Source organism: Cavia porcellus, unplaced genomic scaffold, assembly GCF_034190915.1.
Source record: "Cavia porcellus strain 051 isolate PalLab524CR breed Dunkin Hartley unplaced genomic scaffold, mCavPor4.1 scaffold_16, whole genome shotgun sequence".
NCBI classification, from domain to species: domain Eukaryota; kingdom Metazoa; phylum Chordata; class Mammalia; order Rodentia; family Caviidae; genus Cavia; species Cavia porcellus.
In genome coordinates this window covers 63,621,583-63,765,761 of record NW_026947499.1, presented here as the reverse complement: position 1 = coordinate 63,765,761, position 144,179 = coordinate 63,621,583, and the positions used below count along the sequence as shown (strand labels likewise).

The 144,179-nt window shown below is 39.3% G+C and overlaps 1 protein-coding gene across 3 annotated transcripts; it reads right to left on the bottom strand.

Moving 5' to 3' along the window:
- Positions 1-52,970: 52,970 nt before the first annotated feature.
- Sh3bgrl2 (SH3 domain binding glutamate rich protein like 2) lies at positions 52,971-117,463 on the bottom strand. 3 transcript variants are annotated; one of them, XM_013142128.3, is made up of 4 exons: positions 117,308-117,463; positions 74,045-74,230; positions 61,953-62,033; positions 52,971-57,941 (listed from the first exon to the last, which is right to left on the bottom strand). In XM_013142128.3, the coding sequence occupies exons 1-4, from the start codon at positions 117,350-117,352 to the stop codon at positions 57,930-57,932; spliced, it is 324 nt and encodes a 107-aa protein (XP_012997582.1). In that variant the 5' UTR covers positions 117,353-117,463; the 3' UTR covers positions 52,971-57,929. The 3 variants fall into 3 exon arrangements, with proteins under 3 accessions (XP_012997582.1, XP_063083002.1, XP_063083003.1); XM_063226932.1 differs by lacking the exon at positions 117,308-117,463 and adding an exon at positions 116,905-117,230; XM_063226933.1 differs by lacking the exon at positions 117,308-117,463 and adding an exon at positions 94,805-95,008.
- Positions 117,464-144,179: the final 26,716 nt, after the last annotated feature.

The window sequence follows — 144,179 nt, the reverse complement described above, 5'->3', positions numbered from 1 at the left end:
TTTGGTCATTATTTACACTTTTGGTTTCCCACACCAGAGAAACAATGCAGTGTTTGAATGTGTGTCTGATATATTTCATTTAAGATTGTGGTCTGAAGGTGCGTTCATTGGCTAGAAATGTCTCAAGTTTATCCTTCTTAGATAGTCCAGTGGTTAGGATCCGGCACATTCAAGTTCATCCTCCTTTATGGCAGAGTAGTACTCCATTGTATAAGAAAAACCCCAGCTCTTCATGTCAGTTGATGGGCATTTGGGTTGTTTCCAAGATTTAGCTATTAAAAACTGTGATGCTATATGTGTGCATATATTGCTTTTAGTTTTTTGGGGGGGGGATATTAAAAAGGGAAATAGCTAAGTCAAATGGAACCTTTAGTCTTATGGTTTTTTAAATTTGTTTGTTTTTGTTTTTGTTTTTTGGAATCTCCACACTGATCTCCAGAATGGTGGCACCAGTCTACACTGCTACCAGCAGTGGATAAGGATTCCTTTTCCCCTACAACTCAGCCAGTATTTGTCATTGGTTGATTTTTTGATAGTAACCATTTATTCTGAAATCTCAGTGTTGTTTGTTTCTCTCCAATGATCAGTGATGTTGAATATTTTTTCATATCTTTATTTCCTGTCTCTATTTTTTCATTTGAGAAGTGTCTGTTCATTTCAGATGCTCATTTTTGAAATGGGTCTTTAAGTTTGGGGGGTCTGATTTTTTTTAGTTCTTTATATATATTAGATAGTGGCCATAAGAAACAGCTGGCAAAAATATTTTTCCCACACTGTAGGTTGTCTCTTCACTCTGTTGGTAGTTTCTCTTCCTGTGAAAAAGCTTTGTAATGAGATAAGATCCCAGTTGTTGATTCTTTATGATATTTACTGTGCAATCACAGTTTTACTCATAAAGTCTTTGCCTACACCAATGTCTTCAAGGGTTTTATCTATTCTATCTTTTAGCAGATTTAGTGTTTCTGCTTTAATATTTAAATCTTTGATCTATTTTAATTTTATTTTAGTACAAGGTGAAAGACAAGGGTCTAGTTTTAATCTTTGGCATGTGGAAAGCAATTTTTCCAGCACCATTTACTAAAGAGGCTTTCTTTTAATGAAGGCTTTTGGCTCCTTTGTCAAAAATAAGGTGGCTGAGTGTGTTTGGAGTTGTTTCTGCATGTTCTAATCTGTGTCACTGATCACAGGTCTGTTTTTGCTTTACGCTGTTTTTATCACCGTAGCTCTGTAGTATAATTTCAAGCCAGGGATTGTGATGCGCCCTGCTTGTCTTTGTTGCCCAGAATTTCCTTGGCTATTCTAGTTCTCTTCTGGTTCCAAATGAATTTTAGAATTTTTGTCTCTCATTTTGTGAGATTTGTTATTGATATTTTGATCAGGAGTGTACTGAATCTGTAGAACAATTTTGGAAGTATGGCCATTTTGCAGATATGGTCATTGTGCAATGAAACTGGAAGTCAGTGGCAAAAGTAATGATAAGAACCTCGTAAACACGTGGAAATTAAATAACACTTTCCTACACAACCAGTGGATAACAGATGAAATTGAAGAAGCAACTGGATAGTTTCTACAATTAAATGGTGATGTCAATACAACATATCAAAACTCATGGGCTGCAATGAAAGCAGTCCTATGAAGGAAGTTTGTAGCAGTGAATTCCCATATCAAAAAAAACAGTGAGCTCACACAAACAGCCTGATGTTGGATCATAAACTTCTAGGAAAAAAAGAGCAAGTCAAGCTGAAAGCTTGTATAAGGAAGGAAATTATAAAGATTAGAGCAGAAATTAATACAATGGAGACTAAGAAAACAATACAAAAATCAGTGAATCAAATAATTGGTTCTTTGAAAGATTAAGTAAAACTGACAAATCCTTAGCAAACCCTTATCAAAAAAAGAAGGAAAGAAATTACTCTAAGCCATATAATTTAGTATGAAAAGAGTGAAATTACAACAAATCCTGTAGAAATCCAGATCATGTATACCTACTTTAAGAACTTGTATTCTAATAAAATGGAAAATCTAGAAGAAATAGATAGATTCCTAGACACATATGAGTTACCAAAGTTGAATCAAGAAGATATAAAAATTCTAAATCATTCAATATCAGTTGATGAAATTGAAAATGTAATTTAAAACCTACTAGCAAAGAAAACTCCAGGGTCTCATCTATTCACTGCTGATTTCTACAAGAAATTTAAAGAAAAGTTTAATGCCACTACTTCTCACATTCTTTAATGAAGTTAAAAGGGAAATAATATTTCATTCCTGGAAGCAAGCACTATGTTGATACCAAAAACAGAGAAAGATCCCATCAAAAAATACAACTACAGACCAGTCTCCCTAATGAACATAGATGCAAAAATCCTCAGTAAGATGCAAAGATAATGCAGCAAATCATCAAGAAGATTATACACCATGAACAAATAGGATGCATCCTAGGGACACAGAGATGGTTCAACATATGCAAATCAATTAAATATAATATACCGTAATAACAGAGCCAAGGACAAGAACCATATGACCATCTCAATAGATACAGATAAAGTGTTTGACAAAGTCCAACACCCATTCATGGTTAAAAATCCTAGAAGAAATTAGAATAGTCTTTATTTCAATCTGATAAAAGCCATCTATGACTAACAAACAGCCAACATCATGCTAAATGAATTCCCATCTTAAGTACTAATCTTACAGTCCTAACCCACCAGGTTCTCAGCAGAGGAGACGACTACAGCAAGATTTTGCCACAGAGCGTCCCAGGACATGCCCTGGGTAGCAGTGAGCTGTTCCCAGCAAGCGTTTCTCCTCAAGCAGTCGTGACCTCGCTTGTAGTGACTACCTGGTGAGAGAGTTGAGCATCCAGAGCTGGTGATGGCCTTAAGATGGCCTGTGGCCTGCCCTCCAAGGCTGTGTCCCACCCTCTTCCCAGACTCCCAGATCAGCCTACAAGACTTAAGAAGTGTTCCAATGATGCCTAAATCATCATGAGATGCATTGTCACCTCAATTGGCCTCTTTCTCGCCTTCATACTCTGTTTCCTATTGCCCTTCACTGGCTTGGTTACTTCCAGGATCTGCACTAGGGAATTGTATAAACTGCCTCATCTAGCCCTCCAGGTAACCTGTCTGTGGAGAGCACACCATTTGGTTTCTGGGCTCTGCAGTGCAGAATTCTAGACAGTAAGATTCCCATAGAAAATCAGAATGGGGGCATTGCTCCAATCAGGGAAAAACCTGAAGCACAAAGAGACTAAGTAACACATGCAATCAGGCATCAGCCACTTTTGGGAAGCTGGTGGTCATATTTAAGAACATGTTCCCAAGTATTTCCTAAATATTAGGCCATTCAGGGAACAGACTCCATCTTGCCTTCCAAACTGATCATCTTTTATTAATGTTATACATAGTCTGAAAGGCAGAACAGTTCTGTTTGAATATCAAGGAAACAGGTGAGGAAACTAGCAATAGTGTAGTTCTGGCCCAAGCAGAAGACTTGATTTCATGAAAAAGTATGAGCTTAACAGAGCTCTGATGAGGACAGGACTCTGAGGCTGATCAATCCCTCCATGTTATCTTGAACCTTGCAACTATTGCACAATTTATTTGTTTTTAGGGTTCTCTCTTCTTCCTGTGCTCTGTCTACCCAGACCCCTACGAGAATGCATGACATATATTGGATATATATGCTCAGATTATATTGCAGATTGGCTGTAAATAGCAGTCTCACATTAACAAACCCAGATTTTCTGGGTTTGAAAGCCCAGTACGCTTTCTACTATACTATAGTGCTCTTTCACCCGGAGGAGAAGGTCTATTAATGCCACAGGTATGCCAATGCTGCCTCCCACAAATTATGTGCAAGACTTTGCATACATCTACAAGTGCAATTTTTTGCAGAACTTGGTATCCATAGCTTTTATCAGCTCTCTAATATTTCCGTAACTCAAAAGGCTGAGAATCACTAGCTTGTATTTAACTGTTGTTCTTAAGTTACAGTTCTCCAAAGCCCCAGAGCTAGCCATGGAGTTCTGCTGGGACTTCTACAGCTCAGCTCTGGGTCAGTCCTCTTTGCTCTACCCTCCATGTGCATCCAGCAATAACTCCCTCCCAGCAATAACTGTCCCTTACCGACTGCACTGTGTCACCTGCTTCTTAAAGTTGGATTGTCAGTACCTGAGCCCTGAATCTGTTACTGCATTTCTACACAAATAGATTTTCCTCAACTTTGGTTCTCTTTCTAATTGAGATATAACTCATACTATATAAAATTAACTGCTTTAAAGAATCCAGTTAAGTACCTGTTAAGTACATTCACAATACTGTGATACATCGTCTCCATCTAGTTCCAAATGATTTTCATAACCCTCAAAGGAAACCACATACCTTCAGGACTCCGCAACATCCTCTCACTCCAGCCCCTGGCTACCGCTGTCCTGCTTTGTCTGTATGGATGCTTCCTGTCAATAGAATCAGATGACTGAGCTTTTGTGGCTGGCTCCTTTCACTTAGCACAGCACTGTCTAGGTCCATCCACACCATAGTAAGTGTTAACACTTCATTCTCATCTAGGGTTTAATTCTATTTTATTTACTTTTCATCACATCGTGGACGTTTGCTTATTTCCAGCCTTTTGGCTATTTTGAATAGTGCTGCTGCCACAGACATTTATGTGTAAGTCAGTATTTGCTTGAACACACATCCCAGCTCTTTTGAGTGTAAATTTAAAGGGTGACATTGCTAGGTTACAGGATGCAAGGAAGGCTTAAAGCCTCTACTGGGTTGTAACAGAATTTCCAAATATTTATTGTCAATATCTTTTTAAGTAGCAAAAGAGAGTCACTGATAAGGTAGGTTGAAGGAAAATTCAATTCATGACAAATTATCTAGATGCCATTCGGCTGCGGAGAATCAATCCTGCTCAGGGAACTGGCGAGTCTACGCTCCTCCATGACAAGGCTGCCTGTCATTTAAAATTATACACACCTGCACAGGGCGAGCTATTTATATGTGACTAGCACACGAACGTCTTTTCTTTTTTGTAAAAGCATTCATTTACTGTAGACTTTAAAATCTTTCTTTTTGCTTGTCCTTTTATGTATTTTATCAGAGCTGAAATTTAAAGCGATTTGTTCCATTACAGTTTGCTGAGGTGGTCTGGGACGCCAGGCAGCCTGGCTGCTGCTAAATCGTGTCTGAATGTCTGCAGCCAGCTCGCAGCTGTATGAAAAGCGGGGAGCTCTGCCGCACACCGCCCTGCTCTGGGAAGGGTGTTAGGCGCTGCACTGTCTGCATTTTCTCTGTAACTGCAGCCTCCTTCCTGGATGAGCAGAGCTGCCTGGGGGGACGTGAGGGCTCCCGGGCTGCTCCTGTGGAAACAAAAGCCAGCATGAAAGGCCAGGGCTGCAGCCTCCGTGGGCTCGGAGGGCGGAGTCCGGGAGTGAGGACCAGCTCTTCCCGGACACCTGGACGGGGAGGCGGGGTGCAATCCCGGCTGCAGACCCAGGCGGGGAGGCCTTGGACGCGGTGGGTACAGACAGCAAGCAGCCCTTCCTCCCGCGTTCCTCGGCAATAGAGATGCTGACAATGGTGTGTGTGTGTGTGTGTGTGTGTGTGTGTGTGTGTGTGTGCCAGGGAGCGCAGGAGAGCATGTCAGTCTCACCCTTTCACGTAGAGACTTTGGATTTTGCACAAGATTCAGCTCACAGGATGTCCTAAATAGAATGTGTCCACCCAGACTTGCAGGCAAACGCTGGTTCCTGTAAATTAGATTATAAGATGTGAAAGCCTGAAAATGAGTCAATCGAAATACTGAGCATAATGTCTGTACTGATACAACCCGAGAGGAATTTTAGAATGAGAGCATACAGGGCAGCTAGCAATGAGAGACATCTGTCTCCAACTTTTCCTTGACTCAGATTTTAACATTGTCATTACTTAACTTTTAAATTTCCTTTGAGAAAAGAAAACTAAAAATCTTTATTAAATACGTGAAAGAGGTAAACTGTACAATGAGCTCCAGGCACAATTCTGAAGGAGACAAATTTGCCTTGTGGGGCGGTAGCCTCTGCTTTTGGTCGGTTTCTGTCAGTACTACAGTAATGTCTTTAAGCTTTGTCTGTGAAACCAGGGAGTGGGAGGGAAAAGGAAAGAAGGGAAAAGAAAGAATAAGAAAAGAAGGATGAAGTGGGATGGGCTTTGTAAGTAGGGGAAGAGGGCTTGAAGGGAGGGGATGGGGATGGGGAGAAAGAGGAACTGAGATGCCTCATGGCCCAGTACAAGTTCCCTGCGGTGACTGTGATCATCGTGTATATCTAAATTGTACCAATAAAGTTAAATTTTTTAAAAAGCTGATTAGCTCAGACTTGCTGAGATAGAAATGACTAAAAATTGATTCCCAAGTGGTTAAATTTTAAGCCAACATTTTAAAATTTTTGATACTGAAATTTTAGCTAAAATCACATTTTGAACTTATAAATAGTAGAAAGACTGGTGATTTTGTCACAAAATATCATTTCTGTGAATGAAATACTTGTTCAAATATTTAATTTATAAATCAATATAGTCAAAATTTTCCCAAGTCTAGTCGTTTTTAAATTTACTTAAAATTTTATGGTAAGCGAAAGCCATTTAATAAAGATCTTTTACTCACAGTGAAATGCATATGATAAAGTATAAATGTACATTTAAATTCATTACAGCACTATTTGTGATACCAGAAAACCCAGAAACAGCATAAATGCTCATTCACAGGAGACCTGGAAAATAGTTGAAATATCACGCAATCTGTGGCGATTTAAAACCTACAATAAAATGCATATAGCACAAAATGTACCATTTAGCCATTTTAAAGTGATATATAGCCCTTTCAGAATGAGTTGATCTGTGTACAATAAAATGATAAGATTCTCCAAGATACATTGTTAAATGGAAAATACGCAGCACAGAACAGTATGTGAGTGAATCCATCATTTCCCTTGCCTTTTAATTTTGTATTTGAAATGTGTTTTAAAGTAAGTACTACAGCAAACCATAAACCTGCTCCTGAAGCTAGCAGTTCTCAAGCTTGGTCATATTTCTTTCTGTGTATGTGTGTGTGATGAATATTAAAAAAAAAATCAGTTAGATTTGAAGTCCTTTTGTTCATCTCTTGTCTTTTGCACCTTAACTGCTTCTTCAGAATTCCATGAGTTTAGCTCCCATCTATTTTATATTTTCTAAAATGCACTTTTTAAATAATGAGGATGTATTGTTATGTTTTAAGCCTTTTAAAATTTGCAAAAAAATGATACGACCTGTTCAGTGTGCTTTCTTCTGTCACTCTGAAGCTCCTTTTCTTTGGCTGACATTGTCTTTGAGTGTGAATGCCCGTTACGCCATTCACGAGTGGGATATGTAGTTTTCCTTGTTTCTGCAAACAGCTTCCTGGTGGTAGACGGATGCAAGGTGCTGGGACTAGAGCTCACACCTGCAGTGAGTGGAGAGGTAGCACTTTGACAAGCTTTGAAGAATATGAAATTCTACCATCATTTGACATTTTTGTAAATAAATAATTAGGATATAGAGGATATAAAATGTTGGTCCTATTCAACATAATATAATAGTATAATAACAAATAATATCTCACAGAAGGTTATGTTGGTTAGATGCTTTCTAGTTCTTTAAGTAATTTCTTTCTTTTTTTTTGTACTAGGGATCAAACTCATGAGCATGTCCTTACCAGGCAGGCGCTTATGCTGCTGAACTAAATGTCCAGCCCAGTTAGATGGTTTCTCCATAGCAGCTCACCATGTTGCCAGGTGAATTGGGACTGCAAGGGAGATTGTGCATTACAATGACAACAGCAGAACTTTTAGAGAAATTGCAAGTTTTAGTGGTCAAGGTCAAGCAAGTGGTCATACAGAGAGGGCCAGCTAACAGAGCTGAGGAAAACCCACAGGACGTCTGCCTGCCAGGACTGACAGGCCCACATGTTACATCTACAGAGGGAATGGACTGGGAATCTGAACTCAGGTCCTAGTTTTTGTCACTAGCAACTACATGTGTGACCAACTCCCTGAACTCTTTAGTTTAGTTTTTTCTCCTCAAAGGACCAGAGAACACAGATTTCTCATTCATTCATTCATTCATTCATTCATTCATTCATTCATTAGTTCTGTCAATGTTGACGGAGCCTGCAGTGGGCATCAGGCACACCAGGCACTGCCTTAGGTTCTGGCAGCAGAAATGAACAAGATGGAGCCCTTTCTTCCCTCCAGGAATTGCTGGCTCCCTCCTAGAGCCTGCCACCCAATTCTAGAACAGGGCATGCCTAGAGAGATTGTCAGAGCCCAGATGGCGGTCTTCCTTCAAGGGTCTCAGAGGAGTCCTGGGACCCAAACAGAATGATTCCACTTTTCTTGGAATGAGGAAACTTTTGCTTCAGCTAAGGAGCAACAGATAAATTAGAACTATTAAAAAGGACATAAAACAAGAGACAAAAAGAGGATATTTAATTCTTTTACCATGAATTAGACTAAATAAAGATGCGAAACTTAATTTTTACACTTGAGGTCCCCCCTTTTAAGTGTATGAACTTTAAAGTGGCCAATCACATAAAACATGTAATGGTGGCTCATGGAAAACAGTGTCACTTTTGAAGGTGAAATCTCCCCTTTCATATCATTATTGTGTGTGTGACAGCTTGACGACCTCAGGAGTGACATGGAGGAAGTTCCTGTTTGCTGTAGGCACATGAGGCTCTGGGATTGTCCTCAAGCTCACTGATGGAAGGTTTATACCCCAGAAAAGGACTTAGCCAATGTTCAAGATATTTAAAGAAGCAGATTCACCTATTGATCTGGGGTTGGCTAATAAGGCCCATTTATAAAAGTAAATTAATAACTTGCAAAATGGGAGTAGTAATAACTACTTCATAAGCTAACCAAGGAGACTAGTAAATTTCAAAATGTGACTATATAGTACACATTATAAAGAACTCTACTTTACAAATGTAAGACTATTGTTACTATTCAATTTGGGGTTTTGAAAGACATAGATAATATACCTCGTAGCAGTTGGTTCACTTTCTAGGCTCATGAAAAGGCACCACCAGTCCAGTTGGTCCTGTCTGCTTCAAGTCTCATCCATCCTCTGCACAGTTCCTTACCTCTTACTTATTCCTACAAGGTACATTACATGACCTCCATCAGAGGTCTGGAGCCATTTGGGAGAATACGAGTTTGACAAAATCTAGGAGTGAAATTCAGGTGGAGATTTAAATCAGGAGCATGCACACACACACACACACACACACACACACACACGCACGCACGCTCATCACAGAACCTTAAAATGGGTTTTTTCCCTAAGAAAGCAAATGAAGAATTAGAATCACTGTTTTCCTTGGACCCTTTTCTATTATTCATAATATTAGCAAATATACTGTCATGAGTATCTGAAATTTGAAAAACTATATTGAAAGTCTTCTAAGATAATAATGGCTATAGTAAAATTTGCCTGCCCCTTTAAAAAATCCTTAGAAATTTTGTTCTAGGTGATACAGTACCTCAGAGCTCCCTTTTTAGAGGGAAGGGAGTCCCAAAACAAAGCACTTTTGAAAGTGCTTTTTCTGTAAACATAATCAAGAGAAATAATTTTATAGCCCAATGCATCTGATAGCCTTCAAAGATTTTCCAGCATTCTAATAATGGAACACCTTATGGGTCCATAACTCAAATTTAACAATTTCTAGTCATTATTTAAATTGGAGATTTGAGTACATTAACAATTTAGGTGATATTTGCATAAAAAGAAATCATTTGGACAGAAAAATACGGGACACTTCGCAGTGTTTTCCAGAGGACATGAAACAGAACAAATCTAAAGAAAAAAATAGAATATAATGGGGGAAAAGGGAGAAATACATCATTTGAAAAGGATAAGTTGCCATAATTCACGCAGTAACTTTGACCAATTTTTGAGGCAGGATTTTGCATGTGCTAGAGGTCATATAGTCATCTCTTCAGAAAATAGTTCAAAACTAAATGGCCCCCACTTTGGACCTCTTGAAACCTTGTGATGTGAGGATTAACACAAAACCCAAGTGTTAATGTCAAAGGAAACAAATTTCTGGAAGAGTCCTGGGCTGGGCCAGCACAATTCCTAGAAAATATAAAGGACGACCACTCAGTCAGGACAAAACTCTGTGGCTCCCAGTCAGCAGAGAGGGAACAGAGTCACATCAGTTCAGCTGGTAACAAATGGAACACGTCATTCTTCAGTGGTCAAGGAAGAGTGTGCATTTTTCTAAGCACAAAAGTTGAAGTTTCCAGGGGTTTCCCCCTCCAAACGATTCCTCTTTTGACAGCCTCCTTGGATATATTTTTTTTCTGTTACATAATACAGTCCCTCAGAGGCACTCCAGACTCAATCCAGAGCTTGTCAACATGCTTGGTTATTATCTCTTTGTGGAGATAATTCTCCCCATCTAAAATTTGTCTCAACTCAAATTTAAAGGTCTCACTTCACTCTCCTTCCCCTCTTCTCCTTGCCTAGCGCAGATTAGCTTGAGCCTCCAGAGGCCTGGGTGAGAAAGCAGAGAATGGTGTTGGGTTAGGGAGACTGAAAATGGAAAAATATTTTGTCCTTATGAGGCTATGCGGAGCAAATTAACTTCCTTTTTAGTATCAGTGGGACCAGCCCGTCTTCCATGGTTTGAGGACAACATTCGTACTCTTTTGCTGATGCCATTTCATTGTCCAAGACTCTAGACATACCCCAGACACCTTTCCTAGGCACGAGAGCCCAAGTCTAGAGCCTCTGTCCCAGCCATGGGGACAGTCCTGGCATCTCTCTCCCAGGATGTGCTATGTCAGCTTTCCTACTCCCGTTTGGAAACACCGAAGCGTTGTGTGTCATCAGGTTTCATGGCTAAGCAAACAATCAGGAACTGAGAAAACTGTCTTCTCTTCTTACACAAGACTGTGATCCTAAAAATGATTCTCTTAGGGGGAGAATCACTGGAGACCAGTGGAGCACCATGGTCAGGGTGGTGGGAAGGTTCTGCCCTTTAAGGCAATGCATGTACTGTAAAAAAATTAAAACCAACCATGAGTCAGTTTAAAAAAATCATCCAGGATACTCCAACAATTCTAAACAATACCAGTGATGAAATACTTCTCCCTATAAATATCTTTTGTTGTTCTAAGATCTATTTATAGTTATGATTTATATATGCATTTCAAATTATTATATTTTATTTCTAATCTTTAATAAAGATTTATCTTATATGGAATTTGTAGAAATTCCCATTAGTTAGTTGGTTCCAACACACAAAAATTCAGTAATTTGTGATCTTCATGAAAAATAATTGCATAAATAGTAAAATTTGCTTTGTGGAAAGCCATTGTGGTACTTCATATTCTCCTTTCCAAACAGAAAATCAAAATTAAGTAATGACAGCACAGAGATGATAAAGAGAAAGAAATAGAATTACAGAGCTTCACTTCTGTTATTCAGATATCCCTAGAACTTTTGTTTTTGTATAAATTATATAACAATGCAAAGTGTCAGCTATGACATAGTGAATCCATGCAAATTTCACTTTGTACATGAAATATCTTACAGAATTGAATATTTAGGGTTGAAATATGTTCTTTTTAAATTTTAAGATAAACAAGAATAAAAATCCTGATACAGAATTCCAAAACAAAATAATAGATTAACAATGGTTAATATATTGCATATTGTTATCTTCAAAATAGTTGCTCAGGTTACAAGATACAGGCAAAAAAAGATGTTCAAATAATGAAAGTACAAATTGTTCTTTTTGATGAACTAATAGAGATTAGTACTATAATTATTTATTATACATATACAAAATATTTTTTCCTTCTTTTTTTCTTCTTGCCCCATCATATTTGTTCTTTCCTTTTGAGCAATTTTTCCCCTTCCACTTTCAGAATAGTTACTGTACTTTTTAAATCTTATTTACACTTTCAGTTTTTTACATAAGGAGACAATACAATCTTTACATATATGAGTCTGATTTATTTCACTTATGAGTGGGGTCTCTAGTTGCATCCATTTATCTATAAAAGGCCTTCTTTAGGGCTGAGTAGTACTCCATGATATAAAAATACCACATCTTTTTATCCGTTCCTCAGTTGATGAGCATTTGGTTTGTTTCTAAGATTTTGCTACTACAAATTATGCTGCTATAATCATGGGCACACATATATCGCTGTGTATGATGTTTTCAATTCTTCTGAAAAAATATCCAAAATGGGATCAGCTGGATTGAATGGAACTTCCAACCCTAGTTTTTGAGGAATCTCCACACTGATTTCCACAGTGGCTGCACCAGTCTACACTCCCACCAACAGTGAAGAAGTGTTCTTTTTCACCTTCAGCCCGGCCAGCATTTGTTTTGTTGATTACCTGGTGATGCCCATTCTTACTGGAGTGAGATGGAATCTCATTGTTGTTTTAATTTGCATTTCTTGAATGATCTGTGATGTTGAACATTTTTTCATGTATTTATTTGCCATTTGTATTTCTTCATCTCAGAAGTGCCTATTCATCTCAGATGTAAGTTGCAAATGAAAGAATGAATCAAGAAAAAATGAAATACTGAAACAATGGCACAATTTAGTAAGGGGCAGATATTTTAAAAAGCACAATCCTTAGTGATTGTGTTAACAATTCCATGTTCCCAACCCTGATGAAATATGCACAGTGGTCAGATATGCAGAGATAAAAACGGCAAAGTTGAAATAAAGGAGTAATTCTTGAGTTACTTCTGCAAGACTGTTGCTGAGTCCACAGAAAAGTTGAAATAGTGAGTGAAGATGGACAGACATAAAATCTGTCATGGTCAATGATAAGACAAAAAGCTGAATTGATGACAGATAATCACAGTCGTGCCAGTCAGACTCACAGGAATGACTCCCAATTTCTTACATAATTTTTAAAAATATTTTTGCAGTGTGCACTCTTTTGGAAGTGCTACTTTATATGTGTTTCTTTTGGAAATTTGGAAAATTTTATTCATTCATTTAATTCTCACATTATTGGTGGGAAAAACTGCAGAATGTGTATAGTGCATTGAAAGATGGGCCCCGCCTGGATGAAATGTTCATTATGGAACTCCACTGCTCAAATGAGTTTGACAAGTTAGTTTCAACATTCAATGTACTATACTCTCCAAAATAAAATATGAAGCTAAAAGGATTCATGTGAATTCTTCTTTGTCATATGAAATTTTTTTTTCTGAGTCATCTCTTTCTCTGGTGTGAAGTTTTAGATGACGTTAATAAGATCCCAAAATATTTGCAGACAGTCAAAACAGCCTTGAAGAGTATATAGTGAAGGGTGAGTTTTGCATTTATTGCTTAAAGATCAAGACACAGAAATCTCAAGAGCACTGTAATTGTGCGATATAGTGCCAAGGTTACCAAAATAGCATCCAAGTGAAAACAGCTGAGCTGTAGCAGGTGCAGGAAGAACTCTTATCTGAACTTCCGTCCTCTTCCTAAAACAGCTGTAGGCCAGTCAAAGCACACCCCAGAAAAGGTCTCCATTCAGGGAGACAGCCACCTTGGAAACTTAGGTATTCAAAAAGAAATTGTTCAAAAAAGCCTTATCAGAATGTTCCAGTCTCTGAAACTCTAAAACTTATATGGACACCTTTATCCACAGGTGCTTTCTTTAGAGTGTCTACCCATATGTACAAACCATTAATTCTTAGACCCCCCAACCATTCAAGGCTAAATTTATAGAGGAAAAGATCTCCTCTCCATTACCATACAAAAATGGAGGTTTCCACAGAAAAAAATCATCAAATTCTGAAGAAAACTGCCAGGAGAAATAACAAACAAAAGATGCTGGCCAGAATCTTACACTACTAGGAAGACACAAAAAGACTAGGACTGAACCACTCTGCTGTTCTTAGCAGGGTTCTAGAGCAAAGGATCAAATAATGTTTCTGATATTTGTAACTGAAGAAAAACTTTGAAAAGTTTTTATAGAATATGAACTTCTATGCATTTTCTAATAAAGATCTTTTTGTGAAACTTTTTCTCTGGACTGGAGATAATTGAAAGCTGCCAGAACAGATCCTAAAGAAGAACCTGTACCAGACATGCTTGGTATTGCAATTACTAGAATTTATTATGAAATGGGGTTGGTGCAAATTTCTGCCAAATTGAGCCACACACTTACAGCTTTTCTTTACTATTTGTGTATATGTTACTTCATGTTTTTAGAAAAAGCTTTTAAAATTAAAATTAATAAAAAATGTTCTTGAATCATCATAAGGGAGAATAGATTGCAAAATCTGGTTATCCAATCATTGAAAATGAATATGTAAAGAAGTTCTATCTTGGCAAAACTGAGGCTTGGAAACAAAAACTATGACATTCATTACTGTAATGTTATTCATCACCATACTGTTTTTTTATTAGCATAATAGATCAATGTGATTGCTTAAATTTTTCCTTTTTTATAAAAAACTTTAAAACAATTAAATATAGTTCTTTCTGGAATATTTTGCTAATGTTTTATTATTTTTGCTGGTGTGATATTCACAAAAATCAATATCTTTTCCATATTTGTATTTTCCCACTTGTTATTATTACTTGTTTACTGCATTTTGAAGCACAAATCATCTGAATATGTTTCACAGGCACCTGTTTATATAGATATCCTATCTGCTTATATTCTAAGCTTGGGTCCCTGAAATAACTGGTAATATCAGTGCTTCTTTGACTTTTGCTGGTGTAACAAAGCCACAGAATATGTCGCATGATAGATTATATGACAGTAATGTATCCACATTCCTAGAATCTAAAGGATGGAACATCTAATTCTTAAGACACTCAAGTAAATTAAAAACCTATACAATATAGTAGATAAATCAATTTAGAAGGAGCACAAACACATTGACCTAAAATTTAAAATGCCTTAATTTCTTCACTTGCTGATACAGTTTTATCACGGAGATGAGAGGCATACGAAGAGATAGATGTCCACACAGCTGTCAGGTCCTCGCTGAGGACCTCAGGGTGCAGTGCAGAAGCTTCCTCAGCCCCCGCCGCCTTGCCTGCCCCCCGCCTGCCCTGCTTGCCCTCTAGGACGCAGGGGCGAAGAGGGAATGTGGCCTCGGTGAGGCATAAACCTGCAGTCTCTTAGAAGTATTTCTAATTATTCTCTGTACTGGAATGTGGGAGGCACTTTTGTGCTTGGAATTGCCATTTGTCTCCGATTCTAGAAAACAGAAAGGATTCTGATCTTTCTCCCACATCACCACAAGGCTGCCAGCAACTAAGAGATCAGGTCTCCAACTGCTGCTCCTGTGAAATCTGGTCGGATCAGACTGGTCGTGCTTAAGATGAAGCAGTGGTTTGGGCTTAATGGATAATTTTATGACTTGCCCTAATAACACATTTAAAAAAAAAAAACTTCACCTTTACCTATCATACGTCATTTCAATTTGAAGTAAAACAGAAGGACAGAGAATTGTATAGTATGTAATAACTTTAATGCTCAGCTACTCTAATACGAACAGTATTTTCCAGGAATGAAAACTTTCGCCTCTATATACAATTGGAGTAGCTGGCAATGACGCAGATAAGCAGGATCTTATTTTGCAAAGATATCTGTTAAATTATGTTTTAAAACTTGAGGCCCCCTGACATTGTTGTGAGATTGCTCACAGTGGCTTCCAGGCAAGTCGTGTTTCAGTGGCTTCATTTGCTTTGGCTCCCTCCAGCCCCAAGTGTGAGGGTTTGAGGGCAAATCAGTCTCTGTGTGACTCTCTTCTGGGGAAAGTCACACACGAGGCAGCCTCACAAATGAGCAGCCCGTGCTGTCTGTGTTCCCCGGTCCATCAAGCAGAGGCCGGGCAGTGGGCCACCCAGGGACGTGCAGTCCGTTTACAGCTGCTTTCTCTGGGTAAGCGAACCTATCCCCTAACACTGCAGACTGGAAAAGGAAAAAGCAGTCACAAAACTTCTGTGGCTACTGATTTGGAAAGAGGTTTATATTTCGTTTGACAATTTCTTTACGGGGTACACTGCGTGAAGAGAACATTGAGGTTGTGTATGCCTGCTTTCTATTCAAAAAGAATGTGGATTGTAATTCGCTGACACCGAGCCAGGAAAATTAGTAAGCTGGATTTAGTCAACATGATTGATGCCTTTTGCAAAAAATCTTTACAATTATGCATTTTTCTCTTGTAACAGTTTCTTTAAAGAAGCTTAAAATGTTTCAAGGCTGATACTTCAAAGAAAAAAGTCTTTTAACTTCAACTATACACAGCATTAGGCTATGCCTTTTTTATTGTTTCTCAAAATATCAATACTCCAAGAAATACACCAAGAGCTGAAATAAATATTTTCACACTTAATTAAAAGTGGCTCCCTGATTTAAAGTCACAGGCCACCTGACCAAATGCTTTAAAATGTCTTTACATACCTTACACCTGCCTTTCAAATCAAGGTTGCCTAGTATAAGAAAAGAACCATGAAATAAATAGGTGTGGGCTAGAAAAACCACTGGTGGGTTACTTTTATTGAGTGAGGGCTAATGCCACACTGCTGGAGTCTGAGACTGGGTTTTGTTCACTCAACGAGCGTTTCGATCTTCTCAAAACAAAGCCTGGTACTCTGGTCACAGAGCTGGGATGAGCTGGTCCTAGTGCTTTCTTCTTCATAGCGAGAGTGACTGATGAAGCTGTGAGTGATGGCCCTTTCCTGGAGCTGTTAAATGAACCCTCAAAAAGTTCTCTGGCTGCCAATTGCGGCCACTAGAGAACAGTTCCATTGCCCACCACCAAGAAGGTATGCAGGAGAGAGACCAAGTTCATCAGACTTGAGAGCAGCACATGGAAAGAGAATTGGTACCCCACAAATCTCCAGGCCCCTCTCCTAGCCCCGTCAGCTAGTGCCAGGGATTTAGCTCAGTGGCATAGGCGCTTGCCTGGCAAGTGTGAAGTAGTGAATTTGATCCCAGGTACAAAACAAATGTTTGTCACCTACCACAATATTTCTTCCAACTCCCTGAGCAAATGAACTATCTTTCTTTTCCTACTTAAAATTCATTTCAGTTACCACAATTTGCAGCCAGAAATGCCCAGGCAAATATACGCATCATTTTCAAAGCACTTGTTTTTTAAATTTAGCTTTTTTTTTTAATATACAGAAAGATTTTGTGGGTCAGGGGATGTGCAGTTAAGTCAGTTCCATCAGCTTTTGCAAGCACATAGACATGCGTAAGAACCACCATGCTGAAGACACAGAACAGGTCCAGTCCCGCAAAAATGTTCTGTGCACTCAGTCCCGGCACCCAAACTTAAACTCTGGGAGCAAGTGGCTTGTTCTCCAGCCCAATAGTTTTGCCTTTTCCAGTATCATTTAAATGGAATCACAGAGTATGTTAATTCACTTCCCGTAGCACAGAAATTGGTAAATTTGCTGTGAAGTGTCAGGTAGCAAATACTTTCAGCTCTATAGTCTATATAATCCCTATTGTACTGCTCCACTGTAGCATGGAAGCAGCTTGGGACAATATACAAATAAAGAGGGATAGCGGGACCTGGCCTGCAAGTTAAATAGTTGCTGACACCTAAGTTAGCAAAATATAGTTAAAGTTCATTCATCTTATTGCTTGTATTAATAGTTTGTTCTTTTTGATGGCTGAGTAATATTCCACACTATGGATGAAATATGATATAATTACCTGTTCTACAGGTTAAAGACATTGAGTTGGATCCAGTTTTTGGCAACGGTGAATAAAATTGTGAATGTGTCACCCAAAATTCATGTTAAAGCTTAGCATTGGAGACTTTCAGAAGGTATTTATTTCATAAGGGATACACAACAAGGCACCATTTTGGAAGCAGACAGGACCCTCACCAGACACGAAACCTACTGGAGGCTTGCTCTTGGATTGTTTAACTTCCAACACTGCAGAAATGCACTTTTGTTCTTTATAGATTACCTAGTCCCGAATATTTTGTTATACCAACATAAACAAAACTAACACAAATTGTTACCTTGGCTCTCAAAGTAACAGGAGAAAAGCTGGGGAAAAAGATGTCTTTGTCTGTTAGAAGAAATAACTCACCCAAATATTCAATATTCCCCTAATTTTCTAATCATATTTTTTCATTTGATACAAAAGAACGTATCAGAGAACCTGAACTATGTTAGCACATCCTGCTTTCCCATCATTCATGTTCCTGAAATTTCTTAAAAGTACAGAATGGATTATACTCCAACCGTCAAAAGTCAAGAGAAATGAACCATACTCCTAGTGCTACCATTCACCGATCGTGTGACCATCGATCATTTACTTGATCTCTTGAACTTACTTTCTTTATCTGTCAAATGGGCTCATTGGACAACAGGTCTCTAAAAGGTCTCTGGCCAGTTCAGACATTCCATGAATTTATAACAGGATAACTGAAACTCGATTGTGCCAAAGGTGGAACCTGTTTAGGAAGTTAGGGAAACGGGGATCTCACTAAGCATGCTAAACAGGCGGGTAATCATAGGGTTCATATTTTAAAGGAAAGCACCAATCACTGAACAGTTGGACAGCTAGTGTCTGGCCAGACTGGATTATAACTTGGAAGTACATTTAACAATGAAACTAAAGCCTTCGCCTCAATTATCCTGAGTATGGAGACTGAGTTGACATCTCAGTATTGCATTTACAGTGGGCCTGAGGAGTTGGCAGGTTTGGGATGACGGGAAACAGCCTTTCTGACATGTAGACAGCTGTTCGAGGCCAAATTCAGCCGCTTTCCTATGCTGCAGGGCTCAGGGAGGACGAAAAATGAGGTTTTGCAGTGTGCAGGTAGGCTTCACCTATTTGGCTAAAAACAATTAGAAATGAAAAAGGAAAGAAACCACTGAAAGATGAATAAAAATGTCAGATGGGCTTGCACATGACTGCAAAATCATCTAGGCTTTCATAGGAAGAAGCAGAAATGTTAAAGAAATTATAACAATGACAATGTGCTAATACATGAAAATATAAGACACATTTCCCGGGTTTTGACCAGTTTTAGTTCTGGTCACCTCTTTTCTTCCCCAGTTTCCACACTTTAGGCAGTTGTATGGATTTTATTCTATTAGACACATGCCTGTTAGTTGTTTTTCCTTCAACTTTAGCCCAATAAAAGACGCCTCAGGGCTTAGACACTAACAACCTATTATTTACCACTGAGCAATTATACAAACACTTATTTATCTCCTTTCCCTTTGGCTCTTGTTGTATTGTTTATTGACTTACACTATTGCAAACAAATATTATCAAATTTATATTTCCTGTTTAAAATATTCTTAATTTTTTTTTTTTGCCCTGGCAATTTGGAAGTCATATATTGTATTTTATGCAGTGGAAAATACATTTAATTTGAAGATATAGATATTTAACTACATGTTTTTATAATGTTTGAGGTTTTAAAATACTTCAGTCTTTTTCTCTATAGGGCACAGACATGCTTCAGATTTTTATTGGACAGTTCTTTCTCTCCTGTCATTTCTATCTGATTTTAATTTAAAAGATTTTCTCAACATAAAAAATCATGGAAGCTACAAAGTCAGTAGCTACTTAATATTTTTTTTGTTTATTTATGATGAATTTTATTTCTTTCTTAGAACAGCCTTTGAATTAATTTTTCTTTTTGCATGGAACATAGCACATGATTCAATCATTGGTGAGGGTTAATTGTAAACATTTTTTGGTTTGGGTTGAAAAATATATTCTTAATCTCAGTTTTGAGTAATAGTTTTTTTTTTTTTTTTATTTAAGAGGAAAAAGAGAAAAACACAAAACAAACCAAAGCGGCGTAAGGGTACACGCAATACAGAACTACAAAACAAAACAAAACAAAACAAAACAAAACAAAAAACCATAACAGTAAGAAATTACCTGCTAGTAGATTACACACTATTTTCTTGAAAATAGTTCCTCAAATCACAGTATCAAAGAACACAAGGTGGACATTCAAACAGGGAGACTGCAAACAGCTGTGTTCAATGTTCCAAAAACATTGATAAAGTCAGCTATTTAACACCCCCAAACACACTTGCTGTTATATCCGTTAGAGCTCCTTTTCTTTCTTTTTTTTTTCCCTCTCTTTTTTACAACAAAATTTACACATCTTGGATTTTATTACTCCTTAGTGCTTATTACTTTCTTTGGGGGGGGGGAAGAATACAGTCAAATATGGCAAAACAAAGCTGTCAGTCAATACCAAGGATAGACGTAGCACATGGTGTAGAACAGAGTACAAGTTTATCAACAATGGTTATCAACGTTGTCCCTTGTTTCCTTAAAAAGAATTGTCTATCTTATTAGATATTATAAAGTTGGACAAAACAGTAGAGAACAAGACCAACAAAACTTAGGCATTGTAAACATTACAGGACTTCCAAAGAAGACAATAGTCAAACCAGAATGGGTATCTTAGTGAATCTTATTGTCTTCAAAGTAGTTGCCTATGTCTTCAAACTTGATACTATCATATAGAATGGAACAGAGTCTAATCAGTCAAAACAAGATTGTGGGAGTACTACAGGACTTCAAAACAAGTTAATTGGAAATCGAAAAGAGTTACTATTTATATATCCTAATTTTTTTGAATTTTTTCTTTAATTATGACAAACATAAGAAATGACTTAATAATTTTTTTTTGAAACAATAAGGGGGAGATTGAGATAAAACAGGACATAACAATATAACAATAGAGGTCACAGCATGACTGTTTCAATAACCTAGTACTTCACCACCTTATAACCTGACTTAATAGTAGTTACCATAGTGTCTTTTTCCTTGAAACATTTGGGTAAAACTTCATATACTCTAGCTTCAAATATTTTCATATCAAGAAGCCCAGAATAAAGCCTTTCTAATTAATGAGTGAAAACTTTATAAGGCTTCAAGGCCACCTAATGGGGAATCATGATTACCACATATTTTTATATATTTGAATCATTACTTACATTAGGGAAACTATTCGGTATTCACACATGCGAGATTGATTTATTTCACTTATGAGTATGGTCTCAAGCTGTGCCCATTTATTGATAAATATCTCAATGTGATCCTTCTTTATAGCTGAATAATACTCCATTGTATAGAAATACCATAACTTTTTTATCCATTCCTCAGTTGATGGGCACTTGGGTTGTTTCCAAGATCTGGCGATTACAAATTGTGCTGCTATAAACATAGGTGCACATATATCACTGTGGTATGATGCTTTCAGTTCTTCTGGGAATATGCCTAGAAGTGGAATAGCTGGAATAAATGGGATTTCCAGTCCCAACTTTTTGAGAAATCTCCAGACAGATCTCCACAAAGGCTGTACCAGTCTACACTCCCACCAACAGTGCAGGAGAGTTCCTTTTTCCCCACAGCCTCTCCAGCATTTGTTGTCGGTTTTCTTGATCCTGGCCACTCTTTTAGGAGTGAGATGGTATCTCAGTGTGGTTTTAATTTGCATTTCTCTAATGACCAATGATGATGAGCATTTTTTCATGTATTTATTTGCCATTTGCATTTCTTCATCTGAGAATTGCATATTCATCTCAGATGCCCATTTTTGGATTGGATCTTTGAATTTCGGAGGTCTGAGTTTCTTTAATTCTTTGTATGTTTTAGACAAGAGGCCCTTGTCTGAGAGAGAGTTCACTAAAATCTTTTCCCAGTTTGTGGGTTTTCTTTTCACTATGCTGGAGATTTCTTTTGACATGCAGAAACTTTTTAATAAGAAGTGGTCCCAGTTATTGATTCTGGGAAGTATTTCCCGTGCGGTTTGAGTCCTGTTCATGAATTCTTTACCTACTCCTATGTCTCCAAGGTTTCTACCTATTTTGTCTTCCAATAGATTTAGTGTTTCTGTTTTAATATTCAGATCTTTGACCCATTTAGATTTTAATTTAGTACATGGTGATAGACATGGGTCTAGCTTTAGTTTTTGGCAAATGGAGAGCCAGTTTTTCCAGCACCATTTATTAAAGAGACTGTCGTTCTTCCAGTGAACCTGCTTGGCTCCTTTATCAAAAATAAGGTGGTTGAGTGTGTTCGTAGTTGTGGTTGTATCTTCTAATCTATTCCACTGATCTTCAGCTCTGTTTTGATTCCAATACCATGTTGATTTTACTACTGTTGCTTTGTAGTATAACTTCAAGTCAGGGATTGTGATGCCTCCTGCTTTGTCTTTGCTGCTTAGAATTGCCTTTGCGATTCTAGGTCTCTTCTGGTTCCAGATGAAATTTAGGAGTGATTTCTCTAGATCTATAAGGTATGTTGATGGTATTTCTATTGGGATTGCATTGAATCTGTATAACAGTTTTGGGAGAATGGCCATTTTCACAATGTTTGTTCTTCCTATCCATGAGCAAGGGATGTCTTTCCATTTTCTGAGATCATCTTCAATTTCCTTTTTCAGTGTATTATAATTTTCACTGTATAAGTCTTTCACTTCTTTCGTAAGAGTAATTCCTAAATATTTCATTTTTTTGCTTGCTAATGTGAATAGTCCAGTTTCTCTTATTTCCCTCTCTGTAATTTTGTTGTTCGTGTATAGGAATGCTATTGATTTCTGAGTATTGATTTTGTATCCAGCCACATTACTGAATTTATTTATTGTATCTAAGAGTATTTCAATGGAGTTTAGGGGGTCTTCTATGTAGAGTATCATGTCATCTGCAAACAATGATAATTTAACTTCTTCTTTTCCTATCTTTACCCCTTTTATTTCTCTTTCTTGCCTAATTGCTCTGGCTAGTACTTCCAGTACTATATTAAATAGGAGTGGTGATAAAGGACATCCTTGTCTTGTACCCGATTTTAAAGTAAAGGCTTTCAATTTTTGGCCATTTAGTATGATGCTGGCTGTTGGTTTGTCATAAATGGCCTTTATTATATTGAGGTAAAGACCATTTATTCCAATTTTCTGTAAAGTTCTTATCATGAATAAGTGTTGGACCTTATCGAAGGCTTTTTCTGCATCTATAGAGATGATCATGTGATTCTTATTTTTGGCTTTATTGATATGGTGGATTACATTTATTGATTTGCGTATGTTGAACCATCCTTGCATTCCTGGGATGAATCCCACCTGGTCATGGTGTATAATCTTCTTGATGATTTGCTGGATCCTATTTGCCAATATTTTATTGAGGATTTTTGCATCTGTGTTCATTAGGGAGATCGGTCTATAGTTCTCTTTTATAGTTGGGTCTTTCTCAGGTTTTGGTACTAGAGTAATATTTGCTTCCAGGAATGACTTAGGAAGGATTGCTTCCCTTTCAATTTCATTGAATAGTTTGAGGAGTGTTGGCATTAGGTCTTCTTTATATTTCTTGTAGAATTCTGCAGTGAATCCATCTGGGCCTGGGCTCTTCTTGGTGGGCAAGGACCCAATTACATTCTCAATTTCATTAGCAGAGATTGGGTTATTCAACAGTTTTATATCCTCTTGATCTAGCTTTGGTACTTCATATGCTTCTAAGAATCTGTCTATTTCTTCTGTGTTATCAAACTTTAGAGAGTAGAGGTTTTCGAAATAGGTGTTGATGATCCTCTGTATTTCTATTGGGTCTGTAGTGATTTCTCCTTTTTCATTTCTTATTGCATGAATTTGAGCTTTTTCTTTCCTTTTTTTAATAAGGTTGGCTAGGGGCTTATCGATTTTATTTATTCTTTCAAAGAACCAACTCTTTGATTCGTTGATTCTTTGGATTGTTTTCTTAGTCTCTATTGCATTGATTTCTGCTCTGATTCTTATAATTTCCTCTCTTCTTTTGGCTTTGGGCTTGACTTGCTCTTCTTTTTCTAGCTGTTTGAGGTGTAGCATCAAGTTATTTACTTGTATTCGTTCTGTTTTCCTGATGTGGGAACTCAGTGCAATAAATTTTCCTCTCAGAACGGCTTTCATTGCATCCCACAGATTCCGGTAAGTTGTATCTGCATTTTCATTTTCTTTTAGGTATTGTTTAATTTCTTCTTTAATTTCTTCTGTGACCCACTGATTACTCAAGAGTGTGTTATTTAGTTTCCATGTGTTTGCGGAATTTTTGCAGTATCCTTTGTCATTAATTTCTAATTTCAGAGCGCTATGATCCGATAATATGCAAGGGATGATTTCAACTCTTTTGCATTTGCTTAAATATGTTCTGTGAGCTAATATATGGTCTATTTTAGAAAATGATCCATGTACTGCTGAGAAGAATGTGTATTCTGATGTTGTTGGGTGGAACATTCTGTATATGTCTATCAAACCCATTTGTTCACAGGTGTGATTCAGTTCTGTTATTTCTTTGCTCATTTTCTGTCTGGTTGATCTGTCCCTTGGTGTCAGTGGTGTATTAAGGTCTCCTGTTACAATTGTGTTACTGATAATTTGAGTTTTCATTTCTGTTAATAATTGTTTTATATAACTGGGTGCTCTGGAGTTTGGTGCGTATATATTTAAGATAGTTATCTCTTCCTCTTGGAGTTTTCCCCTTACGAGTATGTAGTGACCTTCTTTGTCCTTTATGGTCATTGTTGGTTTAAAGTTCACGTTGTCTGCAAACAGAATGGCTACTCCTGCCTTTTTTTGGATTCCTGCTGCATGAAGAATTGTTTTCCATCCTTTGACTTTCAGTCTGTGAGTATCTTTCTGGGTTAGATGGGTTTCCTGTAAACAGCATATGGTTGGATTTTGTTTCTTGATCCATTCTGCTAGTCTGTTTCTTTTGATTGGTGCATTGAGACCATTTACATTAATGGTTATTACTGTTAAATGCTGGTTAATTGTAGGAATGTTATCTCTCTGCTGTTGCATCTTTATCTTTCGGTTCTGTTTAATTATTTGCTTTGCTTAGTGGTTTTTTCCTTTGTGTATCTAAACTGTCTTTCAATATTTTTTGCAGGGTTGGTTTGGTGTTCATGAAGTTCTTCAGCTGTTCTTTGTCATGGAAGTATCGTATTGCACCATCTATTTTGAATGATAGTTTTGCAGGATATATCAGTCTTGGTTGGAAATCATTTTGCTTTAGGATCTGGAATACTTCACTCCATGCTCTTCTTGACTTTATCGTTTGTGCTGAGAAGTCTGCTGTGATTCTGATAGGTTTTCCTTTATAAGTGATTTGTCTTTTCTCTCTGACAGCTTTTAATAATCTATTCTTGTGTTGGATTTCTGGGATGGTGACTATTATATGCCTGGGTGTAGTTTTATTTTGGTTATGACTGTTTGGAGTTCTATATGCTTCACTGATCCTGATGTCAGTTTCTGATCTCATGCTTGGGAAATTTTCAGCTATTACTTCTCTTAATATCCTCCTGACATCCTTCATGTTGTCTCCCTCTCTTTCATTAATCCCTATCATTCTTATGTTATTCTTCTTTGCATCGTCTTGCAGTTGTTGAATTGTTGTTTCCTGGTTCCTTGTTATTTTCAAAAGATCTTTCCTTTCCTGTTCACTAGCTGCAATCCTGTCTTCAAGGTCTGAAATTCTATCTTCACTTTCATTAAGGCGGTTTTTACAACTTTCAGTGGAGTTTTTTATTTCCTGTATATCTCTGTGCATCTGCATTATGTATTCTGTTTGTTTCTTATATTGTTGAGTAATAGTTTACCTAAGCTTAATTAAATTTCAGACCGAGAGTTACTGTTCCTTAAGCCCTTTAGGGATCTTAGGGTCCTGCTCTCTGTCATTCACTGTTGCTAGTAACAACGGTGCAGTTATTCACTGTCACTACTTTGTAGGAATAGCTAGCATTTCTTTGAGCACCTACCCTGTACCAGTGTGCTACGCAAAACTGTGGACTTGCAGTCCCTTACAGTGCTGAGGAAATGTCGTTAGTATTTCCACATGATGGTAGGAAAGCACAGCAGTGAGAGTCAAGTATCTTCCCAGTGTCCACAGCCAACTGGAACAGAGCTGGGGTGGTGTGTTTACCTTTGTGACACTAGGTACTCAGTGAGATTTTGAGCCAGTCAGTATACTGCAAAATACTGCAAAATTATGAGCTCAAATCTTTTCAAAAGCTGTGCCTTTCCATATTTCCTACTTATTCTTGTCAAGCTCCTGTGTTGGCAGAATCATTATGTATGGATGCACAGATACTGCACTGCACAGTTCTGACTCGCAATTGTTTTGCAGAAATAAAGTTGAGATTTTCTACATGGGAAAGATTTAAAAAAAGGCACAAGACCATGGCACATATAGCCTTAAACATCTGTATTCCTCTTTACGTTTTCCCTGTCACTTTTCCTATTATCTCCAACTCTAGAACTGTAACTTTCAGCCTTCTCAATATGCCAAGCCATTTCTGATTGAGCGTTTCTCTTTTCTCTGATTTCTGTGGGGCTCAGGGAATGGAAGACACTGTGAAGTTGCCAGGGATGAGGTTGCCTTATTTTGTTATGTCTTTAATAATTTTCTCCTTTTCTCTGTCTGCTTCTTCCCCCACTAAACTATGAGCTCCTAGAGAATGGAGGCCAATTCTTTGTGAAATCCCAGTTCTTGTCTCCAATTCATGCAAGGATAAGTAGGTTTGCTACTAAAATTCTTAGGAGACATTGGCTGGGGGGGACGGAATGGTATGCTGCATTGTTTTGATAGACCTAACATTAGAAATAAGGTGAAGTTTAGAATTGAGAAGACTTGACCCACTCATAGTAAGGGCCTAGCATTTTGTGAACGAATAATTCAATTGAAACCAAAAAAGCTTTTCCACATATAGTATTTTCATGAAGTTTGACAGTTTAAAAACACTCTTCTATGTTAACACCTAACCTTTTACTTTCAAATTCTCAGGAAAATACTAAATGTGACATTATATCAAATGAATTATGAACAAATTAACCTATGAATGAGTTAGTGGATCATGATAAAATAATGCAATACCTCCACATGTGGGGCCTAATAATAACTGGTCTCACTTCAAAATTCAATGCAGTCAGCTTCATGTGCAATTCAAATTCTCTCCTACTTTTATTGTTTAAATCTCTAAGCTGGCAAACCTAATCCTTAAAAGAAATGCAACATAAAATATTTAAGATTTGTTGGGGAATCGGAATGAGCAAATATAACTGACCATATTAGATAGTGATTTCATCAGCTTTGATCCAGGAAAATAAGATCAGTGTAATTATGGAAGTCAGTGAGAAATGGTGGGAGCAAAACAAGCTCCCTGTTGTGCTCATCCTGGTGATAAGTGAAGCAAAAGGGATCGACTGTGAATTACGTCTGTGGTGAGGTGGATTAAGCCTGTGTGCACCATCACAGCGAGACTGAAATAGCATTGCTCCCATGATGAGTTGCTCTTCAGATACAGTTTGCCTGGCGGGAGCAGCAGGCAGGCAGCTCGTTCCCAGTTCAGTGATTTTACTGCATCTACACAATTGCAGCCAAGTGCAACAGAAAACACTCAGAATCAAGGCAGCACTAGAAAGACAGCCAAGCCATAAATGATAATGTGGCAGTTTCTGAGAGCACCCATGCAAAGAACAGTGCAGTTTAATAAGCATTAAAAAAGGGCCAGTGGATGCCAGGCATTCCAGTACAGTGTCAAAGTCAGAGTCGAGAAACCCCATTTTCTGTTGGTTTTATAAGCTGACAAGGACGGAGAAACAACACAAGCAATACTTAAATTAAGAGAGAAAATTATAAAAATACTGTTTTTAAATTGGCTTTAATACAGCAGACTCCACTGTACAAGGATTTAAGCGCTACAGCGCTAGAAAATTCTGCTGTGCAGTTTTTACCTGCTCCAATTCTCCACTGAAAAGATCAGTGCAGCTCTTGCCAGGATACATAAAGATTGTGAAGGACACAAGTCACATCTGCCTCAGGTAACCTCATCTGGCTAAAGTGCCCGTGGATTGCACTTGAAATTAGTTATAATGAAGAGTATCTGCTGGGTTTTTTTTTTTTTCCTTGAATGCATTGTCCCCTCACAGAGTCCAGAGAGCTCTTTGTCATGTTGGATTCCAGCACTATTATGTTATCACAGAGTTCCTTATTTGGGGAAGCATTTAGCATCTTTTGGGTCACAGGAATGCACATTAGGAAATGATTATAAGTCCCTTAGCTTTATTTTAGCAGAAGGGGCCAATTAGAGGTGTTTTGTTTAATTACACATACACTCAGCAATTTACTTATTTCTTGTTGCTTTTTATTAATTTTATATTCTTCTAGGCCGTTTTATAAATGTCTATTAGGCATGTCATTTAAAACTGAATTTTATTTCCTCTGTAGCTAATTTAGTACTAAGTGTCAGATAAAAACTTACTCAGCTTTTTCTAATGTAATCATGAAAATACCCACGAACCCAAAGGTCAGAGGTTAAAATATCCACAGCAGTGGGAAGCCAGGCAGGCATTGCCCCTTTTCGCAGGTTATGAGAGCAGCTGGCTTCATTGACCCCTCAAGCAGCAGGAAAGCTGAGCTAGACGGGAGGCGTCAGCATACACAAATGACATGAGTTTGAGGGGGTTTATGCTACTTTAAATAATTCTCTGAAACATTACTCCAGGCTTCTTAAAGATAAGCTGCTTCTGTCTATCTTGACTATGTTTTTTTCAATTACTTAGCATTTGGAACAAAGTCTTCACTTTCTAGCACATTACATTTGTTTAATTCAATTCAACAAACATTTTAAAATGTCTACTCAGACAGTTTGACAGAGAAATGTGTATCCTCAGGGTCATATGCTAGGTCTCCCCTTAAACAGTGACAGTTCCTGGAATCTAAGTTTTACTTAGATGTCAGTATAAATATTTTTATACCAAAATTACTAATATTGTATGGTGCAGAATTGAATGTAAAATTCATGTGAATTTTAAGAGAAAGCAAGTTTCAAAGAAATCCCATCTTTGAAAGCAATCAGAAAGTCTGTATCCTCTGCTATAAGTGGTACCTGGAGGAAAATGCAGGAGCATCCTCTACAAGAGAAGTAATTAGGCACAGGACCCAGGAAGTCCGGAGAGTCTATCTGGGGTCCTCTTACTCATGGAGTTTATAATTAGGAAGGAGACAATATTTCACCATGAATACAAATGGCATCTGTGTAAAGACATTAGAGAAAGATCAGTTCTGATTAACAGAATGCTCTGTGAGTTTTGGTACCTTGTTCAACTGGGAAAGGTAGGGTATACAAAGATCTTTTCACTCCGAGGGACCAGCTTGTGCAAAGACACTGAGGCATAGCCATGGTGGTGAGTTTAGGAGAACAAAGCCACAAGACAAGGCTGAAACATGAGGTAGGACGCTGGGAGAAAGAAATCAATTCCCGTATTATTTGAAATAAACCAATGTCCAGTCTTCACAGAACTGTCTGGTAAAAAACTTGATGAAAGTCAGAATAACTTTCCCATTTATCTGAGAAAATGTTTGGTTTTTAAAATTCACTTACATTTGGGCACACATGGGTTTTTTTTTTTTTTTTTTTTTTTTTTTGTTGTTGTTGTTTTTTTTTTTTTTTTTTTTTTGTACTGAGAATCAAACTCAGGACCTTGCACTTGCCAGGCAGGCGCTGTGCCACTGAGCTATATTCGTAGTCTTGTTAGCTTTTATAAATAAATTTAAAGACTATTTCTCTCTTTATGTACTCACACAGGGATTTTATTTAGACCACAAATATTTCTGTAGTCCTTGCCATCACTAAGCACAGTGCTAGAATCCACAGCAAAGAACACCTCCTGTTTCCCTCAGAAATACACAAAAACCTCTGATGAAGGTACCCAGGTAGCTTTTTTCTCACAGTAATACTCCTGGGAGCCCACGAGAAGACCTGGGCTTATCCTGGTGTGGATAACCCAGGAGAGGCACTGCTAGGGCGGGAGGGCTGCTGTATTTTTTATAGCTACTACCCTGCTAAGCCTGAACCCATGGATGCGAGAAAAACCAGTCTAGGTGATGCTGCCAGTAACAGACAATAATCCCCAATATTCTCACATTAAAACAAACAGCTCACATGGTTTACCACAATCCAGATTGTTCTGATCCAAAAGTCTGAAATGCTCTAAAAGTTGAAGTTTTTGAGAACTGACAAAATACTGCAAATAGAAAAATTCCACACTTGTACTCTTGAGATGGGTCTCAGTCAAAATGCTGGTGCACAAATATAAACTTTGCTTCACACACAAAATTATTTTTTTTTTTTATCGGTACTGGGGATCGAATTCACGACTGCTTGCTTGCAAGGCAGGTGCTTATGCCACTGAGCTAAATCCCCAGCCCCACACACAAAATTATTTAAAATACTGTATAAAATTACCTTTGGGGCTGGAGATGCAGCTCAGTGCTAGAATTCTGCTTGGATGCAGCAGGTCCTGTGTTCAGTCTCTAGGACCATAAGAAAAATAATACCTTCTGCGGTGTGTATGACTTTGTGTTTAGACTTGAGTCCCATCCTCAACATATTTCATTGCATGTGCAAATACTTTGAAGAAGAAGAAATCGAAAACACTTCTGATCTTTTTGGATTAGGAATCTTTTTGGATTAGCATTTTGGATAAGGAATACTGTGTCTGTGTCAATATTTCCTCTCTAGAAGTTGGAGTTTAAAGATTTTTGAAGAAGTTCCCTTTAATCTCACTTTTCTTGGTTTGGAACTGAATCCCTGAATCCAATGAATGGTACTGAGCAATTTAAAGTTATGAAAAATGAAGAATAATGACCACATTTAGAATTTTTCATTGGAGTGAAAGGCACAGCTGTTGAGATGAATTACTTTGGTGTTAAGAAGAATATTAACATGAATTCAGATTAAGGGAATAGAATGACATAGACGATGAAATAAATTGAGACCTTGTCAAAGAACCCCACGATGCCTGAGATGAATCAAGAGGGAAGAGAAAGATTAGCCAAGCCAGAAGGTGATACAGAGAGTGCAGATTCCTGGTCGGGGACATTTAGGCCAGGGCCTGCCCACCAGTTCTCCAGGGTCAGAGACTGAATTTTGCTAGTGTTTCCCCAGTCACCACTCTCGAGTGATATAAAAGCAAAGCAAAATCCCCTAATGTTCTAACCCCAGAGCCAATTTATTAACTTGGAGTTAGAGGTCAGGATTCATGACCCAGTAGAAAGAGTTAGTCCTACACTGCTAGGCAGAGAGCCCCTTGAACATCAGGACTTTGGGAAGGCACTAGAAGGCTCCTGGGTGAGCAAAAGGAGCTGGATGCTGAACCAGGTGGGCCTCCAGGCCGTGATATGAGAAGGCTGCTTCCTGTACCAGAGGGAGCAACACAGGGCTGGGTATGTGGATTTGCCCAGCCATAGAGTAGTTCTGTACCCCTGAGTAGTGATGCAATCTATCTTAAAACTGGTGTCCTGGTCTGTAAAATGCCATGTGGGCAATAGGGAGAGCTAACCTCCGGTGAGCAGCCACAGGGAAGCAAGCTACTGTGCTGTAAGTACACAGCTCAAATGATGACAGCCTGCAGAGGGGAGTACCATTTCCCAAATTTTGCAGGTGGGGACGCCAAGGCACCCTCCATACAGAAATGATGAAGGCCCCTGGCCCATGATGCCTTGGGAATCTCTGCTTGGTGATGGATGGCAAGCTGTAGCCTCTCCAGGTTGTTCCTGCCTAGTGGAGAGGTGAGTAAGCAGATTCTGGGATGCTCTGACTGCTGCGGGGTGGAGGGATGAAGGGAAAGAAGAGTGAACTCTTGACTTTTTGATGCAGAGGAGAGGACCAGTGGTGAATTGGGGCATCTTGCCTCTGAAAATATCCAAAATCAAAAGCAAATATCACATCATAAGATGTAATTTTATTTCCTCTTCCTTTTTCCAAATCATCATCTGGCCTGTGAGAGTGATTCCTATTTTTATTTGGTGTCAACTAAAAATCTTGACTTAGATCTGTCCAATTCATTCTCCACAGCCATTTCCGAGGCTTTCCCTTGCTGCCCAGAGGCCAAAGGGAAAGGCCTGAGTGTAGCTCCTACTTCCCTGCTGTCCCCCATGATTTCTGGAAGATTACACTTCACCTGCTCACCCAGTCATGGAAATTCTTTCTCTAGGGGCCAAGATGTTAATGTCTTCCAGATAGAATGCTTTTCTCTATGGACAGCATGGAGAAAAAACTGTTAAGTTCTTTGTAATTTGTATCACAAACCCAGGCAAGAATAAAGAGGCCAGGGGATGCTATGGACTATAGGTTTGGGCTCTGCAAAATTCATGTGTTGAGGCCCACAGCCCTAATATGGTATTTGGAGATGGAGACTTTAGGAGATAATGTAGATGAGGTAGTGATGGTAGGAAGAGCATGATAGGATTAGCATCCTTACAAAAGGAGATACTAGAGTGCAAGGTCTCCTCATTCCTCTTGCCCCAAGAATGTGGCTCTATTTTCCAAGAAGAAGACTCAGACATCCTGGCACCTGACTTCAAGCCTCCATAGCAATGGAAAATTTGTTTATGCTGTTGATGTCACTCAATCTATGATACAGATGCCTTTCCATTTACAACCTTCAACTTACATTTTGTGTTCATCCTGGATGGAAATTTTCTGAAATCAAAGATACACCGAGGGCAAGCCATGTGGGGTCCGGGAGGAGTAACATAAAGCCCATTTGCCCTTGCCATGAGCCAGTTGGTATACAGGCCGGGACACAAGAACACCCACCTCCAGTGTAAGAAACTGGCTGATTCAGAAGAACACAAGCTGAGTTGATAGCAACTTAATGCTTGTTTGTTTGATTGACTTTGGAGGCTTAAAGCTGGTAGTTTGAGCATCTATTAAGAGGATAATAATATGCAATATAGTACCTATGCGGGATTTCTGTCTGTCTTGTTTTTGAAATCCAATATTGTTTGCACTGTTTTGTTTTGTTCCATTTTATTGTTCTGTTTTGATTGGTTTTATTCTGTTCTGTGTTATTTGATTTTATTATGTTTGATGGTGTGGGCCGCAATTTTGAAGATATCAAAAGGCATTATGGTAAAGATTTTTGAATTCCTATTATCCTGTTTTAAAATCCTGCATCACTTTTACAGTTTTGTTTTGATTGGCTCTATTCTGTTTTATTTTGTTTTTATTCTCTTTAAAATACACTTTCATTCTTTTGTTTTGATCTGTTTTATTCTATTTTGTTTTGTTTAATTTTATTATATCTGATGGTATGAACAGTTATTTTAAGAAAACAAGAGACATGGTAGCCATTGTTGATTTCCTATTATCTTGTTTTGAAGTCCTATATCATTTTCATTGTTCAGTCCTGATTGGCTTTATTCTGTTTTGTTTTATTTGGTCTTATTCACTTTAAAATAAAAAATAATACATAAAAAAGATTCATTGACTACATAAAGCCTTCCAAACACCACAGTTGGATGCACAGGGCTCTGTGGAGCACTGGCCAGTTCCCCTGTGGCCTTGTGGCTGCCTGGGCACTGTTGCTCCCTGCCACTACTCAGTGTCTCCTGAGGGCATCTAACCATGCACCACTAGCCTGGGAAAATACCAGGTTCAAAACCCCAAGCACATTTTCTACTGAATGCTTAATGCTTTCATGCCACTGTGAAGTCAAAAAATCATAAATGGAACTGAAGAAGTTGGGGGCCATCTGTGTTTTGTTGCAGCTAATTCAGCAAAGAGGGTCTTTTCTCTCGGGTTTCTGGAATCTTAGAGATGATTCCCGGTTGCTTTGATATACAGATTATTATGTAGGTATGGAAAGGCCCACAGGTGAGGAGCCTACTGCCACTGGAATGATTCATTGAGCGCTGTGGTGTAGCTCAGGGAGAAGAACATGTGTGAGAGTATGCTCTGTTAACCAAGCATGTGTGAGATCTTGGGTTTGATCACCATTCCCACATACCGTTAAAAAAAAAGATAGATAGATTGCTATATTTATAGGCCCTAAGAAAAGTGTGTACACAGTGCTATGGGGGGCGGGGGGTCACACAGTGAAGCCTCTGGATAGTTGGGAGAGGGAGGTAGGGGAATGTGGCTAAGAGCCTTTATTGTGGTTTCTGTGAGAAGGAACTGGTAAGGCAGGGTCAGCATGCTTACGCTTGACTAGCTTGGATAATTTTAGTGGGCCCTAGGGCAGACAACTGTCCCAGTGGTCTGGTCCCTAACCCCGAACTAGGCCTGGATTTTGCTCACTGTAGGAGGCGAGTGGCACTTTATAGCTCTGGCATTGGTTTGCACGTGGAAGGCACATACACAAGTGAGTAGGTCTTTCTAGAAATTGGCCAGATGACAAAGTGTCAGAGAAAAACGACATGGTATTGTAGTCAGTATTTACAAAGGAATAGATTTAATACAGGACACATAATTTATAGGATTATTTTATAATATTCACCCAAAAAGTAAAATGCAGAAGAGTTCAGGAGATCTGTCCATGCACTAGAAACCCAGAGAATCCAGTGGAGGGCCTGGATCCCATGACAATGTCTTGCACAAATCCAGCTGGAGGCTACAGCTCACAACAATACTTCATGCAAGTCTCTGTCAAGGATCTACACCGAGAAGCCCCAAAGGTCAGCAGTGGAAGCCAGAAAGGCTGCACCCAGCAGGCTGAGGGATTTGCAATGGAGCCAGGAAGTGACAATCAAGGTAGGAACAGAGCTCCTCCAAAGAGAACCTCAGCCATTCTCAACAAAATAAAGACCCAATCTGTTCTGATGATGAAAACAACTGAGTTCATATCAGAAAAGCCAGTGTCACATCTTCTCCAGGAGAATCAAAAGCACACCATCTCCCCCTCCAGTTTTCTTTCCATGCCGTTGGCAGCAATCCTCAGGTGGACCTTCCATGCCCAGTACCATGCTGAGTCTGTTCAGCTGGATGTTCCAAGTTGACCAATAGTTAATCCGCTACACATGGTAAGAGTTAACATGGGGGTGCGTGCTTGTAAGCCCAGCACTCCAGGAGGCTGAAGCAGAAAGATTGTAAGTTCAAGCCAGTTTAGGCAATTTAATCATTTAACAAGACCCTGTTTCAAAATTAAAAATTTTAAAAAATGCTGAAGATGCAACTCAGTGTGAAGACCTGGGTTCAAACTCCCCCCCTCAACTCCAAGACGGATGGTAAATACACTCTTTGAGGTTGATTTGATATAGATGTTAATTACTAGAGGATCTCATTAATTCAATTCTTAATAAAGATCACATAAAGAATAACAAATCACTTAATGAACAGAAAAATTTAATGAAGACCACATGGAATAGTAATTATAAACAAATTACTTTATTAGATTATGCATAGTTATTTACTAAAAACAACAAAGCCGAGGTTGGGGATTTAGCTCAGCAGTATAAGCGCCTGCCTTGCAAGCACGTGGTTGTGAGTTCGATCCCTGGTACTGATAAAAAAAAAAAAATCCTGTGTGAAGTAGTTATGACTTCCAGGACTTTCTCTCTGGGAATCAGAGCCAATAGCAGCATGGCAACAGGAAACTTCTAGTGTGTTCATATGTGTGGGGGGAACCACTCAGAATGCTTCAAAGCTCAGGAGCATCTAAGAACACGTGAGGACATGATCCCACTTGTCTAGTGCAGGCACACAGTGGGATACAGTTACATAACCATGACTTAGCACAGATAAGCATGCATGCACTGGTTACAGCACTATGTAAGAGTGTAAATATGATATAATAACCTGTATAGAAATTATACAATAAAGACACAGGAAGTTCTTGTGGTCTTGCATTCCGCTGTGCTCCATGCTGCCTGGTGGTGTTGCTGATGTCTTGCACACATGTATTCTTTAACCTTGGGACCTCTCCCATGAAAATCTCCCTTGGGCCCCTTGAGCAGAGCTGACAGTGTGATAAGTAACTGCAGTGTCAACATGAAAAAGAAGAGTCTAGCAGTTGGTGTAGTATAGTTCTAGGTGTTTCTGCAGGAGGAGTTACTGAAGAGGGAAGAACTTGCCCTGGGTGTGAGTGGCACTAAGCAACAGGCTTATGGCCTGGATGGAATACAAAGGGGAAGAAGCAGGGACTCTCCCTTCTGCTCTGGTCTTGGCTTCAGCCTTTTGACGCAGAGTGTGTCTTTTTGACACAGACTCTCACAGGACTTTGCAGTGAGCTCCATCCAGGCCTGCATGTTCTGGCTGTATCATCGGGTTCTGCAGCATGCAGCTGGCCCTTTGTACTCTTCCAGACCAGACTCTTCAGGTGGCCATTATAAGCCTACCTTGAAAATCCTTTATGTATCAAACATAAAACCTGGTCCTCTAGAATAGCCTGATAGCTTGGTTCTTCTGCACCTCAACTCCTGATAGCTCATTACCTCTGCCTTGTGATTTCCATCAATCTGTGGGAATGATCACTTGTTTATATTGCTTGGAACCAGTGTCAATTTTTATTTTTTATTTTTGTACTGGGAGTCAAACTCAGGACTCTGTGCTTGCCAGGCAGGCACTTTGTGCCACTGAGGTGCCCTGGCCCTAAATTTTCTTACTTCCCTACACAACAACCATAGGAAACTTGGATGTTAGGAATGCAATATCTTTCTCAGTTGTTGTTCTACAACTTTGTGAGTCTATTATTGACATTGTTTTTAGGAATTCCTCATGAATAACATTGACAGTGACTTACCTCCAAATCATGCTGATTTGCAGTTAGAGTAATTCCACTGATTTATGTCTTATTGAAAAGTTTTTTTTTTTTTAAATCTGATACTTGGTTATGAAATAAATTACATTTTCTTCTATCAGTTTTGCCTTTTGCTTTTCTTATTTAGGTTTACTCTATCTGGGGCCACTCCATCTCTGCTCTTCTTCCCTCAGTGCTATGCAGACCCTTTGTCTCAGCTGATCCCCACTGAGGGAGGTGCTTCTAAAAGGCAAAGATCTTTGGATAACAGGGTATGATCGTGTTCTCTCAGGTCAAACTCACCACTCAGGCTAGGGTTCTTTCTGCTCGATTCAGATGGAAACCATGAATCATGCAGATGCAACTCTCCATGCAGTTCTGAGTACACCAGAAAAAGCTAGATGCCAACAGTTTACACATTTATCTGCTGCTCTCTGTCTCTGCTGGCCACCACTGTCTGATGCCAGCTCACACTGGGTACTGTAGAGCAGCTGCACCATGGGCTGGTCTCTGCTGCTCGCAGCCACTGCCTTCTGGGACCATCTTGTGCTGGATACCATTGAGGTTGACTCTACCACGTGCTGGCCTCTACTGCTGGTCTTTAATGGCTGCTAGTGTGGAGCTCTTTGGTGTTTGTGGGAAGTGGCTGAGCTGCAGCTGAGCTGGAGGTAGGTGAATTCCTTGGGATTAGAACAAGGCCGGTCCCGCAGGTCTCTGGTCTTGGTGTCCCTCCCTGTTGACTACAGAACAGATAGCTCTGAGAGTGTTTCGCTTTTAGTGCTCTCAGCAAAACAATGAGACCTTGTACTTTGACTCTGTGGCATGCTTCCCCTCTTTTTACTGTGTATAAACAAAGATACAGACTGTGCTGGGCTGTTGCTGCCTCTCCACGAGAGAGGTCATGTCCTACTCAGTCCCAGCTTTACTTTTTTCCTTTCTGTATAATTTTTTCTTAATCTCCCATAACCCCCCCCCAGGACCCCACGGGTTGTGCTCGTTCAGCATACAACGCCAAGTTACTAGTTATTCCAATTTGGTGGTTATAGCATATTGAAGCTACTATTACGCTGTTTTCCAGCTTTCAATGATTCTCTTGGGAAGTTGTCATTTGTCTAGTTTTAATACAATTTGTCCTTTTTCTACTTTACATTATTTTATAAACTTCCCTGTGTTTCCTCATATAATATGTCTAAGTAAAAATTATTTTCAATAGGCTTGATTTTGCTTGATTTTCCTGGGCCTGAGAATTTGAGCTTTCATATAATTTTGGGAAAACTTCAATATTTTCCTGAATATTTCCTTTCCTCTGTTCTACTGTTGTCTTCGAAAACTATGAATTGAATATGGTTAAACATCTTTAATGTAGATTTTCATTTTATTTTTTAAAATTTTATTTATTTCTTTCATTTATCCTGGGTAATTTTCTTAGATCTGATACGTAGTTTACAAATCTTTCACCTAGGTCTAACTGCTATTAACTTATCCATGGACTGTCTCATCGCAATCATTATTTTTTTTTAAATTTCAACAAGTGTTTCCTTTTTTGTTTATTTTTAATTTGTCTGGTTATTTCCTAAGTATCCTGGTTCCACTCATATTCTCAATACTCGATATATTTCCTTATGTGCATTAATCATGCTTATTTATAATCTTCCATCACATTTTTCAAATACCTATCCTAATTCAACAGTTTTCTTGTAATTCTTGTGGTGGTGGTTTATTTCTTCTCACCTATTAGTGTTTTTAACTTGAGCTCATGTTGCTGGAACATGCTCTGTCTGAATTTTGTGTTCTGGGTTTACCATGCTATAGTAGGCAGGAACTGCTTTTGCTACTGCTTGCCACTCTAGAGCTACTTGTGCAGTTATCCACCCGCTTTGCCCCCCACCTCCTGCTCACAGTCTCTTCAGTAGACCTCTCTTGCACGCAGCTAGGTGCTCTGCTTACAGAGCAATCTCGAAGAGAAATCTCCGAGATGTGGTTCCTCCGTTGAGAAGAAAGTGCCAAAAGAAGGAGTCTTCCTCCTCTTTGAGGAAACAAAGAAGGAGAAAGTAAATTAATATTAGTAAAACAACTGCTAACTGAGAGGGCCCAAACTAGCTTATAATGATTCTATCTTTTATTCTTAGAGTACTTATCAATATCTCTTAAAGACGCCAAGATCCCTAAGCACCTATGTCTAAGTGAATCAAACAACCAGTGAAGCCAGAGGTCTCTTGGACCACATCTTTCATTTAACACACAATTTTGTAGTGAATTTCAACACTAATTTAGCTTGTAGGGTTGTAAATCCAGGTTTCCCCAAGTGCACTGGACTATCACACACTCTGGCCAAAGGTGCTGAGAGGTCTGGAAACAATTGCTCCAGCTTTGCTGTATGACACAGGTTAATTACTTTTCTGCAACAATTCCAAACATTTGGCTTCACAACCCACAACACTTTTCTCTACAGTGATTGGGTGTCTTTTTTTTCACCCCTAGGAAATGCTCTCCTATCTCAAGAGCCTTCCTGATCTAGCTAGGATCAATCCTTTTGCTTATAACTCAAGGGCATTTCTAAACAGAAAGGCAGGAATACCCAACATTTGAAAGTGGGAAAGGTACCATTTTTATGAAAAGTTGGGTCAGTCCTCTTAAAAACTTACTTTTCACACCACGTTTGATGGTACACATCTATAATCCCAACACTTGGGAGGCTGAGCTAGGAAGATTGCTTCAAATTTGAGGCTAACCTGGGGCACATAGTAAGTTCAAGGCCAGCCTGAACTACATAGTGAGACCTTGTCTAAAGCAAGCAAGCAAGCAAGCTTACCTTGACTGATGTCTAAGCTGGACTCCTGTATTACAGGATGGCACATTACAATCCACAGGCCAAACGTGGCCTGCATGTGTAAAGCCTGGAAGCTAAGTATGCTTCTGATACCTTCAAATGATTATCAAACAAGCCAAAGAAATATTTCACAACCCATGAAATCTACATGTAATTCACAGTTCAATGTTCTGAAAGTATTTTTGGAACATGGCCACCTTGTCTCGCCAATTATATGAGTGGAAAGGTTAGGGGAGACCACGTGGCCTGAATGGCTCACAACATTTACACTCTGGTCCTTCATGGAAAAATCTGTCAAACTCTCTTAATAAAAGAAGAGACTGGATAGCAAATATTATAAAATATTGAAGACAGGATGAGTCACACTAAGGCACTGCTGTGCCTTGGGAAGTCAAGACAAAAGAGGAGATTATTGAAATTGAAAGACAATGAGAGAAGGAAACAATTACTTACCAGGAAAACACTTCTGCATCAGATGTTGTCATGGTTTATGTCTGTGGCCCCCAGGCCTTATGGGTTTGCATTGTGCATTTGTGATTGGTTCATTGTCCAGTGCTTGGATTGATGGTATCAGTGCTATGCCTGCCTAGGGGTGAAGCCAGCACACAATGTAATGGCAGGAAGAAGGTGTGTCTCTCTCTCTCTTGTTGGTTTCCACCTTGCTGTTTGCAGCCGCCATGAACTGCAGCCCTGCCATGCCACCCTGCCTGGAGCCAACTGAGTATGGACTGAAACCTCCAAAAACTGTAAGAAATAAACCTTTCCTTTCCTAACTTCGGGCTTCATGTATTTTGCCTCATTGACAAGTAAAAAGTAACTAAGACAGATGTCAACTCTTAAGTTTTTAAAATTAATGATAGCATGACATTGGATAAAAAGTGTGTGAACTAAAATAATCACCTAACCTTTTCCTTTCTGATAATAAACCATCATGTTTCTACATACTTCATAGGATTATTGTTCAAATGCAAATAATGACATACAAGTGTAAGATTCTTACTGATAGTAAATAAGATTAAAGGATCACATACCAGAGATAAGATAATGAAAATTATTTGACAGGGGAGTTAGAAGGCAGTTTTCTGAAATAGCTACCAAGAGGATCATTGACCTACAGCCAGGGCCAGATGCTCCTCACAGGAGAAAGATTTGACATAGCCAAGCATTCAACTGAATGCTCAACTGATGCTCACATGCTGCCCCACCCCTGCAGCTTGGAGGACAGGAAATGCCAGCTGCTGGACAGCAAGAGAGCAGGCAAGTGTCCCTCTTTGGTACAGAACACTCCACTGCCAGATGCTGCCAGTTGTTCACTTGATGAGTACCTGCTTAGCACCTTCCGTAGGCAGGTTCTATGCTAAAGTCAATGGGAAGAAAGGATGAGAAGTCAAAATTCTTCTTCACCATACACAATCTTCTTTAGAAAATACGAAACAGATTTGATTGTTGGTGATAAGCTAGTGGCAAATAAGAAATTCTGGAGGCAAGTCATAGAACCACTCAGAAAAGAATGAGCTAAAAAAAAAAAAAAAAAAAACCAAACAGCAGAAGTTAGTCAGGAAAGGGCCTCAAAAAGAAGAAAGGAGAGACTTGGATTGGAACTTGAAAACTGTTGGGAGCCAGCAGGTGCGGAGAAGGCATCACAGATGAGGTTCCCAGTAGCATGTTGGATGCTCTTTTTGCGGTGCTTTTCAATGTCCACATCAGTGGTTTGCAAATACTACATGTGATGCTAAGTATCCCAAGATTTTTTTTTATTTTAAAGAAATAAAACAATAAAATGGAACAAAACAAAACAGTGAGAACAATATTCAATTTCAAAAACAAGACAGACGGAAATCCCCCATAGTTACTATATTGCATATTGATACCTCTGAATAGATGCTAAAACTACCAGCTTTAGGCCTCCAAAGTCAACCAAACAATATAAGCATTAAGTTGTTTTTTTACTTCATTGGCCATCATCTCAGCCTGTATTCCTCTGAATCAACCAGTTGCTTATGGGTGTGGGGGTGGCGTGGCATTTTGTCCCCCAGCCTGCACGCAAGCTGGTTCATGGGTTGGCTTCTCAGTTCTCCTCCAGCCCACATGGCTGCCTCCAGATCATGGGACGGGGGTGGCTTCTGACTGGAGTGTTCTCTAACAAGTTTCCCATGATGCTGTTGGTCCTTGACCCATAATCTGAGTAGCAAGGGTTTATGGATTAATGTCCACAGCTCATAGCGTGGACTTCCAGGCTCCTTACCATCAAATCTATTGCCCAGAATACACCAGCTGTACCTTGGTCATTCCAAATTTTATTCTACCTTAGTCCTTTGTTCATGCGATTGCCTCTGATGAATGGATGCTATTTCCTCCCAACCTCTTTCTCCAGCAACTTTCATATTGATTGACCCATCATTCATTCATTTACTTAGTTACAAATTCAGCTTTACAATGCCTCTTCTAATAACTTTTCTTTTAGACTCTTGAAGACAGATTTATGCTAAGTGACCTTCCTTTAGTTTCTGTAGCACTTTCATCCTGGATATCATTCAATTAAATCATCTCACAAAATACAGAACTGCATATAGACATTTACCCCTTTCTGTTACAGTTCAAATCTAGAAGGTCCTCTAAAGCTTATGTGTTCAGATGTGGTGCTTCTAGAATGTGACTGGATCATGGGGTGCAGTGCTCATTGCTGGATTCAGCATCCACTAATGAGATCAGCAGCTGTGTGTGCTGCTAAGAGGTAGAACCTGGTCAGAGCCTGTTACTGGGGATATATGCCCCTTCCTGATTCCTCCCTTCTTTCTCTGCTTCCTGGCCACTGTGATGTGAGGAGCTCTCCTCCACCCAGGCCCTTCCACCAAGACTGACCATGAACTTTAAACATGAGCCAGAATGGCCTCTCTGAGAATTGTCTCAGTGACATGGGTAATGATTTAGACATCCACTTTTCCAGTGCAGCCTGTCTATACTTTCCTGAGGAGAACTTGCATCTCTTGCAGAGCTAGCACAAAGAGTAGAACAAAGTGAGTCTGCAGATCTTTGCTCATCTTCAAGCTTTTCTTATTGTTTTAGTCAGGGTTTACAGGGAAAGGGTTTAATATGGGACATATAAATTAGGATTATTTTATAATATTCACCCAAAGAGTCAAAGGCAAAAGAATGCAGGAAATCTATTCACACACTAGAGACCCAAAGAATCCAGCTGAGGGCCTGGATTTTATGGCAATGTCCAAGTTTATATCAGGGATCGGTTAGACTGAGAAGGTCCAAAGGTCCATGGTGGACACTAGAAAGTCTGCGCCATGAAGGCTCTGTGCCAGTAGGGTGAGGATCTGCACTGGACCCAAAAATGATGCTCAAAGTAAGGACCAGAATTCCTCCTAAAACTACCACAGCCATCCTCAGCAACAGCAAGGACCTGAGCTCCTCCAGTGATGGGAACAGCTGGGTTTATATCAGGAAACTCAGTGTGGCAAGTTTCTCCAGGTGAATCATCATCAGCACACCATCTTCCCCTCCGGGCCTCCTTTGTATGCTGTTGGCAACGATCCTCACGACACCTTCCACATCCAGCACCACGCTGATTCAGTTCAGCTGGGTGTTCCGAGTTGACCGTTGGTTAATCCACCACACTTACCAAGACCTTCTCTACAAGCTTTGCAGTTCTGAACTGGCCAGGAGATGCCATTCAGTGACCCTCAAGGATTCCAGCCACAGTTCTCATATCTTCTGTCAGCAGTGAAATAGGCACCAGCTATGGATTAGTTCATATTCAAAAGATAAAAATGAAATAATATTTCCATAATAGCAGACGTACAGATGTTTTACAAGCTTATTAATGTGAAATGGCTCAATAATATCACATTTCTTAACAATTCACCTTTAGGTCTTCACCACAGAGATCTTTTTTTTTCTTAATGAAAATCTCAATAAAATTTTCATGAGCCTGGTGGTAAGAGGACAGAACTATATGAAGAGCCTTATGAAAAATATATTATACATCTTTCTCCAGAAATCTTTTAATCTTTTCATTGGATCATCATCTGCTTATCTTCATTCTAGCTTTATAGCTCCTTTTTATCATTACAAGTGGCTAGTAAAAAGATAGATTAAAATATCTGCCTGTCTGAATGGGATCAAGCACAATTTCCTACACCATGAACAACAGCAAGCGATATTTGTGTGTGTGTGAGATCAATCTCCAGCATTGATTAGTCCCGAACAGATATTAAGGTGGGAAGAATGATCTCTCTTAACATGGTGGAGCCTCATCTCTGGTCACTTTCATCAGCCCAGCTCAACATCTTATTAATCATGGAAACAGCTGAGATATTTTATAAATTTCTAGGCTTTTGCACAGGTCACTTACTCTGCTCAAAATACCCTCTTACTCACCTGGCTAATTCTCCCTGATGTGTCAGGCCTGAGTCACTTGTCACTTTCTTAGATACCTATACTGTCACCAGCTGAACTGGCCTCTTACTGAGTTACCTGTAATTACAATCTTGCACTGCCAAAAAATCTTGACTGGCGTGGTTTCCAACTTCAGCTGATTAGAAGCAGGGACTTTGTATCTGTGTGCTGGTTGAACGTTGGTGTGTGCAAAAATATTGTACGTGCAAGCAGAATAATGTCCTTCCCCTCTGTCAACTGCCCATGTCCCATCCCCTGGCACCTGTGAGCCCAGTGCTTCACACTGGCAAAGGAAACTTCGCAGGTGGAATCAGATAATAGAGTTTATCCTGGAGGACATGAATAGGCCCAACATTATCACAAGGACCATTTGAAGAGGGAGACAGAGGGTCAGAGTCAAAGGAAAGGTGAGATGGAAGAAGACTCAAAGGAAAGGTGAGTGGTGACATGGCCACTGGCCAAGGACTGCAGACAGCCTCTGCAAGCTAAACAGGGCAAGGAAGTAGTCTCTCCCAGGGCCGACAGAAAGGAAAGCACCAACCGACACTTTCTGTACAGTTTGCAAGACACTGCTATGGACTTTTGACTTCCTGGGTACTTTAAGGAGTGTTTGTGTTTGAAGCCACTGAACTTGGGTAACTTGTTAAGCACCAACAAGGAACAAATACAGGGCTCATACAATGTTCATGTGGAAAATGCTCAGAAAGGGACCCCTCTTCTCAGCCCTATGAAAATCTAAAAAAAAATTTCCCTTCTCGTTCCCTCTGGGACGCAAGGGAAGATAGGTGATGTCTCCAGGACCCTTAAGCACTCCTAGGAGCCCTAATCCAGCAGCATGCCTACACACTGCAACCCTACCAAACGCTGTGTCACAATCAGCTAAACATTTTCTATTGCCGGTTGGTGCAAGATCCTGGGGTTGATGCTGTGGCAAATTTTATTTGGTCTATGATTTGCTTGAATAAAAATCTCAAGAACCCTTTGAGCATTAGCAGGGCAATAGGGTAAAATTGCCGTGATGCCTCTGGCTATGGGCTCCAAAGCTCCAAGACAACAGGCCACACAGTGATGCTTCCCTTCATTTCCAGCATAATCAGTAAACATCGGATATCACACACAACTTCGTAGAAGGTAGATTTCATGTTTTCACAGCTATCACCACACATGTGGCCACTGGGATAGCTATTAAGCAACTTTTAAACCAGCAGGCTCATCCTGTCACTTGTACTTAGTCACCAGGCCTCTAGGTGTCGCCACCACCCAGATCCTGGCCAAGTAAGTCTGCTAAGCAGCTGCAGTTTTTTCACATTAGTATCTTATGTGTGTGCGTGTGTACGTGTGTGCACGCGAGTGTGCACAAGTCACACACCATTGCCATTTTCCTGTTTTATCCTACCTCCAATTTTTTTTCATGTAAAATTCAAACCAAGAGGAAATGATGTGTGCTTACTTTTACAACTCGCATTTTATTCTTTTGTTCTATTTCTACATTAGCACTAGGACATTCCAGGTTTTTTGCCTTTCTGTAACTATAAGAGCATTCAATAAAAGTGCACCCAGGATTGGGAACGTAGCTCAGTGGACGAGGACTTGCTTAGTATGTGTGAGGCACTGGGCTCGATCTCTTCTAGTACACACATACATACACACACATGCACGCATGAGAAAAAAAATTCCCCTATTAGACATACAATTAGACATACAATAAAAATTAGACATACAAAAACTGTCTTCCCTATACAAAACATTTCAGTATTTTTCCTTTTATTAGATTTGTTTGCATTAAGTTATTTTGGCTTTCAAGGCCAGTAGGAAGCAGCAAGGAAGGAACGGCATTTACCACTGGGCTCCTCTCCACCCAGAAAGAATTCCAGGGTAAAGAGTCAAGAGAATACTGAACATAAGTGTTTATTGAATGAATTCAGAAAGCAGCTTTACTGTAAAGCAAAAGAAAACAACTGCCAGGCAAATGCACCTGAGACTCTTGACTAGGTGCTTTTACTCACAAAAATGACTCTCTCAGCCACGCTGAGATGAACCTGAGAGGTAACAATCTGAATGTCTGACACAGAGATAGGCACATAGGAACTCAGGGTACGCAGCAGGTGTGCTCTTGCAAGTACCATCAATTGTAACTGTAAACAGCCAAATCCACTGAGGCCTTTGTTTACTAAGCCTTCAGGGCCGTAGTCATGGACATGTCCTTCACTGAATCCTTCTGACTTCCTCTAAGCCTCTCCAAGCCCTGGGCTACCTGTCCCATGTGTGGACCTCTTTCTGCCAGAACATTTCCCACAGTCCCTTCCCTCATGGGCCAGTGTCACTCTGGGAAATCTTCTCACCTCCCATAGGGCACTGCTCGTCTCCAACATTTTCTAATACATACAATGTTTTACAGAAACAGATTGTCTGGATTACTGCTGGGTACCCCTGGTTGCCTCCCTGCTTCAGCCAGGTGTATCCAAGTTCTGGAAAGACTCTACAGGCTCACTGGTTTGTCATCAGCCCTGATCCTCTCTCACTCTAAAATCTGTAACTTATAAATACATGATATTTTCAAATAAAAATGCTGGGTGGAAGAATTTTAAAGGGCTTACAGGAAGGATGAAACCTGCTTTCCAGTAGAATTTTTTTCTGATTTTATAAACAGCTTTTCTCTCCATTGCCAAATTCAGAAGATGAATCGATCTTGATTTTAAAATACGTAATATATTTCTGTAAAAACCAGCAGTTCAGCTTTCCCTTTTTATGGCAGAATTACCCTCTTTTCTTTTTCATACTCATTCATGTTATGGCACTGCTCACCACTTTCTCAATTCCAGCTACTCCTTCCCTAAGAGATTTCCTGTTATTGACTTTGCAATTATTATATTTGCATCTGATTATTTTGTGGTCTATATTTCATTGTGGTCTATATTTCATTTATATCAAATAAATGCAAAGACTATTTTATTTAAAGATATTTCTTGCCTCTCTTTCTTAAATTGAGATTTAGTAGTAAACTTGAGATAAATGTCCACTGAGATACATGCATATGCATGTATATACACACATATACATATTCAAAATTAGTTTTCTAAATCTTACTTATAGTTTCTAACAGCTTTGAACATCACCAAAGCTACTGTTAAGCCAAGGACTCTAACTATAATCAAGATTATAAAACAAGAGAACATGCTGTTTTTATCACCCACCCACTCACATTGCCCAAGAAAAATACTCAATAGCAGTCAGCTCATATGAAGAACTGTATCTAGTAACTATGAAACTTCTCTATTTATGTCAGCCTTCTAAGAGTAATTCATGATTTGACCATAGAGCTAAAATTAGTTAAGAAGCCAGGATTTTCTCCTAAAGAATCAAACAAAGGTTGCTAGGGACCAAACTAGTTAGAGGTTAAAAAAAAAAAAAGTTCATGAATATAAAAGAATATCAATTCAATTGGAAAAATCAGGTATCAGGGTTTGGTTTGATTTGCTTTTCTTCCATGGAGTGCTTGGGGAAATGAGTCTGCTTAAGCAGACACTGCAGACATCTGTAAAAGCCAATCACAGACCCTAAAAGTCCAGAGGAACCTAGCAGAGCCTGCTTGCCAACACACCGTCTGTACTCCAGGCAGACTGGTGACATCGACACTGCATGTGTGCTCTCCAGACGACAGGGCCACACTGAGGCTACCATCATGTTCACAGCAAAGTCCAGCAAGGCAAAGGTCTCTGAATATCTCTACCTTCCACTCCTGACTTGCAGATAGGCCTTAACACACAGACTTTCTAAGATACTGATGAAAAAATAGGACAGAAAACACTTTCGGGTTCAAGCATGAAGCTAATGCAAGACTGGTGATGAATGGCATGCCGGGAACCCACTGTCTTTCCAAATCCGTTGCTTTCAAAGAAAAATTGTTATATTCTGTAACTTCAGGCTTTTTAAAATTTAATAAAAAGTACATGGCAGGATTGCCTATGTAACCACTTCTTCACTAGTGACCCTGGACTAAGGGTCTGGAGATGCATGCCACAGTTGGATTTCATTAGGCTCATATCATATACTTACTAGTCCTAGTAAGCGTCTGTTCTGTCTTCTGGAACAGGTTAAGATCTTTAGGGTGAGACAACAGGCCAGATGTTAGAGACTTTTCTTTCAAACTTTTTTTTTTTTCCTTTGAGACACAATCTATGTAGTACACACTAGTCTTGAGTTCACCATGTAGCCCAGACTGGTCTTGTACTCACAGTGGTCCTGCTGCCGCGGTCTCCCAGGTGCTGGGATTACAGGTGTGCGCTACATGTGGCTCTTCAATTTTCTATTTGTCACAATAGTATACTAAAAACAGAAAGAGCCAGTATCTCTGTCCTTTATAGAACAATTGGGATCTTTGTGAGACAGATGAGAAGCTCCTCTCTTTTATCCTGTGCCTGCTGCAGGGGATGTGTGATTTGGCCAGCAGCTGTCTACCCCTCTCCTCCCTTCACCTTGCTATCTTTTGTCCCTCAGTGGACCAGCTCAGACCATCTCACTGTCCTTCAGACTATGAAGGATTCTTACTATGTACTGACCCTCTGTGCCATAGCACAGGCTTTTAGACTCGTGCAGGTGTTCCTGTAAGCCTGTTAGTGTGGGCAGTGCTGAGTTCCAAAAGTTCTATAAATTTACTTGGGATTTTTATCCTGAGTGGTGTGGACAGAATGGCCATTTCTAAAGAAAGAGCAATAAAAACTCACCTGGAAACAGCAAAGAGCCTCAGAGACCAGTACTCAGCTGTCAATCTATGGTATCCAGCACAAGCCGGCACTGGACAGTGATAGCTGTCAGCTGCAGGGACCACACAGCTGGCAGCGAGAACCACTGGCATCCAGTATTATCCGACAGTTGTCAACTGGTGACATCAGGACTGCTAGCAGAGTTGAGTTTTTGCCAATTCATGATTTCTATTTGAACTGAGCAAAAGATTCCTAAGCTGATTGGCAACATTTGTGTTGCTCATTGATCTACAATTAAAGAGATGATACGGCTAGGTTAAGAACATTGTTTTAAAAATAGCCTAGTGTTGGGGCTGGGGATTTAGCTCAGCGGCATAAGCACCTGCCTTGCAAGCAGGCGGTCGTGAGTTTGATCCCTGGTACCGATAGAAAGTTAAAAAAAAAAAAAAATAGCCTAGTGCACATTACTCCAATTATGTGATTACATGAGGAATGGACTTAATAAATCTTAAGTATACACTTAAGCACTATGCTTGTTTCTCAAAATTCCAACACCTTCATAAAAGTCCTTTTGTTCTTAATAAACAAAGCGAATTCTAGATGAGAAGTCTTTACGAGAAAACCTTCACAGAATCCTTATAAGACATGTGCTACTCACTGATTCACCACAACTTAATCCCAAATTTGCTCTGTAGTAACCACTCTATGATAAAGGACAGCATACCCTCAGGCTTTGCTCCTGCACTGTAAACACGGCATTAAGCTTCCTCGGCAGCACAAGAGGGACACTCAAGGAGAGAGACGTCTTTCCTGCCATGGCTGCTGTGGCACAGTGAGGCAGCTCTGTCTCAGCTCAAAATCCCTGAACATACCCAGGGACCCTGCACTTCAGTGTAGCCTGCTGACACCTGCCTGCCCCAGCCCCTTAGTGTACATGCAGTGCACTCCTCTCCCTGTCTACACTTGCCACCACCCTTCTGCCAGCACACAAGCTGGGCCATTGTTTTGTGGCTTACATGGCCCTTTCTTATGCTGGCTGGAAGGTCACCTCCTGTTTGCTCAGCTGACTTCATGCCCTCCAGGGATTGCCACCACACCTTCTCTAAAGAGGGCTAAGACCAGCCTTCCTCAAACCTGTCCTTCCATGAATATTCTCGCTCACCTCGAGCACAAAATATAGCTTCCTTATATCCAACAGACATTCTCTTATCAGAGTTTAGTATTCCTTTTATTTCACTTCCTCTATTTAAATCATTGTGTGATATTTACCTTCTAATTAGTCTGACATGGAATGCAACATCTTTCAAATTTATTAAATGGCAACTGTCCACAGAAAGAAGATAGAAGGAGTCTAAAGATCTAGATACAACAGGACTAGACTTTTCAGTACATAGCTATCGTATCAAATAGGTTGGTAAACACAAACTAATAAACCATACATTCCATCTGTCTGTAGAATTAGCTTTTACAACACATTTATTGCATACAAATAAAAAGAAGACATATAAGTAATTGCTTTTTTTAGTACAAGCAGGCCCAAACCAAATAAAATACACCCAAAAATGAACTTTGAAAAGTATTAAACACTAAATTATTTACGCTCACAGGTTACAATGTATAATATACTTCCTTCAACAGTATCATGCAAATGTAAGTTAATACAAGACAAAAAACAATCTTTTTTTTTTTTTAAAACAATATATTTGGGCTTAAGCTGGTGATTGGGTGATTACGCCTTTATTGAAATATATAAAAGACTTAATTTTCTCCTTTCTCAGATGTTAATCAAATAAAAGATACAAAAGAAAAAGTGACTTTTTAGCACAGGTTTTCTATTTGGGGATTCTTAAGTCAAGCAAAGTAGCATGAGATATTAAATTCAATCAGCAAAATATTAGAATGTTAATTATAACATCATATTGAAAATTCCACCCAACAGCAGGCCATTTGCATGAGGATGACTGATAAGCACTTTTCAGGAATGGATGAAATACTAGATTAAACAGATCTCTCTTCAACACCTAAAAATACACACATTGCTAAACATGCATTTTGGAGAGACAGCTGTCGCTTGAGGTGGGCACCATCTGTCTCCAAATTCCTTCATCACCAACGTGTCATTTGCTTCCATCTATCTGCTTCCAGCAGTACGTCCAGCCTCACAGCAGATGGAACTGTTTACACACTGGGGGGCTCTAGGGAAGTTGCCCCTGGAGAATGGGTCCTCTGGAATGGCTTCCCTTAGTGAGCTGTGATTGGGAAGGGTTGCCTGTTGTCTTTTGGAAGTCATTCCCAGTCTGAATGCTACAGTCATTTTAGCTGTTAAGTAAGTCACTGCTCAAAGTGTTCTGAGCTATCATGTTACTGGACTATAAAACCTGTCAGTATTTAGTTTCTCATTTATAACAAGGATGCAGGACAGTAAGCATTATTAGGCATATAAAACAGGACATACAGTAAGGAAAGGTGCTTCCCAGCCTGTGGTGTTCACTTGTGTTTCCCTTACTGGTTAGCTGGGAGCTAACTGTTGGCAAATGGTCTAACACCGAGATGAGAGTGAGGAAGAGGTAAATCTGGGCTAGGGTAGCAGAGTCAATGCCAAATTGTGGGTCTACTAGCCCTGGTTCTGATCTCGGAGTGAGTCACTGAGCCAACTGTGGTATCTTCCAATTCCCAAATCTGTATTTCAACTTGGTGATAGAGCATATAAGAATGGGAACAGCAGGAGAAAAATGAGAGAACTTAGTTTAATATCAAGAAACTAAACCATATTTATCTTGGTCAAGTTGTTCCGCCATCTCTAAAAGCTAAATGCTGCTCAGGTGTGATTATTCATTAGCATGACAGAGAGCAAGAGCAACACGACAGGTACCTGTACGCAACAGAGACGGCTGGCAGCTCCTGCACTCTTGAGAATGCTCTGATCATTCTCTTATTTTAAGGGATGACACCCAAACAGAAAAACAGAAACACAAAATTCCTTTCCTTAGTGAGTGCTGTTACTGTCAAGTATTTTAAAAACACAAACAATATAGGTTTCTCCCCAAAATTACTTTCTCTAGGGCAATAGCTAAAAGAAAGTAGATAAAAATTTGGGCAAAGAAAGGAATAATTTTCCAATTATATGTGCAACTGTCTGTTTTAATCTTTGGCAATGAGACCAGAAAGAAATTTTTTAAAGGCAGATTATCTACACATTCTTATGAGCTCAAATGAGTTTTACACATACTGAGAGATCTAGGACTAAATCCTATTAATATTCATCACCGGCCTGCAGATTACAGATGGTATCAGTGTGGTTCATTAAATCCTTTTTTAAAAAAAGAAAAATATAAAAATGCCACTGTGGCTTTGTTCACAGATAATAGGCCAATACAACAGGGGACATCGATGACTAGACCTATAGAGAGATGTCACATAGTATGACAACTCATGATATCACTGTTAATCCTGTTTCCCCAGGCAAAAAGAACCTCCTTTTTCATCACAAAAATGCTTCAGGCGAGAGGGGTAGAAAAGAAAATGAGAAAAGCATTTATCTTGACAACAGTATTAGAAAATCATATTCCCAACGATGTTCATATTTCCTTTCATTTACAAATCAAGGAGCAATTTTGGTAAAACTAAAACTAAAATACAAGTTGTCTATTTCTCTAGTGTAAATTCAAGTAAAGAGGTTGGTTAGAATAGTAATGCCCACTAGAAATATAATGCAAGTAATACATGTCATTTTGAATTTCCTAGGGAGATTTTTAAAAAGGAAAAGGTAAAAATTTTAATATCTAACTTAATATATACGAAGTTCTTCAATATATAATCAACATAAAAACTGTTAATGAGATATTTTATAATCTTTCCACTAAGTCTGTAAAATATGGGCTATAAAATACATCTCAAACTCCACTTGGGTGACAAGTGCTGGTACCATGCTGGACAGTGCTGTGCTGTGCCACAGCTTCAGTCTCAGACACCAGGTGAAGACAGCTACACTGCAGCTTTTTCAGGGAGATGCTGGTTAGAGGTAAGTGTGTTATTACAGGACCAAGTGTGATGTATCAGCATGCTCACAAAAAGATCTAAATTTCTGCAATTCAATTTAAGAAAAATCAAGTTGCCTGTTAATATACTTCCACATACCAGTGTTCTCGATCTATTGAAAATATCATCAGAGTTAGCAGGAGCCTTGGACAGCAAAATGACAGTCTGGCTCCTTGTTCTTTTACCCTCAGTCAGTTCACACACATGTGAACTGGCTGCTGCCACAACACAGTAGGTTATGTTCAGCGCAAGACAGATGCACCTCATTCAAAAGAAGGATTATCTGGTTAGACGTAGAGGTTTAGTACCTTTTCTGATGACTTAGAGAAATAGCTGCTCAATGTTCTTCTAAATATGATACCATTTTGGCCTAACGTTACAGGCCTGTTATATGTTGACATACTAAAGAAATATGTACCTATAAACATGAAGTCTATATAAAGTTCTCCTTTTGGTAAAATTATACAGCAGAAAACTCAATCATAATACAAATGACATTAACTTCCTGCCAACTAAGTGCCTTAAAAGAGCCTCAAAAAAGAACTCTCCTAAAGCAGAATGAGTTTCAAAGCACCTCTCAGCTAACACGTAGACAGCTGAATATCAGTGCACACAAAAAACACAGAATATATGCACTTAACTTTATGTATATGGAATAAAGACTTGTGTCCTTTTCATATTTCTGGAAATAGGTTCAGAAGATTTTTCTACTTTTGACTTGACTTTCCTGAACAGTTAAATCTTGGAATCTGGGTACTGCTCAGGGGAAGAATGCATACCTCACATGCCCAAGTTCACAGGTTTGCTCCCAAATGCTACAGTAATTAAATGCATGGATACAAACACATACACAAAAAATAGGAAAATAAAAATAAAATCAATATTGGCCAATATAGGTAAGTAGAAATAAATTTTAAACTTTAATACCTAAAAATACAATTGAATAGGAAAAAAGGTAAAACACATGAAGAGGGATTTCCAAGAAGCAGGATTTTCCACAATAAACATGTTCAACATTCTACTAACTAAAAATATGCCAAAAGAAACCACAGTAAGATGTTATTTTGTACTCCTCAGCTTGGCAGCAATTTTGCTCTGGTCATCTCAAAGGTTGGCTGGGATCTAGAGTCCTGAAAATTTTATTATAGTGGTAGGAACATTGCTTTTGCTAGTAGTTTGACTTTATGTATTGAAGGTGAGAATGTGCTTATATGGTCCAATCCAAGAGTTCTCTTCAAGGTATACACCCCTCCTGTGCACCAGACGTCACATAAAAGAATTTTCATAGCAGCATTTCCTTTTATCTATTTCAAACAAACATGCAGTTCATACCTAGCAACTAGAGAAGGGAAAATATTATGATATACAATGGAAAAATATTCAGCAGTGAAAACTCACACTGTTATGAACATAAAAAAGTGACAAAAATCCAGTTTAATTTCATTTATTATTCTTTAAGTATACATACATAGAAGCAGAATGATAAAGGACAGGAAGCCTACAGTCAACACAAACACAAGACAGGACTCTGATCAGACAGGCCAGAAGACAGGTCAGGGAAGAGCACAGTGCCTCAAAGGAAAGGCAGAAGGTGGGCGGCAGGCACACACAGGGTGTGCTTATCACTATTACTCCTTAAACTTTAGCATATATATATAAATACATATAATGCACATGAATGCATTTGTAGGTATATGTAACTTTAAAACTTGGGATGGTTTTAACAGCAACAGCAGCGACAAAGACTGTAGACATTGTTTGAGATGATGTAGCGTAGCCTGGAGTGCTGCAATTTAACTCTTTCACTGACCTTTGGCTGTAACTGCTGTTTTTGTGTCCACTTCCTTCATCCCTGATAGTGGACACTATTATCTTGCTCTGGGGGTCCATCACATTCTAAGGGCTCAATACATGTGGACAGTAAGGATGACTAACCTGACCTGACAGGCATTTCCAGACCTAGGGAAACTCTGGAAATATGGGTCACATGCAGACAGTGGTCACTTTGCTTATCTGGGTTTGTGACTTAGTACATTTCTGCAAATGTCTGTTCCCTTTGAACCTTTCCTCTACCCTTCTCCTCTCTGAGGGTTTAAGGTTTGAAACAACACTGATGAGATCAGACTCAGTATTCCCTTTAAAAAGTGTCTTCTGCTTCCAGAGATAGCAGCTTTCTCAGAGAGAAACTATCAAAGGAGTCATGGCCACCTGATCCTGTTTCTGCAAGCAACAATGTGACACATCCACCAGGCGTGGCTGTCCCTGTGCCAGACGGTTCCCTGCACACTCAGCCCTGGCTGCTGTCTGGGGAGTCTCTCAAGATGCACAGGGGGCTCCTGAATGGTCACACAACTCCTGTGTTTTTACCAAGGAATCTACAGTTTACACGCATGGCATTCATGGAAGGGAGCAGACACACAGCTTCCCAACTGAACAAAGAATTCAGCTGAACCAAAACTAGCACTAGGGTCAATCTCAGAAATGGCAGGGAATAGAAACTCCATTTTCAGAATTTTCTGGAATTTATTTCCCTTTAACGCTGAACATAAAATCTAAGATTTCTCCAATGTCTTTAGAGACAAACACATACTAACTGAAATCTAAAAACAATAATTATGGAGACTGAAGTGGATTCTGACATTTCAGAGAAGCTATTAAGCAAAACTCCACAATAAAATCAAACATAATGAAACAATCAAAACTGGAAGACCTTTGGTACTTTTCAATAATAAAAAACAAAAGTAAGTTTAGTTCATTATTAAATTCATGTAATATAAAAATATCTAGGCACATGTTGAATTAAATCTATACAACAGAAACAAATCTAAAATATATTACAGCCTAAGGGCAAAACACCTTTCTTTTCTTCTCTTTGATTTTAGTAAGATACCAGAATTTGAAACATTTTCCCAACTAATTTTTCATTTTGTCTGTATACATCTAACAGGATGGCACTCTATATTTTATCTGTTTTTAAAATGGCATACTTTGATTTTTAGTATCACGCTTCCTGTGTCCCAAAGAGTTTAATACAAGAAATTAAAATTCTGCCTAGAAATGCCCTTGATGTTATATGTCTGCCTATAAATCCACTTCTTTCCTAGGTTTTTAAGACTGTGATTATCAAAATCTAAATAAAAGCAACTAAGGGAACAATAAAATCATTATTTCATGCTTGGAATTCAGCTGGTAGAAGAATACAAGTAAGGTCACAATATTCTGTGAACATGGCCTGGTCCCAGAGGGCAATGCCCAGGACTCTGCGGGGCCTGGCTACTCTGGTAAACCCCACACACTGTGCTTCTATTCCCCCATAATGAGCACAGGAAGCACTGAAGGATATTCTCGTGTATTTCTTTGCTGATCCAAAAACAAAAAAAAATTGTGATGATATGTAAAAGTTGTAGTACTTTAATACTGTTATCCATCTAGTATGCTTAACATAATCATACTAGTTAATTCAAAAGTTATTAGGAAAAATCTTGGTCACTTCCTCTGTCTAGCGAGCATGGTATTGATCCTTCATGCCCAGAATTTGCAAAGCTTTAATCTTACCAAGTGGATCCTCAGCACTCACTGCTAAGAGTAGAATAAATAAATGCAAGGTGAGTAATTACAACATAACAATTTTTAAAATTGCTGAATGTTAAAAAAGAAACTTTAAGTATCATCAGAGAACTCACATATTCAAACACAATAACCAGTTAGGGGGGAAAAAAAATTCCTACATAGTCCCTGGGATTTATCAAATGGAATTTGACCTGGGTCTTGTTTTAACACCAACAAATCAGGAACATTCATGACTTGACAAAAACTTCCCTGGAAGAGAAAACTGTGGATCATGTATCTAATCTAGTCCAGAAGAACTCTGTCATGCTCTTCTGATTGTAGTCTGGACTGTTAAGTCTCAGTTTTAGCATTCACAAATTTCTACAGAATACTCCCACATCTAGCACAGCGTGAAGCAGGAGATGGGGGAGAGGGCTTTTATTCATTTGCTCTTTCAATATCTCATGAATTTCTTTCTCACAATCATAATGACAGGTCTAGCATCAGGACAGCTGGAATAGTTGAGTTTTGTAGTCAACCCTTTGAGAGTTTATCCTAGTCAAGGATGTTCCCATGTTTGGCAATTCCAAACTCTAAAAATTAAGGACACAGAAAAGTAGTCTCTGCCCTAGTAAAGTAGACATGTTCGGTGTTTATCAGCACCCACTGCAGTGGGAGGAGAGATTTTGCTTGCCAAGCACAACTCAGAGATACTTTCTGGACAGCCCTTCCTCGTGCACGCTGCTCTGGACACTCACTTTACTTATCCATGGAACGAGAACATGTATCTGTATTACTCAGAAAAGTCCAAGACTGGGCTGGAAAAAACACTAGCAAGGTAGAGGAACAATGAAAAGTAACACAGGAAAAAAAAATTTAATTGTATAGCAATATTACTTTCTTTTAATATGCTTCATCACAGGTTCATAAAATACAACTAATTGAGATCTTCCCTTCTCAAAAAAATAGAATCCCTTCACAAAATAGAATAAGCAGCCATTAGGGGAGCTGCATTTTAAATATATGTGCTTTAAATATTTAAATATATGCTACAGCTGAAATTGCCTTCAGATGCTGATCTGACAGTTTTCCTATAAATGTATTAGCTACTTTGTGCACCTCTTAAAATATATCTTTCAAGCAGTCTTGTGCATGAAACTTTGCCCTTCCAAGAGATAAAGAAGCATGTATTTTCCAAAATAGCAATTATTTTCATTTCTGTAACTTGGTGGCACTGATTTTATATTTCAACTATGATTTCTGGAAATATATAGGAGTTTAGAGGATTCATAGGGATAAGAGTTTCCAATTTAAAAAAAAAAAAAACCTCTAGAACAACTTTTTCAACAGATGCAGTTACAAAGCATTGGCAGAGTGATGTCTGTGGTTCTGCAGAAAAATCTTTTTCAATCAGCATTGCTTTTTTCTTTCTCATTCAGATTCTAATAGCCTGGCAGATAATGTCAAAAATGCAGTCCAAGAAGCTCACAGATATAATACTGTATCTGCTACAAAACTGGCAGATTTAGCATTTTCTTCCTGGTAGTGCCCCCACTTATTTGTCAGTTATTAAAAGCATCTTGAAAACAGGTAACAGCACTTTCAGATGAGGCAACTGCAGGACAACCTGAAAATAAGGAGGGAAAAAACCCCAAACCCACCACAGTCCTGATTTGGTTTAAAGCAATCATGCAATCCCCATTATACCCCCATCTTCCAAAACACCATTTCCATGGCAAGCAAAGTTACTGGTGGTGCGTGTGGCTTTTGTCACAGTGATGCATTAGGTAAGCAGGTGTGTGCTGAGTACCAGGAGGTGTTGTTCCAAATGCATCTCCATCACCTCCCACTTTTCTCCTCTAGGGTTCTGCCTGTAAAAAGGAAAAAAAGGTACCAGTTATTGGATTGCACTGCATTGACAAGAAAATTATCCCTTGGCAGTGACTTTTTTTAAATGTCAGGAACATACTTGTTGGAAATCATAATACATCATTCCTATATGATTAATAAGAGCACATCCTGGGTTTTAGGATCAGAGCCCAGATTTACATCATACCCATCCAACCTGCCAATATAACAGTGTACAACAGTCTGTTGGCTCTCTCACAAAGGTATCAGCTCATGAGTAGATGAGTGTTACCACACTGAGGAGCCAGCAGACTTATGGGTTAATGGTGACCCTAGATGAAGGACAGCTCTGGTGTGGACATGTCTGGTAGTAAACAGTCAGTGTCCCAAATGCCGAAATGCCAATTCATCACTCTCTCATGAACCAGTCTCTGAACCACTATGACCTGGCCCAGAGGGCTCTGTGACCCATCCTGGCACTGGCTGGCCAGTGTGCAGGTTTGCCAGCTGTTACACCCTTTCAGTATTACTGCTGAATGACTGGGACCTGGAAGCAGAAATTTCTACAATAGGCTTTCCCCGTAGACTACTAAAATAACAAACTTGATGGGTTTCTATCTGAAAAGTAATGCTGAGACGGCCTCTTTTGCTGAGGTTAGGTATGTACCAAGAGGTAGGGGGCATCTACCATGGCTCTAGGCAGACATGAAGGAAAGTGCTCCCTGACCCTGGAGTTTCCAAGCTCTCCACCTCCAAGAAATATGGGCAGTCTTTTAAATATTACAATGCATTTAATTTTTACTTTCAAAAATTCTATGCTGGTCAAATAATACATGCAGAGCCAATGTGGTCTGTAGCCCACCATTTGGAGATTCCCTCTTTCCCCTGTCACGTCTGTTTTGGGGAGCAGCCTAGACCCAGTTGGGTCTGTAGGGCCCATGAATGTTCCTTTCCTATTGTGCAGAGCAATTACAGATTCTTATAATGTCTCAGTGGGCTTTCCAGTCTTATCTTACATGTGGATATCCCACAGCAGGAAGAGGGAGGGAGGGAAGAGGAGGGAAGAGGAGGCTTCATCTTCCACACATTAAATCTGTGAATGCTCAGTGAAAGCCTGTGACTGTGACAATACAATGAATTATTACTGAGGTTAAAAATAAGAAGTCACAGAATGTACGTTGCAGAGTTGTTCTAAGCAGCACAGGCACTGAACACGGACCTCTGCTCTGGTCCCAAATGCTTCAGCCCAGGACAGGTGACTCAGCCACCTGAAAGTGGAAGGCTCAGTGAGGGGGATGCTCTGGCTCTTCCTGCCTTTGGATTGGTTGACTGAAATCAGGTCAACTTCACTGGCATTACAACCATGAGTGTCATTCATGCGAGAACGTATGCTTTATAGATCCAATAGAGTTCAGTGTGCTGGGGGGGGAGGGTCTATTGAATCTTAAATCTTAAGTTTGTAAATTGTTTGATATGCAGGTTTTTGGTTTCGTGAAATTTTTTAAAAATAAAATTTACAAAACAGAATGGAAAAAAATCAATTGGAAAAATTACTGAATGTACTATTAAAAACAAAAAAACTACTAGACAGATACACATAGAGATACAGATATATAACAGTCACTATCGTCACATAGCCAGTCAATTCAGAATTCAGTGAGATAACACATCTTTTAAAATTATGGTTAGGTATTCAGACTGAACACAACAAATATGTCTTGGGTGAGGCATGACATGCATGGGAACTTGCTTTTGTGTTAACAAAAATTAAAATCTGAGGAAACAGCATGAATTTACAGGTAAAAGTTTCAACTAAGAAGGAAGAGAATGGGAAGGAGACTTTGGCTTGAGTGGAAGAAACACTGAAGGACACAGCTCTCAGGGAGATAGGGTCGATCCATTAAAGGGAACAGAGGCAAACTTTACTGGCCTTGCTGGGGTGGGCAAGGACTGGAAATTTTCTACTGGATCGTGAATCTGGCATTTTTTAGAGACTTCTTCCTTCAATGTAGGCTCTGGATCAGTGATTTCTCTCACTCCTGGAGACAGGAGGTGCACCCCTGCAGCTGCTGTGCACCTGGCCCTTACAACGAGGGAAGGAAGATACGGCGAAGGTGCCTTCCACATACTGCTGACACAAGAGGGCGGGGAAATGGACACCGTCACTTACATCAGCAGCAGGGATGGATTAGGACTGGAGAATCCCTGTCTCTTGTCCCGGGGGAGGGGGGGTCCTGTCCTACCTCCTTGCACCATTATGCACGCCATGCAGAGTTGGCTAGGAACAGGCTCTCTCTCCTGGCTGGTTTGAAAAAGCAAGAGGTCACAGATGTTACAGCCTTGAGGAAGTGAATCCTGGCAGTGGCTGTGGGTGTGGGGACATGACAGCTCCCTGCCCTTTAAAAATGTCAGCCTGCAGATGCACATTCTCTAGGGAATCTCCACCTTTAGGGGAAAATGTAACAAACATAGGAATCATACAGTATTTTATAAAAGGTTTTTACACAGACAATGATGCCTACTGGATTTATGTATCCTTTACATAACCTCTATCCCAGTTTCTTCCAGTTCTCTGAAGATAAATCTGAACTGTTTGATATCTTTGGATGAACACATTATAAAAAATATTCATTTTCCTAACAAGTATCTAAATGTTCTATCCTTACAAAAATAGTTCTAAGAACCAGTAACTACTTTGTGTGTGGGTTTTGCCTCTGCTTAAAACATGTGCAGAATCTACCCACAACCATCTGGGGACTTACTGATGTAAAAACAAAGCAAGATTTTTATACCAGCTCCACGCTGCAGATGCTGATGTATAATTTATCTTATTGATAGTCCCTGCACAGCCTTGAAAGACCTATTACAGATGACAAAGTTCCAGTAATGCACTTCCATTTCAACTATGCTAAAAAAAAATTACAATTCAGTCTCAATTTTAAATATAGTCAAAACCTTAATTATTGTATATATAAAGACCATAAAGAAATATGCAAAAAGGCAATGTGGTTATCTCTGGGTAGTCATTTTTACGTTCTATTTTGTGTTTTTGTGTATTTTCTTAATTTTTCTAAATGAGTTCAGATTACTTCTATAATTTGAAAAAAAATTGCTTTTTTAAAAATAAATGAAAATATTACTTTACTTAATACCATTTTAGCTTGAAAGTAAATCCATAATTAATGAAGTTGTGAAAATATATATCATTTCTGCTTTTTAGCCCTAAACAAGTGACAAGTTTGAGTCCTCAAAGACAAAAGATGTAATAAAGAGGCTTTTAAAATACCATGATTGATTTAGGATTACAGTAGTTTTCTTCAAAGCTGATCACTTGTTACTGTAGACCATCTTCTGTCCAATGTAAGTAGATTAAACAGCAAAAGACCTTTCAGATACGGCTCTGAGTCTGCTATTTCAAGAAATGTAAACTACATCTGTACTGTAGCCATGGGGTCATCAAATCTGCAGGTGCTCACACCTCATATAAAATGTCATAGTATTTGGATGTAACTTATATATGTACTCCTGTATATTTCAAATCATCACTAGATTACTTCAGTATAGTGCAAATGCTATGTAAACAGGTGTCATACATTACTCATAAAATAATAACAAGAAGAAAATCTGTACATGCTTAGTACAAATGTAACTTCTTTAAGTATTTTTGATCCATAGTTTGTTGAATCTATGAATATGGAACCCACTGATACAGACAATGAATTGTAATATAAATCTGCAATTCAATATAAAAAACAGCTATTACTTTTTGCTGCCTGAAATTCTTCTTGGAAAAACAGGTAGAAATCATAAGTAAACTAATACTTAAATTGATAGCAACAACTTAAAATTAAAAAAGAAGTGGTATATTTGTATATTTTAATGCTGTATAGTTTAAAATTATGTATCTAAAAAAACAAAAATTAAAAATTTAGCAAACTATACAGTATATGTATCCTTTTAACACTTCCAACCTCAATTCCTAACAATTTAAGAAAGATGAGTTCTAAACAAAGAATTAGAAAAGAGTAGCTTACCGTTGATGTCAACCTTGGTTTCAAGCCTAAGAATGAAAGCACTGTGTTGCTCTCTTTTGCTTCAAAAAAACTGTCATAATCCTAAAAAAAGAGAAGGAAACAATAAAACCAATAATCAAAAACAAACAATTATCTTTATAGTAAGTACTTTCAACAAACTTTTGGTCGAAGTAAAAGATGAACCACTGCTTTATCCAGGCCACAGCTTCACACACCTACTGGATTTCATCTGCTAGAGCCTAAAAATTTCCTGGAAGATGATGATGAAGTGACAAGTTTATGATACAAAACCTGTAACAAAATTAAGATGTAAAGCACTGAACACAGAAATGAAACAGGAATACACTTCTCTTTTCTCATGTGCTGAACTAATAGTTACCTGTATGAAATCACCCTGACCTAGGGTTTTATTCTAGGCTTCAATATGGAAGCCTGTCTCTCAATTACACATTGATATTTTGCTGTGCAGGATTTTAAACAAACAAATTCACTGGGTAAACAGAAAGTCTCAAAGGTCTGCATGTGCCAATGTGAGTGGCTCTACTCCGCTTTTGAAGTTTCCCACATTCTTGAGGCTGTCATCAGAATAAAATAAAAAGATCAAATAAAACAAGATGAAACTATATTTTCTATAACATTTATCTTTGCTTTAGACAAAATCATTTTTCTCTTCCTACTGTCGCAAAAGAAGGCATCAAGAAACCGGTCAGTGTACTTGTTTCTTTTCAAAACTATGCATATATATCATACTACCTAGCTTCTAAGTTGATGTAAAGCAGTTTCATAATTTGGTACTTTGATACCTACATCCTAAGAATAAATATTGTAAGCAGACGACGACTAGTATTTTTAGGCATTTTGAGGAAGGTGTTTTCAAACGCAATGTATTTAATCTTCACCACAGCCAGTAAACTGGAGTTCTGGAAAAGGTGAGTTGTCCAAGTTTGACAACTAGGAAGTGAGACTGCAGCTGTCTAGGGCCATGTCTCCTGGCCCTGAAAGGCCCTTTTTATACCCTTGAGACCCAGGGGAGCCTGCAAGCTGCAGATGTGAAGCCCTAGTGAATTCACTGCTGTGCTGAGCCAAAAGGACTTCTGAAACAAGTCTAGAAATCTAAGTGAATCAATGACCAGCCGAGGTCTTTCTTGCAATACATGCCTCATTTGATTAAAATTCTGCATTATTTGGGCCTGTGGACAGACTCTTTTGTCGAAAATCTTCAGCAAATAAAATCTCATGATTCTGAAAGGAGTTGTGATTTTAATTCAGTCATCTTATTAATTTAAAATGCTGCTTCTGTGATTTAGGATCAGCCCTACAGAGACGCCTTCTTTGACCAAACCAAGATGGAGTCACATGTCTAAGAACAATGGCTCAGCATTCCATTTTAAATCACAAGAAGGGGTAGAGTTAGCGACTGAAAGGTGGGCACAGTGCCACTCAGGGCAGGGAGTAGCAGTAGTGAAGAGCAAGTCAACAGCAGCAGCACTGACTGGGATCCACGTGTGCTAAGCTTTCTAAGCCAAGAAAACGATTCTGAATTTTACCACAAGTACCAAAGGAAATTATGGAAAGGCTTTGAACACGGGAGCAAAATGACCAGGTTCTCTTTAAGAACATCCCTAAAGAGTTACATAGCAGAAAACTCAGAAAAAGGCAGCAAGAGGAGAAAACAGGAAAGGTCAGGAGAAAACCCTGGTGACTCAGGAAATAGACGGGAGAGCCTGAAGCAGTGCAGTGGCTGTGTGTGAGCTGGAGAGACAAAGCCGCTGGAGACATGTGGGTTACATGTGGAGACGAAGGAGAAGTAACAGTGAGAGTGCCTCTCACAGGACGGAAAAAACTGGGCAAAAACGAGATAGACAGCAAAGTTGGAGTTGAGTTCAAAATGTTAGGTTTGAGAAGTTGTATGAGACATTTGGCCAAAGAAAATTTTAACCAGGCAGTGGTTCCAGGATACTATGGATCTCATGGAATTTATAAGAAAATCTATGAATTTTTGCATGACAAAATATCCCACTTTATCACAAATAGGTCTAAGTTTGATATGTAATGTAGGCAAAATCTCGTAATTAAAAATGCTGCTATAAAGTTATTTCCAAAAAACTCAATAACATTCTGCTGATCTAGGTTCAAGAAATATCTGTTCAGTACGTGCTAAGTGTGATAAATGGAGGAAGAGGCTAAACTATGGCTAGATTCATTCCGTGCTTTACACATCCACAACACACAAGTTTCCTTGTTCCTCTCTATGCCATATTCTGTCTCTACCCTGTCTTATACTTTCTAGCTCTGAGCTCTGGCTCCATAAGCAACAAAATGCTTATACCTTAAACACGATGAGTTTAGGTCACAATTGGTGATCTTGCAGTACATATGGCAGACCTCTCAGGAAACCCCTCGCAATTTTATGACCTCTATATGTCATAAGCTAAGCTATGATATTACTTAGCCCTTAAACCTCTCCATTGTTCTGTATTTGTCTGCATCATCCCAATCCAAGCTGGAGTTCTAGAATAGGACGCCATGTATGGGCCACTGCCTAATCTTACCTACTCCTATCTGGTACCATTCTGTGAGGACAGACTGATTTGTGAAAACTGTAAATTTGGTCCTATCACTCTGTAATTAAATCCTTTGCTTCAAGACTGTTCACTGCTTTTACAATATAGACTAAAATCCTCAATGTGGCACAACAGCCTCACCTATCTAGTTTAATTCCACCTAATTCATCAGTTTTAGGAGGAAAATAAAGGTCTTCTATTTCCATCTGCACTGACACTACCAGGTTCACAGATTCATTTCTGAGAAACAATAGGGCCTGTGCTCGGTCATCACCAATTGCGGGCGGAATGTCCGGCAGCCTATGAGTTACATGACCCTGATGACCTGCTTACCTTCCTAAGTCTTTCTTCCTCTCTGCATCAGATCCTACCAAAGCCCCTTGGAACTCTACATTTCTAAGAAATAATGGGGTCTTAAGTAGACACTTCTGTTAGGGTTCAAGTGAAAAACCAATGTTAGAGATATTTATAAGCTGAGGATAAAAATCTACAACAGGTGGAGTTAACAATAGTCTTATTCTTCCACAAAACTCACCTAAGGGCATTATCCGCACACACTGATTAGACTATTACGGTCTAAGTAAGCATTTGAGACAAAGGTATTAAAGTTCTTTGCCCTTATTAGATTTCCAAAGGTAACCGGAAGGCCCACAGCAACCACTCTGAAAAGCTCCATTGCTTTCCACAGCTCCGGCACTGACAGCTAAGTGACAGACCTGTATTATTTCTAGACAGCAAGGGCATAACTAAACAGAAGGCTGCAGGGAACAAAACAGGTTGACAAAAAGGAAACAGTGGCAGCCATCAGTCTAAATAAGTCCAGGTAAATCTGGTTCACTCAAAGAAAGAAAATTTTTAAAAAATTTTTCTTAATACTGCCAGATTTGTTGCTGTTACTGCTTAAATTGGGCAAAGAGTTCTTTCTGCCTATATTTCTTTCAAGCCTGAGGGCAGCCTCTGAGGAGAATTCCTTGATTTAGTAGATAAGGACCGTTAATGCTATACTATATTTTATGATGATGCAGAAAGAAACCAGTTGTCAGTTCCAGTCCCGGTAAGACAGGCAAGATACAGCAATCTAAACCAGCTTCATGCAGCAATTGTTAAGTCAAACAGCAAAATATGCATGAGTCCAAAGGTAAGGATTTCAAATTTATAATTCGTGTTTATTATTTCTAACTATCCTGAGTCAAAGTGGCAGTGGAGGAAAATGATATCTACCTCTTATTCAAGTGCTGAAAGTGGAGAGGAAAAGTATTTGTGCTAGACCTAGGAAACGGAACAGCAACGAAATTTTAAGAAGTAGATATGAGTGTTATTATGCTTTGTGTCTAGATGTTCCCCTAAAGGTCACGCAGGTTTAGATTGGGCTTTTTGGAGGTGGCTGAACCTAGAGTGTGTGATTGATCTGTGGTACAATGCTGGGATTAAGGGTGGGTGATTGCTAGATCAAGCCGTTTATTGGATTGGCACTGCCCCAATTCCAGCAGACTGCATAAAATATAAAGGACAGAAAGAGGTGTTTTTCCTCTTTTGCTGCTTTTGCTGTCATCCACCACCATGAACTGTTGCCCCTATGCCATGCTCCCTGTCTTGGAGGCAACTGATCATGGACCATAACGTCTGTAAAGTGTGAGCTAAATAAACCTTTCTTCTTTTAACTTCAGGTGTCAAGCATTTTGTCTCAGCAATAAAACAAAAGTAACTAAGACAAGATATACAGCAAATACAGCTGAACTGAGGGCAAAAACAGCAGGAGAAACTACAGCCACAAACACAGAAGAGTCCTTCCCAAAGAAGCCTCACAGAACTGCAAGCCTGACATTTCTGTCATTCTCCATTAAGTCACAGGCATTCAGTAAAATAGGATTATATGCCCTCTCTTATGGCTGCTCACACTGCTAAGCAGTTTTATAGGTAGCTGTATTCACAGAATTATATCAATATAAATATAAGACATTTACATAGTGGTTGTTACAGTTGCAGCACAGTATGACATTAACTTCAGCAATATTGTACATTTGTGTATGAACAGAGAGAGAAATGAGAGACACTAATAAGAATATCAATTCTCTTTCATCTTTCCAAGAAAACAATGTGTACTATGCAGATTTTAAAATCAAGGAATACACACTTTAAATACAAAACAGAGCTGAAGCAGTTTAGAAAATGAGAAGGCAGAGCTTAATGAAAAGCCTACCTCTGGAAGAAAGGGAGGTCACATATAAAAAAGGGCAAAGGAAAACCATTTTTCACTTGTTATCCTACTATGACAGGGTTGTTGTCTTAACACTGATCTTAATTAACATGGCCTTGTTATCTTAGGATATCGGTGTTCACTTTTCACTACCTTTAACTGCATAAGGTTCTCAATGAAAGAAGAATATTACCAAAGAAAAGTGCCAGTGTAGCTATAGTTGAGATATATTGCTAAACATGCCAGGGGGTGGCCCCAGACTGTCTGGATGAAGGTTTTCAACATTCACAACACAAGTCATCGTTTTTATGGAAGTCACATCCCAGGGATTCACTGATGTAAGACACTGAGGTGAACATCTTAGTAAGGTGAAAATGAGAGATTAAACATTTGTAGACCAAAGAATAAAAACTGTGGTTTCACAGAAGAGCTAAAACTGCAAAGAATATCTAATTGAACTGTTGTGCTTTGGGGCACACAGCTGATGAGCACCAAGTAAAAGGGAAGAATCTATATGCTGGTTTGTAGCACTTTGTTTTCCCCTTCTTGGTGTCTGGGTTGATGCTACATAAGAATATTTGCAGTAAGACCTTTGATGAAGGAAATTCTCCTTGATTACATAACTGATCTTTCAGAAGGACTTCAAATTTAGGTAAAAGATTCCCTAAGAAAATCGTACAGGTGGGGTAAGTTTCGAATAGAAGTTATGTCCCAGAGACCAATGTAAAAGTTCAGAAGGTTTAGTAAACTTACTTTTGACAAATGTAATAAAAAGGGAACACAGCAGGGTCTGGCCTAACACACTTTGAATTGTGCACAGCATTTAAACATGGGAGGATCCCAGAGGACAGCCTGGCTTCATCCCTCGGCTGACAACTCTGCATCAATGCACCTATTTAGAGCCAATATTATCGAAGCATGTTCTATGCCCCTAGCATAGTTTTAATGGGTGCTTGATACCAAGATAAACAGGTCAGAGAGCGCACAGAGGGTGATGGGGCACAAGGAGCGCATGGCCGACTGAGGGTAAAGACATATGGAAAAGTTCTATGAGATAAATGTCATAATGAAACAGAAAAAAGACACAGGTTTGCTGGAGATGCAGGTGGGGAGTAACAGCCAAAGTCAGTTAACAAGAGATGGTGAAAACAGCACATCTGACTTGAGTTTTGAGAGAGAGAATTATCAGGTGTTAGAAACAAATGGGTCCATGAGATGAGGAAAATCGGTGTAGGGATGTGTTATGGTTTATATCTGGATGTCCCCCCAAAGTCTCTTGAGTTCAAAGGCGGGGATTTTAGAGTGACTGGGTTATGGGAGCATTATAGCTGACTCGCTATTTTAGAAGGTGGGGACTGATCAGAAGAAGCAGGTCACGGGGGGAGTGAAAGCTCTATCACACTGGTAAATCTCCTTTCTCAGTTCCTCCTTTCACTCTCTCTGCTTCCTGGTTACCGTGACATGTGAGGCTTCCCTTCCCACCTTGCCCCTGTCATACTGCTTCTGTGGAGCCAACCTGCCTTGGACTGAAATGTGAGCCAAAATAAACCTCTCCTCCTTTAAATTGTAGATGTCAGATACTGTCTCTGACACGAAAGTGACCAAGATAAGGATTTCGAAGGTTCCACCTTCACAAATTGTACAGATGCAGCCATTAACCTACATAAATAACAGCCACTTCTTAGAGCATAATCTAATGGTAAAAAACTGGGACTTCAGCCTTCCTTTTATTTCTTATTGATTCTCGATAGCTCCATTAACACATAATTACTACAGATGGCTACAACACAGGTCACAATTTCTCTCCCTAATTGGGATCTACTCCCTTCTGAAGGAGAGTGGGGCAACAGCTAACCCAGTGTTTCTCAAATGTGGCCACTGAAGTACTCCAAGAGGCTGAAAATGTAAATGGACCAGCTAGAGTAGAAGTAAACTATGGCAGGAACTGCGAACTACAAATAGTGCTTAGTTTTTTAAAGGATTGGAAAACAAAACAGAAACAACTAAACAAAAATCAAAGCAAAAAAAATATGCAGCAGAGCACTACATGGTCCTTAAAGTCGGTAATATTTACTGAAATGCTTGATTCTTGATTTGGAGGACTGCATATACCTTCAAGCAGTCCCTGCAAATATGAAATTCTTTGAATACTAAAAAGTTCATGAAAATGGGACATGCAGAACTATATCAGTATACATTTTGCTATTTAATAAATGTATTTTGCCATGTGTCAAGACAACTATATTTTCCAGACAGACTTCATTCTATGACCCTGAGTATCTCTAGGGCCTGAGAGATCAATGCCTACAATAATTGTCTAATTTTAACTTTTCCTAACTTTAATTGCATCAAGTGGCTTTTTATGGACCTTGAAGTTAGGTTTTGGGGCCACCAACCAGCCCCAAAATATTTTTGTAGCTTGACAAAGGACCCTAAGGACAAGGGAATGTAACAGCCAACAATGAGAATGTACTTCCTAAAATAGCATTCCACTGACTGTAGTCTTCAGAACAGTTTGCCAGTAATGAACTGTTATTTCAAGTGGCTGAAAACAAACTAGCCCATGATAGAAAAATGATTAAGCTGATTATCATAATCACCCAAAGGAATGATATGCAATCTCTAAACTTAACTTTACAAGTCATAAAAACTATCTTTGCTAGAAAATAGAGCATGACACAAAATGGTATATAAATAGTATGATCAATAGTGTGATCTGAAAAATTTAAAGGTACATTTAAGAAAAGAGAAAGTGTATAGAACAAAAGATTGCAAAAAAAGGTAAAAAAACAAATTGTTCTTACTTTCCCTTTTTCATTTTACAAACTACCTTTACTGGCATATTCATTATATTACCTATAGTACTGTCGGAGAAGTAAGAAAAATAGTAAGATTGATTCAACAATTAATTCAGAATGAGAACTTTCAAATATCTTGTTTCTAGCAACTTTATTTGAAGATCACTTTATGTATTTATGTATTTGTGTCTGGGAATATTAAAAAAATATATATATATAATAGTAAATGGTCTTTTTTAAAAAATAAAACCTTACACGTAAATCAAGAATTTCTAAAACATAATTACAGGAATAGGTCTTTATGCTTCAAAAAAAAATCCACATGTGTACTTAAAATATATGATCCCCAAAGTCTTCTCCCATGTCTTACATGAACGCTGCATTGAGCACAACTACAGCTGTGTATGTGCAAGTGTGCATGTGGTGAGCTCCTGAGCTTCCACCAGTGGCTAGCAGAGGTAAACACAGGAAAGGGAGGACCTAAAGACCCCCTGTGACCTCCTGACATTGAATTTAATCCCTCTCTAGGCTATTTCCAGATTTTAAATAACCAAGGTAATATGTGCAAAGGCAGTCACTGTTAGCTCCAAATCACTATTTAAACAAAACCACTAGTTTACTGACTTTGGATTTGGTTAGCAACTAATCCAATGCTTAGACAGAAATTTTACACTCTACAAGTACCTTTTTTTTTTTTTTTGAGAGGTTTCCCTATGTAGTTCAGATGTGCTCTGAACTCACTACGTTCTGCAGGCTGGCCTTGAATTCACAGCAATCCTCCTGCCTCAGCTTCCCAAGTGCCGGGATTATAGGCATGTACCACCATACTTGGCACTATAAATACCATTTGAAAAGTGTAAAAAAGCAAATCAAAATTTTACAAACGTGAATAATCTTGTAAATGGCCTCACAGAAGCAGTCAAGCTTCCTATGAAGTCTGCCACTTGTCCCTCATATAAGCTATCCTTTCACTGTTCTAAGACAAGAATTTATGCAACCAACTTGAACCACATTTTCCACTCCTCTTCAGCTCTGTCCACCTGCCCCTTATGTCAGACTCTAAGTGTTGGCATTCTCAGGCAAACCTGCCCAATACAAAAAATCAAATAACTTGATTTAAAAAATGGAGAAGGAGTTGAATAGATATTTCTCCAAAGATAATATACAAATGATCAAGCGTATTAAAAAGTTGTTCAACATCACTAATCATAAGACATGCAAATTAAAACTACAATGGAGCTATCACTTTACTCCTGTTAGCCATTAGGAGGACCACGAAAGGAAGCAAACAAAGCGGAATATAACAAGTATTGGCACTTTCGTGCACTGATAGTAGATTACAAAGCAGTCTATTAGATATGGGAAATGGCTTGCGCGTTGCTCCCAAAATTAAAATTATAACTGTCACAGTATATGGAAACTCCACTTCTAGGTATAGGAAAAGGAATCGAATGTAGTATGTTGATGAGATGTTTGCGCGTCCATGTGCATAGCATCTCTATTCTTAACTGCCAAGAGATACAAGCAACCCAAATGTCTACTGATGGATGAATGCAGAAACAAAATACAGAACACATAGACAATAAAGTGTAATAAAGCCTTAAAAGAAGAAATCTTGTCCCATGCTATTCCGTGAATAAACCTTGAGAATATTACAGTAAATGGAAGAAACCAGTCATAAAGTTCTGTATAAAATATAATTCCACTAATAGGAAGTATCTAAAGTAGACACAGAAATAGAAGAATGGTTCTTACCTGGCACTTGGGGGGGGGGGAGCAAAAGGGTACTTTTTAATCAACATATAGTTTCAATATCACAATATAAAAAGTTTTGGGCACCTGTTTTATAATAATGTAAATAAATTTAATACCAGCGATCTGTACACTTAAAAATGGTAAGATGGGTAAATTTCATGTTTTTCTATCATAATGATGCCTGATTAAAAAATAAGAAAAATACAACAAGATAGAAGAAGCCCAAATCATCTGAACAGAGACGTTGAATAGTGAGGCAGAAAAGAAATAAAACAGGAGTTGCTATTTTCCTTTTGTGTGAATGGGTACTGCATTTTCACCTCTACAATACTCCACACAGATCACTTATACAGAGAGAATAAGAGCTAAACCTTAAACACGAGGAATAACAAGCTGGGCCAGTTTGGATCTACTACTAGTAACTATCAAGTCAAGAGAAGGGGTTCATGAAGATGTGGGGAGGGGGCTGACCAAAGCCACAGCTGAGCTAGAAAACTAGTTAAGAGAGCCAGAGGAATCCCGTTGCCTGTGTAACGGAGAACATCCTAAGGCTACACCCAAGGATTACTGCGCTACACCTGGCTCTCTTACCCCTGGACACCCCTGCCACAAATGGCCTCCAACTACACCTATGTTTCTGCATCATCCCCTTGATGTCCAAATTCTGGAGTGGGAGGAACAGATAGCCTTGCTTTGAGGCTTCCACTCAGCAGGGAACTCCTTGAAACAGAGAGGATACTGACATGACAAATTAGACAGAGAAGGCAGCTGTCCACACTGAGTGCCACATGGCTTAGCACGGGTTTTTGCCATGTCTTGCATGCCTAGCTCATCTGCTTTAAGGTAAAAGTCCTACATTTGTAGCAACTCAGGCTCTCTGCATGCCGTCACTTGCAATGTGGTCAGTTCCCACAGGTCACCCAACCATCTGAGACCACCAGGACCCATAGTTGGGAAGCAAGGTGCATAGGAGCAGGTGGATAAATAAGCCCAGGGTTAGCCTTCTAGTGCCTTGTCAAGGTCATATTTCCTTGACCTTGATAAAAGCAGACACTGTCTTCCACACTGCTGCCAGAAGAGACTGTGATAACAACGCACAACAGCATCTGCTGTCGCCACCACCATGGAACTCCTGCTGAAGCAGGGATATGCAGTGTAATCAACCAGAAAGATCTGAGTCAGCTCCCAGACAGGCTACCTGAAATAAGTGCTATAGACTCTGCTCACAGAAGTTACAAAGAGGTGAAAATAAGAATAAAGTTAAGTCCTAGAATTCTACACCTAGAAGTTGTATCTCAAGCTATGCAGCTGGAATAAAGGCATTTGTACAGCTGAAAAGTATGAAGGGAAAAAAAATACCGAATTTTTGCTCTCTTGTGTTATGTGACTTATGGCTTTATTTTGACCTGCATAGTCTGTTAATACTTTCAACTATTAAATGCCAATTGTGGTCTGTACATACAACAATATATTTTCTATCCTCTGTAACCATGAATAGCACACACTTTTGTTACCACATACTTCCCCCAATAAACTAGAAAATCATGATTAAAAAAAAAACACACAAAAAGGTAACTTTTATTTTTAAGCGCTCTAAAAACAGTCACAAACTTCTGGGTGGTAAGATAGTAAGACAGATACTAACAACTCTTGCTTACCAAAGAGAAGACCGAGACTTAAAGAGTGGCATGCCAGTGTGTCCCAGCCAATATAAGGTGGTAACAGAACTCAAAGTCATTCCTAGGGTCATGTTTAGGATTCTCCTCAAAATGCTACGAATAAGAACACTGCACAATCTACTTATGGTTACAGCCCAACTGCTCCTTCTCGGAGGGAAGGGTGCTCTTTCTTTCATCCTACTGACAAGTTGGCTATGTGTTTTATGTCAAGCCCCTCAGCACTCCAGCTCCTTTTTCTCTGGGTCAGCTTTAAAAGAAGTGTAGTCCCAAAATAAATGCCAATATATGTTCTCAGAGCTACGAAAGAAAGACACACACACACACACACACACACACACACACACACACACACACGGGAGCCAAGGGGGAGGGGAGAGAAAGGGAGAGAAGGAGAGAGGAGAGGAGGAGGGAGGGGAGGGGAGGGGAGGGGAGGGGAGGGGAGGGGAGGGGAGGGGAGGGGAGGGGAGGGGATAGGAGGGGAGGGGAGGAGAGGAGAGGGAACAGAAAAGGCAAACTTTAAGCTACTCATTAGAAGAGTTTCTCAAACTTTGTTAACCTAAGGAATAAGAAGATGAGTAGACAATTAGATAAAACTGACTTTCTCTTCTCATATGCTACACAAAGCAGGAAGGCACCTAGTAGATTTTGGGTATTCTTAGTGATCCTTCTGGTTCATAACCATAAAAAAGGAATTCTGGCTTATAACCAGCTATCAGTAGTTACTCATATGACAGAGTCACAGATTCAGAAATAATTACGTCTTTTACTCTGCACACAAGAACATAATCACCAAAAGACACACTACAAAATTTAGACACAATAATCATATATGCAATTTTCCATCTTGTCCCCTTTCAAAGCAGTATGGAACACAGATACACTTGTACTCTCATTCACAAACCACACAACACCCATGTGCTTGCACCATCTGTGGTCTGGGATTCAGGTCCCCTTTCAACTCCAGCCTGTTAGACCTGTGGAGCTAAACAGGCCCTGTGTGAAGGGGACTCAGTCTTCAACAGAAGAAGCCCAAACACACACAGTGACCATGTGTGAGGAGTATCACGAGGAAACAATGGGAGAACAGGCAGTCACTCACCCCACAGTACTGGTCACCATTAAATATCTGGGGTGGCAGCGGGTTCCCCTGAGCAGGTTTCTTTTCTGGGGAGATGTTTTTGTACATCCATTGCCTCTGTTCTTCTGACATTGTGATGTCCACCTCCTCAAATTCTATCTTGTTGGCTTCCAAAAATCTAACCACATCCTGCTGCTTCTTCTTTATCTATAGAGAAAAGACAAGAAATGCTCATGTAAAATCATAAGGATGCTTTTCCAAACAGAACTAGATTCCGTTTCTCATAGTCAGAGATACGAGGGGTACTTTTCACAGGTGCCCAGTACCAGCCATGCACTGGGGTCCCACAGAGGACCAATGGTGATGTTTTCACCTAGTTTCCTGGAACACAGAGGCTCAACTTGGACGTCTGGGGGTACAGACCAAGTGAGGCGAGACTCAGTCCTCCATAGGCCATCACCACTGTCCATCCTACTTTCACCTCACGAGACGTTACGCCCTCTGCACTAACCATGAATAGCCCACCTGAGAGGCCAGCACTTCACAGGTTCCTGCAGCAGCAACATTCTCATTCTTTCAGGAGCCTCTTTCACTCTCCACTGCTATAACCACCATCATGCAAACACCTTTCAGCTCCCAAAATGAAGATGCTCTCCACTGCCAGCTAAGAAACAACCGTGAACATCATCTCACAGAGAATTCTCACTTTCCTCCCTCTTCTGGTCCTCCCTAGTGCCTCCTTCAGTCACAGGGTCAGGACTGCTCCTGAGGAGCTGCCCACACATCTGCAAGTCTTCCAGGTGTTACCATCTTCCAAGCCTACAGGCATGCGCTAACTAAAATGGATGGTGATACGCAATGTCTTAAACATGGCATATGAGAACAAACTGAGTTGTTCTATGTGATTCTGAAAAATCTATACAAAGAACTTAAGGAGTAAAATAAATTCTATAAAAGCCAAGGAAAAGAATCATTTTGATCTCTCAACAGAAAAATGTCTCAACATAGGAAAAAATATGCCTGAAAAACCATCTTTCACATACTTATTGCCTCCCTCCTCCTCCTAAGGTCCTCCAAAAGCTTCAATCACACCTGACTCTAGATGCAAGTCTGCTTTGTACTTTTCAAGCACAGGACTTCTGATGCCTCAGTAGAAGTTCATGAATAATAAGATAGTATGGCTCATACGGACACAGAAAGCTGACAAAATAGGACGAAGAAATTACTGTACGTATGCATCTAAATTGGTAATAGCCTTATCTTGACTTCTTCAATTAGCTGCTTCACATTTCTGAAAAAGTTAACTTTTCCTCCAATTGATAACACAGTTTCAGAAATGTTACTATATTATCTTGAAACTTCAACTTGCAAAAAAATCTTCTATTCTATTTCTCTTTCTATTGAAAGCCTAAAGGTAGATTTTATTTCTCTAGTTTCACAGACAAGGAAACTGAGGCTATCTATTTTTGATGAGGATCTTACAACTAGTATGAGTTCTTATGAAAACAATCATTTCAGTTTCTGCTTAGCATTCTTCTGGCTACTCAGATGCTTCTCCATCTTCACAGCATACGACAGTATCTTTCATGATCCAGCTTCTTCGATGATGAAAGAAGTTATTTGCTTTGGAGATCATAAAACTATGACCTATAATCCCACTACCCAGGTAACCACTGAGAGGAATGAGTCCAAACTTTCTGTGTACATGAAAGCTCCACATCTAACATTTTAAATGTTCATTAGAGTGAAAAACATGAAACTGATACATAATCAAGCCTAGGTTTTCCAATATCATAGACAACAGCCAACTTTACTACAAAGTATGATTACTTTTAAAAAATCTTTTCTCATCACTGAGAAACTCAAAGGTAACACAGCTTCCTTATTTTCCCTCCTGTCCTGTTCACAGACAGGCACACAGGTATACACACACGTACATACCATGCACAAACTTATCACTACAACCTCCTACAGCACAACTGCACTTACCTCTCACAGGATCACACTGTAAAACAAACTGCAATGCTGCCCCTTCAGTCAGTCAACAACTTAACCTTAACACTATCCTCAGACAAGAAACATTTTCTGCAAGTATGAAATTTAGTATCTGCCTGAAAATTCCATCATGTCCACACACAATTACTACTCTGTTGTTGGATTCAGTATATCTATAACTTTTACCACTAGAAATAATGTAAGGAGTATTTGTCTAAGAGTCTTCCGGCTGCTATAAAGAAATACCGTATGCCAGATGGTGAATCTTTTGGAGCTTTCAATGATATGGCACGCATGCCAAAGGTTTGCCACCATTGCCATGGACTTCCTCCTTGATTCCTTGTGACCACTATCTTAAAACTGCAAGTGAAAAATAATCATATAATATTAAAATTCAAATACATCAGTAACACCATGCTCAGAAAGCAAAAGGTTGTTCCTATTAACAGTGGTGATGACTACTTGAGCACAAGAACAACTCAAGGCATTTCCTTAGTCACCAGACTCCGATTCCTTACATCTTCAGGAAAGGCTAGGTAAATTACTGAAAGGAAGAAATGGGAAGGGCAGGGACACCTAGAACCACAGTAATTAGCCAACACTACAGCCAACCACTCAGGTAGACAAGATGAGAGAAGTTTAAATCAGAGAAAGAAGTGTTTCTGTGGACATGTGTAACATTAGCACCAGGAAGGAAGATGAGTCACGCCAGCCAGCTATTTTCAAGATTTGCAGGAGCGGCCGTGGCCTGGAACTATGGCTGCACAGGGTGCCCCAGGTAACAGAAGCGTTTCCCAAGGGCAACAGGAAGCGGCCTAGGGTACTTCATGTGCTGGGTACGATCCCAGAGTTCAAGTAACAACAGTCAGTTCCTCCATACAAAGACTTTCATTCTTCCCATGTTTCAGCTTTTCTGAAATGAAACGCACCTTACAACGAACTACTTTTTTTTAAATCTACTGATTAAATGTCTGTGCCTGCACTCATGTCAATTTATCCATGAGAGGAAGGCACCTGTCAACTCAAATCCGAGGCTTTTACTCAAGCTGTGCGGACAATTGCTGTTTACCCAGGAACCAATTTCCTTTTAGTAGCAGACATCTGCTTTGTTTAGCTACAGAAATGTGTTTACTCAAATGACTCCAGCTACAGAGGATCTCAGGATACAGTTCTGGCCAATGAGATGTAAGGCACATGGTTTCGCTGGGGCTCTAGTTCATGAACTGGAAGAAAACACTGGTCCCCTTCTGCCCTCACCCTTTTCCTTTCTTCCTTGCAGAACTGCAGATACAGGGCCCGAACGTCCAGAAACCAATTCACAGAAGAGAAAACACGTACCATCCACTAAGGATGGCCAAGCAGAGAGCAGGATGATATAGCTGCCACCCCAGGCTTTACCTGCATAGCCTACTCTAACTTCTCCTTATTACAGAATAAGCTTCTAAAGCTTGTACCCAAATGCACTATCACTGATAAAATTCTAAGTTGCTACTTAAAATGCCTTCATACATATTGTATTATGATGAAGGTTTTTAAATAAAAGTTATTACTGTACAGTGGAGCCTGGAAATAAACTTTCTGAAAATATAAATTTAATATAAGTAAATGAATATTCATCACTGATTAACAGATACAGTTTTATTATTTCCTTTAAAAAGTAATGACGAAGGTGCTAGGCCTAAAATACAAAGGTATCCATGAAATGATGAGAGCTGCGTTTCACTTTCCTTTAAAATATAGGTCCTTTATACACCCTAACAAGTAATTAAAACAAAGAAACATGGCCAAATCTCGAGACAGATTCAGGTTAATGAAATATGGCCTATGGGCCAAGTACAGCCCACTGACTATTTCTATTTGGTCTGCAGCCAATAATGACTTTATATATTTGAGGGGAAAAAATCAACAGTATTTTTCAACATACACAGGGAAATGAAACACAAATTTCAATGCCATAAAAAAGCTTATGGGGAACAAAATGGTATCATTTCTTTTACATTTTGTCTATGTCTGCTTTTGTCCTATGTTGTAGCCCATACCCAGATGTCTCCCCAAAGTCTCACGTACTCATAGGTGGGGATTTTGAGACCAGGCTAGATCACGGGTCGGGTCGATAATACCGTGTGATAGTAAATTAGTTCACTGGTTTAGCGTAGTTCTGGGTGTGGCTAATGGGAGGGCCCCACTGCACAGTGCTGCAGAGCTTGCTGACACAGCATGCACATTTAGGGACCTGTAGAAGACGTTCGTAGCTTTCACTAGCAACCTCCTCACCCCAGGAGTCCCTAGAAAGTGAACCAGAAGACAGCCTAAATAAATTCAGCTGGACTTGGCTCACACTTAACCCCTATTTCTAAGTAACTTCAACTTTCATGATTCTTCTGCTGTACTTTCTTTGGCAGGAATAGTCCTTTCCCAGGAAACTGCCACTGGGGCTTCTGCACATGGTTTTGTGTCCCTGATAGAGGAAGCACATTAAGATGCCAGGCCTTGGACCCTGTCCCTATTCTTGCTTGGAGCCAGTATGAGGGCTAGTGGTAAAGGGTAGCCTCTCCTCAATAAAGGCAGAGACACAAGGAAAACAGAAGAAAAGTCCAGAAAAGTAGGCCCTGAATAAATTTTAGCCACCAGACTAACCAAGAGGAACCACACACCTTCCTCTGTTTAAGCTTAAGGTAGCCAGGTTCTCTGTAATTGCAGGTGAACACATTCCCAACTGTGCCACTCACCGTTTCAATGCTGTGGAGGAGGACAGAGGGTAGAATAAACCCTACCAAGCCATCTGCTGCCAACATTCTAATGATGCCAAACTCTACATGGCATTTCATAGAAAGCACTGTTTCTCTAGTTTCTACTTTAGTTTATCTTATTAGAAAGCAAATCCAGGTTACCAGGTCAAATCCAAGTCAAAGATAACCATTAAAGAGGCTGTCTTGCAAGAGACAGAAGCTTAGGTTTTAGGGAATTAAAATGTTATAAAAATGGATTAAAAGATACAGGGCAAGCTGGGTATGGTGGTTGGTGTACATCTATAATCTCAGAATTTAAGAGGCTGAGACAGGAGGATCACCACGAATTTGAGGACAGCCTGTGTTACATAGGGAGACCTTGTCTAAAAAAACAAAAACAAAAAAAAGTAATTTTGAAAATAAAAACATTATATGCAGTAAATTAACACGACCTTTTTTTTGGTACTGGGGATCAAACTCATGACCTTGTGCTTGCCAGGCATGCGCTTATGCCGAGCTAAATCCCCAACCCAATTAATATAATCTTAACAAGGGAAAGGCTGTGGTTGTTCATGTATCATTAGCACAGTCCTTGGCATTTGCTAGACATTCATATGTCAGCCCTAAACAAATACTATCCAGCTTGAATAAATACTGTTAACACCTTTTTTTTTTCTTTTTTACCAGTCAGTATTTTTGGTCCTTTCTCAAAACTTATATTGTTTCGTTTCTCCACATTTATAATACTAAATTATCTTTTCAATTTGTAATTTTTTCATTTACAAAAATCATAACCCCATAGTATTTTTCATATATCCTCTTCAGAATCAACATTTATAAGTACACTTTATATACCTAACACAAGAACACACACTAGGGAGGGATTTTTCAGTTCGAAGATTTTCTGTTTCTATAATCTTTATAGTTATTGTATTGCATCCATAAACTGTTGAGTGCTTATGCTAATATAGTAAAACACTGAAATTTTAAGCATGTTTAAAGGGGTTTTTCTTTTGTAAAGCAAAGTGCTCCAAATTTGTCAGCTGTTTCATAACAACAAGTGGTTATCCGCAGTGGGTACTTAGGAGTTATTAAAACACACATAGAGGCACACATGCTTACTCCCTCTCTTTGATTTGCCTCTTCAAGATAAAGATGGTACCTTAACAAGTATCATCTTGTTCATGATTAGTATTTTACAAGATGGAATGTTTGATATTGTTAACTTATTCATGAAAACAATGCTATCTCAAAAGTCTTTCAAATGCAAATTTTCAGTGAGCTTTTTTAAATGTAAAAATGGAACATCTTTCAGGTGAGTTCCTGGAATTACCAACGGACCTCAGGTAAGATAATACGATTTTAAATATCAGAATTTTAACAACCTTTGCATGACTGGTGAATCAAATTAGAAAAACTGTCATTGTACTTTATTCTAATTATGCCCATCCTTCATTTGCACCTAAGTATTTTGTAAATTATCTTTTCAGCAATGATACAGTTGAAAGCAAGCCTTCAAATTATAATATCCATCAGTAGCTCACACTGTTCTTACTGAAAAACTTTTTTGGTGAGAGGAAAAAAATACAATGCTTTATCATCACAAAACAAAATTAAAGAGAATTGTTTCAAGTGTATCTCACTGTTTTCATTGCTATTTTGTGAATATTTTATAAAGCACACATTTCATTACTAGTAATATGTGCATAAAATTTATTTAAAATATATGTATATCAGGGTTATATGCTCAGCTTTGGTTTTTGTTTTTTTAACTATTGTAGTATGTGATGCAAAATTTTTGCAGAACAATACACAGAAGGGTAGGAAGCAGAAGATGTGAGTATACAAACACATGCGATTACCTGTCACTTGCCTTTGCAATATTAAAGTCTAAATAAGTCTCTGTTCCAAATATTTGAGAAATATAAAATACTACTATTCTAACATTTCAGTGCCCTTTTCTTCTTTTGGTTTAAAAACCAGTTTATAAATTTCTGTTTTGCAAAAATAGTGGGAAAAGCTCCCTACTATATTTTCTTAAAATGTGGTTTAAATTTTGATATTCTCTGCCTAGAAACATTCTAGTATACTTACGATGACAAAAATTATCAGAAATAAAAGAAATTCTAGCAAACTAGCCAGAAAATTCACTGTAAATACAGAATTATACTCTTTGAGTGCTAACACATTTTCTACAGATGAATTTTGGTGAAATGTGGCACTAAATTTAGAGGCATAAAGCACAGGAATACTAGTGCACAGTGATACACTTAACACAGGCAAAATTGAGATAACCTCATGCTTCCAAAAGTCCTTTAACATTGTTTTCTCTTCATATTAATTCATTTTCCCTGAGGACATCACAAACTCCCACAACTTCAGCTCTCACCTCACAGGGATCTATCCAAACTCTGCATCTTGAAATTGGCCTCTTTTACAAGACCAAGCCTGTGGTTCCAATGCGTCTCTAGAAATTTATGTTTAAACATCTCACTGCCACCTCAAACTTCACTGGTTAAACAGAACACCAAAACCCTTGTTGGTACATATCAACCAACAATCTACCTCTCTCTGCTATTCACCTTCTGTGTCAACTATCAACACCACCACTCTGTTAACCACTCAGAGCAACACTGTAACTGCCTGAAAGTTCCAAACATGGAACTGTTCCAAAAAACAGAAAACCCTCATACACACATATCTGCACGTATATATATATACACACACATACCCTTGCAGAGAAGGTAGAGAGGGAAGTCTGTCCTCGGCCAGTGTGACATAGGTCCATCAGGGATGCTGCTCGGTTGGTGTGCAGGTGGTTCTGCTGGCCTGACGCTGTGATAATGAATGATGCAAACAGCAGCATCCTGCCCAGCAGGTGGCTGGTGAACTTTAAGTCATGTTCTAGAAGTGAACTTTGTGAACCAGAAAAGCACTGGTCTGTTATTTATTCCACCAAAACCCATCTCTTCATCTGTGAGACATGGGAAGTAATTCAGCAAATGGTAGAATGCTCATTTTTTGCTGTTATTATTTTGATATTTTTTATTCTAAGATTAAAACCTCAGGAGTTATTCTGTCTTTCAGGAAGCAAAAGCCTATGGTAGGCACTGGGGTATCTGGGTGCAGTACAACCCTATAGTTACGTACTTCTGCTGCACTCATTTGTACATCCATGGGTATATTTGGAAGGCCAGGCAGATGCCAGATCCTGGTCTAGGTGTGGAGTACTTACTTGCTCTTGCTTTTCAGCATGCCCCAGGAGAGTGACAGTTACAGAGGAGTCTCTATTCAGGCACCTATGGTGCCCAAGCCATGAAATTCCAGGTAACCAGATGCTTTACCACTGGGAACACACACATCAGTAAGGAGTTTCCCTTTTAAATAGGAGCACAATGTTGACTAGCCAAACAAACAGGCTCCTAGTTCACTAGCCAGGCTCTCACAGGCCACAGGGACAGATTAAAGCACACTGAGGTGAGAAGGACTGCAAAGGGTTCCTTCCCTGTGGGGATCTAACTCCTTATACCAGATCCATCATCCGCAGATGATGCCTGGACCCAGGAAAACACAGGTGCAACTCACTGTGTATGCTCACAAGAGTGGCTATTTCACACTTCCCATCTCTACTGAGCTCAGGGACACTTGCATTAGAACAAGAAAGTGGGAGCAAGGGAACAAGACTAGAGTCAGGTAAGAAACATAAGAAATTCCCCCCTTTGGTTCCTCCTGAGACTGTCTTGTTAAACCCATACCTGAACCAATTTAAACACTCTTTCTTTTCTTTTCCTTCCTTCCTTCCTTCCTCTCTCTTCTCTCTCTCTCTCTCTCTCTCTCTCTCTCTCTCTCTCTCTCTTTCATCGCACTCCGATGTCTTTTTCAGAACTATAGATAAAAATCTGGAAGTGTTGGGAACCATAAATTACAAGTTGAGGCTACGCCTCAGAGGCCTTAATAATGGCCTTAATGGTACCATGATGCTATGCTTCTCCAGGGCAAGATCTTCATCAGCTGAAGATCACTACCACCCTCTGAGTCATCAGAAGGGATCCTCATTAATTTAAAATCCTTCTTAGCATACGACCACTGCCCTCTAAGTCATCTGATAATCCCCTCACTATTTTCCTTGATGTAAAAAAATGTGATCAGTAAATACTGTGGTTCAGGCTGCTGTACCCTTTTGTTTGCTGTGAACAACTCTGGCCATTCTAGGGCCCTGCTGCCCACCATTTTGTCTTTTAACCTTTCTTTTCACTGTGCCCTATGATGCCTGGTAAGAAGAGACTGAGGCCCACTGAAGCGGTTCCTGATAAGGAATTTGATAATAATTAAATCTAATTAATTCTTTTACTTCCTTCCTGAAACCTGGACAGATGTCAGTTTATGGTCTTGAGTTTAAAGGGCTATTTCTCAATGTATCTTAACAGTTCCTACTATCCTTGGTGGTTGGTTCCTACTATCCTTCTTCACATGACAGGAATCTAATCCATCACTAACAAACACATTACCTGTATTTTCTGATTAGGAATCATATTTTACAAGAGTTTTGTCATTTCTTTCCACATTCTAGGCCAATTCTTTGTTTAACTTAAAAACAGCTAAGTAGGACAACGTCAGAACTAAATTAAAATTTTTATTTATTAGTTTACATTCCCTGTGTAGAGTTAGTACATGTACTTACACATCTGAATTCCATTTTTTATTCTATTTCCTTTTAGAAGAGCTCTGTACTTTGTATTATATAGCTTTTATTTGGTTATTTGTATTTTGGATTTCTCATAAGAAAAACCATGTGATATTTAAGCTCCTGTGTTTATTTCATGTAACATTGTGGATTTATTTCACGTAACACTGTATATTCATTTTCCCATAAATGATTCAAGATTATCTGTATCAAGAAAATTTTCACCTCAAATTTAATAACCTTATTTTTCGTAACTATGCTAAATGTTGAATTCCATGTAGTCACTTATTCACATTCAAAGCCTCAAATTATTGTCTTCCACAGCCCTCTCCCTCCACAATTCTTTCACTTCCAGGTACACTGCCGCTTTCAGCCTCCTCGTAAACTAAACATGAAGTCATTTCTTTTTCTTTCTTCACTTTTTCCTTCAGCTGCCACGTCCAGGCAACTCTATTCTACCTTTTCTGCCTGTTTCTCCCATTTCCACAGTCCCTATCCAGCTGCTATCCATACCTCCAAGAATTTACTGGTCTACCCACTCACTCCTACCAAAAACCAGACAAAAGTGTTCTTCTGAAGCACCGACTGCTTTTTCAGCTTCACAATTCCTCGCTGGCTCTTGGTTAAAAAGGAAAAAATGTTTCAGTCTCTGGGCTCCAGATTTGCAGGCCTCACACCAGTCAGGCCCCTCAATCTGACCCCCAAGAGTCCTGGAATCTGGACATACATTCCTTTCAGAACTGGCTATACCTCAAATCCCTGCTCTGCTATTATCACTCCATTTTTTCTCTCCAAAGTATGACAATCAGCTTGCTTAGAAAGACTTCTGACACACTTTTAGTTAACATTTATGTTGTGGTATTGATCTTAAAAGTCCTCCTTCCCAAAGAGAGCGCCACTGTTGAGGTGTGACTTTCTCAAGGTGATTGGGTCCTAGTAGTGCTATGCATGTCAAAAGATTAATCCATCAATGAGTTTGCCGCTGAATGTGCTTCCAGGAGGTAATGCCTGGTTGGAAGAGGTAGGGCTGTAAGGGATTCTTGTCCTCCTGTACCTAGCACATTCTTTCTCTGTATGTGTCTGTCTCTCTTTGCTTCCTGGATGTCATGCATTTAGCAGCTTTGCTTTACCATGTACTTTCCATCAGGCTGTTTCTGCCATGGAGCCAGACAACCATGGACTAAACCCTCTCAAATCAATGAGCCCAAAGAAATCTCTCTTCTGTTAAGTTGTGGTATCAAGTATTCTGCTTCAGCGATGGGAAAGTGATCAATACATTTTATTTTGCACCTTCTTATAGACATTATATTCTTTATGTTAAATAGTCACTGCACACTGATCATGTACACACATTAGTATTTGTGCTAGTTATGGTTCCAGATGCATTGTTGCAATTTGTAACCAGAATTGTGGAACAAATTCTTTGACTAGAATCATGGGAAGAATTATGTTGGTGAACCAAGTACCACTGGATGTCTTCTCCAGAGTATTCCATATAGTCTATGCTCAAATGTCATTCAATATGTCCATCTTGGAGGTAGTCTAAGACAGTAGTGGTGAACCTATGGCATGCATGCCACAGCAAGCTATTTGGTATCACTGTAAGGTCACCATCACAGGACTAAAAGATCAGATTCTGGAGGGAGGAATGAGTGACTAAGATGTACTCACATATCGTACATAAGAAAATTCAGAAAGGTGTAAATTTATAGTGCCACTACACACTCATCTGCACACCAGAGAGACTTAGATTTCATCTTTTACTTTGCCTACCATACAACTGACCAACAAGTCAAATCTGTTCTGCTCTCAAAATTTTTCTTGAACCCAGCCACATTTTCCATCTTCACTGCTGAGCCTATGCCATGCTATTCTGCATTGTCTTTTAGCTAGAGTCCCCCAAACTACTACTTACAAAAAAGCTAAAATAAATTGTTTAAAAACATAAACCTCATGGTTTCATAGCTCTATTAAAAATCTTAACAACTTCCCATGCTCCCTAAGATAAACACTATAGGCCAGCAGTGACGACAGTTACCCACCGATCTGGTTTGCAGTTCTCTCCTTGCTACCCACTGTCACAGAAGCTCTTGATCTTAGTTGGATCTGGGACATGCGGAGGGCTTCCAGATCATAGGAGGGGTGACACCTAGTTTGTGATTCAGTAAAACTGAGGTGAAGGGACTTCATATTTTAACATAATGCAACATTATTTGGCCATAAAAATGAATGAAATACTGAAACATGCTACAATAGGGGTGAACTTTGAAAACAGGCTAAGCAAAAAGCACTTAGTCATGTTGTATGATTTCATTGATACAAGCTGTCCAAAACAGATGAACCTACAGGCAGAGAGGAGATTAGTGGCTGCCCAGGGCTGGCATGGTGAAGGTGGAAGGACTGATGGTTGATGGCTAAAGGATGGTTGTGAGGGTTCTTCAAAAAGTCCTTATATGGCTGAATGTCAAAGAGAGTTGATTGACAACCTTGTAGATGTTCTGAAAGCCACTAACGGTACACTTTAAATGGGTGAAGTGTATGGTACATTACTTATATTTCAAATAAAGCTAATTTTAAAAGTATTTGCATTTCTAACTTTGTAACAAGGTGATTCACAGATCAATGGGCCACTGCACTAAAACACTGCCCAGGTCTACCTTTATTTACTCAGCTGTACCATTCTTCCTGCATCAGAACTTTACACGCAGTGGTAAACAGCCAGGAAATCTCTTCCCTACACATTTTATCCGGCTAAGTCAACCTGTTCATCCTTATTGACCTCGGCCTCTCTTTTGTTATCCACTCAAATCAATCTTCTCAGACAAAATCTCCCAGGTTAGGAAAAGTGTTTCCTTTTCACACATTTTCACTGTGTCTAATTCTTTCTGTGTAACACTAATTCCACTTTTAATTAACAGGTTCCATAAACTGTACCTTCCCTGCTAGCATGCAAAGCAGGTATGGCAGAGGAATGCCTGCCCTGCTTTTAGATGAACCCTTGGGTCCAGCCATAAGAGTGTCTTGGTGATAGCTACACCCAGAAGAGAAAGGTGAACTTTAACACTGTTAACCATAAGTGGGCTGGTGACATGTCCAGTCCACCCAGTCCCTTCCTTTTGGTTGTCCAGACATGCAGCAAGTTCACGAGGAAAACATATAAGCATTTCCACTGGAGCCTCTAGAAGCTCACAGGGACAATACAAGGATGATGGACATGACAAGAGAAACTAGGATAGTATACAGACTCTAATTCAGCTCACCTTTGGCTTAGTGGACCCCACAGAACAGTGATCCAACTGGAATAATGACAGTAGATCAGGTTAGGGGGTTCACCATCACTGTTTGTCCATAAAGGAGTACTGAACCACAGGAAATGAAGCAGAAAAGGAACTTTAAAAAAATTTGAAAAACAAAACTAGACAAACCCAACATCTTTCAATTCTGTGCCACAATGGCTACATTACCAAAGAAAACCCCACACAAATTCCACTCATTTGTTTAGGGAGAAGGACTGGGGAATTCACTTGATTTTTAGTACAAATACATCATTCTGTGATTATATTACATCAAATACTCTTACTTTTTCTTTTCAAAACTTCAGTGAGTACAATTATATTTCACAAATAACAAAATAGAATTTTAAGCCAAAGTAGTTATATCAACTAATTCAAAGAGCAGCAATTGATTTGAAATTTTTAAAAGGCAAAATGACTTATACAATCTAAAAAGAAACCAGAGTATTGGAAATTTTTAATTTGGAAGATTTTTCACTTTTTTATTAGCTATACAGATTAATGGGCTTCCCATTGACAGAGTCACACAAGCACATAACATACTGAGGTCATTCTCAGCCCCTCATCACCCCTCACCCACCCTCCCCCTCTTGCTTCACAATGAGGAAGATTCGATGCCGTAGTCTGCTCATATCCATCACCCTACTACCTTCCCTTACACTCCTTCCTCCCCTTTTCTCTGTTCCTCTTACCAAAAAGTCATCTTTCTACTTGTCATCTTTTTTAGATTCCACATACTGTCCTCCTCAGTCTGGGGTATTTAATTCAACATGAAATTTGGAACAATAGTGGAAAAAAAATTCTGCTCTCACACTAAGTCTTAAAGTGTCAGCAAATCTTCCCCATCTGTTCATGTATACCCTGACAGTAAGGCCGTGCAGCCCCCCTCCCCGCCCACCCCCAGACAGAAGTGGAGACCCCTGGTGGAGACTCCCTGTCCACTCCTTAAATAAGGCTGGTCTGGGGATTTTCTTTGTCAATGGATATTTCTTGGCCTGATGTAAGAAGAGTCCTGAAAAGCACTTAGTGTTGGTACTTTTGCTACTCTAGAATGTTAGCCTACCACCAAGTGCAGAAGTTCAAGCTAGCCAGCCAGACAATGCTATATACATGACTGTTACCCTCTCACTCTGCCCACCCCATCCCTCAAACCTGCTGCGGTCCCTAGAGTGCTTTCCAAACCTTTGCTGATGTCCTGTCCACTTTCTTAAGCTCCACTCCATCACTCTTTTGCATACGCCATCTCTCTCCTGATAGGACCCTGAATAACACACTGTTTCTGGTTATTCCAGATCTCCAAGCATCTTAAAACTTCATTTCCACATCTCTTGCCTGGCCTAAGACTCTCCAGAGTCTACTCTGACAACACAAGGACGTTCTCACTGTAAGCCTAACATTTAATATTCCTTATAACAAAGATCTCCACGACTTCTTCATGAAATCTCTTCCCACTGCTCCACTCCCTACATTTATTTGCTCACTACCGTGACTGTCTTAGTTACTTTTCTTGTTGTTGAGACAAAATACCCATACCCAAAGTTAAAGGGGGAAAGGATTATTAAGCTCACAGTTTGTAGAAGTTTCAATCCATAATCAGCTGGCTCCAGGGTAGGACAGGTTGCCAGAGGGGCATTACAGAGGAGAAACAGTTCATGATGGGCAGAAGACAGCAAAAACTAGCACGGAAAGGAAGGGACAAGCTTCTTTTTGTCTTTTATATTGTATGTACGCTACCCAACCTAGGGTGAGTGTAGCACTCACACACTTAAATCTCAATATTGAACCCTGAATCAATGACAAATGTTAGATTCAGTCACCTCTGAGAAGCGACCCCCCCCCATACCTATGTGAGGCTTTAGGAGAACATCTAGACACAAACACAATAGTGAATACCTTTAGAATTCTTAGTTTTCTCCATTATCCTTGCTTTGAACACTCCCTTGTGCTCTTAGTATTCAAGTCCTACTCTATCTATGGGGCCCAACTACTGTATGATTCAACAACTCCACTACTGGGTATGGATCCAAAAAAAATGAAATGAGTATGTCTAAGAGACATTGGCTCTCCCTTATTTATTTCAGCACTATTCACCATAGTCAAGAAATGAAAGCAAACTAAGAATCTATCAACTCTGTAGAATAGTATTCAAACATAAAACAAATGAAATCCTATCATTTGCCACAATACAGATGGAAATGAAGGTCATTATGTTAAGTCAAAAGCCACACAAAGAAATACAAATACTGCATCAACTCACTTCTCTGCAGAATCTAAAAGACGTGGTCTCTATAAAGAGCAGAATGATGGTTACCAGTGGCTAGAAGAGCAGGTGCAAGACAGGGATGGAGAAAGGTTAATCGATGGGTCCTAAGTGATGGAGAAATGTGTGACTATAGACAATGATAATGTACAGTTTTTATACCTTGTACCTAGATGTCCCTGGCCCAAGACTCATGTGGATACAGGTGGGGCTTTTTGAGGTGGCTGAATATAGGATGCACACATTATGGGTGTGATACTGGAACTAAGGATGTGTGACTACTTAGTCCACTGATTGGTTTAGAACAGTACTGGGTAATGATAATGGGAAAGCCCACCATGGGCCTTTTATTCTGGAAAGAATAAACAGGAGAGGAAGGCTGCTTCTGCTGCTGCTGCTGTTTGCTCCTGCTCACCCGCCATGAACTGTTTCTCCTCTGCCATGCTATCCTGCATATAGACTTGACACCTCTACAAACCATGAGTTGAAATAAGCCCTTCCTCCTTTAACTTTGAGGGTTGAGTATAAACCAGAACAACAATGTAATTTTTAAATACTGAAAGAAAAGGGTTTTTGGATGGTCTATCCCAAAGAAATGATAAATGTTTGAGGAGATAAGTTTATCCTGAACATTATACAGTGTATTGAAACATCATCCAGTACTCCATAAATATGTATAATTTTGTCAAATTTTAAAATAATAAGAAAGACCCTATCGATCTCATTATCTGGGTGGTCTGTTATTGCTTCTATGTTTTCTCTTGACTATAAACAGCACTTTCCTGTGTTCTTATGTCTAGAAATTTTTTATTGTATACTAAACATTGTAGATGATACATTATGGAGACATAAGCTACTACGGAGGTAACAGTCTTTTCCTTTTCATTGCAACTGACTCTAGTGTTACATAACAGAATGTATTTACTTGGGTTTATTTCTTAAGTATTTCATACTAGTAATCTATTTATCACTTACTTCCAGCACAAAACTCTATCTTTTTTGTCTTGGGGTAAAAGAAAAAAAAAAAAGAAGAAGAAGAAACAAAACAAGGGAGAGCAGGAGGGAAGGGACAGAGGGGGAGTGACAGATGGAACCTTAGCAAACTCAGCTCTCCAAAGATTCTAAAGGTAACAGGCACAAGCACATGGCTACAAGCTAAGCATTCTTCACAAACTCACACAAACTGCTAGTCCAACAGTCACACAAGAGTACAGATTATGAGCAAAGATACACAGACTCACCAATACCAATGCCAAGAGCACAGAACTTTTTCTGGTCAAAAAGAATGCAAATGAGCCAAAATGCACTCTCCTGTTTTGTTTTGTTTTAAGGGACAGCTGCAAGCCTCACAAAATAATCACAAAGGTGACCTTGTGCCAAAGATACTGAAGTGTTTACAATCCTGAAAGGCAAGGACACACAGAATTTGACACATAAGGTCCAAAATGCATGAACTACAGTTTCAAATGGACAATTATCAGTTCAAGTTATGGTCCAAGGGCAAACAATTGAAAGTGTTTCTAAATGGAGATAGTCAAGTGACTGAAAGACTAAAACCAGAGACGGAGTAACTGACACCAACACGCTCTTCTACAAGTTACTGCCCTTGTCAAAATGGGCACTGGATGGCTTTTTTTTATTCTTGAGTCCATTCTCCTCTGCTTAGAGGTTTTCTGTACATACCGTATATTCAGGCTCAGAATGATGCTTCTGAATACTTGGTGTGTCAGACACCTGAGGACGCCCAGAATCCACTCTGACTCCAAGCTCTACCTAGGCCACTCCTTGCCCAGCTCATTTCCCAGCTGTGCACTGGTATCAGTTGGTCACAGCCTCTCAAAATCTCAATGAAAAAGGACCCGTTTGGTGTTGTTTTAATATTCCAATCTGTACTTTTATAAAACAAGAGAAAGTATTTCTACAAATAGAAAATAAAGACATACAAAACAGAAGTGTTTAACGTTCATTATTGCAGTTGATAAAATTACTGTCAGACTGCCATAATAACTTCTAAGTAATTTTCCTCAACTGAGTGCTCACGAAGTCTACTCCAGGGAACACACCTCTAGTAGTAGTCCTCCAGACTCTCCTCCAGGTCTTGAGCACTTACTCTCTGTGGCTCCACATTGCCCATCCTTCCTGTCCAAGTTCTGGGCATCCTTTGTGATGCAGTCTGAAGCCCACAATGTGAAAGCAATGTGTGCCTCTCCATTGGAGTTGCTGATCTCCTCAGTGACATGTGGCCATGTCTGGAGATATTTTTGGTTATCACAACTGTTAGTGCAAAGAATTATATGAAGAAGCAAGGAATTCTGCCAAACACTATGAAATGTAACAGATACCACCTCTGACCATGCACAAAAATTATTTGGCCCAAAATGTCAATAGTGCCAAGGTTGATGTGGCAGACTGACAACTGGTAGTCAACTTGTAACATCCAGCTGGACCGAATCAGCATGGTGCTGGGTATGGAAGGCCCACCTGAGGATTACGGCCAACAGCATAAAAAGAGAACTGAGGGGAAGAGGGTATGCTATAGATTCTCCTGGAGAAGCTTGTCACATTGGTTTTCCCTATATGAACTCAACTATTCTAACCTTACCAGAGGAGCTCAGATTCTGAGGATAGCTGCTGTTCTTTTGGGGGAAACTCTGGTCCTTATTTTCAGTGTTGCTTCCTGGCTCCAGTGCAGATTCCTCAGTCCCCTGGCACAGATCTGTTACCTACTGGTACAGACTTTCTAGTTTCCACTATTGACCTTTGGCCTTCCCAGTGCAGATCCTTGATACAGACTTGCATGAGACACTGTTGTGGGCTATGGGCCTCCAGTTAAGACTTGTGAAGGACACTGCCATGGACTCTAGGTCTTCAGCTGGACTCATGCAGGACACTGTGGATCCAGGCCCACAGCTGGATTCTTTGGGTCTCCAGGGTGTAGACAGACCTCCCACACTCTTTTGCATTTTACTCTTTGGGTGAATATTACAAAATAATCCCATACATTATGTGTCCTGTATAAATGCCTTCCCCTTGTCAACTACTACGATAGTCCAAAGTACAACCACTGCCCTTCTGGGTCATCTCCTCCCTGAAATTGCTAACACAACCATGGTCATCACAAACCTAGTGTTTAATGAGCCAGCACTATGTACCAACAAACAAATGTGCTTGTGCCTCTTTCTCCACTTTTATCATAAATTCCCCTAGAGGATGAAGACAGTGTCACACTTGCATCCTGGGTTTCAGGAGACTGCTGCCCAGAATGATGTGGTCCTGATTACCTCCTTTCTCACCTGTCTGCCACACTGCAGTCTTCCTAACCAGTTTCTCCATGAACAAAGTATACAACAAATTACTTGGAGTCTGTGTTTTAAAAAAAAAACAAAAAACAAAAAACTGTATTACTTAGTGATGTGAAGCCACACTATAACATTAGCAGAAATATGGAAGGAAAGATGTGGGTGGTTAAATTTTACTGTTTTTACATTTTCTGTCAAGATTACATGTTTACTTCTGAAAGAAAAAAGTCAGCCAAGCATACAATATGAATTTATGATTACACTATTTGGCAAGATTCTCTGGAAATTATATACAACCCCTCATACATGAGTTTCCTGCTAATTAGAGGATACTTTGTAGAAGCGCTGTTCCAGCAAAACTTGCTGTGATAGTCAAAAGCCCTGCAGTAAGGAGGAAATTCTGCTGAGGATAGTGCTTTCCACAGGCTTGGATCATAGGACTTCAGCCAGAGGCCATGACTTTATCCCTGCCCAGAGGAGCTGCTCTGCAACAGTGCGTCCTGGAATGCGTCATTCCTGTTTCCATGTCAGCGAATATTCCGCCACACAAAGAGTGAGTCTCAGACGACTTTGCAAGTGGTGTACTTATACTTATGAAAAATAACCTGAGAAACAACAAATCGCTTCCATGATTACACTGTATAGACAATATATTATTATATAATAGTTTACGGTTCTATGGTAGGTGTGTATTGATACACCTAAGGGAAACGTAGGGCTCTTACTATATTCTGGGACCAGCCTCCTGTCCTGGGCTGGCACATGATCAGCTCTCTTTCCCTTCTGTGGGCTTCTGTGCAGTGCTAGTGTCACTTGTCCGCTGGAAAGTATAGCTACTAACTTCAGCTGGACACTCTAGTGTATTCAGCTCTATAGGGAGCTTATCTTTCTCAACTCTCTCCTGGCCCTTGCTTTTCTCACAAAAGACCCTCATTCTTGCATCCCAGGTAACATCATTTCTGACTTGGAGAGCACTTCCCAATTCTGATCTTTCCCTCAAATTGCTGTGTACCTTCAGCCATGTAATTCTCCTATTCCTCTTGACTCAAAAGAGTAAAGAAATTAAAATTAACACTGAAGGGCAGAGGAGGGAGTAGGAGAAGGAGGAGGAGGGAGAGGAAGAGAGGTAGAGAGAACAGAGTGGGACAGGAGAAGAGAGGGAGAGAAAAAGAAAGGGAGAGGGGAGAAAGAATGAATAAGAGCCAGAAGAACATGCTACATGCTGCCCAAAGATATGAAGAAAGATGAGCGACATGGCCTCCCGCTGGACACAGTGCCATCTGCCAGAGCTGGCCAACAAGTAACTTCCAGATGAGACTAGCAGTAACGAAGCCAGGTCCACAGCGCCACAGAGCCCACCAAGTCTTCCACAAGCAAGGTGCATCGGGAGCACTGGGAAACCACACAAGTGTGAGCAAAGAGCAGAGCACACGTGGGGAACACGCAAAGCAGCAGCACATGGTAGGAAAGAAAAGCCGTGTGCGTTTTACCAGCAGGTGGAAAGGAGGGACGATGGGAGGTAAGAAAGGAGCTGCAACGTGAGGGAAAGGGTTAGAGGTAAAGGAGCCACTTTTTTGTGGAACTGGAAAGCAAGGCTTTCTGCATAATGGAAGCTCATTTCTTTTACACACAACTATCTGGTTATATTTTTACTTTAAGCTATTTTTAGAAATCTTTCTAAAATGTACCATGTGTGTTCCCATACTGTTAAGCAGAGTACATCAAACCAAAATATACCAAGCCTTATTTAATCTGTTCCAAGAATCATCATGATGCTCTACTTCTGTGCTGTGATGTAGTGCTCAGAAACCTCAGAGTCCTTTTATATGTAAAAGTTTGCTGCTTCCTCCATCTAAAGGAGTTTAAAACTGCTTTTCTGGGATCCTTCAGTTCTGGAAGCCCAGATCTCTGAGCCCCAAGCCCCAGCCCTGAGCCCTGTGCCTCTAAAGATTGCCTATCACACTGAGGGTACTCTTTCAGGGTGCACAAGGAATGGCTGCCTACCTCCAGTGCCCCAGCTTCACTCCACCCCAGGGTTCCACAGGTCTCTTTCTAACTGGAAGTATAACACACTAAAATTACAGTATCTTACCAACATGAATTCCATTTAAGAAACGGTGAAACAAACCATGTCCTCACAGTCCTTATGTTTGCCAAAGCAGCTTTCCATCTATAAACCCAATTCTCATAGAAACTATATTTCCTTTACTTCCATTTAATAAACTACATCTTATCAAGTTGTCTAATAGGAAGCCTGGCAGAACAAGATAAAAAGAACAGTCCCTGACCTCAAAGAAGCGAGAACTGGAAAGGCCAGGAGTGAACAATACTGGGGCCACAGGGAGCAGTCCCACGGGCTATGCCATGGAGGGGCGTGGAAGACAGAGGGAAGTGCCACCCACCCAGCACTGGGCTTCGAAGACAGGGGAATGAGCAGGGGGTGTCACAGACGGTGCAAGGAAAGTGACATGCAAAAAGGCACAGCGAGCAAGGCTGAGACAAAAAGCTGGCTGGTACATACAGCAGTGAGAAAATGCTGGTGCAAAGGTTGACTGGAAGCAGATGGGAGTAGGAGACACGAAGCCATGCCTTGAAATTAGGCCTTGAAGCTGTAAACTCCTCCCGAAGGCCTGCGATGATTCTCTGACTTTCTGAGTCTAGAATATACTTGATCTGATGGGCTTTCTCTCTTTCTTCCTCCCTTACTCCCTTCCTTTTTCTCTCTCCCTTCCTCTCTCTCGCTCTCTTTCTTTTAATGGAAAAGGAATTTAAAAGTAAACTATTAACTGTCTCATCCCTGTTAATTATCTCTTAGATCTAAGTTTACTATTAAAACACCAGAGCGGAACTAACCAGAGTACTCATTCCTCTTGTTCTCAAACTTCAGTTTCAATACAAAGTATAAAAAAAAGAAGCCTCTAATTTCAAAGAGAAATTTATACAGATATATAAAGCCATAACATTTCTTTGACAAAAACAGAACACAAAAAAACAATAACACCTGTGGCAGCTCACAAGCTCATAAAAATATTTCAAAAAGAGTATTTCAGTTCTCAAATGAAGAATTTCAAGTGAAATTTAAGTAAGACAGAATCTTCAAAATGGCCACTTTTGCAACTCAATTTTACCCTCCAGGGAGCACTGAGCATGTCCTCTCAGGATGGTTGGGACATTTTTGATTGTCACAACCTGGGAACAGGAAATGACCAGTAGGCCCAGACTAGATGAGCTGCTCTGTGGGTACAATACACAGGACAGCTCCTCACAACAAAGAGTACCCGGCTTGATGAGCCAACGGCAGCACACACAGTCTCTAGCTCTGGGCCTGATCAAAATATTGTCGTGGGCATACAAGGCTTTTTAAGGCTTTTCATAAAATTGTGACATAGAATAAGCTAACCTCAGAGCCGCAGTTCTGAGACTGCAGAGTGACTGGGAAGTTAACATGAAACTAGCACCAAACACACAGCAGTCACTTTCCCTGGAACAGCAAGCCTCACAGAGAGTGGGAATTCAAATGTCCACAGGAATCAGGCAGTTATCACAATGGAAGAAGCCACAACAATCTACCACTACTCATTCAGGGCCACTATTTTTCTTCCTTTCATAAAATAACTTTCCCAGCTTCTATTCTTCACAACACATATATGCAAAACAAAACAAAAAACTCACTTCATGTTTTATGAAAAAGCATAATAAGCTCAATAACAAAGGCTCAGATTTGACAGAACCAGCAAATAATGAGGGGCCATGGGGAAACCTAAAGGTACAAGCCAGGATGAAGGGGCCACAATGGGTCCAGACCATGCTGCCATGATGGGGCAAGGCACCAGGATCCACAGATCTCAGCAGGAGCAGACCCTGTTTGACTGAGCAGGTGTATCCCAGTACTTAAATTACACTTGGTCTAAAAAAGTTTTTGGACTCTATAACCCAAGTGACTTCTAGTCTACTCTAACCTTAACAAACAATGTCAGGCTGAGATCTTCCCAAAACTATGTTCCATCTAAATCAGAACCTATTATCTGAGTAGCAGAGCAATTTTTAACTTAATTAAATCTTAATAGCTCATTTAAAGTAAAAAAAAAAAAAAAAAGGTCACAAAAGACCAAGACAGCACAGCTGTATTCAATTTAAAGGACAATAATAATAATAATGGCTGTCATTTCATCAAGCTTCAACAATTCTACAAACAGGAATGATGAGATGAAAGAAGTGAAAGGACTTGCCAGTAAGCCTGCTAGCCTATGAGGGCACCACAGCCATAACTCAAACCCAGGCCTTTCTGCTCCCAGAGTTCATATTCTTTCCATATAGTGCATCAATTATAGCTCACACATTTACTGTATGTCCCAAATTTATGAGGCCATTGGAGGTAAATTACATGTAAAGAATCTGATCTTAAAAAGAGAAAAATGGTTGACAACAAAGCACAAAGGTCTTGGAAAAATGAAATGAGACAGAGGAATCTGGTGAAGAGCAGCTCTGCCATCTCCTCCTGGGGTCCCCATGCTCCCTCCTGCCCTCCTGAGTGTCTTCTTCACCTCTTTTCCTCACACTGACAGCAGAGGTGGTTTATACCTTGCCAGTCCTTCCACTCACCATTATACCTCTCTCTGTGCTGAATTCCCACAGCAGGCTGCAGTACACTGACCAACTGCTTCTGCCCAAAAAGCACTTACTTGTTTTGCAGGGTAGCCCATGGAGAGCAATTCTTTCTCTCAGAAACCCAGGCTCTGCGGAGGAAAGAAAACAGCACAAAACTCCCACTGCCACCACTTGTTCCATAGATCTCTTGTGCCCTCAAAGTCCCCACATGCGAGAACACCCTACCCTCAAACTCACCTCTATGTTCAGCCATCCCAAGCAAGCATTCCTCACCCATATTACCCCCTTTCCTTCTGTCCATCTTATTCCTCTCCCTCCAGTTTAACACATCAAGTCAGTTCTATCCAACTGTAGCATACACAGCAGGAGACTCACTTTTCAGGCAAATCATTATGAACAGTCCCTTCAGAGCACTCACTGCCTACGCTCATTTGCTTTTTTCATCTCTGATTTCCTCCTCTGGGACATGGGTGAGAGGAAGAGGACTGCAGGGACTTAGGTGGCTGAATTTTCTGGTTCCTAAGACAAAGCAAATGACATGCAACTTTGGTTTATTACTCTACTAGACCAGGAAACATAAATGTCTACTACACTGAGTTACTTGAAAAACACAAATTACAAACACAAAGCCCCAAGTACTTCCTACATATGGTATAAATGGTGGAATTTCATAACAACTATTGCTGTGAGGAAATACTACCTTTCCATTTCAAATCATACTCCTTTTAGCCCTGGCCAGTCTCTATAGAAGCAAAGCAACTGCTTTCAGCTGCCCAAAGACATGGTAATTACCTGCTCAAGTGGAGACCCCTGAAAATGGGAATCCTGCCCCATCCCACACTTTTAGCTAGAGTTCACACACCGTCATTCCAGCTCCTTCCTGGGTTTTGGTCAGGGGCTCTTCTGGTGGTCAGTGTAGGGTAATGGAAAAGGAACAGTATGCAAGGTTAGAAGACGGGTCAGAATCAAAGTTCCATCACTGAACTGAATGAAAGTGGAGGAGCAGGCAAAGGGGCACCTAAGGGCGTGTATTTTATGTTATAGACCTTGTGGCTCTCCTGCCAGCAGACGTGGAATGTTGGCTGTGACCAGAGGCAGAGGATTCTAACTTCTTTAGGATGTATTTTCCACCCTATGCTTCAATATCCTCATCTATAAAGTGAATATAATACAGTTTGTAGGATGATTGTAAGATTAAATAACCAGCAGAAAAAGTCCTACCACACTGCTGAAGACATAAAAACAATAACTGGGTACCTTCTCTTTCAGTATTTCAAGGCTCAGCACAGTGAGTTCATGTATTTTATTTAGGTCTATCTCCCTTTCCTGTTCCTGCCATGGCTTCCCACAAAGCCTCTTTCCCTCTTTTACCAGTATCCACTTGACTACCTGTCAGATCTGGAAGCGCCCACCCTACATTCCACAAACATTCAAAATTCATTGTTTAGTTTCACATTCTGAAACTAAAAACCACTCATCTTCATTAAACAGAGAAATTCTGGCCTTCTTCGCCATTCTCACTGCCAATTTGAGATTGTGTGACAAGGGATGATGTTTGCAGAGGATGTCAACCATCAATTCAACCTGATGTTGAGTGAAAGGGTTACCGTTCTTCCCTATTATTCACAGATGCAAAATATTCCACAACCAGTTACATGAAGCTCTGACATATAGTCTAAATGCAGACCCTAAAGCAGAATTAGACACACAAGACTCCACGACAAGGATGGTAAGGATGTGGTATCAGCTCTGGTGGCAGAATAGGGACCAACAAGCAACCACAGTTTTCTTGCTGATCTCATACAAATCTTAAAACTCCTTTCCCAGGGCTCCAAGCAGCCACTATTCATCAGTCAGAGTCATCACTGGGGCTCAAATCTACTTGCCACGTATTAAACCAGAACTCTAAAACCCAGTACTACATAAAGGACAACAACATTTGCACTGTAATAATCACACTTTGGGCAGTGAATATACAAGGTCTCAATGACACATGCACAACATGCTGTGTACCTACAAAATGCTCTCAGCAATTATGGCAGAACTCTGGAAGTAGTATGTTTAGGGAATTAAGGATCTAAGCTGTAATGTTCTTAATAACTCAAGAGTAAGCAGAAAACTCTTTACATGTAAATTTCCTAAAAACTCTCCTACAATTATACCTGAATGCATCATTAGTTTATTACTACAGTATATGCTATACATAATTTTTGGATGATTAAAAATCTTATACAGTCCAAGACAATGATTTTTTAAAATATTACTACTGTACTACTACCAAAGACAATGACAATAACAGGAGTACCGGGTGACACACACTGAGCAGTACTCACTATGCACTTGGCACTCTGCTAAGTGCTCATGCAGTACCACTCATTCACTCAAATCACAAAGCAATCTCATGCTTTACACCAAACAATCCCACTTTTACAAATGAAGAGGTGGGAGCTACTTGCCTAAGGTTGTGTCCTTCTTCAGCAGCAGAGCTGATTTCAACTGGCCCCTGCCTTACCTGCCCTCCAATGACTGACATTCCTAGATGGGACATAAACATGTAGGTGAGCTGAATAAAAACCTTTTTCAGCATTAAGTAAGCCAGTAAATATTCTCCCCAAACTATGTATTTTGAGTAGTAAGTAGTTATTTATCATAAAGGAAAGTATAACCTAAAACTTGTCAATGGGGTCCAAGTTTACCTAAGTAGCCAATACCACTCAAAGACACTGTATCAGGAATGCCATAATTAAAGCAGAAAATCAGTGAGCTTCAATATGGGAATGTCATGAATGAGGAAGATCACACTCCTACTCCTGTGCAATCCATAGATGGAAACTAAATCAAAAACTCTATTGTTGCTTTGGGGGTTTTGTTTTGCTTTGTTTTACTATTAGATTGGAATGCAGTGATAACTACTGGCTCACATATTGCACTTACTAAATACCAGTTAACTGACCTGCCCAGCAAGTCACCTAATTGGGTCTCTTACTCTCAGTGTTCCACTCTCAAAGCCACTAGATTCAACATGATAACAAGTCATGCACAGATTTGGGCTATCACCAAGCAGGAAATGAGAAACATATTCTGAGGGAGTTAGAAAGCTGCATCTCTGGTCATAGCTAACCTTCTACCTCTGCTTCCCAAGCTCTGAAATGCTGCTGGGGGTGGGGAGAACCACCTGTAGGTCCACAACAAAGCAGACACACCCTGACGTGCACTTTGCCCTGCTCCTTCTCTTTCAAGGATCAGCATCAGGACCCCTCAACACAAGTTCTACCTGACGGTGAGCCAGCACGAAGAGTCAAACAGACACCTCAGGAAAATAAGCTGTCACTGGTAACAAAGAAAAACAGATGAGGGAACCAGATACATTGTGATAGAGCCTTCAAGGGATGCTCAAGTCTAAAAGTGCCTTTGTCTGTGGGCACAGGGACCTCACATTCAATTAAATGCTTTTCCTAGGCTGATTTCTGTTTTGGAATTTAGAGGGAAAACAGTCAAAGTGTCTAAGGATAACAATACTAACCCTTTAGAGGCCACAGTCCAATCCTTGAGTAACTAGGGAGTGCTGGCAGTTAAGCCTCCTCCGAGAAAGAGACAAGCTACGCCTGCCTTAAATCAGTCTGCTCCATTGCTAGCTGGGCTAGACCTTCAATCTCCACCTCCTCCCTTCTGACCTTTGCCTTCCCAGCTGCCCAGGCACTCCCTAAATGCTAGGCAATTATACGTGCTGGTCACCACCTAAAAACACTCAATGGAAGAGGTTCCTGTTAAGCTACAACTAGCCAGAAGACTCAGAGAAGGCAACTACATACAATCAGAAATAGAAAATTACCTTCAAATGTTAATTTGCCATTTCTCAGATGTGATAGTCCATACTTACAAAACGCCAAAAGCCAGGTGATGCATAAAGAAAAGAGGTTTACTTAGCTCACGGATTTGGAGGCTGACAGTCCAATGCTGGGTGGGCCCCTCAACTCAGTTTTGGTGAGGGCATCCTTAGTTATGTCACACCATAATAGCTGGCACCAAGGCAGGAGCACAGCTGAGAGACAACAGACAAGAGAGCAAAGAGGGGAACAAGTCTCCCAGAAGGTGGCCAAGGGGATCCCAGGACGATTAGACAACTACCTGAGCCTTAATCCCAGCCTAGGTTAGCATCCCAATGACCCAAGCCCCACTCACAGGCCCCCCCTCTTAAAGATCCCGCTGCCTCACAACACCATCATGCTGAGGACCAAGCTTCCAAAAGTAAGCCTTCAGGTAGGAAACAAGTCTTTTCAAACCAAAGCAATGGAAATGTTTACATTTCTAATTTAGAAACCTAAGGTCCCATTTTGCACAAAGGATAAACAGTGTGTATACTGTAAAATTCACCACAGAAAAATATGGAATATAGAATATTTAAACTGGAACAACTTAAGTTTCAAACTCTGCAGCAACAACAGCACCTTGAAGGGTTTCTAACTCCTAAGAGTCAGCTTCTAAGTCTAGAGCTTGTGGGATGATGTTTTAAAAAACTGATCTGCAGCAAGCAAATTTCTTGATCTCATTTTTTAAACTCTGTACTTTGAAGTACTTTAAATTATTGTATATTTTCTGATTAATAAATCATGCCAATTTTTAGTAAAACATTCACATAAATATAGATGACTTTCTGAAATCTGTTTCTAACTTGACTGAGAGAACAATTCATTTCAGGACTTCTTATAAGTTAAACATGAAAAACATTGAAAAAAATATTCTTTAGGAAGTAGTCAATACTATTTGCTACTGTCCTGTTGAGTCTTTTCCGTAATAGTTGTTCTCCTTTTCTGTTTTTGTGTTTGAAATTAAAAAAAAAATTCCATGGAATCTTACATTTCTGCCTAAAGTATGTAAACTACCCTATACATAACTTCATATTATAAATATTTGTCAATATAATATTGTTTCTCAAATGCTGGTGGGACAGTGGGAAAAAAAGAACCCTTCTCCACTGCTGGTGGGAGAGTAGAGTGGTAAAACCACTGTGGAAATCAGTGTGGAGATTCCTCAAAAAACTAGGATTGGAAGTCCCATTCAACCCAGCTATTCCCCTTTTGGATATTTTCCCAGAAGAATTGAAAACACTATGCTACAGTGACATATGTGCTCCTATATTTATAGCAGCACAATTTATAATAGTTATATCTTGGAAATAATCCAAACATCCATCAACTGCAGAATGGATAAAAAGATGTGATTTTTGTTTGTTTGTTGTTTTGGTAACAGAAATCAAACTTGGGACTTTGTGCTTGCCAGGCAGGTACTGTGCTACTGAACTATATTTCCAGCCCCAGATGCGATATTTTTATACAATGGAGTACTACTCATTTATAAAGAAGGATAAACTCGAGGCTATTATGGGTAAATGAATGTAACTTGAGACCATACTCGTAAAGTTAAATAAATCAGACTCACATGTATAAACATCATATTGTGTCCCTAGAGAGTAATAAGATTCAAATGTACAAACATATTGTGAAAGTAAAAGGGGAAGAAACTGCTCAAAAGTAAAGAATAACTGGGATGGGAGAAAGGAGAAAAGAAAGAAGAGAAAATATATATATCTGATAATTATACTCCTAATCTCTATTATTTCATCAAAAAGAATGGTTTGTGCTTTCATCGTTTTGATCGTTTCTTCATGCCTATATCTTATAATCTGAGCACCTATTCTGAAGATAACAATACACAATACATTAACCATTGTTACTCTCCTATCACTTTGTTTTGAAATTCTATATCATTGTTTTTATTTCTTAAAAATAAAAAAAACCTCAAAATACAAAAACTCTTAAAAAAGTAAATAGTTTCCTCAAACAGATTGAATACATAAGAGTTAAAATGCAAATGAATAAAAAGCCTCTAATTTCATAAAAGAATCATATTTATATAATAAATGTTCTTCATTATATATATTCATTATGTTTACATACTATATATTTATATAATTGAATGTTCACTATATTTATATTTAAATATTAGTGTAAAATGAGAAAAAACATCAAATTTTACAAGCACTATATTACTACAAAAACTGAGGTCAGATCTTCCTTTTCTAAATCTTTTTTTAGCAACAGATCTTATACATAAATCATAGTTTTGTATAATTTGATATCTAGCTGCTGACTTTTAAGATTCAGTAAATTTGCCCATAGTCTTTCAAGGAGGAAAATTCCATCAGTCTTTTTATTCCAAAGCTGTTACAGGTTTGTGTATAACCCCCAAAGTATTCAAGTCCTAATTCTCCATACCTGTAAATATGACATTATTTACAAAGGATCTTTGCAAATGAGCAAGTTAGGACAAGGTCATTACAACAGGGTCTACTTCAATATGACAGTATCTTAAAGGAGAAACACAGAGACAGAGACACACATACCAGCACACAGGGAAGGCCAGGTAAAACACTGTACCAGACTTGTACACAGGAAGAAGTTCCATGCAACATAAACATAAGACACCAGGGCAATATATTGACAAAGCAATTAATTTCAGGAATGCCATAGGTTGTCAACAAATTCCCAGAAGCCAGGTGAGAAGTGTGGAACAGATTCTCTGGACAGCAAGCAAAAGAAATAACCTAACCAAAATCTAAACTTGGGCGTCTAGCTTAGAGAATGATGAAATGAAGTTTTTGGCAGACCATTCCTTACTTTTCTACTGTAAATTTGTTCATTAACATTATAGGAGCCAGTTGTGCTCTTTCAGTACCATTACCTGAGGGACAGGAAAAGCAATCTATGTGTTTGCTCATTAGGTATGACAAATGGCAAGGAATGTGCATGTGTGCAAAAGTGGCAAAACAGGATCTGTACTCACCTTATGTTCCATCTGTTTTTGTGTCTGTCCACCTGAGCATCACAGAGGGTCCCACAGACCCACATCACTCCAGAATGTTTTTAAAAAAAAAGTTTTCTTTTGATTTTTTCGGTAGAAGTAACCCAATTCAGTACAACAGCACATGAAAGATTTGTAAGTTTTAGAAGAGGTCAAAAGTGAATCATCAGATTACTCGTGCATGGATGATAAAGATAGTTCATTATAATAAAATACATGCTTTCATAACAGCAGTAGTGTGAGTGTATGATAATGATGATGATGATAATGACTCTGATGTTGGCCATGTGAGCCAAAGTTCCTGTGTCAATGAAATGGAGCAAGGATTAACTGATATGGGCACAGGGAATGCCGACCTCCTTGATTCAAACATGAAGAAAACAGCAATGTGAGAATATATTTGACTAATCAAAATGCTGCAAAATGACCAGGCAACCAACTGGTACAATCCAATGTTAGAAATAGGTCCAAAAATATAGTAAAGGTCTTGGCAAGAGTGAAACACTGGACAGAATGCCAGCATTACCATTCAGTGTTGGAAATTGTAATAAATGAACTGCTACCAGATGCTGTGAAATACGTAAAGGCTGAAATGTAAGTAAAATGTTCTGTATGCACCAATAGCAGATTCAAAAATGAATCTATTGAGCCTGCGGAAACTTTCACCCTGACCTGGGGACCCAGGCCAGTTTCCTACCGGACCCGGGGATCAGGCCAGATCAGAGACTGTGGCAGCGGTGGCTAGGAGATCCGCCCAGCCTGAGGAGACACTCTTCCTGGCCTGAGGAGCAGGCCATAGTTCCCTGCTGGGTCCAGTGAGTGGGGCCATCGCAGGGTACCCCATCCCAGGCTGGTGGATCTCTCGCCCACACCTGGAACAACACTTGAAGCTTCCAAATACAAGAAAATGACAAAACGAAAGTCTAAAATGCAATCTCAAACATCCAGCCCATCCCAAGAAAGTCCAGGAGGCATGTGCATAGAAAAAAACACATGCCACATGACTGAAATACCTAAAATAATGGTAACTGAAATAAAGAAGCAAGTATGGGAAGCCTTGAAGGAATTCAAACTAGAAATATTCTCTCAGATGAAAAAAGAATTGATAAAAGAAATGAAGCAGATGCTAAACATAGCTAAAGAAGAGGCAGTTAAAAAATTAGAGGAACTAAACAGAAGGATAGAATCCCTGGATGAACAGTATAGGAAGCAAACAGAATACATAAAACAGATGCAAAGAGATATACAGGAAATCAAAAACTCCATTGAAAGTTGTAAAAACCGCCTCATGAATGTGAAGATAGAATCTCAGACCTCGAAGACAAGATTGCAACAAGTGAACAGGAAAGAAAAGATCTTCTAAAAATAACAAGAAATCAGGAAATAACAATTCAACACCTACAGGATGACACAAAGAGAAACAACATAAGATTGATAGAGATAAATGAAAAAGAAGGGGACAACATAAAGGATGTCAAGAGGATATTTAGAGAAGTAATAGCTGAAAATTTCCCAAACATGAGACTGGAAACTGATATCAAGATCAATGAAACATATAGATCTCCAAATAGTCACAACCAAAATAAATCTACAACCAGACATATAATAATGACCATCTCAGAAATTGAACAAAAGAATAGAATATTAAAGGCTGTCAGAGAGAAAAGACATCACCTATAAAGGAAAACCTATCAGAATTACAACAGACTTCTCAGCACAAACAATAAAGTCAAGAAGAGCATGGAGTGATGTATTTCAGATCCTAAAGGAAAATGATTTTCAACCGAGGCTGATGTACCCTGCAAACTGCCCTTCGAATCTGATGGAGAAATACGATACTTCCATGACAAAGATCAGCTGAAACACTTCATGATCACCAAGCCAACCCTGCAAAGAATACTGAAAGACAGCCTAGATACATTTAGGAAAAAACCACTAAACAAAGCAGACAGTTGAACAGAGCAGAAAGATAAACATGCAACACCAGAAAGATAATATGTCAACAATAAACCAATTTATAACAGTTCTTACTATTAATGTAAATGGTCTCAATACACCAATTAAAAGAAACAGACTGGCAGAATGGATCAAGAAACAAAATCCAACCATATGCTGTTTACAAGAAACCCACCTAACTCAAAAGGATACTCACAGACTCAAAGTCAAAGGATGGAAAACAACATTCCATGCAACAGGAACCCCCCAAAAAAGCAGGGGTAGCTATTCTGTTTGCAGACAAAGTCAACTTCAAGCCAATAATGATTAGAAAGGATAAAGCAGGTCACTACATACTGGTTAGGGGAAAACTCCAAGAGGAAGATATAACTATCTTAAATATATATGCACCAAACTCCAGAGCACCCAGTTATATAAAACAAGTACTAACAGAAATGAAAAACCAAATCAGCAGTAACATAATTCTGACAGATCTTAACACACCATTGACACCAATGGACAGATCAACCAAACAGAAAATCAACAAAGAAATAAAAAAACTGAATTGCACCTGTGAACAAATGGACTTAATACATATATACAGAGTATTCCACCCAACAACAACAGAATACACATTCTTCTCAGCAGTACATGGGTCATTTTCTAAAATAGACCATATATTAATTCACAGAACACATTTAAATAAATGCAAAAGGGTTGAAATTATCCCTTGCATGCTATCGGACCATAGCACAATGAAATTAGTAATTAACAATAAAAGATACTGCAAAAATCCCACAAACACATGGAAACTGAATAACACACTCCTGAGTAATCAGTGGGTCACAGAGGAAATTAAAAAAGAAATTAAGCAATACCTACAAACAAATGAAAATACTGATACAACTTACCAGAATCTATGGGATGCAATGAAAGCCATCCTCAGAGGAAAATTTATTGCACTGGGCTCCCACATCAGGAAAACAGAACGAATACAAATAAAATAACATGATGCTACACATCAAAGAGCTAGAAAAAGAAGAGCAAGTCAAGTCCAAAGCCAAAAAATGAGAGAAAATTATAAAAAACAAAGCAGAAATCAACACAATAGAGACTAAGAAAACAATCCAAAGAATCAACAAATCAAAAAGTTGGTTCTTTGAAAGAATAAAATCGATAAGCCCCTAGCCAACCTTATTTAAAAAAGGGAAGAAAGAGCTCAAACCATGCAATAAGAAATGAAAAAGGTGAAGTCACTACAGACTCAATAGAAATACAGATTATTAACACCTATTTCGAAAACCTCTACTCTCAAAGGTTTGATAACACAGAAGAAATAGACAGATTTTTAGAAACATATGAAGTACCAAAGCTAGATCAAGAGGATGTAAAACTGCTGAATAACCCAATCTCTATCAATGAAATTGAACATGTAATTAATTCCTTACCTACAAAGAAGAGCCCAGGCCCAGATGGATTTACTGCAGAATTCTACAAGAAATACAAACAAGACCTAATACCGACATTCCTCAAACTCTTCAATGAAACTGAAAGGGAAGCAATCCTTCCCAAGTCATTCCTGAAGGCAAATATTACTCTAGTACCAAAACCTGGGAAAAACCCAACCGAAAAAGAGAACTACAGACCAATCTCCCTAATGAACACAGATGCAAAAATCCTCAATAAAATATTGGCAAATAGGATGCAACAAATCATCAAGAAGATTATACACCATGACCAAGTGGGATTCATCCCAGGCATGCAGGGATGGTTCAACATATGTAAATCAATAAATGTAATCCACCATATCAATAAAGCCAAAAGTAAGAATCACATGATCATTTCCATAGATGCAGAAAAAGCCTTCGATAAGATCCAACATTCATTCATGATAAGAACTTTACAGAAAATTGGAATAGATGGTCTTTACCTCAATATAGTAAAGGCTGTCTATGACAAACCAACAGCCAGTATCATACTAAATGGCCAAAAATTCAAAGCCTTTACTTTAAAATCAGGCACAAGACAAGGATGTCCTTTATCACCTCTCCTATTTAATATAGTACTAAAAGTACTATCCAGAGCAATTAGACAAGAGAGAAAAATAAAAGGGGTAAAGATAGGAAAAGAAGAAGTTAAATTGTCATTATTTGCAGATGACATGATACTCTACATAGAAGACCCCCTAAACTCCATTGAAAGACTCTTAGATATAATAAATAAATTTAGTAATGTAGCTGGGTACAAAATCAATAATCAGAAATCAATAGCATTCCTATACACTAACAACAAAATCACAGAGAGAGAAATAAGAGAAGCCACACTCTTCACACTAGCAACCAAAAGAATGAAATATTTAGGAATTACTCTTACAAAAGAAGTGAAAGACCTATACAGGGAAAATTATAATACACTCAAGGAAGAAAATGAAGATGATCTCAGAAAATGGAAAGACATCCATTGCTCATGGATTGGAAGAATAAACATTGTGAAAATGGCCATTCTCCCAAAACTGTTATACAGATTCAATGCAATCCCAATAAAAATACCATCAACATACCTTATAGATCTAGAGAAATCACTCCTAAGGTTCATCTGGAACCAGAAGAGACCTAGAATATCAAAGGCAATTCTAAGCAACAAAGGCAAGGCAGGAGGCATCACAATCCCTGACTTGAAGTTATACTACAAAGCAACAGTAGTAAAATCAACATGGTACTGGAATCAAAACAGAGCAGAGGATCAATGAAATAGATAAGAAGATACAACCACAACTACAAACACACTCAACCACCTTATCTTCGATAAAGGAGCCAAGCAGGTTCACTGGAAAAACGACAGTCTTTTAAATGGTGTTGGAAAAACTGGCTCTACATTTGCCGAAAACTAAAACTCGACCCAAGCCTATCACCATGTACTAAATTAAAATCTAAATGGATTAAAGATCTGAATATTAAAACAGAAACACTAAATCTATTGGAAGACAAATTAGGTAGAAACCTTGAAGACATAGGGGTAGGTAGAGAATTCATGAACAGGACTCAAACTGCACGGGAAATACTTCCCAGAATCAATAACTGGGACCACCTCTTATTAAAAAGTTTCTGTAAGTCAAAAAAAATCTCCAGCATAGTGAAAAGAAAACCCACATATTGGGAAAAGATCTTAGTGAACTCCCCCTCAGACAAGGGACTTTTGTCTAAAATATATAAAGAATTAAAAAAAATCAGACCCCCAAAATTCAAAGACCCAATCCAAAAATGGGCATCTGAGATGAATACACACTTCTCAGAGGAAGAAATACAAATGGCAAATAAATACGTGAAAAAATGTTTATCATTATTGGTTATTAGGGAAATGCAAATTAAAACCACACTGAGATTCCATCTCACTCCTGAAAGGATGGCCAGGATCAAGAAAACCAACAACAACAAGTGCTGGAGAGGCTGTGGGGAAAAAGGAACTCTCCTACACTGTTGGTGGGAGTGTAGACTGGTACAACCTTTGTGGAGGTCAGTCTGGAGATTTCTCAAAAAGCTGGGATTGGAAGACCCATTTGTTCCAGCTATTCCACTTCTAGGCATCTTCCCAGAAGAACTGAAAGCATCATACCAAAGTGATATATGTGCACCTATGTTTATAGCAGCACAATTTGTAATTGCCAGATCTTGAAAACAACCCAAATGTCTATCAACTGAGGAATGGATAAAAAAGCTGTGGTACTTCTATACAATGGAGTACTACTCAGCTATAAAGAAGGATCACATTGAGGTATTTATCAATAAATGGGCGCAGCTTGAAACCATACTCATAAGTGAACTAAATCAAACTCGCATCTGTGAACTCCGAATAGTTTCCCTAATGTAGGAAATGAATCAAATATATAAAAGTACATGATAACCATGATTCCCCATTATATGGTCTTGAAGCCTTATAAAATTTTCACTCATTAATTGGAATGGCTTTATTCTGAGCTGTTTATTATGCCCAGTGTTGCAATGAATAGCTACTTTGAAGAAAATAAGACATAATAACAGCTAGTGCCGATTTAATACCATTTTGTCTTAAAGCTGCACCAAACTATGGTTCTTCTGTCTCCATTGATTTTATCATGTTGTAACTTGCTGGATTTTATCGTATGTGGTAGTATAAATAAAAATTGTTATAGGCAAAGAGATAATATTGAAACCATTGATCATTTTTTCTGTTAGCTGGTTCTAAATACTCTACAATGCTTTCATCCACTTGAATGGTGTTACACAGTCTTGATATGTTTGATACTATAGCATATGAAGTTATATTCAAATATTTCAAAGAAAAAAACACTATGGTAACTACTATTAAGTCGGGTTATTTGGTGGTGAAGCACTAGGTTGCTGAAAGTGTCATGCTTTAATCTGTATTGTTATGTTGTTATGCCCCCTTTTATCTCATCCTCTCCCTTATTCATTAAAAAATTATTTAATTTTTAAAAAAAATATCAACCAATAAAAAATGCTGCTGGGTCTGTAGGGAAAAAGAAACCCTTTACAACTGTTGGTTAGACAGTAGACTAGTACAAACACTGTGGAAATCAGTGTGGCGATTCCTCAAAAAATTAGGAGTAGAGGTCCCATTCAACCCAGGTATTCCCCTTCTGTGTTATCTTCCCAGAAGGATTGAAAAACATCACACCACAGTGACATATGTGCAACCATAAGATTCAAAATATACAATAGTCACTGTGAAATGGGAGAAAACTGTTCAATAAAAAGAAGAAACTAAGATAGGGGAAAAGAGAAAGGATAGAAGGGAAAAGAAAAAAATGCAAGTTAGTTATACCATTAGTGTCATTTAGTTCACTGAATAAGAAAGGTTGTGCTAATATTGATTGAAGAAATTTTTATGCCCATATTTTGTACTTGAGTGAATAAACATAATGATGTGTAACTTATCAACAATTGTTATTTTTTCATTATTTTGTAGTGAAAATTTGTTTTACCTTTTCTTCTTAATATTAACAAATAAATTTAAAAAAATGAATCTATTATGACACCTCATTAGCTGAGCTGAAAACATTCATAGGTTTGCTGCACTTAGTACATGTTTCTCATAATCACAGGAATGTAAAAGACTTACAGAAAAGTGATGGGTCAAAATATGGCATAAAAATTTATCTTTGTAGATGCAAAGATTTATTCTTTCAATTTAGACATTCCTGGAACTCAACCATCAGGTCCTTATTCACACTGTAGCAAATCCAGTGATGAACAGACTTGTTGCTCTCATCTCCCAAATGACTCAGAATGTTGTATCTGACAACTGGTTTACCAGTTTCCAATTGTTGTTACATTAGTAAAATGGAGCACAAATTGACCAGTATAGGAACTGTAGGCAGGAACCAAGTAGAAATTCCAAACGAAATCTTACAAAATAGACAATTGCAAAGTACAATCTTTGGATTCAGAAAAATATAACACTGGCCTTGTATATGAAAAGAACTGCTGATATCTACATTTCATCATGATGGAAATGTTGATAGGGAAACTCTGACAAAGCAGAAGCCTGAAATGGAAACTTTCTATAACAAAACCAAAGGTGAAGTACACGTTGTTGATGAGTTATGCTGCAACTACAATATCACTTGAAACACAAAGCATCAGCCAATGGTTGTGTTTTATGCAGTCCTAAACATGTGGTATAGATAGTTTGACAGTTTACCAAAAAAAAAGTGAAAAACATCACAGAGAAACTTTCTTAGCAGATTGGGACTGAAGTTCCTAAGAGATCATTTACAGCACAGGAAAAACAAAAATGTTTCTGTCCAGAACTACACAAAAAAATTGCAAAACATAATGGTGAGCTGACAAGTTAACAGGCAGGCACAGCATCACAAAGATCTACTGCAACAACAAGAAAACAAAAGAAACAAAACTATGTCAATTGTGCTTTGCAAGAAAGTACAGGAAAACAAAACATACATGCTATCAGTGTAAGCGATACTTGTGTATGAAGACTGCATTGGGTATGAAGCCAAAATTATTTCAACAACAGACTTTTGTTTGTATTTATATTGAAGTTCATGCTAGTTTTTTGATGTTATCTTTTAAGTTTTGTAAGCAAGTAAACAAATGCTGTAAAAATGTTGATGTCTATTCTAACCACTCATTACATATTTGATATTTTATTTTATTGATATGTTATTTCCATGGTAAGTGCATGTTGTACAATATGGTAGGAAAATCCTGACAAAACAGGAAGAGAGGTGACAAGACTGCCAAACAGGAAAGAAAACCTAAGCACACGTGCTGTCAGTGTAAGACAGACTTGTACATGGAATAAAAGGCAAAGTAAATACAACCACATCCTAAGGATGGACAGTCCAAATAGTCCTCTATCACCCTAAAGAAGTCAGGAGTCAGCAACCCACCCCACTACAGCAAGTCACTATTGTTAAGCATGCTCAATTACTATGTGACTCGCTCCCCCATTTGCTCCTAATTTAGTCAATTTTATCTGAGCAATTAATCTTATTGGTTGACCACAGTTCTATCCTACCTTACGCCCACCTTGCAAATTCTCATTTTTCCCCAACTTTGATCCATCTTACCTCATGACTTTTATTCTATAAAAGTCCCTAGAAAACACAGTCTTTGGCAACCCACTCAGGACCCCTTCTGTCTCTCAAACAGCAGCTTTCTTTCTTTCCATAAATATATTCCACTCTTAACCTCCATTGTTTCCTAAAATTTATTCAATTTTAGAGAACACGAACTCATACTAGACATATAGTAGCTCGGAAGTTTTGTTCCCCTATTATCAGGTATATATTTAATATAATGAAACTTATAAAATTAAAATTAATAATTCATCAATAGAAATATTCTAAAGAAGCAATGTGGGTCTGACAGACCTATGTTTATGTGCCTTGACAAAATTAGTCTTATGTCCCAAGAGTTAAGCACCACAGGTTTTGCTGTTTTGTTGAGGCAGTCCGAGGAAAGGAGTAGCTACATCTTTCTTACCTATTATATCACATCTTTGTCCTTGGACCCCTACTTATTCCTTCTTCTCCTGATCACTTCTAGTAGACACAGCCCTCCTCTCTAACCTGGTCCCACATTCCTGACCCAGGGCCAATGCTCCCACACCACTTGGGCCGAGTAGACAGCTCCCTGGGCAAGGCCCTGCTCACTACAGGCTAAGGAACTCTTGTTCCCCCAAGGTGGGACAGGAGAACTTCTGCTCTAGAAGTTTTGAGCCAGTTGTCTTCCACCAAGGTCTGACTCCTAGCCCGATGACCTTACTAAGTAGTATCTCCATCAAATCAGTTCTCTTCAGCCTCTTCATCTGTAAGATCACAGTAAATAACTTCCTTGTGCACCACAGTGAAGATTCTAAGAATCCAGGCATACTTGCCCAAGCTGTTTGTGACATTAGACTAATTTAGGAAACAACACTACCCATTATGCACAAACATATCCTGACAAGAACTGTTCTGGAGTTTTTTTCTGAGGTTTCCTTACACAGTGAAGTTTCACTGAATCCACTGTAGCTGGATGCTACAGCTTGCCTCTTAATTGCATGTTTAAAATAACCTTGCAAAACACTAAGTATACATTTTACAAGATAATCCTGAGCGAAGATCCTTTGTTCCTCTTCATACCCACCCTTACTTGAAAACAATACCACAGCCCCAGACAAAATTCCACATTTTGCAACTTTGCTTCCAATCTCTCTCTTTTGCTCCCCAACATCCAGGATATAGTGCTATCTACCTCATCTTGCTCTGCCCACCGAATCAGGCTTTCTTCTTTGATTTAGGCTTGCATACCACGTCTGAGCTTAAAGGTGGCAACACTCATTTATGCAATGAGGTACATACAGTGCAAGTCCTTTCCTGATCACCTTGACAAACATTACCTAATATCATCAAAGAGTCTGGTACTTAATTTCCAACCCTTGATTGTTAAACAAACCAGTGCATTAATGAATGTATAGATAGATGGACTCATTAATGAATATATTCAGGAACAAGGACACTGGTTTCCAATTACATCTCAGCTGATTCCAAACTCACTTCCCTATAAAATTGGTTGGGCTTCACTAGAAAATATCTTTCAACTTCCTTCCAACTCCAAGCCTAGGAACTTTAATAAGAAGTAAAACATTTTATTTCTTTTGTGAAATTTGAGTCAAGGCAAATAGGAAGGTAGAGCTTCTTCTGATATCACACACCTCCCTGCAAGACAGGACCTTGAGGATTCCCTGAAGGACAGAAGGCTCCAGCAGCACACACAAAACACATCACTGAGACGCTGAGAACCAAGAGGGAAGTTATCATGAATTTCCTTCAGGGATTTAAGAGTCTACCTTGTCCTGAAAAGAGGGCCATGGGGTTCTCTGTAGTCTGTTACTCCCACCCAAACCTCCTGCATTTGAACCTGAGCGAGACGCACTATGAACTCTCTCCCAAGCTCCAAATCTAACTCAGTTCCTCTCCCTGACATCTTCCCAAGACTCCCACATGCATATTTTATGATTCCTAGCACATTTCCTCCTTATCTGACATTCTGCAATGTCTCCCTCTGCTGCCTATATTATTTCTATCTCTGGTAAGAATATTCCTGAGAGAGGCATGTGTCCTTGGGCTGTACTTTACCATACTAGTTCTACCTAGCATATCTCCCCACCTAATCTACAAATACCTTGAGAATCGAGACCACAACCTCTAGCCTCCACTGATTCCCAGGAGACTAACAAAGCTGGCAAGGTGCAGACACTCTTGAAAGATACTGTTGAGTGAAACAACTAAATGATTTCAATTTTAAAATTAAAAGTAGTATTAACATAATTTCTGAACAAAGTTACCAAGGTCTCCCCTTTTGGGAATAAATTAATTCAGAATAATGAATAATGACATTTCTACACCTGTACTAATTCTCTTAGAAATAACACGCCCCTTCACTGTACCATGAATGACAGCAGTGTTATCAGTTCCACAAGAAATCTGATTTTCTGTTTTCTATGCCTTAATGCAGCATCACTTTTTTTTTTTTTTTTTTTTTTTTTTTTTTGCTAGTAAAGGTAGACTTCACCTAGTGCTAGGGAGGATGAAAGGTCAATCATCAGTCCTTGCTGGTTATTCCAGCTGCTGAAGTTGAGTCCAGGGGAATTACAAGGGAAGGGTACTTCCTTTAAATAGTTTGTTTAAATGAGCTGGGTGTAGTAACACTCTAAGAGACTGAGGAAGAATTATAAATTTGAACCCTATCTGGGCAATTTAGGAGACCTGTCTCAAAATAAATTGAAAGCTGGGGTGTAGTTCAGTGCGGTTTAATCCCCAATATTGTAAGGAAAACATACAGCAATTTGTTTAAATGTACTGCTGACTAGAACACAGCATTTTTCAGAAATCCCTGGGACTTAACTAAGTCTAACTCTAGTCACATTCCATCCTTGTAACTTAATAAATTTCTACCAAAAGCAAACTGACTTGGGAATCAAATCATGGGTTCTTCCACAGACTTGCTGGTCAAGGTTGGGTAGTGAATAAAACAATGCCAAAAGTCAATCTCATCACAGCTGGAGGGAAAACACAGCTCTCCCATGATAGCACGATACCACTTAATGCTGTAAGTCTCATTAGGTGCCCCAATTTAAGAGATGACCTAACCATCTTCATTACTTCTAAGAAACCTTTCTTCCTTTTTTGGCAGTGTCAGGGATTGAACCCAGGGCCTCATGCATGCTAACAAGCACTCTCCCATTGAGCTACACCTCTAACCTCCAAAATCATTATTCTTACACGAGTATAACGTTACATCATCAGAAATGATTTTGATATTACTGGAAAACTGTGTACTCATACAGGGATAATACTACAATTAAGGAGACTCAATGAATGAGGTCTGTCTAAGACCTGAAACATTGGGTCTTTACACAGCAGAAATAACTTAGTGTTTATTAGGGTTGTGAATATGTGGTAATTGAGTGTCTTCCAGCTGAAATGAAACCACAATGAGGAGACCTGAGACATCCCAGTAAAACATTCAGTGAGAAGAATAAATTCACTTTAAGGTTAATAAGCACACTGTTCAAACAAAAGGAACTCATTAAAAGGATTCACCCATGCTTTATGAATTGAAAGACATTTTAAAGCTATGATGCATTTTTTAGTTACTCATCAAAATCTCTCATTTTACAGGCACGAAACTCAAGCAGAGGTGAAACACCTAATCTAAACTTATGTCCCTAGTCAGCATTCACCCCAAAACTTCAGTCTCTCAATTTCAGTTCCATGTGGAAAACATAGCATTAAGTTTAAAAATTAAAAAGGTACAGGGCAGGCATTTTGATTTACTGACAGGATAATCCAAGAAATAATCTTGACTTGACTCTAATTCGCCCATGATTACTTAGGCTTATTACTTTAAAGCATCCCTTCTGCAACCAATAAAATGCTGGTGGAAAAACTACTTAAAAAGCAAGTTAATAGTGAAATCAAAAGCGTCATAGTATTCTTAGTAAGGAGTGCATCTGAATAAGTTTACCCATGAAACATTATATGTTTCTGAAGTGCAACCTCAAGGGGGAAATCGACGAAAGACAGGTATGACTAAGCAACCACAAGTTATAAAAACACCAAGAACTGCCAGCAGTTTGAAAAGGAGGACATGGCTGCATATAAAGATAACTTGGAGGTTGCTATCTATTGTTGGAGAGAGATCTTTTACCATCTAAGGATTTTCACACAATATTTTACTTCATCCTCCACCCCACAGAGTATGGGACAATTTGGTTGAACTAACTGGACAGTCAATTAATACTGGATAGACCAACTTCAAACAATCAATATGGTGACACTTTTGGATGTATCCGATTACACATTAAGAAGTTTTTAAATCTATAGTTTATCTCTTGGCTAAGGAAACCCAAGTTGCAAAAAGCTTATAAAACACACATGCTATCAGTCTTTCACAGTGGGCTATCAAGTATACTACTGAATTTTTCCTTAAAATCTGGTATCGCTGCCTATTCAACTTACAAAAAAAAAAAAAAAAAAAGGAACCAACTTCTTAAATAACAGCTAAAAACAACTAGAGTCCACAATTCTTAGATTCCTAAGATGCAATTCACCACACCATGGGACACACACTTACATATAGATGTAAAATATTTACAGCGCCTGAAGCCAGAAAGTGATTAAACAAACATCCCTCGCCGAACAAGACAAACCTGGTTGTGCTGGGCGCTCAGGTATAAAAGTACAGAAATGTTGGTGGCTGGGAAGAAAGGGTGGAGAGCAGCTCGCATCTGAACTTGTTTCATTCAGGAGCCAGGTTAGCAAACCCAAGCAGCCCCCTCGGTCTCTGGCACAAAACAGCCGACCGAAGGCTCCAAACTAGGAAGACCTCTACGACGCCCCAGCAGCTCCCCAAGTTCCAGAGCCTCTTTGCGGGAGCAGGGGTGCCTGGCTCCATTTTCCCGCCGCGCCCAGAGACTCCCACTCGCCCTCTTTCCCGTCCGGTTCACCGTGGTCCCGCCGTGACAGGTCGCTCGGACCACCTGCCAGGAGAGGACCGCGCCCCGCACAAACTCGCCTCGAGGAGCCCTGCCCACAGGAACCCTCCCCGCTCACCGCCACCGAGCCAGAGGTCGACGCGACGAACACGCGGACGCCCATCCTCGCAGCGCCGACGGACTGTGCGCGGGTTCCCTGGACGCGGCCGGCTCCTCCCGCCGGTCCAAGGAGGGGGCGGGGAAGTGGGCGGGGCGAAGATGCCGCGGGACCCGACGGGAATTGTAGTCCAGTCCCTCGCGGCGCAGCTGGAGGGCGGGGGTGGAGTCGGGGCTGAGGGAAACTGGTCCCGAGGGAACCGGTTCAGACACAACTGAGGCAACCAGAGGACTAGGCGGAGGGCCTGGCCCGGGTCCCGGCCCAGTTCTGCGTCGGGGCTCAGGCGCGCAGCGTCCGAGACCCGCGGTCTCCGGGCCCCTGGGCCGGCGCGGGGCGGAGGGGCGGGGGCCCGAGGCGGGCTGGGCCGGCGCACCTGGGGGCCGCACAGAGGCGACCCTTTTAGGTAAATGAGAAGTTTTCCTCTTTCCCTAGACGCTGAGCCTTAGAGAGCTAGATGAGGACACAACCGAGATCCTTTTTTTTCTCAGCAGAAATGTAATCGTAGTAGAAAAAATAAATACCAAGCGAAATTAGAATCCTATCGCGCCAGAGAATCGGGGCCCACCCGCCGCACCCCGCCCTACCCCGTGGCGGGGCCTCCAGGCACCTGGTGTTTACGGCGGCGCCAAACTGGCCCTTTCCAAACCTGCTGCGCATTCCAGCGCGGTCTCCCGGGAGGATGCTGCTCAATGGAAAGCTTTCACGTAGCGGCTAATGGTCTGGGGACCGTTCCCTCGCCAGGGTTTTATCCTTGACGGAACTCAAGCCGCACACAGTTTGGTGGAAATGAACCAGGTTTCCTGGCAGGACTGTTTACTTTCTTCCTTTCAATGGGGGAGTTTTAGCAGAACAATGTTAATTAACAGCGCTAGGAAGAAAGAAATTAGATGATGGGGCCTCTGGCTCTTTGGAAAATTCCTTGGACAGAAACACTGATCATTTTGGAGATTTTTAAAAACGATTTTGCATATTTAAAATCTCGAATCCTTGCTATTGTTTATGTTAAACAAAATTGTAATTCTTTTATAAATTTAGCTCAAGGGCTGGGAATTTAGCTCAGCAGCATAAGTGCCTGCCTGGCAGGCACAAGGTCATCAGTTTGATCCCCACTACCAAAAAAACAAAGAAAAGAAAAGAAACTTTAATATAAATTTAGCTCAATAATACAATAGACCTTATTTCCTTTTAGTGCCCGAGATGTTTAAGTTTTGCTATGATTAACATTCTCTAAATATGCTTTAATGTTGCTACCATTAATGTGGAAATGAATGGTTATAAAATTATGATAGTTTCATAAAATTAGACATTTCCCATTTAATACAAGTGTTTATAGAGGTCAACATTTTCTTCAGTTTGGAATTGTTTAGTTTTGAAGACGTAAACAATAAATTTGAACTCAGTCTACCAGGTTCTAGCTGAGATAGAAAGTTGGGTTAAGTCCTCTTTGTCAGCAGAGCACCCACTGTCCACAGAGCAGAAAGACAGGTATAAAAATAGTGACAGAACAAGACAAACTGTGCTAATAGAACGTTGTGCAGCTACAAAGGAAAGAGGAAAGCTGACCTTTGGTAGAAAGGACTTTAAAGAGTCCAGTCCCCATGACAGGCAGGATGTGGGATGGTATTCAGAGTGAATAAGGGCTGGTCAGGGATATGAGGGCAGTGAGGGATAGGAGGGCCTGGTCAAGGACAGTGCAGAAGAAGATGGTTTGAATGGATGCACAAAAGACTGGCTGGTTTGTCTGCCCAGCCATCTGTCTCCTGGGTGCTGATTCTCTTCTCCAGTCCTAGAGTGGTAGGGCTAGTGCCCCAAGTCCCTTTCACACAGCTGGATCAGACCCCTGGCCGCAGCTGATTGGGCTGAGGATGCACCTGAATCAAACAAGGGCAGACCCCGTCCCTAGCCCAAGGGCTTGGAATTCAAACTGAAAAAGTGAGCTTGGATTTGGGACACAAGCTCAAAGCTTTCAGAAACGGTGGCAGCTTCCTATCACAGACACATTTCTAAGATGAACAGTGAAAAATGAGGGGAGGTTTATTTCAGCCCACAGTAACTGGCTCCCCCATTTGGAGCCTGTGGTGGCTCAGTACCTTCTGGAAATGGAAACATGGCAAAAAGGGCTGCTTACTGCATGGCAGTCGGGAAGCAAAAAGAGAAAGAGAAGAGGAGCCAGGTCCCCGGTATCACCCAGCCCTCTGTCTCCTGGGTGCTGTTTCTCTTCTCTAGTCTTAGTGACCAGGATTCCCTCCATTAGACTTCACTTTTTTAAAGTTTTACCACATCCCAGCAACGCCACAGGCTGGCCCCTAAGCCTTCAAAACGTGAGCCCTTGGGTGACATATAAGGTCTCAGCCATAAGGGAAGTTATGTTCATATGTGCAAAAGAGAGAAGCTGAAGCAGCTAGTCAGGAAGAGGACAGCAAAGCTGTGGAAAATGACAAGTTTCAGCAGAAGTGTTCCCGCTGAAAGGGTTCTCAAACTATAACCTAAACCATCTATGGTCTGTGCTTTTACAGAAAAGCTTTGCAAATCCCTGTTCCTGGTTTAATCTGTCCAGATACTCTTCATCTTGGAGGCTGGGTGTTATCTTTATATCCATATCACAAACTCTTCATCTTGGTTCAGGCGTGACTTAGTTACTTTTCTCTTGTTGTTGAGACAAAATACCTGATGCCCAAAGTGAAACAAGGGAAGGGTTTTTTGTTGTTGTTGTTGTTGTTTTTCACATTTCTAGGAGCTTTCAGTCCATATTCAGCTAGTTCCAAGTCAGGATGGCATGGCAGGGCCACTGTTCATTGCAAACAGCAAGGTCTAACAGAGGAAAAGAAGAGAGACACGCCTTCTTGCCACCTTTGCTCTGTGGGTTGGGTCCACCCCTAAGCTGCTGCAACACTCACATTGACAATCCCAGCGCTAGACAACAAACCAATCATGAATGCTAGATTCAGCCACATCCATGATAGTATGAGGCTTGGAGGGGCCATTGACCACAAACCTCCACAAATGGAGTTTGTTTTGTCTAAACAGAAGTACCATAACTGAGAATTTTTACTTAATTTGTGAGCATTCGAAGGGCTATACTCAGTTAATAGCTCTATTTTTTTTTACTCTGAAGGAATTTTTGTGCAGGATGAAGTTTGTTAGCAGTCCAGGAACAGCCTAACCAGGCAACTATAGAGCTGGGACCAAGAGTTAGTCAACTCATTGTTAGAGTAACCAAGAGTTGAAAGCAATCGAATATAAACTAGAGATCCAAGACCAGCACCAGAATATCTCACCACAGAGAGGATTTGATACCAGTCTGACAAATGAAATCTACAGAGAAGGCAGATAAAGATAGGCCTTAGAAAACTGAGGGAGTCATTAAGCTTTAGAAAATTTCTTGCTGTTTTACTAAGGACTTGATCCCCTTTATAAGTCATGGTAGACTGCTGTCAAAAGTATTTTCAAGTAGGATTGATTTTTCCTTTAACTGTTTGGGGTTTTTTGTTTTTGTTTTGTTTTTTTTTTTTTTTTGTTGTTGTTGTGTGGGAAGGTAGGAGAGTTCCAGGAATCCTTTAGCAACCTGATAAGGACTGGATTATTTCATTAAAAAATCTTTCCAGTACTTCACTAAAAAATAAAAAGACTCGGGATTACAAAGGAAATATTATACATTGTATTTTTAAAAGTTATCAAAATATTGAGCACAGTCTTGATATGGCTGTATGTTTTGCTGGGGTTGCAGTGGAGATTGAACACGGAGGCTTTGCACCGAGCTACATTCCCCAGGTGTTTTTAATTTTTATTTTGAAACAGGATCTCCTTCAATCACTAAGTTGCTGAGGTTGGGTTCCTGCCTCCTCCAGTTAGCATGCTTCACTACATCCGAGTATGTGTATGTCTTTTTGAGACATGAGATAGAAAAGTCTAGCGGTAGATCAAATAGCCAGCATGATTTTGAAGTAGTAATGGGAAAAAATAAACTTTTAACATACTATATCTCTATGAAAAATACCTATGATTTCTATTGATAACAAAGTTATTGTCTTAGTTACTTTTCCTCATTGCTTAAACAAAATACCTGACATCTAAACTTAAAGAAGAAAAGCTTTTTGTGGCACACAGATTGTGGAGATTTTTGTCTATAGTCAGCGAGCTCCAACTCAGGGCAGCATAACAGACAGGCATCACAGAGAAGACACAGTTCGTGGAGGGCAGAAGGTAGCAAAGTAAGCAAGCAACAATAGCAACTTCTTTCTATTCTTTTTGTATTCTATCTAGGCTACTCCCCTTCCATCCTTAGGCAGGTAGCACTCACACCCAGAACTACCCTAGGCCAGTCAGTGGACTGATTTAGTGATCACACATCCTTGATCCCAGCATCACAAATGTAGATCCAACCACCTCTGAAAAAGCACCTATGACTGCATGAAGCTTTGGGGGACATCTAGACACAAGCTATGGCAATTGTGTTTTTATTACAGTGGTTTATTACAATCATAATATAAGGAGTTGGTACAGTTTGGCTAGCATTTAGTGAAAATATAAAGCCTTTCTTTCTTCATTTAAATGCCTGAACTCTTAAATTCAGTCCACAAGTCTCTTTAGACTGGAGCATGAGGAGGTCCAGGGATCCCGAGTTAGGAAATTATGATATAGAATGTATCCAAATCATAGAAAAAAATATTTTCTGTAATAAAAAAATATGAAAGAGCCAAGAGCATTGAAAGGAGAAAACGAAGCATGAAGGAGCAGTCACAGTACTTCAAATACAAAAATGAGGTAGAATTTTAAACTCTGAAAAGTGGAGAACAGCTAAAGAATAGCTAATAGTTATGGGAAACAGAAAATAGAGAATAGCTAATAGCTGAAGCGAAGTGTTAGTCCATCTGGATGTAGATGTTCAGTCCATATCTGTGTGCTTGCACCAACCTGACCCACCACAACTGGAAAGTCATTTATGACATGTATGAGCAGGCTTAAAAAACACACTGGTCCAACAGTTTCTTTTTCAGAAGTTTGCAGTTGGGAGGAGGGGAAAACTGCTGTGAGGGGGTGATCCAGGGTCTTCACACCCTTTTCATTTTAATTTCTGTTTCTGTTCTGTGGCAGCCTCCTAGAGTGCTGTGATTACAGGTATGCATCACCACACCTAGTTGCCCTATTCCTAACTGCGTGTAAACCAGTATACTCTAACTCCTGAAGGAGTTTGGTTTTTAAGGAACTTTAGAGTCACTGCATCATACCTGTACTTGTCCGTTCCCTGCTCCAAGGGTTTGCTTCTCTAAAAGCAAAGTCAGTACTTGGGCTATTAGGGATAGGTTTGTGGGAAAGCAGGGGTAGTGACGTCAAGGAGGCTAAGAAATGGTCCCTGAGACAGAGCTGAGGAGTTGAACCTCAGATGTGTTCTTCAACTTGCTAGTCTCATCTGTCGCATAGGGAGACTTTGTGGAGATGATATATGTTGTTTTTTTCTACACAGTTTCTAACACAAAGGGCTTATTAAATAATGCCTTTTGTTTTGTTTTGCTGTGTCTTGTTTGAAGCAGTCTTCTTATGTTGACTGGTCTTGAACTCACGGTCTCAAATCCCTCTCCCACCTCAACCTTCCAAACAGCTGGGATGACCCGGATGCCCAAGAGCTGTTATTTATCACACAAAATAAATCAAAGTATAGTCTGCATTTGTAAAAGCAGATAAATCCTACAAATACTGGTCTCATGTCTGTGCTTTTAGCTTCCTAAGTAACAAGAATCTGGCTTATTCAAGCCTTTTGTACAGTCCCATGTTCTGTTAAATTACTGAACAAAATCTATTTGATATTAATGAAGTTCAGAGGCCACACTTAAGATATAAGGAATAATAGTGCAAGGAGGCAGCAAGAAGTTAAATAATGCAACTGGCACTTTCTCAGAAAATTCACAAACTGCTTTCTTTGTGTTGCATCACCAGGCAGATTTCTGTCTACTTTTCATCAAATGAAATGGAGGCAAATCACAAAGCAAGAAATTGGACCCCAAACCAGTGTTTCAGGGCATATTCTTGAATTAGCTCACATTCAACCCAACCAATAGTGTTCTCTATCCTCTCTGACAGGAAAGACCATTTCATTTCCCCAGTGCCCCCTTTCCACTGAAACCCAGCAAACTGTGAAACCCCATGAGATGCGAGGGGTCAACAGTGAATCACACATAGTCCCTACCTTCATCACAGTGGAAGCCTCATGGGAAAGATAAAAACAGAATATGTTATTACAAGCATGTTAAGAGCTTTAAAAAGAAAACAGATTTTTTAAATTATGTAGACTTCTTGTCAACTTATATAAGCTGTAGATAGAATTCTGCAGTACATATATATGCTCTACATACATATATGTAACAATTTACAATGCATACTCAAACCACTATAACAAAATTAAGGTTCAGAACTGATTGTTGATTAAATAGTTTTGACATCATAGGTTATAGGAATTTCTAGTACTCTACATTGGGTTATTGGCTCACTACTTTGTAAACAATTAGCATGATTCAGTAAAAATAAAATTTGCATTTAGGTTATTGTTGAATTTAGAAACTATTTTAATTCTTCCTAAGTACATTGCTAATGAGTTTTCAGTCATTATAATTTCTCATTATGTTAGGCATAAATACCATTTAGAATGATTGAAACAGAGAAAATAGAGGAAAATGTTTATATAAAAATAAAACTAGACAAAATGGCAAAGTTAGGTTAAATAGCAAATAGTAACTGAATTGCAGCTAGTATGCTATACTGCACAACATTGCCTACATTGCAGTGAGAGACTTTGTGTCTTTCATAGGGGAAGCATTTTTGTTGTATATGAGGATTCCATCTAACAATGGTGTCAGGGAGCAAGATGTGCTATGAATGCAGTTTCACTGCATGCAGATCAGGTATCACTGTGTTTATGACAAAACGAAGGACTCAGTAAAGGAGTCCTTCGTGTATAATTGCTCTCTGGCTGTAAATCAGGCATACTTGAAAAGTTCATTAAATTCTTCTTACCCCCAAACAGCACAGTCATTTTAATCACATTTTAATTTCTGCAGATGGAACAAATGATTTTTTACCAGCCCGTTTGGCTCAACTAACAATATATGTTAAACCCCTGCTTCCTATCACTAATTGATCATTCCTCCTCTTCAACAGTTTTCATTTCTTTAAATTTTTGTGGCTATTAAGAAATAATATTTCAAGGCCAGAAAAATGTTAATAGATCCCTTTCATTCCTTACAAGTATATGGTAGGTAGCTGTTCAATAGAAGAAACATGCAATTTTAATTTAGTGAGAGTCTATGATGAGTCTATGAGGCATTGTACTAGTTGTGGAAAATATGAAGACTAATGAAATAGAGTCCGTGTTGGGGATGGGATGAAAGTGTCAGCACATACTACAGAGTGAGGGGAAGCATGAAGGCCAGTATGAGAACTATGCCAAGACATTACATTGGGTTCTTTGAAAGGAATCTTTGGGGTAGGCTCAAAAGTTTAGTTGCATTATGTGTCATTATCATTCCAATTTTAGATATAAATCAGGAAAGTAATAAGTTATTAAGTCTGTAGTGTCTACTTTTTTGCTGTGTTAGCTTTTCCTTTGTTCCTTTCTCAGGCATAGTAATTGTGTGTGTGAAGCAAAGGTTGGAGGTGGGAGGTACATGAGGCCATGAAATTCTGTAGTACTAAATGGCAACTATCAGCCTTAATGGTGGCCAGGCTTCCTCTTTCCAGCATCCACTTCCATTCTAAGTCAATGGATATATATGAAACTGCAGCCTTGGCCTGACTTGACAAATTCCCAGTCATGATAGTGACATCCCATCATTTTAGCTAACAAGATGAGTGTAAGTTTATCATAGCAGCCCAACACTATCTTCAAAGCCCAGGATACTTTGCTTTCGGTCATCCCCAGCATAATAACATTCTTCCTTGGGTTTGTTGTCTTATGGTTGCAAGGTGAGAAAAAAAATCTTTGGACAACAAGACAACATGACATCTTTGGAGAAGTAAAACAGAGAAAGAAGAATTTGTTTTTATCTAATTTGTTATATTTTCCAAGCAGTGAATATTATGACACTCTTGGTACTTAACCTCTAGATGCTTCGGGATGGTTTAAAGACAGAAAGCTGCCTATTCCTGCTGATAAACCCTCCACCCACAAATGCATTTATGCAGTACATGTTGGGCTTTTTAATAATATTTTCACCTATTCCTCTTTACTTCAGGCCTATATCTCAATGGAGATGGGGTTATCTTTGGTCAGCATTGGATCCTTCCAGCCCTCTGGGGGTTGCATCAAGATCTGGGAAAGACATAATATCTTTGACATACTCCCTTTGTGTCTTACTTGGAGCTACTGTGACAAAATACTGCAGACTGAGTGACTTAAACAACAGACACTCATTTCTCACAGTTCCAGAAGCTGAGAAGACCAAGAGCTGGCTCAGATGGAAGCCTAATTCCTTGTTTTCAGTATGTGTGTTCAGTGTGTGTGTGTGTGTGTGTGTGTGTGTGTGTGTGTGCGTGCATGTGTGCACTCAGGAAGAGCTCTCATGCTCCTTCCTTTTATTATCAAGGTACTAATTCTCCCACATGAAGATCTCATCCTCCTGGCCTAATTTAAATCAAATAACTTTTCTTGAGGTCCACTTTCTAACGCCATAAATTGGGGTGAGGATGATAAGGGAACACATTCAGTATGTAATAATGAATAGGCTCCATATTGGGCAGTCTGCTGACTTTGGTCTGCCTATGTCTGTCATCTAAGATGTGCACTCAAGACATAGGGTCCTTCTTAGGAGCACCCTGCAGTCATCCCCTGAGGTTTAGCACCCTCCTTGGAGCAGGCCTCTGTCCAGTACCAAGACTAGCACAGACTCACAGCACCTGAGAAGAGAACTGGGAAATCTGTTTTAATCCAGGGGGCAGGTTGTCCAGCCATGTCCCTCAGGCCTCTGCTGCTCCCTTAAAGGGTCTTCTTTACTGGAGTTTGCTTTAGAAAAACAAAACCAGAAGACTGATAGCTTTTCTGCTTCCTATTTTGCTGGTATCACCCCAGAAACAGTGAACCCAGGCCAGTGAGAAGTGGACTGGGAGAAGGGGCTGAGGATGTTTGCAGGAAAAGCCTACCCTAGCACTTAGCTGTCTTCCAGCTACCATATACACAATCGCAGAGGCACTTCTCATGCTGAGGGTACAGACTTGTCTTGTCCCCTCTCCCTGTCTCTTCTCTGTGACTCTGCATTCCCTGTCCTCAGAACAAAGACGCAGCTTAGAATGCACCCTTTGCACCACTGCAGGTCACCTTCTTTCAGGGAAACCAGGTCAAGGAAATTGTTTCTCAGGAGTAATTGCAGGCAGGTGTTCCAAAGTTCATTCAAACATTGTTTCTGATGTTTACATAAAAGTCTTATCTGTGGAATACAAATACTGTACAGTGTTGAGAAAGAGTTCAACTCATTCTCTACATCACCTCCCTGAAATATTCCTAAAAACTAATGACTATAATGTATGCTACAAAATATAATATTCAATAACAAGTCTATTTCACACATTTAAAAATAAATGAAGTTCATAGCTTGCCTGTTTCAGGTACCAAGGCCTACTGCAAGCTGAGCAGATGGATTTTGATATGGGCTTTGAAGAAAGATGTCCTTTAAAACTTTTCTTCTTGTGAGCTGCAGAATCTTTTCATTTCTGGCTCTCAAAATGACAGCCTGATTGCGTCTTTTATTAGTGTGGTCTGGACAGTGTTCCTTGCCTTGTGTTTAACTAGCTCTCAGAGGTACTCCATCCCATTAAGACCAGCAAACTGATGATGAACAGAACTCTGAACCTCTGAACCAAAATAAATCTTCTCTTTTTGTATAATTATTCTCTTAAATATTCATTACAGTAAGGAAAGATGACTAACACAGCAACCAATGACAGCAAGAGTCAGAGATCTGACAGTTGCTCCCAGATGGTTAGGCGACATGGGAATGGTACAAAGATGGAACTGCTGAGTTCATAGAATCAGTATTCCCCACACAGTTTCCACCTCCTGAAAACACAGATTCTGGTTCTATGCTTTTTTGCATTGCATGTAGCAAATGTTATACTTTGAGCAAAGTGGAATTCTCTTGAACAAACTAGATTTTTGAGCTGCCTCTTCCTACTTTCAGTTGATGAGAATTAAGGATTGATTTTTATCTTCGAGCTTAATTAGAGAGGAGGAAGTTGTCAAAATATCTCAAGCTTCATTTCAAAGTCAAATTAAAATGATATTTTGTATCATTTCCCTGGTTTACATCACATGTGCATTCTAAGCTTGTGTTGTAGCAATACTACATACATAACTGGGAGGAGTTGCAGTACCTATCCATATTCATTTCTCACCCACATCTTACCAGATACCTGATAATCTGGGTAAAGGTGAAGTGGAGGAATGGCAGCCATTGTGGTAAATACTGGCAGAAATCATTATACGCTACAAATGAGAAATAGAATTTAAATATACTACATAATTCTGTTCTCTCCTGTGTATGAAATTATAAAGCCCAGGACCCAGCCTTGCTTAACACCAAGAATTTGTGCCTATAGGTGGTATATATTGAGACATTTCTATGCCTAGTTCTTTACATACAGTTAATCCTTACATCAAGAGAGGCATAATTATCCATATTATCCAGATGAGAAGTCTGAGGTTCTGAGTGGTTAAACAGCATACACAAGCAGTCCCAAATAAGTGGATCCAAGTCCAGGGTAAAGCTAAGAAATAAAATTATAAAATCATAGAATTTTAGAGTGGACAGAGACAGTCAAAGTGACCTAGTCTATACTCTTACTTTTATATGTGATGAAATGTAAGTTTATTCCCTTGCTCTCCAAAATCACATATCAGCTAGTTGTTTCTAAATCCAAAGTGAGAATACAGGCTAAATTTAATAAATATATTTTGACTTTAGTGCTTACAACATGTTATATGTGGCCAAGTCTCTTATTTCTCAGACCACAATTATTTCCTGACAAGCTTTTTGCAGAATGTGGGGCATGGGTGGGGATCATAGAGCCAGAGCAAGAGATCTAAATTGTGGGGCCATTATTAGTAAGGAAGATATTCAGCCAGCCTGGCAGCCAGAGGGGAAGGGCTAGAGCTGGATCATCAGGTATAACTTGATCCTGATCCTGAAAGTCAAAAATGTCATTCTGAGTTACTTTGGAAATGACTCATCTTGCATGAAATGAGGTCCAGGCCTTTGATTTGATCCTCACTAGGGTGATTTTTAAAATCCAGTTAATAAGAACAATGAGAAACAGCTGTTTCTATCACAAAGTGCCAATTCCTTTTGTGTGCGCCCTGTGAACTGTGGTGAGCATTATGAAATGCAGGACTTGCCGTCTATAAAGCAGGTGCATGTACAGCTTCCCCCACTGGCTTCAGGGCCAGGCGGCTTTCTCTGTCTCTCCAAGCCAAAACCATGAACTCCTGAAATGTCTTATTTGTGACACTCTTCTGGCTGTAAACGTTTGCTCATATTTCAAGAAATGTATAGTTGGTGAAAATAATGTCTGACTGAGAAAAAATGAGTTAAGTGATTGTCCGAAGTTATTGAACTAATTAACAGCCTTCTTGGGCTTGAAACCTTTATCTAATTTCTGTTTTATTCTGCCAATTTGCTTTTTTGGAATCTTTCACCACAATGATGAAAAAGGAGGGTAATATTGTGCCTTCCTTGATTGTAGAAAATGAATGTCACTAAAACATCTTGGAATCTTTGAGGAAGCAATGTGAAGTCAGTGTGTGGGAAAGTGAACATAATCTCCAGCAGTGTAATGCAAATACAGATTGAATAATTATATTTCTAAAATTCTCTAATTTTCCATTAGAAATGTGCTTTCCATATGCAGAAATGCAATAATAATTCTATTTGCTGGAATACATGAGAAACGATGCTTAAATGTCTTGCCTTTTTTTTTTAATCAGATTAGTAGATAAGCTTTTAGGCAGCCTCTTCTGTTTCCACAAACACATTGCTGCATTAATGGAAAACAAGACTTTCTGTATAATAGGATGCAGCATGATTGATTCAGTGTTTGGAATACTGGCAGTTAATGGGAATATAGACATGAAACTGCTTGGATCAATATAGCTATCAGGTAAACTGTATATGACTGAGCCATCGATGACCGCCACTGAAAAAGACTGTATTGACTCAGACAGTTCTGCTAACTTACCTGTGCTGTCGGACTGGATGAGACTGAACATATTCATGAGAGCCTAAGGAATGAAAGAAAAACACTCTGGTTGGTAGGGCCCCTGTAGGCTCTGCAGAGAAAAGAAATCTGGGCTAGAGCACAGTGGGGCAGAGTCTGGAAAGGCAGGGTACTTTCTTGACTCAAAGCCAGTATTAGCCATGGTGATTCCTCTCCTGCTAGTCCAGCTCCTTTACATGTGTCCAAGCCGTGTCCTTACTCAGAGGCCCACAGAGACTTTTCAAGCATTTACAGGCTTCCTTCCCTGTATGTGCATTTTTATTTTCTCCTCATAAAAATGTTCTACAGCCAGTGCTACCAAATTACTTTCACTATCAGCCTTCCTGCTCAAATGCATATCTGAATACCTCATGCCCTGAATGGAGAAGATTTTTATCACCCCAGAGGAAATTCTGTTGCTTACCAATAAGGGGTTTCTCTGTGATAACACCAAGGGTCAGTGTACTTTCAGTGTAAATGATCAACCTAAATGTTCACCCCTTCTGGTTCCAGCCCTGATAGGAAAGAGCAATTAGACCACAGAGTGCTGCAAACTTGGCCTCTCTGGTGATTTTGCAGAGTGCAGAAGAATCAGTTTTGCCACTTTCTTAGCTCAAACCTCTGCATTTCAGCATTGTCTAGGGCAGTGTAGCCAGACCTTTTAGGCGTAAGACGATAACCTGGGAAACAAATGCAGTTGCCAATATATCAAAGGAGCATCTCCAGTTTCAACAAGCACTGTAGATGGTTCCAGGTACAAACAGAATGGGAAATCAGTACTTGGGATTCTCTCTTTCTTCTTCTTCTTCTTCTTCTTCTTCTTCTTCTTCTTCTTCTTCTTCTTCTTCTTCTCCTCCTCCTCCTCCTCCTCCTCCTTCTTCTTCTCCTTATCCTTCTCCTTCTAGTAAGAAAAAAATTTCTGTGCTGCTAAGGGTCAAATTCAAGTCATCCTTCACACAGAGATAGTGCTTTACCACTGAGCTACAGCCCCATCCCTCTTGGGTTCAGTTCTGAGGCACACATATGCATGCATACACACACATACAGATGCATTTTGTATGTCAAGACTCTCTAGAATTCTAACTGCTGAGGCATCCTAGGAGTCTTTATAAAATTATTGCTATTATGTCCCATTTCACTGTCCTTAGGTTGAGTTCTAATCTTTTTGGAGGAAGTTCTGGATGTTATTAAGACAGAACATAGAGCAGGAGCCATGTGCCAAGCCTTTTAGACAACACAAAGGTTGAACTTTTTTTCTTTTGGTTTATAAGAAGCTGACACTGAGTCTAGACTATGTAAAACAAGACTAACACATCAACAATAAGACTAGCAATCTAGAGGCTGAAAGAGCAAAGGCACTGGTGGAATGACCCTGGTACATTTGTCCTGGTCTAGTTGGTAACTGTCCTAGGAAGTCAAGGAGGGTGCAATGCATCTGTGCTGGTACAGCTGTCATGTGGGAATAGGATCATGCAGTGTGGAAGGGCAGAACTGAAGAAAGATTGGAATATGCAATAGGTCCTAGATATCTCAGGGTTAGATTCTTAACAGAACTGTGGGTTTAAAGAACAGGAAGGCTAGGGGTATAGCTCGGTGGTAGAGCCCTTGCCTAGCATATACAAGGCCCTGGGTCCCATCACTAGTACGACAGAGAGAGAGAGAGAGAGAGAGAGAGAAAGAGAGAGAGAGAGAGAGAGAAGGAAAATAATAAGAGGCCTTCTCATTCTTATTTCAGGTAAGAAGAGAATTCTGTCTTCTTCCTGGGAAGTTGAGAGCACATGTGGTTTGGCCATCTGTGTGTTTGGAGCCTAATATTCCAGGGCTCTGCTTTCCGTTCTTAAATCTTTGTATCAGACTGCTGATTTTTTCCACACATCTATGCTTTAAGGCACTGGCTAGAGTTCTTCTTCTGCTGCTGATGCTGTTGTGGGCTTGAAGCTATGAGAATCAGCTGGGGGCAAAAAAGTTCTAAATGAAGACCATTGTGAGAGCAGCCTGCACTGAACTGTGTCATCTGTGACCACAGAGTCTGGGACCTGTATCCTAAAGGGTGTATTATGAAGGATGTGTTATGAAATAGGTTATTTACATTCTAATAAAACCCATGAGGAGGGAAAAGAGGGATAGGAGTCTGGGGGTAGGTCAGCAGTCAGCCCTTCTAAAGGTTTGAAGGTCTCCGAAATAGGAGTGGCTGTTTCTATGCTAATGAAGAAGCAAATTGCATTTTCCATTTAAACAACCACAAAAAAAAGTTTATGTCTATCTCAAACTAGAACCCAGTGTATAATTTTGTAAATAATGTGTCCAAAATTAAATTTTCTTTAAAAGATAAAAAGGAAGCATTGACAGGAGTATTATTTATACAATGTATGTGCTCAGTAGAACTTTTCATCTAGATTTTAGTATATAAATAAGTGACAAAAGTTGTTAATTTACATGAATTCATCTGAAAAAGGAAACTTTTCCTGAATTTAAATGACCAAAAAATATGATATGGACTAACAAGGAAGAATATGAGAATATGAGTTTCTGATTTATAAGAAGCCAAAGATCAAATTTCCTTGACACACTGGTGACATTTTAACCAAAAAGCAAATGTTTTCTAAGGGCTCTGTAGCCAGCCAGCCAGGCACCAAGGGCCAGACTGTTTTTCTGTGCACTACAGTGGCGGCCCTAGCATAGCTTACCCGGCAGTCGGTATGGTGGCAAAAAAGTGGCCCAGAATTGTAATTGTTACAACAGAAGAGTGAAAATTCTTCCAGGAAAAATATAACTCTCAATATGAAGAATACAAGTTTTCCAGAGACCTGAAAATACCAAAAAAAAAAAAAAAAAGTATAGGTATATGTGTTACTAATACAGTTAGTGGAAATGCACCTACTCAATTTGGTACACCTAAAAATTTGGTGTTTGAATTTTCCAGAGACTTCAGCATATGCAGAATCCAAAGCAGAGCAGAATTTTCCTTTTCTTCAGTGGATACACCCTTTGCATTTCCCACCTGAGCTCACCAGGACACTGCCCAGCTGGTCTGTGGCACATCCTCAGCCAGACAGTTCACCTGTCTTCCACCTCCACAATGCTTTTGACTCAGCATGTGTTCCCAATTTGCAAACCAGCCAATCTTTCATTGGTATTTAAAAGACTCCACACACTTCATTAAATTCTTGTTTAAGTTTGAAGCTTATGGATTCTTTCCATTTGGGAGTTTAAATATTAAATATTAAATTGGTAACTGAACTTTCAGATGAAACCAGTGTCCTAAGCAACTTTCATGGTATAGTAACTAACTGCCATTTGGTTTTGTTCCCTGGCTCACTCAGCAAGGATCACTTATCTTTTGAATGTGTTTAATCAAACCATCTAGGGCAAGGACACATGTTCAAAGTCTTGTTTATAAAACTCATGCTTTGACAAACCGTATCTACACTGTACCAGTAGTTACAATCTAGATTGTACTCATTAAATTCATTTCTCCAATTTTAAAATTTTCTATGAATCTTACAGATTTATCACAACTTTGAAAATTTAAGATGGTCTGGGATTATACTATGTGATGAAAGTTATGATCTTAGTATAAAGATGCAACATCAAACGTGATGTGTAACAGCAGATTGGATTGTAATAGCAGATTATGATTATGTTTATTTATAGAATTAAGCATCCCAGAGTTCGTTTTTTCTTACATTTGCTAGCTTGCTGGGTGATTCTTCTGCACCCATGTAGCAGCCTGGCTGAGAGTTGAGCTCAGCTATGACCTTTCTTGCATGTGGAGGTCTCAGGGCAGCATTCTTAGAGTGTGACAACAAAGCTTTATAACATTTGAAACAAAAGCCATAAGACCTATATTGTATATGACACATTTTATTTGTCCAAGCAAGCCACAAAGCCAGCTCAGATTCAAGGAGAGAAAAAACAGACTATCTCTTGAGGATAGAAGTGGCAAAGTCACATTGTAAAAGGCTCATGGGATGTGAAATATCAACAGAGCCACTTTGGGAAACATTCTACTATACTCCACCTCCTAACTAAAATCCTTCACATTCCTCTCACATGCAAGAACAATAACTGCCAAGTCCCTGCATGGTTCACCCCCTTACAGCACCTGTTTTGAGTCTAGGGTTCATCATCTCAACCAGGTGCAACTGGTCTAGCGCTGCTTGTATATCACTCCCACGTGTGCCTTTTCCATCTCAAAGCCTGTGAAGTAAAAAAACAAGTTGTCTGCTCCCTGTATGATAAAAATCAAGGACAGGAAAATTTCCATAGACAAATGACTCTGTACCCTTCACATCTGGCCCCGAAAGGAACAGACAGCAGCCACCGGCCAATAGAGAGGTGTTGCCACAGGGACGGACAGGAAACCCATGAATTCTGGCAGAGAATTATCATGCAACCACTATCATTTGCTGAGCATTTATTAGGGCAAGTACTGTTCTGAGCATTCTCCACATACTTTCTCATTCAACCTTCACCATGAATTTGAGAAGAAAGGTGCCTCTTTGGTGACTGAGGAAAATCTAGGCTAAGACACATAGGTGAGAAAACTCACATATGCTACATGGATAGAGAGTTTGGACATAGCTTTGAACTTTTTAGCTTGGTGTGGTGGATTAACTAAAGGTCAATTTGTAACACTCAGCTGCACTGAATTAGGGTGGTGCTGGGTGTGGAAGGCCCACCTGAGGATCACTGCCAACAGCATGAAAGGAGAACTGAGAGGAAGATGGTGTGCTGTTGATTCACCTGGAGAAGCTTGTCACACTGATTTTCCTGATACGAGATTGACTGTTCTCATCACAGGAGGAGCTCAGGTCCTTGCTGTCACTGAGGATGGCTGCAGTTCTCTTTAAGGGAACTTTGATCCTTACCTTGAGCGTTACTTCCTGGCTCCAGAGAAGATCCCTCAGCCTGCTGGCACAGATCCTCCATCCCACTGGCACAGATTTTCTAGCTTCCACCATGGAACCTTGGGTCTTCCAAGTGCAGCTCCTTGAAACACACTTGCATGTGACATTGTCAAGGGCTCTAGGCCTCCAGCTGGACTCATGAAGGACATTGCCATGGGATCCAGGCCCCAAGCTGGATTCTTTGGGTCTGTAGTGATGGACAGATTTCTCACACTTTCACATTTGACTCTTTGGGTGAATATTATAAAATAACCCTATAAACTGTATGTCATATATTAAATCTTTCCTTCGTAAACTCTGACTACAACACTTAGATATTAACTGAGATAGAGAGAGCAAGACATATAATAGGTGACCAAAAAAAAAAAAATCTTTGGATATGTGAATTTTAAAGTGTCTTCAGGATATCTATGGGAAAATAAGGACTTAGAAATGGCTGGAATTCAGGAGACTGTAAGAGTAATTTTTCTAAAGACATTGAAAAGCAGATTGAGGATAAAACTATCAATAGCCAACACCTGCCCAAGTCTGTCTTATCATGCTTGTAAGTTACTCATCTGTGACCTGACATTTCTAACATATGGTAGGTGGCATGGTTCAGGGCTGATTTTTCTACTGGCTATAATATTACAATTCTTATCACAATCCCAGTAAACTCACACAGAAAGTTCTAGTGACTGACATGAAGTTAAGATAGTCTCTCTTTTTTGTATTTCGGAGAGTATGTTTTGTCCACATTGCTATTGGATTTGTGTTTGGTCAATGGAGAGTCCCATTTCCTTATAAAAGGCAGGATCAGTGTTTTACACTTCCTCTGTTTAATTATGAATCACTGGAATTGAAACTATGTAAACAGATTAAATATTGTGACATGGCCTAATTATAATTAATAAAAACTATAGCCTCTCAAGGATTAAAAATCAAGGTCACTGCAGAACTATAGGTATCGCTTGATTCCCTAGTGGAGATTGTCCTTGTATCCTAAGGAGTGCTCTGGGAGGGGGTTGTAAATAACAGTGATGTAGTCTTTTATTTTGACTTAGAGTCACTCTTTAAAAAGCAAAAATAACTCATTTTACTGTTGGATCCACTTTATTATTTAGCTGGTGACTATGTTACATAACCCTTTGGTGCAGGTTAGATAAGAACACAGATGGTGGCATGTTTCCATAGCAACAGCATTTAGTCTGGTTTCTGCTTGTCAGTTTTCTTCAGCATCACATTCCTGTTAATTCAGGAGCTCCAGCCCCCATCATTCCTCCAATTCCTTTAGTTTCCACCTCTCCCCTTGCAGCCCCCCGCTTCTCTGTCTCTCTCTGTCTCTGTTACTCTCTCTTTCTTTCTGTCTCTCTCTCCCTAAAGTATAAAGAAATAAATGTTTCCAAAGAACTTTTTAAGGGGGTTTTAAATCTTTGCATTATGCAACATTAAATATTAAACACAAGTCTGAACTGAGTTTCCACCATAAACCTGTATTCCTACTTATCTGTATTTCACCTAAAGAAGAGATGCAGGGTCATGGTTTACACAAAAAAGATCATTTTGCCTAAATTTTGAGTTGAGTCAAGATCACATACACCCAAGCAGGTAGATGTGTCCCTTAAAGACTCCTTAGAATAGATTCTTCTCCTTCCTTTGGAAGATCTAACTTCCAGTCACCCTCACATTCAAATTCTTCCTTGACTTTCTCCCCCACAGACCTTACAACTTGGAGCTGTATTCCTATTTGCCTCTCTGCATCATTACTGAGGAGAGTCTTCTTTTCAGACTCAGATTATCTGGGGGAGCACTTCCACAGCCCTCTTCTTTCCTGACTCAGCCCTATGTGTAGGTAAAACATTTAAAATGTCACCTCCTCAAAGGCAAGGCAGGAGGTATCTCAATTCCTGACTTGAAACTATACTACAAAGCCACAGTGATAAAATCAGCATGGTACTGGCAAAGTAATAAACCTGAGAGTCAATGGACCAGATTAGAAGATGCAAACAGAACTACAAAGACATTCAGCCATCTGATATTTGACAAAGGGGCTAAACATGTTTACTGGAAGAAAGAAAGCTTCTTTAATAAATGGTGTTGGAAAAATTGGCTCTCCACATGCCGAAGACAAACTAGATCCATGCTTATCACCATGCACAAAACTAAAGCCTAAATGGATCAAAGACCTAAATATTAAAACAGAAACACTAAATCTACTGGAAGACACGGAAGGTAGAAGTCTTGGAGACATAGGGGAAGGCAGAGAATTCATGAACAAAACACAAACTCCCTGGGAAACACTTCAAAGAATCAACAACTGGAATCTCATATTATTAAAAAGCTTCCACACTTCAGAAGAAATTACCAACAGAATGAAAAGAAAACTCACAAAATGGCAAAGAATTTTAGCCAGCAATCCCTCAGACAAAGGACTTATATCCAGAACATATAAAGAATTGAAAAACATCAAGCCCCCAAATTCAAAGACCCTCTCCAAAAATGGGCATTTGAGATGAACACACAGGTCTCAGATGAAGATATATAAATGGCAAAATAAATACATGAAGAAATGTTCACCATCACTGGTCATTCAAGAAATGCAAATTAAAACAGCACTGAGATTTCATCTCACTCCAGAAAGAATAGCTGCCATCAAGAAATCAACTGATAACAAATGTTGGTGAGGCTGCAGGGGACAAGGAATACTGCTACATTGTTGGTGGGAGTGTAGACTGGTGCAACCACTAAGGAAATCAGTATGGAGAATTCTCGGAAGACTAGGATTGGAAGATCCATTCAACCCAGCTATTCCCCTCCTGGGTATTTTCTCATAAAAGCTGAAAAGTTCATATCACAATAATATATGTGCACCTATGTTCATAGCAGCACAATTTGTAGTAGATAAATCTTGGAAACAACCAAGACGCCCATCAACTGCAGAGTGGGTGTAAAAGATGTGGTATTTTTATACAATGGAATATTACTCAGCTATAAAAAGGATGATCTTGAGGCCTTCGCAGGCAAATGGAGACAGCTTGAGCCTATCCTCTTTAGTGAAATAAATAAGAATCATATTTATAAATATCACATTGTGTCTGTAGTATAAAAAGTAATAAGAAATATAGGAATAATAAAATCCAAAATGTGTAATTGCTATTGTAAAAAAGAGAGAAAAAGAAAATGCTCTAAATGATATAACTGCATGTGTGTTTAAGTGTGTAGGATTGATAACCATATTACCAAGTTTTTGTGGGATAGTTGAACAGAACTATTTGCAGTCTCACTATTTGAATGTCCACTTTGTATGCTTTACTTTTGTAACTTGAACAACTATTTCTAAGAAGACAATATGTAATTATCAAGTAGTGATTTCTTACTGTTTATTTTTTTTGAAATTATGTATTATCTCTACCTTTTTCTGTTTTTTTTTATTTAAGTAAAAAGAAAAAAAATAAAATAAAATGTCACCTCCTCAGGGAGACTTTCCTGGTCCTTGGTTATCATTTAGTTCTTTGTGCATAGACTCAAAACTCTGTGAAGGCAAAGAGCATTTTGAAAGGCATTTATAGTATCTCATGCACAATTTGGCTCATCATAAGTATGAAAACAATGCTTTTCATATAAATGAATGGATATTTTCTTTCTGACAATCATTAGAATTTGCTTTCAAAGCAAAAGAAAACAAAATCTCATCCTCTAATTAGAAATGTTGGTATCGTTTTCCTTTTTAGTTTGGCTGTTAGGAAACTCAGAACTAAAGTTAGTGCTTAGGCAGTACTATGCTACTATGCTAGCATATTTTTTTCTTTGTTCTAGAGTTTGTTTTTCCTTTCACTATTATAGATGCATTACTTTTATATTTGCTTTAATAAGCTATCTCAAAAATTTCTTTCTTTTCTTCTCTTTCTTTTTTTGCCTGTGTGTTTTTGAGACAGAGTTTCATTATGCACTTCAGGTTGGCCTTGAACTCACAGGAATCCTCCTGCCTCAGCCACCTGAATGCTGGGATCATAGGCATGCACCACACATACTGCCTAAAAATTTCTTCATTGTAAGCAAAACATAGTATAAAGTAGTAGGAAACCAAAAAAAATTTTAATTGTTCACTTGTGTTACAAAGTATTATTGAGAATAAGTAAGCATTATATATAAAACCACATTTATCAGAAAAATGGTTGAACTTTATTTTAAAGAGTGAAATCCACTTGAATTGCTTACTTAACTGCATAATTTTTCTGGTATCCTTGCAGGCCTACTTAAAATCCCTTCTCTCTGTGGCCTACAGATCTCTCTGGCACCTTTTATAGAGAAAAACACTGTACAAAAATCATGATTATTTCCAAGATTTAGCTATTACAAATAGCACTGCTATAAATATGGGTGCACATTATACCACTGGGGTCTGATGCCTTTAATTTTTCTAAGAAGATACCCAAAAGGGGAATAGTTAGGTCAAATGGGACCAAGCAAGGAACGGATAAAAAGAAGGTGGTATTTTTATACAACGGGAGTGCTACTCAGCCAGAAAGAACAATAAACTTGAGAATTTTATAGGTAAGTGGATGCAACTTGAGACTATACTCGAGTGAAATAAATCAGACTCACATACATGAACATCATATTGTCTACCTGGTGTGAGAAACTGAAAGAGTAAATAAGGTCTAAAATGTACAATAGATATTGTGAAATGAGACAAAATTGAAAGGAGAAAGGATCCAGGATGGGGAAAAAAGAAAAAGACTGGAGAGGAAAGGAGAACAGTGCAAGTCAGCAGAAAAGGAAAATTTGTACTAGTATCAGAGAAATTTTAATGCCCATATTTTGTATTCTGAATAACTACTTTAAAGATAACAACATGTAATAACTATTGTTATTGGATTATAATGTGTTATTCTATTGTTTTATGGCTTTCTGTTTTACCTTTTTTTCCATAAAAAGGAATACTGTTAGATTTTTTAAGAAGTCAATTATTAACTGTTAAAAAGAAACAAAACAACAAAAAAAGAAACAAAACAAAAAACCAAACCAAGCCAAAAAAAAAAAAAAAAAGAAAAAAGAAAATCACGATTAATGAGTTTTACCACATTGGTCAACAGCCGTCAAACAATCCAGGTTTGCAGATTCAAGACGCTGCTGCCATCTGTGTGTGTGTGTGTGCCTGTGTCTGTGTGTGTGTGCCTGTGTCTGTGTGTGTGTGTGTGCCTGTGTGTGTGTGTGCCTGTGTCTGTGTGTGTGTGTGCCTGTGTCTGTGTGTGTGTGCCTGTGTGTGTGTGCCTGTGTCTGTGTGTGTGTGTGTGTGTGCCTGTGTCTGTGTGTGTGTGTGCCTGTGTCTGTGTGTGTGTGCGTGCCTGTGTCTGTGTGTGTGTGTGTGTGCGTGTGTCTGTGTGTCTGTGTGTGTGTGTGCCTGTGTCTGTGTGTGTGTGTGCCTGTGTCTGTGTGTGTGTGTGTGTGTGCCTGTGTCTGTGTGTGTGTGTGTGTGTGCCTGTGTCTGTGTCTGTGTGTGTGTGTGTGCGCCTGTGTCTGTGTGTGTGTGTGTGCGCCTGTGTCTGTGTGTCTCTGTGTGTGTGTGTCTGTGTGTCTGTGTGTGTGTGTGTGTCTGTGTGTCTCTGTGTGTGTGTGTATCTGTGTGTGTGTGTGCCTGTGTGTGTGTGTGTGCCTGTGTCTGTGTGTGTGTGCCTGTGTCTGTGTGTGTGTGTGCCTGTGTGTGTGTGTGTGCCTGTGTCTGTGTGTGTGTGCCTGTGTCTGTGTGTGTGTGTGGGAGGCGGCAGTGAGGCCCTCCTGGGATGTCATGAAGTTCTGGCTGGGAAAGGAAGCTGTTGGGAGGGGAAGGCGATGACATTAGTGTCACCTGGGCAGCTGGTGAGTCACGAGGATTTACTATATATGGAAAGGACAACTAGAAAAATGTCACATTTAGAAAAGAACTAGTTCACTAGCAAGAGATGCTGGGACCCCAGCAAAGGGTGAAAGGAGCAAGTGTCTTTCCTAGCAGTAGGGAAAATAGATTCAGAAAAGGATTCAGAAAATAGAAACAGAAAAGGAAGAGGAGTTTGACTTTCCCTTGCCGCTGGGTGGGTGGAGAGCCGAGGAGCAGGCAAGGCAAACAACGCAAGTTGTGAACCAGCTTGAGGCTGGAGAATCCAATGTTTGCTCGGTACGTTCTCCTGATTTTCTGGGATGGGGCGCGGGCAGCAGGCAAGTGGAGAGACCTGCCTTCTCCCAGCTGTTACTTTTTCTCTGAATAGGAGGGGTACAATGTCCTTCACTCCGGAGTCCCACCACTGTCCTGGAAAACACCAGCACAAAGCTTCCATCCACTTCATCTCCTTTATCTTTCTATGAACCTGGTTCACGGGGACTAATGGTAGGGTTCACTGCTTTAACAGACTCTAACCTTGCATGTAAAGGGTTTTAGCGTTGTGCCAGTGGTTGTTTTGGATCATTCTCCTGTCCTAATAGGACGCAGTTTCTATGTACAATTTGGGGAAAGTTTTGGTGAGACCATTATTAAGGTGGCTGCTCTGTCCTAGCCAACTGAATTACTGCACAGCTGATGGACATTTGGATTGTACTCAGTTTTTTGCCCTTATGAACATTACCACATTTCTTCTAGCATCTAATGAAACAGATTCAATTTGCACTGGCAGTGTGAGTTTGTGCCAACCTGTTTTCCAGAGTGGTAATTCCAGTTTGTACATTACTAAGCAGTGGGTGAAATCTGTCATTCTGCAATCATGCTTGAAATCAGTACTTGAAATTTTCCTATATTTTAATTTTTTTACCTGCTTACAGTAAAATGATATGTCATTTAATTTGCATCCACCCAATCCTGAAGTTGAGAACTTTTTAATCTTTTATAATGCCTTCACTAAGATTTAATTCACATACCTTAAAATTCCTTCAAAGTGTACAATTCAGTGCAACTATCATAGCAATTAATTTTAGAATATCTTCATCATTTCCCAAAGAAACCATTTATCCGTGAGCAATCATTTCTCCTTTCCCCAAAAGTCCTTTTGCTTTCATGACTTTTTATCTGAGTTACCTACTCTGTCATTTCTTATAAGTAGAATCACACAGTACGTGGTCTTTTGTGACTGACATCCTCCACTTAGCATGTTGTAACGTGTCTCACTATTTCATTCTTTTTTTGCTTAATAATCTTTCATGTCAGTTCACTGTGGCGTTTCCATTCACACATAACATCTTGATCACATTTTCCCCTACCTCCCTCTCACTCCCTTTCTCTTGTGTAATAGTAGTATCCCTTCTCCTTTCATGTCATCTTTTTGTTTGTTTGCTTTTGTTTTTGCTTTTAGATTCCACATATTAGGGAAAACAGTCAATACTTACCATTCTGAGTCTGACTTTTTGCTTAATGTGAAAATCTCCGGTTACAACCATTTATCCATCAACAGCATTATTCTGCTTTTCTTATTGGCTGGATAATCTTCCATGGTGTATATATAACCATATTCTTTATTTAATTATCTTTTGATGGGTACCTAGGCTGGTTTGGATATTGTGACTTGTGCTGCAGTAAACATGCTTATGCAATGATATATGGAGTATGACGGCTTCAATTCCTTCTGGATCATATTTTTTGGAGCTGTACTTCCGTTTTGACTTTTTGAGGAACCTCTATACTGATTTCCATAATGGTTGTACTAATTTATATTCTCTTCCATAATATAGATTTCCTTTTTCTCCCACATCTTTTCCAGCATTGTTTCATAGATTGTATTATTGATGATATCTGAGCCATTCTGATAGGTTGAGTAATGTAGTTTTTTAAAAATGTTATTTTAAAGAGAATAAATACAATAAAAAACAGTGAACATAATATAAGACTTCAAAACAAGATAATAAGAAATCAACAATGATTACCATAGTGCCTCTTGTTATCTTCAAAATTGCTGCCATCATCAGACATACTAAAATCAAACAAAACAGAACAGAATAAAACCAATCAAAATAGAACATTGAATAAAACAAAACAATAAAATGGAACAAAACAATACACTGAGAACAACATTGGATTTCAAAAACAAAACAGAAGGAAATCTCCCATAGTTGCTTTACTGCATATTGTTATTCTCTAAATAGATGCTTAGGGCTGCAAAGTCAATCAAACAATACAAGCAGTAAGTTGTTTTTGCATCTCAGTTGCTATCAACTCAGTCTGTGTTCTCAGAATCAGCCAATTGCTTACAGTGAGGTGAAGGGATTTCCTTGTCTCCCAGCCTGTATACTGCCTGATGCACAGAAAGGATGACTCGCTTGTTGTTTTTCTTCTTGGGCACCACATTGCTGCTGTTGGCTCATGGAAAGGGCAAATTGGCTTCTTGTTTCTCTTAAAGTAGTTTTGATTTGCATTTTACTGGTGGTTGGAGATGTTGAACATTTAAAAAAATATATTGTTGACCATTTGTATTGAGTCTTTTGATGTGTTCATTTACCCATTTTTGATTCAATTATTTGTTCTTTTGGGATTAACATTTTAAACTTTCTTATGTATTGTGGATACTAATTCTCGGGTGAAGAGGACCTCACAAAGCTTTGTTTCTCATTCTGTAAGTTATTTCTCCTCTGTTGTTTCATTTGCTTTGCAGAAGCTTTTTAATTTGATGCTACCCCATTTGGCAAATCTTGAGCTATTGGAATACTCTTTAAAAAGCCATTGCCTATCACATATTTTTCCTATATTTTCCCCTAGCAGTTTCAAGATTTCAGGTCTTATGTTTATGTTTTTGATCGATTTTTAGCTTATTTTTGTACATGGCAAGATACAGTGATCAGATTTCAATCCTGTACATATGGATAACCAGGTTCTCCAGCACCATTTGTTAAAGAAACCATCTTTCTTCCAATATTTGTTTTTGGCTCCTTTGTCAAGGATCAGATGATTGTACCTGTGGAGGCTTATTTTCAGATCTTCTAGTCTGTTCCGCTGGTCTTTGTGTCTGGTTTTATGCTAGTGCTATATTATTTTTGTTATTATGGCTCTGTATGTATTTTGAATTGAAAACTGTGATGACTCTGCTCAGGATTGCTTTGGATTTTCTGTATCTTTTGTATTTCTGTATGAATTTTGGAACTTTTTTCTATTTCCGTGAAGAATATCATTGGTATTCTGATGGGGTTGCACTGACTGTAGACTACTTTTGATAACATACCATTTTAGCAACATTAATTCTGCTGATCCATGAACAGAGACTGTCTTTCCATCATCCAGTGTCCTCTTTAATTGTTTTCTTCAGTGATGTGTAATTTGTATTTTAGAGGTCTCTTACCTCCTTGATTAGATTGATGCCTCGCTGTTTTTTCAATTGTTTTGTTTTGTTCTTGAGACTACTGTGAAAGCAATTGTGTTTCTAACTTTTTTTCCCAACTAATTCAGTGTTTGTGTACTGAAAAGATATTGATTTCTTTATGTTAATTTTCTATCCTGCTGCTTTGCTATGTTTTTTTATCAGCTCTAAATATCTTTTGGTGAAATCTTTGTGGTCTTCTGAATATAGGATAATATCAGAAACAAACAAGAATAGTTTGATTTCTTCTTTTCCTATTTGGATATCATTCATTTATTTCTCTTGCCTAATTGCTAAATTTTTAACTACTATTTGAATAGAAATGATGAAAATGATTATCTTTGTCTCCTTCATGATTTTAGAAGAAATACTTTCAGTTTTTCCCCATTTGGAATGATG

What these genes read in the sequence shown, in the direction of transcription:
- Sh3bgrl2 (XM_063226932.1), bottom strand. Translation starts at nt 116,997, where the DNA reads ATGAAACAAGTTCAGATGCGAGCTGCTCTCCACCCTTTCTTCCCAGCC. An exon ending in TGAGCGCCCAGCACAACCAG is followed by an intron (nt 74,231 to 116,904) that starts GTTTGTCTTGTT and finishes TTTTCTCTATAG; the next exon opens with ATAAAGAAGAAGCAGCAGGA. An exon ending in ATGGTGACCAGTACTGTGGG is followed by an intron (nt 62,034 to 74,044) that starts GTGAGTGACTGC and finishes CTCTTTTTTTAG; the next exon opens with GATTATGACAGTTTTTTTGA.